The sequence below is a fragment of the Siphateles boraxobius genome, unplaced genomic scaffold (genome assembly GCF_051911475.1).
Source record: "Siphateles boraxobius isolate OS27281-9 unplaced genomic scaffold, OSU_SipBor_1 1, whole genome shotgun sequence".
NCBI classification, from domain to species: Eukaryota; Metazoa; Chordata; class Actinopteri; order Cypriniformes; family Leuciscidae; genus Siphateles; species Siphateles boraxobius.
Genome location: NW_027508699.1, coordinates 27,175,690 through 27,297,585, shown reverse-complemented (window position 1 = coordinate 27,297,585; position 121,896 = coordinate 27,175,690). Strand labels below are relative to the sequence as shown.

The 121,896-nt window shown below is 38.7% G+C and overlaps 6 protein-coding genes and 1 long non-coding RNA gene across 12 annotated transcripts in view; 2 read left to right on the top strand and 5 right to left on the bottom strand.

The window, feature by feature from the left end:
- Positions 1–2,329: 2,329 nt before the first annotated feature.
- LOC143739430 (uncharacterized) lies at positions 2,330–5,655 on the top strand. The gene is made up of 3 exons (XR_013204209.1): positions 2,330–2,455; positions 3,315–3,457; positions 4,699–5,655. It is a non-coding gene; the product is annotated as an uncharacterized LOC143739430 (long non-coding RNA).
- A 1,414-nt stretch (positions 5,656–7,069) lies between these two features.
- Positions 7,070–14,228, bottom strand: plk3 (polo-like kinase 3 (Drosophila)). The gene is made up of 15 exons (XM_077231970.1): positions 13,919–14,228; positions 12,698–12,805; positions 12,492–12,608; positions 12,274–12,403; positions 12,075–12,162; positions 11,895–11,990; positions 11,261–11,459; positions 10,968–11,094; positions 10,540–10,652; positions 10,061–10,178; positions 9,513–9,596; positions 9,241–9,403; positions 8,925–9,054; positions 8,505–8,618; positions 7,070–8,375 (listed from the first exon to the last, which is right to left on the bottom strand). The coding sequence occupies exons 1-15, from the start codon at positions 14,117–14,119 to the stop codon at positions 8,178–8,180; spliced, it is 1,986 nt and encodes a 661-aa protein (XP_077088085.1). The 5' UTR covers positions 14,120–14,228; the 3' UTR covers positions 7,070–8,177.
- Positions 14,229–15,195: 967 nt separating this feature from the next.
- Positions 15,196–17,757, bottom strand: cacybp (calcyclin binding protein). The gene is made up of 6 exons (XM_077231676.1): positions 17,592–17,757; positions 17,096–17,312; positions 16,907–17,003; positions 16,093–16,192; positions 15,906–16,000; positions 15,196–15,595 (listed from the first exon to the last, which is right to left on the bottom strand). Exons 1-6 carry the CDS (start codon positions 17,607–17,609, stop codon positions 15,436–15,438), a joined length of 687 nt encoding a protein of 228 aa, XP_077087791.1. The 5' UTR covers positions 17,610–17,757; the 3' UTR covers positions 15,196–15,435.
- A 616-nt stretch (positions 17,758–18,373) lies between these two features.
- mrps14 (mitochondrial ribosomal protein S14) lies at positions 18,374–19,803 on the bottom strand. The gene is made up of 3 exons (XM_077231864.1): positions 19,685–19,803; positions 18,972–19,136; positions 18,374–18,771 (listed from the first exon to the last, which is right to left on the bottom strand). The coding sequence occupies exons 1-3, from the start codon at positions 19,754–19,756 to the stop codon at positions 18,589–18,591; spliced, it is 420 nt and encodes a 139-aa protein (XP_077087979.1). The 5' UTR covers positions 19,757–19,803; the 3' UTR covers positions 18,374–18,588.
- Positions 19,804–39,479: 19,676 nt separating this feature from the next.
- tnn (tenascin N) lies at positions 39,480–72,348 on the top strand. Of its 3 annotated transcripts, XM_077231943.1 has the most exons (16): positions 39,505–39,631; positions 43,963–44,352; positions 45,477–45,851; positions 50,310–50,573; positions 52,834–53,016; positions 53,141–53,230; positions 61,345–61,608; positions 65,925–66,188; positions 67,350–67,613; positions 67,932–68,062; positions 68,835–68,973; positions 69,130–69,281; positions 69,400–69,496; positions 69,863–70,027; positions 70,109–70,272; positions 71,654–72,348. In XM_077231943.1, exons 2-16 carry the CDS (start codon positions 43,968–43,970, stop codon positions 71,777–71,779), a joined length of 3,063 nt encoding a protein of 1,020 aa, XP_077088058.1. In that variant the 5' UTR covers positions 39,505–39,631; positions 43,963–43,967; the 3' UTR covers positions 71,780–72,348. The 3 variants fall into 3 exon arrangements, with proteins under 3 accessions (XP_077088064.1, XP_077088072.1, XP_077088058.1); XM_077231949.1 differs by lacking the exon at positions 65,925–66,188 and having other exon boundaries at positions 39,480–39,631; XM_077231957.1 differs by lacking the exons at positions 65,925–66,188; positions 67,350–67,613 and having other exon boundaries at positions 39,484–39,631.
- Positions 72,349–83,559: 11,211 nt separating this feature from the next.
- kiaa0040 (KIAA0040 ortholog) lies at positions 83,560–96,075 on the bottom strand. Of its 3 annotated transcripts, none has more exons than XR_013204349.1 (3): positions 90,456–90,654; positions 86,199–87,168; positions 83,560–86,151 (listed from the first exon to the last, which is right to left on the bottom strand). XR_013204349.1 is itself a non-coding variant. In XM_077231986.1 (3 exons), exon 3 carries the CDS (start codon positions 86,635–86,637, stop codon positions 86,302–86,304), a length of 336 nt encoding a protein of 111 aa, XP_077088101.1. In that variant the 5' UTR covers positions 86,638–87,168; positions 90,456–90,559; positions 95,990–96,075; the 3' UTR covers positions 83,560–86,301. The 3 variants fall into 3 exon arrangements, 2 of the variants coding, with proteins under 2 accessions (XP_077088101.1, XP_077088100.1); XM_077231986.1 differs by adding an exon at positions 95,990–96,075 and having other exon boundaries at positions 83,560–87,168; positions 90,456–90,559; XM_077231985.1 differs by having other exon boundaries at positions 83,560–87,168.
- A 7,369-nt stretch (positions 96,076–103,444) lies between these two features.
- The window catches only part of tnr (tenascin R (restrictin, janusin)), a 254,509-nt gene continuing 236,057 nt past the window's right edge, over positions 103,445–121,896 (bottom strand). For both annotated transcript variants that reach the window (XM_077231834.1, XM_077231844.1), the window contains 9 exons: positions 121,380–121,499; positions 120,341–120,484; positions 114,873–115,003; positions 113,233–113,365; positions 112,730–112,881; positions 110,065–110,161; positions 106,969–107,130; positions 106,651–106,814; positions 103,445–104,998 (listed from right to left, as the gene is read on the bottom strand). In XM_077231834.1, coding sequence (XP_077087949.1) covers positions 104,882–104,998; positions 106,651–106,814; positions 106,969–107,130; positions 110,065–110,161; positions 112,730–112,881; positions 113,233–113,365; positions 114,873–115,003; positions 120,341–120,484; positions 121,380–121,499 — 1,220 coding nt within the window. In that variant the 3' untranslated portion in view covers positions 103,445–104,881. The remainder of the gene's footprint in view (positions 104,999–106,650; positions 106,815–106,968; positions 107,131–110,064; positions 110,162–112,729; positions 112,882–113,232; positions 113,366–114,872; positions 115,004–120,340; positions 120,485–121,379; positions 121,500–121,896) is intronic.

Below are 121,896 nucleotides of genomic sequence, written 5' to 3'. Positions count from 1 at the left end.
TTTACTAGAATAAATACTGTACTGTAGCTTTTTCTTATTGTGATACTTCATCTAAAAATAAAAATGGCTTCGTTCATGTCATTCCAAACGTATACGATTTATTTCCTGTGGAACAAAGTAGTTTCAATTAGCCTAAATATTTCTATTCAATAATTGTTAATATTGCCTGTGATTATTAATCTTCAGAAATGCCCCACAAAATTATTTTTAACAAACGATTCACAATTCTGAACAAACTCATTACCAAATCTTGTGTTCTTACATTTAAAATGATATGAGGGCAAATAAATGATGAACTATCCCTTTAAAACAGCATATTGTGACGTTAAAGGTCTTCATGACTGACAAGGTTACCTCAGTTCCAGTTTTAGTAGGCCTACAGGCTGATCCAGTGCTCCTCCAATTCTTTTAGTTGGCTGAAATTAGACCTAAAATACATAGTATTTTAATTGTGTAACACTAGAGCCCTCAGGCTCACTGAGTATTGATAAAAAGTTAACCTCGGAGTTGAATTCCGGATTGTTTTGTTAACAAGTGCTACTAACTCCTTGTGCATCAAAATCACATGTTGAACTATAATGTTGATCCTTTACGTCTCTGTGGTCCTTGATAGGATTTGAACAACCTAACCCTATATTAAAACTCAATGTAACATTGGGGGATGTTACCCCCGTTGCATATGAATGATATATCAAATGATCATAAATCTCTATATTTCATTGAAGGAGATTTAATTGAGTTTGTGCAGTTTACGTTGTAGAACAAAACGTACAAGTATTGTCAAGTTATGTTTACCACAGACCCTATTTTACTCATAAATTGGAAAAAATGTTTTTTGACGTCATCCCTGTTGCACTCTATCGGTGCTTCCAAAATCGTATACTATCTGAGTAGGATTACATTTGAATTTGAACTTACTTTGCGACCTTTAAAAAAGTATGTTCTATATAGTATGAATGTGTGTTATATGAATGTAATCCGGACGAAATACATCCGCCATGTTGTCATTATCATAAGGTTACCTACCAGCATAAGTTTCGCCGCTTCACCTCTCTTCACAAATCCGTGGCCTCCCGTGGCCTCATGGGATAGTAAAGTGTCCATTGAATGCGCACTTCTGTATCTCGCCAGAAGTAGGTTATACAAGGACTTTTTGCCTACTGTTTTTCGAATAGGCCTACTCTAGGGAAGTATTCAATTTCGGATGCAGCGTATAACAACACTGCTTGGAGGTTGGTACAAGTAACAGCCACTCAAAGCAGCTTAGCAACTACATAGCAACATCCTAGCAACCACCCAAAAACACCGTTGTAAAACTCTGGTAATCATTTGGTGGCAAACACTATACTTTTTCTTCAGAAAAGTAAAAGTTTCAGTTCTGTACTGAAACGATCTACTTGTTTATTTATGGAAGAGAGAGAGTTCTCCATCTATATTAAAAAATGGTTTATGCATGGTTTCCCCCTCTCAAAGGTCTTGCCTTTTCATCCGTCTCCACCGTTTGTATTTTCTGCTTGTCAGCACTTTTCAAACTCCACTAGTTTATTGATACATCTCCAGACATGTCCAGGCATGCTAGAACTTGTTGACCTGTGCACGTCTGTCATTTATTTCCAACTTCCTCACAAATGTCCCTATGTTTCGCATGACTAACAACAAAAAGATTTGAGGGGTAAATTTGGGGTGGACCATTTGGAAAGTCTGTTTGACATTACGCATATTTTCATGATTATGAACAACAATTTTTCCATTAGATACAAAGTATTTGGCAGTGATATTCTTTGAGATAATTCTCACAAGAGTTATTGAGTTGTTCTTTCAGAAATAGCCCACTGACATTGTTGAAAGTGGTTTAGTGAGTCAGAGAATCAGCACAGAGGTACGTTTGATGAGCTGCTTGTGTCTGAATGTGACTGCAGCCCTCCTTTCCCTCTCGCTTGCAGTGGAAACAGATGGTTCTGCCTGATACAGTCCACTGGCAACCAGAGATCAGCACCTTTTCTCTCTCAAATACAAGAGATCAGTCAATTTGCGATGCAGCTCCATAGCACTATTGGAAATAAAAAAATAACATAGCAAAACATTTACCAAACCAAAAAATGTATGTTACTGGTAAAATAAATTTGATTACCCATGACTACGGACACTGGCCATAATTGTTGATAAGCCAATTAGACTATAGTCGACAGTTGAAATAAAAGGCTTTCCATGACTACAGGCAAGTTCGTGGCAGATATCCAGGTTATTCAAAGCACTGTGTGAATGATTGCCTGGCTTGCGGGGCATTGTTTAGTGTGCCTGCCCATGTAGCCCATTTTGACAATAATTTACGGGATTGCTCTTTGCTTAGAGATGCACTCGCAACAGTGAGCGTGGACCACTTTGTGACAACATTGTGAAGAGACTCCCTCATTGGAATACGACAATAATCATATTTTATTGAGCTCCTAAACGGGTAAGGAATTAGGGTAACCCTTCATTGATTCGTGACGATACCGAATTCTACACTTAACAAACATTTTGGTATTCTTTTTTTTATAGATGGTTTTTGCAGTCATATTATCACTTAAGATTTGCTTTGCTGTTTTTATGTTGTGGGTCCCAGAGACTCCAATGATGTAAAGGTAAAAATAGTATTGGTAATTTTGGAAATTAACCAATTGTTTTCTCTTTAAATTCTTTTAAAATGGTCCTCTAACCTATTTAAATTCCTTTGACGGACGTTTTTGAAGCTTTAACCCTCACAAATTAGGCATGAACTTATTTAGAAACGACGTTTCTGTTTGGTGTCAATTTCACCAAAACCTATTAGAAAAAACATAGACAAAATACAATAAAATTGATTATGTCATATGTCATATTTTATACGTAGGACGTGATGAATTTTATCAAGTTGAAATTTAATTTATAATATATTCTGACAAAATTTAGAAATGTCAGGAAGTAGCACACTGATGTGTAAATATATTTATATTAAATATTGTTACACAATTAAGTGAATGTACTGTATGTTCTCCTCTAAGTAACTTTGAAGTTCATGTTGAACATCTGACTCAGGAGTGATTTTACCTTGTTCATTCTTGTTGCTCATGGTCTGAAAGCTGACGGTAAGGATGTGCTCATTAAATTATTTTATCTGAGTAAGGATGTAGAGCTTGCTGTTCTTTTCTAGTGACTCAGAAATGAAAGACTCATTTGTACTCTCTCTTCTACCCATACCTGTACTTTCACATGTTTTATCTCCTCTCATTACTTGCTGTAACTCTTCTACATGAGTGTAGAGTAGTAAACTGTGGGGTGTGTATATGTTTTAGCACATAGATTATTATCACTCAAGAGTGGTGTGGAGGCAAAAGCTGTGGATGGGAAAAGGCAGAAGAGCAGTGAACCGAACCTGAGGTGTGGTACACCATTGACTCAGTCTGAGGACTCTAACAACATTTCACGATACAGCCAGGTGGGAACTTCCCTGACGGTGCTGATCAAAAAGTGTTTCATACATTAAAAAGCACCTCATTCTCTTAAAAAAGCTCTTCGGGCTGGCTTCCATGAAACACCTTAAACCTTGTGCAATAGTCATGGTTTTCGATTTTTATCATCATCTGCAGTTGATCTAGGTCTGGACTCAAGAAGATGTGTCTCGAAAACCATTCCTTTGAGTCTGGGCGAATAAACCATTAACAATTGAAATTTATATCCTCTTGATTATAAAATATTACCATGAGAATAGAAACTTCAGCAAAAGAGATTCATAAAAATGAATTAATGTTTTTTTGATTAGCATCTCCCTTTTTTCAGTCATGAAATGTGTCATCCAACAAAAACTAAACAATTATTTTTGTGTGTGTTCCAATAGATCAGTTCCAAATATGAGCTTATACTTCATAGATCTACTCTTCTTAGGATTATTCATGTGTTTTTAGAAACATGTTTGGTTAAATTCCAGCTGACACAACATTGTTTTTATTATGTTGCAATTGTGAGTCGTCATATTGTCATATTGTCACATTGTCATTCTCAATTCCTTAGTCGGACATTTTTAATGGCCTACTGTAAACACCTTTTGAAGTGATTTTATAGGACACAAATTCATAGGGCCTGGGACAAAATTGTAACGTTGGACCCCAATAACGTCATTTTTTAGTGACTTCATTTAGTCATTTAGTTGGTCCCCCTAGTCTGGGACTGGGACAATGATCCTGGTAGTTCCCCTGATGTCAGCTCTGGTCAGACACCCTCTATAAGAAAGAACAACAAGTTACAAAGAGTACATATATCCCATACCAATGGATTTATGAGGGCCAAATCCCTGATTAGTGGTTTGTCCTAACTATTAAATCTCAAATACCTTTTAAATTAGATCCAAATAAATGTTTTTTGATCAAGTAAATTATTTAATTTAGAAACCTGTGTCTTTGAGGAAGCTATAGTGAAATTTCAGCTTGTGTTACTGGGAAAGGCCCTTAGCCTCACACTGTAAGAATTCAATCATTGAACTTGCATGACCTCTTTTACAAAGTTTGCCTTTCTGGGTAAAACATGGGTAATTCTCAAGAACTGATGTATTTTGTGCCTTAAAGACTTACTACAGATATAATGAACAGGATACTGAACTTGAGACTTCAATTCCCAAGAATGTTCAAAATCAATTTTCAAACAAGGCTATATATCGATACAATGTGATTTGTCTCCTCACAGATTTCTTCATCATGGCCAATCAGCCTTTACCGCTGTCACAGGAGACTTTAGCTCAGTTCAATCGCTCCCTGGCCACAGAACCAGGTACCTCAGGGCCTGCAAGGAGACGTCTGGGCTCCATATCCACCCGCCGAAGCTCCAAAGACCAATCTAAGGACCAGCCCCACCACAGACCCCTGTTCCTCAGGGGCATGACGGGACTCTCGTCAGAGTCATCGTTCCTGAGCCCCAACGTCAGCACTTCTCACATCTCCATCGGTAAGCGGTTCTCTTTCGCCGGCTGGCACCAGGGAGGAAGAGTGAGCTTCTCTGGACTCTACCTTCCCCAACCCATCCAAGAAGTCTATGTGGAGAACACCTACAGAATGGGACCAGAACCAGGGTGCCACTTCAGCGCCAGCAGGACCCAGCAGATATTAAAGGCCACTTTGGATAGTTATTTAGAAGGTGTGAGTTACAGTCCTGACAGTTGTAGCCAATTATGTCAGATGTTAGCAGATCTAGTTCTCAGTAAACTAAAAGATGTCAATCCGCCACGATATAAACTCGTGTGCCAGGTGGTGGTCGGGCAGAATGATAAACAAGGTATAATGGTAGCCAGCTGTGGCCTGATCAACCCCAACACAGACAACTACACATCTGCTGTTTTCCAAAATCACTCACTGTTTGCTGTGGCTATGGTACATGGTATGTACTTTGAATGAAAGTTAAATCAACATCTCTTATTTTGTGTGTACAAAATGCACACGTTTAAAAATTCAAGATATAAAATAAATACTGGTCATATAATTTCACAAAATACAGCACTGGTCTTCTGGTTTGGAATATTAAGTTTTTTAAATGTTTTTGAAAGAAGTTTCTTATGCTTACCAAGGCTGCATTCAAAAACACAGTAAAACAGTATAATACTGTAAACTCCAGAATTATTGGCACCCTTGGTAAATAGGCAGCTGTGAAAATAAATATGCATTGTTTATCCTTTTGATACTTCATAAAACAAATTCTACCCCTTTCATAGAAGTAAAACATTTGAAATTGTGGGGAAACTCACATTATTAAATAATTTTTTTTCTCCAATGCATGTTGGCAACAATTATTGGCACCCCTATAAATTCCAATGAGTAAAATATCTCTGAAATATATTCCCATTCATATTTGTTTTTTTAGTGCACCAGGGTGACTAGGAGAAGGAAATTGTCTAGCCATGACTTCCTGTTCCATAAGAGTATAAATATGAGGAAACAAAAAGGCTAAATTCCCATATTCGTTCATCACAATGAGTCAAACCATATAATATAGTTCTGATGCACAGCAAAACATTGAGCTTCACTAAATAGAAAGTGGCTATAAGAAAATAGCTAAAGAATTAAAAATCCCCATTTCCACCATCAGGGCAATAATTAAGATGTTCCAATCAACTAAAGAGGTCACAAATCTGCTATGAAGAGGACGCGCGTCTATATTGTCTTAATGCACGGTAAGGAGGAAAGTCTGACTGGCCAAAGACTCTCCAAGGAACACAGCTGAAGAATTGCAGAGATTAGTTGAGTCTTGCAGCTCAGAAAACATTTTTTTTTTATCAAATAGCCCCTACATCACCATGGGAGGGTTTCAACAAAAATCCTCCTCGCTTATCCAAAAACAAACTCACGCATATTCAGTTGTCAGACATGACATGAACTTCTAATGGGACCTGGTTCTGTGGTCAGACAAAACTAAAAAATAAAAGAGCTTTTTGGCAGCAAACCCACCAGATGAGATAAAAAAAAGTTGCCCAAGGTTAAATATACAGCTGGATATTTAATGTTGTGGGCCTATTTTTTTTTTTTTTTTGCTGGAGGTCCTGGTCATCTTGTTCAGATACATGGTATTATGGATTCTAGCAAATACCAACAGACAAACCTGACGGCTTCTGCTAGAAATCTTATAATGGGCTTACATCTTACATCTGGAAAACGGTCCAAAACAAACATCAAAATCAACACTAAAATGCGTCACTGAACACAAAATGAAGCTTATGCCATGACTGTCACAGTCCCCTCCCCTGAACCCTATAGAAAATTAGCAGGCAGAACTGAAGAGAAGCACCAACATGGAGCTGGGAATCTGAAGGGATTCTTTATGGAGGAATTGTCTCGATCTCTAGCCAGGTTCTCTCCAAACTCATCAGGCATTATAGAAGACTCCTCAGAGCTGTTATCTTGGGAAAAGGACATTGCAATAATTGTGGCCAACATGAAGTAGAGAAAAACATTTCATAATGAGACTTTCTCCCACTTTCCATTGTTATATATATATATATATATATATATATTAACATTGTTTTCCTTTTAAAACTGAAAAAAGTAACTTAATCATGAGACACAGAACATTTATATTTTCAATAAACTTTATTCCCCCCCACTCTCCCAATACATAAAAAATGATCATACTGAACATTTCCCAGTGTTGACACCATACAATTATGTTACATCAATAAATAAAAAACTATAAATAAAAAAATAAATAGAACACGTGCCACAATTAATTAATAATACTAGTTAGGATTTGTCTGAGAGTAATGGCTTTCACAATGTTGATATTCTAAACACATCACTTACAGCCATGGTCACAGTTTTGAGGACATTATGATTACTTATGATGGAGCATGTCAGTAAACAAAGCTGGAGGCACACTGAATACATAGTCTTTTTTCCCCTCAAGTACAGATATTAGGGATATAATAACTTTTAAGAGCAAAAAGCTTATATCAGGTGTGTATTTGTAGTGTTTCTTGCCCCACTCCTGCCTAATTTGCTTGGAAAACCGAATATGAAGACTATATAAAGCCAGTCTCATTCCCTTTTTGACTCAAGCTTGAGATTCAGGGCCATTATTGCACAGAGGAATCCATCAGAAAGGCACTTTAGTCACTCCCACTCCTAACTGCTCCTCCATGAATTACAGTTCCACCTCAGCTATTCACCTCTGCCATCTTTAAAACTAATCTCATTAAAAGAATAACCATTTGGTGTCCATAGCTCTTCTAGTTTGTGTACCATTTAGTGAAATAAAAGTCCTTAAAAAAAAGAAAAGCCAAGTGATAGAGCATAAAAAGCCAAGCCCATCTTGCGCAGTGCATGAGACACTGTGAGCAGAAGCAAGACGCTTAAGAACCCTGTGAGTTTTATGCCATCTGCACTTCAGTCCAGCTAAAAATCTAAATAATAAAATGAACGGGCTCAAATTTTGGTTGTGCACACTGTGAGTCAAGCTGGTAGTGTGATACTGTTGGTGTAGGCTCAGTTGCAAAAAAAAGAAAAAAAAGAATAGTGCACCATAGTTCAAAGAGGACAGCCGATGACCAAGGACAGGAGATCTTCGTGGCAACGTGGAAGCTTCCCCTGATTTTCTTTGTCATAGTCCTTTTTTGCTTCCCAAATTGAAGCGGTAAGCAGCAAATCGTAATACGAAGCAGAACAACGGTTCCGCGGGGTTCATTATGCGTTGGTGTAGTGCTGGAGAAGCTGCACCACGTAATGAAGCCGCTGCCGGAGCTCCGGAGAGCAGCCCCATTCGGATAGCACGTTCAGAGGGTAGGAATAAGAGATGCGCTCCTTGCTGATGTACGTCAGCAGGTACAAAGAGTCCGAGGTCTTGCTCAGGATGATCTTCGTGTGGTCCGTGTAAAAGTTAACCTGGGAAAGAGCAGAAGCAGAGGGAAACGTTATGAACTGCATCGGCCAAACAAGGTCAGTCGTTCAATTTTGGTCAGTGGCCAGATCGTCAATGTTTCATCTGTCGTTCCTGCACAATCAGAGACTCACCTGTAGGGTTCGGTTGTCAAAGAGCATGACTAAGGCGTGATCAGTCTTGATCCACTGCAGCAGTAATGGAGAAGAGCTTGGAGGTGGCTGGTTCTCACCGTTGACGTCTCCACCCTACAAAAAGGAAAACCTATTTTAAAACTATAAAACTTTACATCAATATTTAGAAATAGCTTTATTTTATACATATTAATGATTTATAAATTATTTAAAATAAGATTTAAATATTTAAAAAAAGACAATCATTTAAATATTTTATTTTTTTAAATCATTTTTTATACAGTAAAATATGGTTAAAATTTTAGTGCTGAACTTAAGTTTAATAAAAAATTTTTTTTGAATAATAATATAATTTAAAATGTTATCTTAGATTATCTTGCCATTCAAATGTTTAAATTATGGACCAATTTATGGACTTACCTCCATAAGATTCTGCTCCATGTAGTTAGCCATCAAATCCACTATGTGTTTTTGATTCTGGAGCTTCTCTGGTAAAGCGTCAGCTGGAAAGCTAAAGTGTTTGTTGTTTGTCAGACAGTAATGTACAGTCCTGCAGAATAAAAAAAATTAAAAAAAATGGAGATTTAGAATATCACAAAATTAAAGTAAAGCTTAAAACATTTGGTCGAAAGCAGAGACTTTGTAAAGGGTAAAGCACTCTATGTGGGTCAATCAGAGCTCAGTCCAAAATGTCAAACAGGAAGCTCATTAGAGAACAGAAAGCAAGCTGACGTACCTCCGCTTGTCACACAGGCTCAGATGAGTGCCTTCGTTGAAGAGTACGCCAACGTTTTGATTGGAGAGCTGGTAACCGAAACCGTATTTGTTGGAGTAGTCGACCCACTTAGTTACCCAGATAAAAGGCTTGGTTTTAGAAAGGCAGGGTGGGTTTTTTGAAGCTGGAAGAGGGAAGGACAATATTTGAGTACATGATCAATGGCCTAGGAGTAAACCTTGAAAATGGCCATCGCTTAAGCACCTCGGTGTGAACAGAGTGTGGGAACAAACCTGTTGGCATGGAAGACAAGCAGCTGTTAAGAACCTTCATGGCAGATTCGGCTACAGCAGCAGGGGTTGGGATATCGTCACAAGCTGAGGGGAAAAAGGAAATGTATTTATTTAAAGGCAGAAACAAAAATTTATAGGGTGCAATTATTTGCAATTATTATTTTACAAGAAGCATTCACTATCAATATTGAAAACTGTTGAGCTGCGTAATGTTTGTGGAAACAGTGATCATTTATTTTAGGATTTCTTTTTAAGAATATAAAGTTCACCTGACCCTAAACTTTTGATTGGTAGTGTAAATATAAAAGCGAGGTATAACTAAAGTGCCAGACAAATATATGAAGTGTAAAAATTACAAGTCATCTTGATGCTAAACTCAGCAAAGAAATAAAAATGAATAAGGGCAGGATGTTTTCGGACAAACTTGTTTTTAATAGCTGCCTCTGAAAGCCTGAGGGGTTGAGTAAAATAAAATAGGCCTCACACATGCACATCCAAAACTATATACTGCTGTATGTCTGGGCAAATCAGCTGCTACGGTCCCTTACCATCAGTGCTGCTGGCGACGGTCCCTTTGAAGGAGCGCGATGCAGACTTCCGGGACTCCTCCTCAGCCGGGGTGTCCAGAGGGCCAGAGCTTGCCAGTTGAACCGTGGGAGAAGTGGCCTAAGAGGAAGTCAGAATGTTTTTACAATCATAAGTACTTCCTTGTACTCAGTTATAAGCCATTATCATGCGCAGTGGACACTCATTTTCAAATCTTGTGTCTTAAGCTTAAAAGATCTATTTGTCATGTGACTAATATGTGGGTTTCTGAGTAATTCTGAGACATTCAGCACAATAGTTGGACTACTGCACTCAATCATCCACAGTGGCTTTCAAAACACGTCCCCACAGAGCGCACTTTAGCCATGCTGCAAAACTGCATGCACACTGACGCAGCTTTCTACGACAGTCATGAGTTAGCTGTGGAGCGGAGACGCTATTAATACGCACAAATGCACATAACTGTAACATGCATTATTACCTCATTCCCTCCCATTGTCTTGTAGCTCATCTGGCGACCGATGGAGTGTTTCACCATGCCTGACACCAGTTTAGAAATGTCATCTTTCTCTTCACAAGGGGTCTTTTCAACAGCTGCAATGACAATTTTAGGTCAATAACAGAAACTAAGGTTTCATTCCAAACCAGTGTTATTGTTAAACTATTAATGTTTTCAGTTATAGAAAAAGCTGAAATTAAAATATAAATATTTGATTAACTTAAACCAGAAATGTCGGCTTGGCAACCACCTGAAATGAGTTGAAGTACTAAAATGACTAAATACTAAAATTAAAATAATCTGGAAACATAAAAATGAAAGCCAATAAAAATTATAGTATGAAAATAATATTAAAATAACACTGTTCCAAATATCTCAAATAGAAAAGTGTGGTTCGAAAAGGTACATACCTTTTGATTTTTTCTTGCCAAAGAAGCTTTTAGCCATCTTGGTGAAGAACTTCTTGGCAGGGCTGGGTGGATTAAGCTCAGGCACCATCACACAGCTGCTGGGAGGGAGTTTTTCTGGAGTGAAGCCCTGAGGGAGAAAAAAACAAACAAAAACAAACAAATCACAGATTAGAGGACTGCCGAATTAGAATAAGGAACTGGTTAAGAACAAAGTAAACACTTAAACTGCTCTTTATAATCAAGTTAAAAGGAAAAGGTTTATTTCATTTGGACACTGATGAATGATTACTAACCTTTGTGAAATACTCGTGGGCCAGTATCTGATCCAGCGTAAGGCGGTCACACGGGTTTTTCTGAAGGACTGCGGAGATCAGCTTCTGTGCAGCTGGAGTGAGGGATGATGGAAGGCTGTATCTCACTTCCTTAATACACTTGTAGGTCTCTTTCAAGTCTAAGGTTTCAAATGGTGGATTCCCACAAAGGAGTGTGTACCTAAATAGACAAGAAAAGAGCTTGTCATCAATGCGGTCACATCTGATGCAACAAATCAAGTAGTGACTTTCCATAATATAAATAGTATATTAGACAACACTAGAAATTTCCAATCTTTTTGGTCAGATGTAAAATTTTTACCACCTGAGATTGTAAGTTAAAATTGTAATTGTTTAAGAACACATTCGGATGTTCGAGGTTCTCTGATGACCGATTAATGGTCATGTGATATGCAAGTTCAATTTTATATGCGTTCATAAGTTAAGTTTTTTTTTTTTTTTTTAAGTAAAAAAAATTACATTTTTTTTTTTTAGTAAGCATTTTTTTATAAAAAAAATTTCTATTTGAATAATGAACTCACAAAACGCCTGCAGTTTGGGATTCCCTGGTCTACACAAGCATAAAATGGTCTAGAGTAGACTTGAAAAGACTTACATTACACAACCCAGCGACCAAACATCTGACTCTGTCCCATGGCCTTGTCGGTTAAGGACCTCTGGTGCCAGGTAGTTTGGAGTCCCGCAGATGGTCCTGCAAAAAGAGCATTTTATGTCAGCACACTGATCATGTGCATTTCTATGAAAGTTATTGAGGATAAAAGCCAAGCAAACTCACTTCTTCCTCTGCTCGACTGTCTCCAGCTTTGCTGCCAGCCCAAAATCTCCTAATCTCAAATCCATGTTTTCATTCACAAAAAAATTACCTGAAAAAAAACAACAAAATAAAACAAGTTTGAGCATTATCAAACCAACTGAACTTAATGGATGTCATACTAGGATTCAAACAGCAGGCTCAAAAGAGTCAAAAACAATACCTAGTTTGAGGTCTCTATGGAGGATGCCTTTGTTGTGGAGGTATTTGAGCGAAGAAATGATCTGTCTGAGGTAGTAACGGACTTCTGGATCTGTCAATGTATGTCTTGCTTTCCAAATGTGTGCCAGAGACTGAAAATATGAAGCACAGGATTAGAATCAGTGCCTTGTTTTCACCAAATGTGACCATTAGAGGTCTGTCCTTAGTAAAGCAGCTCACCTTTCTGCTGCAGAGTTCAAGGAAGATGTAAATGTTGTCTTGGTCCTCAAAATGATGGGAAAACTTCACCACATGCTTGTGTTGGAGGCTTTTGTGGAGCTCGATTTCATTAATGATCTGTGGGACAAAAGAGATGAATATAAACATTAAAGGAGGAAGCTGGATATATGACGATTCACATGTGCACTTGGTCATTATCCATTTACCTTCTCTCTCTGGTGTGGCTTCGAGACTCTGCTTTGAGGAATAACTTTCACTGCATACATCTTGTTGTTGGCAATATCCGTCATCTCATAACATCGTGCAAAACCACCCTAGAAACAAAAGCCATTATAAATTAAATCACTCAAAATGTGTCAACAGGCAGCCAGCTTTTATGGTGTTAAATATGTACCGACCAGTATTTGCAACCTGGAATTGCTTTTAAGGGGCATTTTTACCTTTTGCACCATTTATATATATAAAACAGCATGTCATCCATTTTGCAAATGCTTTAATAGAAAAAGAATTATGGCTATTATCTATAAAAAACAAAAAATAAATAAAAAGAACAACATGTTCTTTGTTAGACTTTTTTTTTTTAAATTAATTTAAGATAAACACAGCTCTCTAACATCAATGTCAACAATTTATGCAACTGATGTACATTTTTATTTTGAGGGAGATTGTACCAATTATCAGTAGACCAATAAAGTGGTAATCAGAAATCCAGCTGTCATAAGGGATTAATTTTAAATCTGCAGATAAACATTTGTTTCCTTTAAAAAAAAAAAAAAACATGCAAAGATTTTTTTTTTTAAATCCCTAGATAATTTCTGACCCTGGTCCCAACACATGTACAAAGGAATGACGTATTATTTTCCCACTAGACCATCCCCTCATTACAGCATCGCACCATGATGCGGCACTTTAAAAATTGGGATTGATGATGAGACTTCTAATAATCAATCGTCTAATTAAATGAAGAGCCTTGTTTTGGAAATATGAGTGGGAAACTGACTGTGGTTGTAGGTTGCACGGATCATAAGCAATGCAGCATCCTTTCCATTGATGCATTGATTCATTCAGTCATTCATCTTTCCCTGACATCGGATCAGTATTAAAAATTCAGTCAATTCCATAATTGCATAGAGTGTCTTTGCATAAAACCATATGCACTTGATCAAAATTGGAAGACAACACTATCTTATAACCAGCATTTAGGTTCTAGAATCACAGACAGGGCGGATTGCGGTCCAGTGGTTCTGGTGGACCCATGAACAGCTCCCAAAACCAGCCGAGCACACACGAGACCGACACATTGCGCACCGTGCGTCCACGTTAACAGCACATCAGGAAACGCGGCACGAGACAGTAACAAATGGCATAATTTATTCAAATGATTAACGTTAGCTCCGAAGTATTGCGTAAATATAAAAGAGTGGTACCTTTCCCAAAAGCTTTCCTTTACAGTACGATCTTCCAGACTTTGCGTCAACCACCACCTGCGCGACCTCCGTTTTAACGTGTTCCGATTTACTCCGGTTCGGCTTTGCCGGCGGTTGTACCGATTGAGACGTTTTGAACAAATCCGGATTCATCATTTTACAGGAGAGACGCTGCGCTGTGGTAAAACGAGCAGGATCCATTCATTAATATAGATCCTTCGCCTTAGAAAATAACCTCCTTTATGTGAAGTCCCAAAGTCTGGCCAAGTTCTCTAGTCCTGTGAATCAAACATGCCCGGACGCCGGAGTCAAGCAGTATATAAACTGTTCATGACGTCATGGGCACAGGCGGGGCCGAAAGACGGCAATGTCTGGAAAGAATCAACGTCATTGGCTGGTGGAGATTCAATCAAAGATCAGAGAGACGCATATGAAAGTGCTGGAGAAAAGTGAATGAAAACCTGAGACGGCTGACGTGATTATGGATCTCTGGATGACTTGCACTGGATAGTTTTTCTGTTTTCCTCTGTTTAGGGTTTTTGCTCAAAACGACATGCCACTAAAGATTTTTTTTATATGACTTTTTTAAATCATTATCGATTTAACTATTTAATACTGGTCAAGTGTAAGGATTAATTAATAATTTCGTGTTATACTGCGTGAAAACAAAATACACATATGGCCGCCGTGAGTGTTTTACATTTTAGAGTTGACAGCAGATATATTTAAAATAATTGAAGAAATAAATTGCATACACAGGCTATTTTTTATGCCAAATTACATCATTGTGGAATACACTGAACTGAACTAAAAAACTCGTGGTTTCATGCGCCCCCTTGTGTCTTGATAAGTAAACTACTACGTTATTTTTTTCACTTAAAAACGCACATGATGTTCTGAGAGAGACCGTATTAAAATAATAGTCAAAACATATTGCTTTCCTTCATATCCAAAAGTTTCTGACTTTAATTCAACTACTGCGATAGCTGAATGCCTTTATCCATATAAGAGATCTGCTGGAACGTCCTAAGTGATTACTTTCTGTTTTCCAATTTTAGAACCCCTGCTCTAGAAAAGCAGTCTGAGATCATACTAAAATTATAATCAACAAATAAGGGGCTTTCCTTTCCATCACTTCCAGTTTAGTTTATTTAAAATACTGTGTGTTCCCTGTCTGATTGCACAACCCATTTATGCATCATAGCAATATTTCTGCATACTCTCTGAACATGGGTCATTTAGGCACCCCCCCCCCCCAATAAAAAAATCAACAACAATCAGAAGTGATATTTTTATTTATTCCCCCCCCCCCCCCAACACTAATATTGAATGATAATCCACTGAACATTTGTTGATAGGAATTACAATGGGGATGAAAACACTTCAAAAACTTTAACAGCCGCATTTAACAAGAACAAAGTCCAAAGATGCACAAAATAATAAAGTGGAATGGAATGTGTGCAGCAGCTGAATTGGTGTGCTTCGCTGTGAATGTGGAAGCAGATCAATAAGTTGGCTTAGAAGTCAAGATCATCTGTTTTGACCTTCTTCTCCTGAGACTCAACCCAGGCCTTGTTGATAGTGCGTTTCATCTCATCATCTCCATCGGTGTAGATCTTCTTCAGTACGCTCATCAGCCCCTCGCTTGGATCAGCGTTCTCATTCGAGCTAGGTTTGCTGAAACAGAAAAGTTACCATTTTATGACTTATAAACATAATTTGCAGAACCAAATTTGGTACAATGCTAACTAACTCTGATAACAGTGCAGTCAACTCCAGTCAAACATTTTTTCTTCTCATATTAAAATAATAATAAACATAACTCATGTTACAAATGTATCAGTTTTATTTTATTTTGAATCATATTAATTTACATTATAATATGCATTATTTCTATGCATAAATCTGCACCATTCAATTTAAAATCTTGTTTTCAAATAAAAAAAGGAAACCGAATAGAGAATGAAAGTGTGCGCATTTGACTCACTCTTTCTCCTTAGACTGTTTTTCTACTTGTGTCAAGCATTCCCATTTTTTTGCTGACTTCTTCTTGCACATGATAAGGACCGTGTCTGTTTTTATCTGTAAACAAATAAATTGTCAAGTCTTTTTATCTATCCAATTTTATCCAATTTAGCAACAGAATATACAATGACATTAAGAAAGTGACAAACCTTTTTACTACTCTCTGCAACAATAATGGGAAATAAAAGGTTGTTGACTGTCATTTGATGGTTCTTCCCATCCAGATCTTTGACTAGAACATTAAAACCTCTGTAAAAACACGAGAGCAGTGGTTACACTTATTGACCATTAAGAACACCATGATGCAAAAAGATTTTCACCCTCTTAACCTAGTAAATACATTTTGTCACATGACCATATATCTAGAAAAGACTATCATTTACAGGTGCCAGCAACTGAGAGATAAACAAGCAAGTAGCTAACATGTAACTTTATGCTGAACTTGTAAAAAATTAACTTTATCAAAGCAAATTTATGCACGTCTAAAATATATATGATACGTTTTTAAATAATTTCTCTCTGTGGCACAGCCCCTCTCCACGACTGTGAATTTTGAATAAATAAATACTGGACACAATAATAAATTAGAAGTTTGGGCAACACTGAACAATATTTCAGTTTCATTTGTTAACATTAACATGAACTAACAACACTTCTACAGATTTTATTTATAAAGGTCCATTTGAATTTCATAATTTACTAATATATTTGTAAAATTAAAAGTTGTGTTGCATTAAATAATGCACTGTAAACTAACGAACAACAATATAATTTAATTTACTAACTAATTTTAATAAAGTTTTTTTTTAAATAAAGCTTTTTTTAATATTGCTCATCGTTAGTTCATCTTAGGTTATGCATTTACTAAATTTAACAAATTAGACCTTGTAAAGTGTTGCCGAAATATATGTATAAAATGATAACATAAACCAAAATTCAGCAAGATTTAATGCGAGACCACACCTCTCTGTGAAGTTAGCCTCAACATTTTCAGCTGGAATACTATGCACTCCTTTTAGTGTGATGTAGATTTTGACGAACTTGTCAGATTGGTCCCATCCTAAAAGAGAAACAAACGACATGTGTAGCCTATTAGACAATGTGTATTACGGTGGAATAGCCTATACCTATTATCATGAGGTATGAACGCACCATAATTGTTGATTTTGACTGTGTATCCTTTGAGTGTCGTTTCAGTTTTGTCTCCAGAGTCTTTCTTGGCTTGCTGCAGTTTCTGCTCTCGTTGTTTTTGTGCCAGCTCTTTCTCTATTTTCTTGAGCTCTTGCGTCAAGACGTCCCGCACGCGCTGTCGTTCACATTTCTCTATCAGATTCGTGATCTCTTTCAAATCACTCTCAAGACCGGCGATCTAGAGACACGAAGTCACATCTGATATCAAACTCAGGATATTAACATGTTCATTACAGGACAGGAGAGTTCAGCAGCTGTCAACTCACTACCTAGTAATATTTAATTCCCCCAACATGTATATCCCATGAGATATCATAGTAAAAAATGAGTTTCATTCACATTTATAAGCTTATTTATGTCATTGCATAAGGGCGCTTACAGTGCAATACAGAATAAAGCTAGCAGACCACTACATGCCATTAAAATTACTAAAACACTGAAAAACAGAACATTATACCAGTTCATTGATGTCCATCGCTGTCCTGGAGAAACTATCCACAACAATTTTATCGAAGTTATGAAAATGATCTTTGCTATCAATCCGTCACCGTGTCCACTAATGTGCACGAAGCGCTGTTTCTTTCTAGAAAGATTCTTGCTTCCGCGTTATGTCAATTCAAAATAAAAGACCTCAATTTCAAAATGATTCTTACAAAACCAAATACTGCTAATCAGAGTTTATGAATTACATTACTGCAAATGTATTACATTATCTATCAGATAAAAAAAAAACTTATTTAAAATTGTGTGTGTGTCTATATATATATATATATGTGTGTGTGTGTCAATGTCACTTTTATTTATATAGCACTATTAAAACACGTTGACCAATGTGCTTTACATCATCTCAGTAAAAAGACAGCATAAGACAATAGTAATATAATTGTATATATATATATACACACACACACCCGCCCCAGATTTATGAATTAAAATAAACAGTTTATCAACCACAAAATATTCTTATTTAGCTAAAATTTACTAATTTACTATTGCTTAATGTAAGGTGTTCATCTGTAAATGCAGATTAGTGAATACATTTTCATAGAAACATGCAATAAATTATTTCCTTTGTCTTGTTGACAGGTTAAATATCTTTCTCTTTTTGTAAAACAAAATTATTTTTAAGTGTGACACCAAACAAAGAGATAAAGTAATCCACAATAAGGTTAGATACCTAAAACCTGAAGAGCACACACAAAAATACAAAAACTGCAAATAAATCACAAAAGACAAAAGTAGCACATTACACTTTTTTTATTGTAACTATAATAACATAACTTATATTAGATTTGCCATCAGTCCATCAATCTGAATCAACTTAGAAGAAAAGAAAAATTCCAAAATTTTCTCTTCTTATGGCATAACAAGCTCAAGTTCATTCATAGATTGTAAAGATCATACACTGAATTACAAGGTTGTACAAATGACCACTTATACAATCCCATGGTTGATCACCACATTGATCTCTGTATTCCAGACATTTGGTTGTGGTCCGCTAAATGCCGAAAAACAATCCGGCTAAGACGCCACCTGCGCTTCACTCCACGTGGACGTGATGTCATCACACACCTGTTTCGAATGCGTACGGGACAACTGTCTCGAGGAAGTGCGGCTATTTCTTTATCAGCTATCTCCTAAATACACAAACATGAAGACATGGCTATTATTATTATTAGTTTTAGAGCAATATTTTGACATTTCATTCTTTGCTTCAAGTCAAAATAAAGGTAATGACTTTGTAAACGAATTAAATGGCATACAATTATTTATTTTGGCAGGATTTTAAAGGCTGTAAGCCAATAATGTAAATTAAAAACTGAGACTTTGAATATACCTGTAGCTCTTTTGGCAAAATAGTATTCTTCCTAATGGCATTGATGCGCAGTCTCGTATCTGCATATTCAAATGCCATTTGTCTTCTTTTCACATCCCGTACCATCCTCCAGTCAACATAGTAGCTCCTGACCTGCTCCACCACTCCAAGTGATCTTCTGTAGGCCTGAAGGACATCAGATCAGATTTTATTGTAACACTTTACAATAAGGCCTTGTTCGTTAACATTAGTTAGTGTATTAACTAACGTGAACTAACCATGAGCAATACTTTTGTTACAGTATTTATTAATCTGTTAATGTCAGTTAATTAAAATCCAGCTGTTCATTGATTGTGCATGTTAGTTTATGGAAGTAGGCCTATTGTTAATTCTTTGTTCATGTTAACTAATAATAAATAATTAAACCTTATTGTAGCCTAAGTGTTATTTTACATTTTTAGATTGATTTTAATAGGTCTTACACAGGGTCCTACATTTGTATATTCATTTTCAGGTCTTACAAAACCCCTAACAAATTATAAAATACAAATAACTAAAAATGAATCTTTCTGACAGACGTAAACTACAAATGTCCCCAGCATCTCTTGGTCTAACATTACAATGTCCAACGGGATCACAATTGAAATACAACACCATCGAAACACAAATACAATGCATTAAAAGTCCTTACAGACTTTGCATTTACACAATATATTTTGTTACAGTAAATTTACCTGTCTACAAACAGGCAAGGACGACTGCAGAAACCCCATCCCAGTACCGAAGAGCTTCCACGCCGCCGCCATGTTGATCCAGCACTGACCTCGATGGTGGTTTGCAGGTTGAGAACTGAATTTAGTTTATCATTACTGCCATCTACTGGTCATATTAATGTTCATCCAAGCATTTACGTATTTTCATCGCTCTTAAACAGTAGTAAACTATTTGCAAAAAAAAAAATATATATATATATATAAAAAAAAATATAAAAAAAATTTTTTTAAAGAAAAGAGAGACTTCGTCGTTACAGGATACAGCTGAAAATGTTGACAACTGGCTTTGTCTGCAAGGTTGTCATCATGGCGATAGGCTACAATGATTCATCAAAGTCCAGGATTGTAGGTCTGAGCATCTAGATCACCAGCCATGAAAATAGTGGTGTAGGAAAACGGATTCACAAGACACAACAATCAGTAAACAATTCAGAAAGTACGAAGAAGAACAGTAGGCCTACTACAGTTAAAAAAAAATGGCTTGTGTGTAATTGCGGCACACAACCAGGTAGTGGCAGAATGTAGCTATTAATTCAACAACACTAGTATCCTCTTGTCTCTAGGGGTTTCAATTCTTTAGATGCCACGGACGGACCTCCAAATATGATCATCCTCATGCGAAGGACCCCCATCCAAAAATTTAAAAGCAATCTATGTCGTTTCTTGTATAAAGGCCCAATTTGTACTGTTAAAAAAAAGTAGGCCTAATATTAATAATGCCATTCATTATTTCCCTGCTGGGGGAAAAGCTGATTGGCTGGTTTCAGAAGGGATTTGGACACTACTTCTTTTTTTTTTTTTTGCTGACCAGGCTGGTCTTAGCTGGTCAAGCTGGGAGACCAGCTAAAACCAACTGAACACAAGCTTGGCCAGGCAGGAAGACCAGCTTAAACCAGCAACTTCTATAGCTTCAAACCAACCATAGGTGGGTTTTAGCAGTTTTTTTAAACTGATAGTTTCATTAATTTTTTTAAATTAAATTTTATTTTAGGCCACATTGTTTTTTTTTCTAAACATTTCCACAGACCCAACCCCCCAGCACTCCCTTGCGGCCCCCTGTGGGTTCCTGAACCGTTCCTTTGAAAACCCTAAACAAGAAAAGACGCAATTTGACAAAATCTATAAGTGTCTGTAAATAACAAAAAAGTAGCTAAAATAATTAATTGAATAATTTTCCTATTCTGTCTGAATCCCCAGAGAACCGATGATTTAACGCATACATGCCCTAATCAGCAGCCAGGGCTTCTTTAAAGGGATAGTTCTCCCGAAAAATTAAAATTCTGTCATTAATTACTCACCCTTATGAAGACTTTCATTCATCTTCGGAACACCAATGAAGATATTTTTAATGAAATCTGATATCTTTCTGTCTCTCCATTGACAGCCAACGCAACTACCACTTTAAAGCCCCAGAAAACTATAAAAATATAATTAAAGTAATCCCTGTGACTCCAGTGGTTTAACCTAACTTTTATGAAGCAACTTGAGTGGTCTGTTTGTGCAAAAAAACATTGCAAAATATTAATCTTCAACGTGCGTTCATGCAACAACATCTGCTTTCGCGTCAACACAACACGGATGCGTCGTGGTGCTCTCGTCAAACCTAATATTTTGTAAATAAATTGGTAAAAAAAAATTCGGATTACTTTTAATGTCTTTCCTTTCTGGGCCTCAGAAGTGGTAGTTGCATAGACTGTCAATGGAGGAAAGCTCTCACATTTCAACAACAAGAAATTAATTTGTATTTAGAAGATTAACAAAAGTCTTACGGATTTGGACCGATGAGGGTGAGTATTTAATGACAGAATTTTAATTTTTGGGTGAACTAACCCTTCAATTTTAACCTATCTCAGGATGACCTGTTATTGCATCATTGACTAATAATTTTAATTCAACAACCTTTTGCATCAGTTGGCTGAACTTGGCTCAATTTTACAGGTAACATTTTACAGGTAGCATCCTACACCTGCACTGTCTTAGCAGTTCAATACAGAGAAACAAGCTCTCTTACAGACAACGGTCTGATTGTAATGCAGACTGGTTGTACAAATAGGGAATCTGGGCACGTATAGACAGCAAATTTGTTGAGCATATAATAGGCCAACAAACTATAAGAATAAACAGAGGAGAGAGTGAAACTTCTGTTTTAAAATTCCTCCCTCACAGCTTGATGTCAGAGGTAAGTTTGCTCATTTTGTGTCTGCTGATTTTTTTCTTTTCATACTTAATGAGGTTTACATTGCCATTTCTTATGCTCATCTACCATTCTGTCATTGCCACAGAATAAATCCCCCAGTAAAACAATGCAAGTGAAAAGAAGGAAAGAAAGCAGACGACAACAAAATAGCAACCAACAAACAGCTCCTTATGTGCTTCTCTGCATGACATTGGTTAGAGTTCAACCCCAAGGCATTCATAAAAAACTGTTCTAGTAAATTCCTCTAGAATTTCCCAAGCAATCAGCCTTTGTTAAAAGATACAGGGAGACGTGTTCTGAGAAAAATACTAACATATGTCAAATTGCACAACTTTATAAAGAAGATCAGTCATGTAAATTAAAGTGTAATGCAGATCTTGCAGGTGTCTAGACACCTATATGCTTCTTTTAACCGATTATTATGATATGAGCTTAAAATCAATAAACAGGGACAGAAACGAAACATACGGTAATTCGTTTTTAACCCATTTAAGCAGGCAATCAACTAAACTCTAAAGGCTCGTGTTATTTATTAACAATTTCCATGCAAGGTGACAAACCTACAAAGAGGTTTTGACAACTTTGAATTGAAACTGGAGATTATGTAATTTGGTGATATTTAATTCATGAGCCATTTTTGGATGTTTACTCAGAAATATACCTGGCAACTTTAGTGACCACTGAGCAAAAAAATCCTCATCTGAATCTTTGCATCAGTTTCTATGGGAGTTTTTAAATGTGATATCATGTCCCCATCGGTAAACAAAATTTCCATAATGAAATCATTTTTACATGAAAAATACACTTTAAAGAGCTCCACACGAAACATTGTGTAAATAATTATATTTTTGGAAATTTCTGGGCATGTGGGCATTAATGCTGTTATTCTAAAAACTCCACAGCACAGTTGTTAATTTTAAACTCACCAATATAAAGCAGAATGCCACACATGTGCATGCTCTTCTGAAGCTGAATATAATATCTGCAACTCTGCTCTTCTGAACATTTCTGAAGCGAAGGCTTCAAAAAATATTTATTAAATTTCCTGCCTTTACCAGGCCACTTAAAACCCCACTAGTTAAGATCTAATGAGAGCAATGTTTTCTAAAAACAAAGCAGATTCGTTCTGCGCTTTGTTCTTTAAAAAATGAAACATACTGTTGTGAAGAGCTTCACTTCATCACTTCAATATTCGTATTCAGACATTCCAGGCTGAGCCCCACTGGAGTGTGAAAATGAGAAACAAAACTGAACCTGGCATGATATGAAACCAAATGAGTTAGAGATTGACATTTTGTTGCTGTTTAATGTTTTTAACCTGTGTGAATTATTTTCAACCCAAAATAACTTATTTTATGCTCTCAATTTTACCTTTTCATGATATACTTGGGTTGTTCATTTTAACATCACTATATATAGGCCTTGCAAAGTCAGTCAGAAGAAAAGAAGCTGTCAGTATAGTGTTTGTGGATACACTTTTTATACAAGCCCAGAGAACGTGAAATAGAACAACGTTAGCAAAATGATTCAGTCTCCTTGTGCCAAACATGGTTGTTCAATATCTACGTGTAACTTTCTTTGTTCTTCTGGTCAGTTCTCTTGTGCTCTTCAGGTAGAGTTGGAAATATTATAATTACGAGTTCTGTGCACATGAATGACAGAGCAAAGTTGTATTTACAAGTGGAAAACTCGGAATTCAAGATGATAAATGAGTTGCCAAAAGGTTGGAAGGACTTTAAACGATGTTTATTGAAACATCGCAGAAGCATTGATCTATATAGATGCTATCATGATGTAAAATCTCTATAATCTCTTTAGAGAACAGTGAGTGGAAAGCAAGTCTGTATTGAATTATAAAGGATTTTGAAAGTTATTTTAATTTTACATAACAATTTTAAAGGTATGATGTACAGAACAGCTGATAGACAACAAGTGTAAAGTTAATTACTCAACGTTCACAGTTTGCTATATGTGACAAACATTTCGTTTTCATATTATGAATGAATTATATATTGAATTCAGATGTTGGTATTTAGTTTATGTTTTTCACAAAGTAATTTTTTGTTTTGTTTAGGCTACTTCTGTGTTATGTCTCTGACTTGAATGCGTGACATGCCGTAATAATAAATGCCTTAGAGGTACGAGTTTCCCATGGTGCACTTGAAGGCAGCATCTTTCAGAAAGTCCCCACAAATTTCACTTGACGATATTCAAATGTTCCACATGTGTGGAGACGCATGTTCTGAGCTCTTTGCCATATGTGGTAACAGGTGATTTGCATACGTACTAACCTCAAGATTGTTTGGTTTCCACGACCTAGCGTTCTGGACCAGTGGCTTTAAAAGTTTATTTTGATTGTTTCATGATTTTCAAAGTTTTCAAGCAAAATTGTGGTTAGAGAGGGGCAATAATATTAAAATTTGTTTGGTAACACTTTATTTCCATTGTCCTTTATTCTACTAACTAGACAAATAACTTAGCAACTGTCATCTTTCATTAGAATATTAGTAGACTGTCTGCTTAATATCTACCATACTTTATTTTGATGGTCTCCCAAAAGACATTTTACTGACTATAAGTAACTTTGCGACTATATGTAAACTTATTCTACTAACCCGAACCCTGACACCGAACCCTGGCCTAAATATCTACTACAGTCAGTGAGTCTACTAATACATACTATAATGAAAGTGAGCTGACATGTAGTTGCAAAGTTACTATAGAATGTCTGAAGTGGACCATTAAAATGAATTATAACCTTTGGGTAACTAAGCTTAGAATTGTTGTCAAAATGAATAGCATTTGCAGTTTCTCTACCATTTACATTGCGCTTACTATAGTTTCAGGCAGCCTTCAAGCTATGAGGTAAAGTCCTTTTTGGACTTGAGGTCAAGGCCTTCCTGAATTATGGAATGTAGTGCATTGCTCCCTCAGGACCGTGTCAATCAAATAGCTGGGGATCGAGGACTACCCCTTGCTGAACGAGTCTATATTTTGTCGGAAGCCCCTGTTCCTCTGTCTCTCCATGGGTCAGTTCATGTTTTTATCTGCCTTTTATACTCGGGTCCTTCTGTTCAACAGATGCCGACGCCAATGTATAGAAAAGAAGAGAATCCATCCATCCTGAAGTCCCATTTAATTTGATCATCAATTTCAGTAAACAAACAAGGGCTCTTAGAATGACTCCCAGCATTGTCATTTTTTTATTGAACATTCAACCTCTAATCTCAGCACAGAAGCACGACTAGTATTTGATTAATGTTTTGTCCTCGATGCATGTCTGGTTTTGACATTATTAAGAAATAGAGACATCAGAGGGAATGAACTTCGCACGGCCAACCATCACAATCAGAGCGATCCTGCTTTCCAAACCTAACTGTTAATCCCATCAAACACAGCACATGGACATTTATGATGAGTCGGATCCAAAATGAAATATAAAATGATAACTGGGAATTTATTCCTCTTTAGAGTTTTTTTTTACAAAGCCATCTGTGAAATCACTCAAAGGGACCACCAAGGTTAACAGGAAGTGGGCTCTCAGGGCATCCTCTTCCCTTTTCCACCCAGTGGAGCGTAGTCACCCAACACAACACTGTAGTAGAGTCTGTAAACTTTAAGAAAGCTTCTTTTATTGAGTCGGGTAATTGAGAATGGTCTGCAGAGAGAGAAAAAAAACTGACATGTGCTTGTCAGCATGTGTTTCTGACCTGTTTTAACCATTTAACTAAGAGGATAAATTGAATCTATAGACGTTTGGGGAGAGCTGCCATTAGAGGCGAGATTGCATGACTGATTTACTCATGCCATGGTGCATTATTTTCAACAGTACATTTAAACTATGTGGATGTATGGAGTTATGGACAGCTGAAGTGTAGTGTTTCTGCACCCACCTGAGTGGGTGGGTAGGGGATATCTAATTTAGCATGGAGAATTTGACTGGTGAAGTACTTTAGTTCATTTGATTAGACTTCTGGAAAAATTTCACACATGATCTTGAATTATATCAATCCTCTGGCTGCAATGCTTTTTCAAGCAAACTTTAAGCTACAGTGAGAGGTCATTTGTTAATGTAAAAGCAATAAACTTTCACTTTAACTCTTTCCCCTCCAGCTATTTTGAAAAAAGTTGTAAGCCACAGCTGGCATTTTTGATAATTTTCACAAGAGTTTTGTGGGTCCAGAATATTTTATGAATACCTGAGCATGTAATATGTCAATAGAAAGAACATACCCTCTGCCTTGAAACAAACAAACAAACAAACAAACAAACAAACAAACAAAAGTTTTATTCTAGCTTCATGCATTACTTTTTTATCAACACGTATATGGGTAAGTTTCATAAAAAAGCAACATTTTGAGCAAAAAGCTGAGCAAATTTGCGTTTTTGTCAAAGAATTCGTCTGGATCGGATTCAGAATGATGATAGATGGAGTAGATCGAGTTCATCAACACCCCCAAAGCTTGCACAGTCGTAGCTCATCCTGGGTCGACATTTCATTCAGTAACATAAGGCAGTTTTGATTTATATTCTCTATATTCTATATAAGATTGTGTTATTTTACATATGCATCTACTTGATGTGTCACAGCGCCCCCTAGCGTATGACAGTGAAAACACAGAAACAAGGAAAATTCTGTCAATTGCGTGGAAGAGTATTTTTGTCAGAATCTCTATACCAGAAAACGATACTCGGTTACTAACGTAACCTCGGTTCTCTCTAGAGAGGGAACGAGTATTGCGTAAGTTTAGCTTACGCTACGGGAAAGATTCATCTTCTCGAGATACTGAAGCCAAAAAATGATCCTTAATTTTGTATAACTTGTCAACGCAGTGCAGCAGCTAGCAGACCTAGAGCAGGCCATCTCGCGTGCTCATTGGCTGCCCTGCGGGCAACTGCTGCAGCCTACCAGTGCGCCTGGCGTGACGTCACGCCCAATGAAGGGCGCCCGCGCCTTTATAGCGTCACAGCCCACCAGATAGGCGTGGCTTAGCGTATAAAATAGGGGCTGTAGGCTGAATTCTCTGTTTTTTTGACGACTGAAGCGAAGTCGCTCGTGGCGTGAGCACGGCCGGTTACGCAATACTCGTTCCCTCTCTAGAGAGAACCGAGGTTACGTTAGTAACCGAGTATCGTTCTCTTACGAGAGGTTCTCTCGTATTGCGTAAGTTTAGCTTACGCTACGGGAACACTTTGTCAACGCCGTGCGCGCCAAGCATCCACATGAGACCCCGAGCTTAAGGGGAACCCCATAAGTGGAAAAAATAAGGTGGCCAGCCACGCGGGCCATCACTTGTACATAAGCACACATAGGGAATACAGAGCAGCGCGCCGGTCTGTATAGTCATATGGCACATACCCTACTTAGTGCAGCTCAACCAGGAGAGCTGAGTCATGAACGTGATCTGAGCAGGAGATCTGGGCAGAATACATCTCTTTTCAGACTGACAACAGTTTAGCCTGCAAGGCAGGAACTTCTAGGTTATAAAACCTGACAAAGGTAGACGGGGAGCTCCAGCCCGCCGCTACACATATGTCATGGATAGAAATTCCACTGGACCATGCCCACGACGAGGCCACACCTCTCGTGGAATGAGCCCTGATGCCCAGAGGGCATTGCAGGCCTTTTGACGCGTAAGCTGCCGCTATAGCGTCCACTATCCATCTGGACAGGCTCTGTTTCGAGGAGGCAAGCCTCTTGGCGCGCCCACCAAACGAAACGAAAAGCTGTTCCGAACGCCTGAAGGAGGCGGAGCGCGTAATGTAAAACCTCAGCGCTCTGACAGGGCATAGGAGATTCACATCACTTTCGCTGTCAGATGCTGGGAGAGCTGACAGCGAAATAACTTGCGCTCTGAATGGAGTGCCCATCACTTTAGGGACATAACCATGTCTAGGTCTGAGGATGATTTTAGAGTCATTTGGTCCGAACTCAAGACACGACGCGCTGACAGACAGCGCGTGCAGATCCCCTACACGTTTTACTGACGACAGTGCAGTCAGAAAAACGGCTTTTAGTGATAGATATTTCAACTCCACGGAGTCTAGTGGTTCAAATGGAAAAGCTTTCAGGGCCTCGAGGACCAGTGAAAGATCCCACATGGGAACCGACGGGGGGCGCGGCGGATTCATCCTTCTAGCTCCTCTAAGGAAGCGGATGACCAACTCATGTCTTCCCAGTGACTGGCCGTGCGTCGATTCCGCGAATGCTGCTACGGCCGCCACGTAAACTTTGAGCGTGGATGGGGATCTTCCCTTATCCAACAGCTCTTGTAGGAAAGTGAGCAGATGCGCCACCCCGCATGTCCGCGGGTCCAGACCTCTGTCGGTGCACCATCCAGAGAACACCGACCATTTAGACGCGTAGAGCCTTCTCGTGGAAGGGGCTCTAGACTGCGTGATCGTGTTCATCACTCCTTCTGGCAGGGCAACGAGTACCCGTTGATCAACCATGCATGCAGAGACCAGCGCTCTGGATGGGGATGCCAGATCGTGCCGCGAGCTTGAGAGAGGAGATCTGCCCTCACCGGAATCGGCCACGGAGCTGTATGTGACAGCCGTGCCAGTTCCGGGAACCAAGTCTGATTCTCCCAACGCGGGGCTATGAGGAGCACCGAGTGGCGCGTTTCCCTGATCCTCTTGATCACCTGTGGCAACAGAGAGACCGGAGGGAAAGCATATAGCGGGAGGCTGGGCCAAACCTGGGCCAGCGCGTCCTCGTCCTTCGAGAAGAACATCGGGCATTGAGCGTTGTCTTTTGACGCAAACAGGTCGACTTCCGCTCTGCCGAATAGGCGCCACAGTTTCTGGACCGTTTGGGGGTGCAGGGACCATTCCCCTGGGGGAACATTGTCCCTGGACAGTCTGTCTGGGCCGTCGTTCAAATGGCCAGGCACATGCGCCGCCCTCAGCGAGCGCAGGTTCGTCTGTGACCAAATAAGGAGGCGTTCCGTCAGATTGCAGAGATTTCTGGATCTGACACCGCCCTGACGGTTTACATAGGATACCACAGATGTGTTGTCCGAGCGGACAAGAACATGCTGGTCCTGTATAAACGGGAGGAAGCACTTCAGCGCGTTCTCGACCGCTATCATTTCCAGACAGTTTATGTGAAAACCCTTCTCCTGGTCTGACCACTGGCCAAAGGCCGGTCTGCCCTCGAACAGCGCGCCCCAACCCGAGTTGGACGCGTCTGTCGAGATGACCTTCCGATAAGAGATGGTTCCCATCATTACTCCATGCTGGTACCAATCGGCCACTAACCAGGGCTGCAGAGCTGTTATGCAGGTCTGAGTCACTCTGATTTTCTGGCCGCCAGACACCCAGGCTTGGCGAGGCGCGCGAGCGTTCAACCAGAGTTGGAGCGGGCGCATGCGCAGTAGGCCCAGCTGGAGCACCGCTGCAGCTGATGCCATACAGCCCAACATCCTTTGAAATGTTTTCAAAGGGAGAAAGCTGCCCTTCTGGAAAGATGCGGCTAGGTGGCGAACACGGCGCGCGCGCTGTGTCGATAAACGAGCCGTCATGGTCACCGAGTCCAGTTCTATTCCTAAAAAGGAAATTGACTGGCTGGGCAGTAATGAGCTCTTGGTCCAGTTGACCGTGAGACCCAAGCTTTCCAGATGACTGAGAAGCACTGTTCTGTGAGATAGTAGTTCTGTCTCTGACTGTGCCAATATCAGCCAATCGTCCAGATAGTTCATTATGTGCAGCCCCTGACTTCTCAGGGGGGCGAGCGCCGCGTCCATGCACTTTGTAAATGTACGGGGTGCTAGGGACAGGCCGAACGGCAGGACGGTGTATTGATATGCCTGACCGTCGAATGGGGAATCTCAAAAATTGCCTGTGACGGGGTACTATCTGAATCTGAAAATAGGCATCCTTCAGATCTAGAGAAATAAACCAGTCCCTCGGGCGAACGTGCGCGAGGATTTTTCTGGTCGTAAGCATTTTGAACGGTCTTTTTACAAGCACTTTGTTCAAATATCTCAGATCTAGGATAGGTCAGAAGGCTCCGTCCTTCTTGGGTACGAGAAAATATCGGCTGTAAAAGCCTGACTCGCTCAGAGAAGGCGGCACCTTTTCTATAGCCCCTTTGCACAGCAGCTTTGCTATTTCTGCGTGAAGTAGGTGTGCTACTTCCGCATTCACTATCGTCGCGGTCCGGGCTTGAAAGCGCGGAGGACGGCGAACGAATTGAAGTGCATAGCCCTGCTTTATTGTGCTCAACACCCATTCTGAAATCCCTGGGATAGTTTCCCACGCAGCTATGTGAGCCGCCAGGGGGCGAATGGCCTCCGGGTTCAGACCGCCGCCATTTGCGGGCTTGTGAAACTGAACCGGAGCCGAGAGCGCGGCGCGCGCGCTCTCGGTTCTGGGCAATGGCCGCTCGCTGACAGCCGAGACCGGCTGACTTATGTGAGATGTCCCGATCATAAGGGATGGGGAACATACTTTTGCCACACTTTGACGCGCGAGCAGCGCTCTGGGCGGGAGAGCTCTCTGTAAGCGTGAGCGCGCGCACGCAGGCACGAGACTTACAACTGTATCTGACGCCCCGATCATAGTAGATGGGGAGCGTTTTATTAACGCCCTGTGTTTCGTGATAACACTTAAACGCACAGGCGGGACCCGGGGGAAGGTTTGTGTTAGCAAGCGTGAGCGCTCTCTGGCGGGCACGAGACTTACGTTCATAAGCTTCTTTGATCGTGTAACAGAGCGGGCAGATAGTGGGCACAGACCTGTGGACACATTTCTTACATTCAACACTCGAGCGGCTTTTCTGCGTTTTATGAGAGTGTGCTCTGTGAGTGACACGGGATTTTGAGTGCTTATGTGTAGGGGTGAACACTGGGGCGTGGGCACATTCACTACACTTAAAACACTGACGGCGTGAGCCGGACCAGACATTATACTCTTTTTGAGATTTCTCTGGGTCGCCGTGAAAACGGCGTTTGTGTGCAGGCGAGAGGGTGAATAAACCGGCTCGTTGGCTGCTAGTTGAACCACTGCAGTAGCCTGTTCGAAGGGGACTGACAGGGAAATGAACTTTGACGGCGGTCCGGCCGCGGCGGGACACGCGCGTCTTTTCTCTCCCGCTGTTAGGAGGGCTTCGCGTGCTCAGACTTCAGCGTGAGCCTTTGCCGAGGCCCTCTGGGGGGCGGCGGTCTGCGACGGCTGTCTGAGCACGATCTAGGGCGGCCGCCCTGACGTCGCTGCGAAGGCTGATGCTGAGGCTGTGCTGGACGCTGGGTGCTGGTTCGCACAGGAGGCTGGCTTTGTCTCTCGCGAGAGCAGCCTGTGGCGGAACTCGAGCGTCGCGGCAGGAAGAGGTTCATGGCCTGCGTGGTCTTTTGCACCATAGAGAAGCGGTCAACAATCCCGTTCACCGCTGGGCCGAAGAGACCAGTGGGGGAAAGCGGCGCGTTCAGAAAGGTGGCTCGCTCAGTTTCCCTCATATCCGCGAGCGTTAACCAGAGGTGCCTCTCCGTCACGGTTAACGCGGCCATGGCTCGTCCGATGGCCTGGGCTGCAGCTTTGGTGGCGCGGAGAGAAAGATCCGTCGCGCTTCTCAAATCCGTAACCGCAGCTGGGTCCCGGCCCTTCTCATCCCATTCACGGAGGAGGTCGGCTTGCAGGATCTGAAGCACAGCCATCGAGTGTAGAGCAGACGCGGCCTGGCCGGAGGCGGCATAAGCGCGGCCGACCAAGGCGGAAGTGGCTCTGCAGGCTTTAGACGGGAGGGCTGACCGTGACCGCCATCTTGGGAGGGCGGGCAAAGGTGCGCTGCGACCGCCTCTTCCACAGGGGGAATCGCTGTGTACCCTTTCTCGGCGGCGCCGTCCACTCGGGAGAGCGACGCGGAGGCCTGTGACTGAAGTCTAGCAGAAAAAGGTGAATTCCACGACTTCGTCAGCTCCGCATGAAGTTCCGGCAGGAATGGAGCGGGCCTGGTTTCTGAAACTGCGCGGCGGCGACTTTGAAGGAAGCAGCCGTCGAGCCTGTTCGGCGCGGGTTCCTTCGGCAGCGACCACTCGAGGCCGAGACGGTCGACAGCTTGCGTCAGCAGGCGCATAAGTTCCGCGTCAGCTCCAGCGCGGGTACGGGCGGATTCCTGGATTGACGAGGAGGCGGAGTGAAGCGACCATTCCTCGCTGTCTGATGCCAGGATAGAGCAGCAGTCTTTTGTGGCGTGTCCCACGGACTCATCCTCCGAAGTGACGGCAGTGAGGCTCGCAAGCGGCAGCTGCGCGTCAGTGAGGAGAGGTGGGGAAGGCGAGAGCGAGGCTCGAGGGAGGTTCTCCGGCGAGCGCGTCGCTGTGGCCACAGGTTCCGGCTGTCTCAGGGAACGGCGCTTCTTTCTGCGCGGTCCCACAGGGGCGAACACGGCGCGCGCCACCTAGCCACATCTTTCCAGAAGGGCAGCTTTCTCCCTTTGAAAACATTTCAAAGGATGTTGGGCTGTATCGCATCAGCTGCAGCGATGCTCCAGCTGGGCCTACTGCGCATGCGCCCACTCCAACGCTGGTTGAATGCTCGCGTGTCCTGCCGAGCCTGGGTGTCTGGCGGCCAGAAAATCAGAGTGACTCAGGCCTGCATAGCAGCTCTGCAGCCCTGGTTAGTGGCCGACTGGTACCAGCAGGGAGTAATGATGGGAACCATCTCTTGTCGTAAAGTCATCTCGACAGACGCGTCCAACTCGGGTTGGGGCGCGCTGTTCGAGGGCAGACCGGCCTTTGGCCAGTGGTCAGACCAGGAGAAGGGTTTTCACATAAACTGTCTGGAAATGATAGCGGTCGAGAACGCGCTGAAGTGCTTCCTCCCGTTCATACAGGACCAGCATGTTCTTGTCCGCTCGGACAACATGTCTGTGGTATCCTATGTAAACCGTCAGGGCGGTGTCAGATCCAGAAATCTCTGCAATCTGACGGAACGCCTCCTTATTTGGTCTCAGATGCACCTTCGCTCGCTGAGGGCTGCGCATGTGCCTGGCCATTTGAACGACGGCCCAGACAAACTGTCCAGGGACAATGTTCCCCCAGGGGAATGGTCCCTGCACCCCCAAACGGTCCAGAAACTGTGGCGCCTGTTCGGCAGAGCGGAAGTCGACCTATTTGCGTCAAAAGACAACGCTCAATGCCCGACGGTCTTTTCGAAGGGCGAGGACGCGCTGGCCCAGGTTTGGCCCAGCCTCCCGCTATATGCTTTCCCTCCGGTCTCTCTGTTGCCACAGGTGATCAAGAGAATCAGGGAAACGCGCCACTCGGTGCTCATCATAGCCCCGCGTTGGGAGAATCAGATTTGGTTCCCGGAACTAGCACGGCTGTCACATACAGCTCCGTGGCCGAATCCGGTGAGGGCAGATCTCCTCTCTCAGGCTCGCGGCACGATCTGGCATCCCCATCCAGAGCGCTGGTCTCTGCATGCATGGTTGATCAACGGGTACTCGTTGCCCTGCCAGAAGGAGTGATGAACACGATCACGCAGTCTAGAGCCCATTCCACGAGAAGGCTCTACGCGTCTAAATGGTCGGTGTTCTCTGGATGGTGCACCGACAGAGGTCTGGACCCGCGGACATGCAGGGTGGCGCATCTGCTCACCTTCCTACAAGAGCTGTTGGATAAGGGAAGGTCCCCATCCACGCTCAATGTATACGTGGCGGCCGTGGCAGCGTTCGCAGAATCGACGCACGGCCAGTCATTGGGAAGACACGAGTTGGTCATCCGCTTCCTTAGAGGAGCTAGAAGGATGAATCCGCGGCGCCCCCCGTCGGTTTGTACTTGCATGATTGCATTTGTACTTACATGATCCCAAATGTTTCCAACAATGTTTAAATCCAGAGAAATCGAATCAGTGTTATTTAACACGGTTAGTTGTATTGTTTCTTGATTTACTGTGAGTAACATGTTTGCCTCAAGAGACAACAAGTTTTTTCTAGTGGCTAACATTTTGTTGCAGTAACAGTAATTCAGCATTTTCATACCATACAATATTTAAAACTAAATTGCATAACATTTAGCAACACAAGTCAGCCAGCTTTTATTATGATATTCTATTATCAATCCAGCTGTAGTTTGCAACATGTGCCTCCAGCCACCGAGCGAACGCACAGAGTAACATTAGAACATAACTTTCAACACACTCAAACATATTGGTAGTATGACCATTTTGACCAAGTCAAAAAGTGCTCCGTTACTCCACAAATTTAATTTGCCGAATAAACTGACCTGTATGAGTAGCAAAGTTAAAGTTCAGGGAAGAAGGTAATCGCAAAATATACACAAACAACAAAACAAAAGGAGAGGTAGCAGCCGACTGCCGCATATAAGCATAATAAAAACAGCAACTTGTCCTGTTCCCCTCTTGCCCTATACTGTTACTGCCCTTTCCATTCCTTCTTATATCCTTTTGAATAAGCGGCCTCTGTGGGAACTTGTATATTGTGCCTTTAAACCTTTTCCTTTCTATGATTTAGCTGCTCTGAGATCAGCTCATCTTTCCAATAGGTATGATGCATTTAAGTTATTTTTGGTCTGTCAAACTACTGCTCAATCAATTATAATGGAACTACATTTGTCAAAGGGTAAATCATAATGTGATATTAATTAAGCTTAAAGGGACAATGTGTAGTTTTTTAGCTATTTTATTATCTAAAATCAATATTTTTATTCATAAATATGTCCTCAATGGTGTACAAATACCTCTGCCAATTATCTGACTTATCCTCGTAAACGAAGAATTTATTATCTTTACATACATGTGACGGGTAGGTCCACGGAGGCTTCCATGTAGTTCCGCCATCTTGAAAAACTATAATAGCAGAGAGGGTCAAAAAGTACAACGCGTTTCCACAACGCGTTTTCGTTCAGCCAGTGACACGTAACTGAAAGCAGCAGAAACGGAGGAGCAGAGCAGTGAGAGACTCTTGTCACTGCCCCGTGTTTTTCAAAGTCAGTAATTCATACTGTAACATCCGTTTGTTCGTTGTGTCAAGTTGCAGTTTGTTTGAAATAACAAACCTGTTCACCCGAAGGAAAACTTGACGAAGTGCTATTAGAAGACATCCTGTCATAGCTTTTTGGAACATAACAGCTACTGTAGATGCAACACGCTTTTGAAAGCATCTACAACACGCTTTTTTCGAGGCGCTAGAGAGCACAATTCGTTTGAATGCAAAATACAATTTCACCGCTAGATGGGAGAAATTCCTACACAATGTCCCTTTAACTTACTAATTATAAAAAAAATCAGATTCTCATATTGGTGTCTACTTTTAAAGTCTTTATTTACATACTTATTGATTGATTGATTGATTGATTATGTTAATGTTTGCATCTAAGGTCTTACATTTACGTTACATCTGTATTAATTTTAGGAAGTGAAAGGCTGTCAAAATCCATGAACCTTAGAGCAATGAAGCTCTTTCACATTTTTCAGGTTAGGAACATGCTGTCCCGAAGAGTCCTGCAATGGATTTAAAATAAATCAGCCTCACATAGCTCTGATTCAGTGAGATGGCATGAATGTGAAGAATGTCTTTTGTGCTGAACTTAAAGGTCACCTGCATGCTAGTATGTTTATTGCCATACATATTCCATCTTTGAGTTACAACAACAATCATCCTTAAGTGTGTTTGTGCGATTAAGGCCATCAGTCAACTTTTGAAGAGCAAATCGTTATTAGTAGGATCACATTTTCTCCCATCGTTAATGCTAACGATGTCTCGGTTCAGTGAGTAAAGAATTGCACAACAATATTGGAGCACACCCCATTCGGTTCCTCGTAGCTTCCTGCCATAGCTTTGGAAAGATTTGTTATGTTCCCCGCTTTGGAGACAGGCAGATAGATGAATGGATTACATATCCCCTACTGTTGACAGTGTGATATAGAATATTGGATATGTGTCTCACACGTATAAGTTGGTAGAAGGTTTATTTGCAGAGCTTGAGACCTTATGGCTTTAATTTAAATGTATTTTCCCCTTTTAGTTCTCCTATGGTGGGGTTGACCTTCAAAACCAGTCTAATAAAACCCAGAAGCATTCCATCTAAATATGTTTAAGTACAGAGATTTTTTTTTCTTTGATAGATTTCCTTGCAGCTTGTCTTTGTAGCCTCAAGTCTCTGCACCTCTAGTAGACTTCAAAACAAATATGCTGTATTAAGTTTAACTTTCAACAGAAGTTAGATGGGTTTTGGAACAAAATGTACACCTCTGAGTTTGTCTGATGTGTAGTCTGCTTATAAATTGTGTTTAAGTTTTTATAGCTACAGGTTATTGCTTAGTAATTGTGATCATTAGAAACCTCCAGCATAGCAATCAACATTTTTTCCTCCCACCACCATTTTTTATTCTGCGCACATCACATAGACTTTATTGAAATATATCCCTGTTTCCTTCATGCACAAACTCTTGCTGAGCCTCTGCCTCATAAAAAGCATGGTAAAAGCCAGTCTGCTCCACGCCACGCCACATTTCTGCTGCATTCTTGTACACACAACACTGGTGGCCAAACACATTAATCACACAGAGCCTCTTCTCAAATAAACACAGAGAGAGAGAGGGCCAATGGTGAAAAATGAGTGACAGATGAAAGTCATATTTCCTTTGTGGGTATCATCTCAATACTAGGGTTGAAAAACTGGAGCATAATTCAATAATTCAAAAGGGAACTGGTTTGATATATCTGAGGATGTGTCAGGGGGGACCTCAAACATGTGTATCGCTCAAAGGGTAAATGATTTAGAGCTCTCTGGAACATGTAAATCATGCGGTACCCAGAGCTTGACTTACAAACGTATATATCATTCTAATGCATAGTTCATTGGCATATAAGTGGTAAATATTTAATATAGCCACTTAGAAAATATATATTTGAGTATACTTGTTTAAAAAAAAAAGAAAATAAATGAATACTTTTATTTAGCAAGGGTGCAATACTTTTATTTAGAAAATATTTAGCCATGTTACATGTAAAAAAAAGCTTTTAATTGTGTTAACCACACATTATCGGTCAGGAAATTAGCAAAATCTAAGCAAATGGACTTAAAAATATATATTTTTATGGCAGAATATGGGAAGTTGTGTGTGGAGTGAATCACAGTGAAACTCATGGTGATGCTTCAGAGCGGTGTCTTCAAGTATCTGGTGATAAATATAATAATAAATGCATCTCTACAGTGAAGCATGGAGGAAGAGCTATGATTTTGTGGGGAGCCTTTTTAGCCGCTGGTATGGGGAGCTACTTCTCTGTGAAAAGTCATTTAATGTTTTGTAGTACAGAAGAATATTGCAGAATGGCTTGCTTCCCATCAATGAAAAGTTGTTATCGTAAGAGGGATGATCAGATGTTATTTTTCAACAATACAATGTTCCTGCCCAAGTTTCAAAGACAACCAAGTGGCTTGAGAACAAGTCCTCCAGGCTCATCTCTGCAAAGGCTAGATTTAAATGAATATTTGTTCTCAAATTACACTCATTAATGAAACATTTTTCAACTACTCATGAACTCTTTGAATCCATTAACATTGAGTGGAACACTGACTCTTCTTCCTGTAAAAGCTGTCTACAAGTTGAGGAAGGCTATTCCATGCTAAAGTTACTTTATCTACAATATATGTGCAATTCTTGCTAATATCCTGACCAGAGATTTGTGATTAAAATGGTTAAGACCATTATAAGACCACTAAATATTTTGCCACTTCTAACTTGCCTCATTTGTTGTTGTTGCTGTTTTGTGTATTTAAAGTTACAATAGTTTTCTAAAATTAAAAATTAAAACGGATCATTCACTTACCCTTGTGTCTTTTTAAAACATATATGATTTTAGAAGTCTTAAAATATAGCAAATTCCACAGAAGAAAGTCAGTCAGAGTGATGATGGTGAGTACACAATGGCAGTATTTATTATTTAGATAACTATCCCTTCAAATCTAGTCATCAAAATCAATCAATCAAAAAGCAAAATATGAAATTTATATGAAATATTGCATAAAGGGGTACATTATACATGCCTAAATACAGACTTAAATCTTACCTTAACTTGCTGCCTTTTTTCCAGGATTCAAAGTATAGTACTGCAGTTTGTAAATCATTCGCCCAAAAAGCAAAACGTAATTAAATACCGGTAGTAACAGTATTTACTTTGTTTTTCAGGGGTAAATATAAATATATTATATTTATATTTTTATTTTTTATTCTTATAATTTGTAGTATTATGTTTCTTGTTGTATTTGTATTTGTATATGTCCACTGGAAGCCTCAGTACCAAAACAAATTCCTTGTGTGTGCAAGCACACTTGGCAATAAAGCTCTTTCTGATTCTGATTCTGATTATGAAAATTAAAGACACGGACACAATCACTTATTCAGAGAATCACTGCTGAGTGAGAGGTACTGACTTTTTTCAGCATGCAGCTGGACATTTCCTTACTACAGAACAATTTGTCCCTGTTCTTATTCCCTACATATTCCAACCACATGTAAAAGTATCCAAATATTTATGGAGACAATCAGGTGTGCCAAATATATTTTTTATAGTGTTCAGGCTCTACATTTAGCCCTTAACAAATTAAACATTGAGTATGTCTGCTGTAGGGAATGTTTTAAGCCATATAATTGTGACTTTTCAATGACAACATCATTTGAAAGTGTTCCATGAGGAAGCTACTGTCTGAGGAATAATGTATGAACACATTATGTAAAAAGCCGGACCCCTGCTTCTCTTTAAAAAACATTACACCTGGCCTGCTCTCCAGTTTCAGCCCAAGCATTTCACCTCAGTGTAACACAACACCCTGAGATCAACAGATGCCTGGGAAATTATAGCCAAACAACTTTACTGATGACTTCTGATAATTGCTCTTCCGTTCCACTTAAAATCTTGATTATAGGCTGACAGAAAAATATGTGTGGATTTTCTCCAAACAAATTAATTATGTATCATTTATTGTTTATGTATATATTAATGCTTTTGAGAGCAGATATGTAAGAAGATCTTTACAAAATCTTATGTTTTTGTTATGGCTGTTATGTTGAAGTTTATTAATTTGAATGTACATCTTGTTGTAGGACTACATGCTTAGCGTTGAATTTTTTTTATAAACGGCACAAAACCAAAAGCTGTAAATCAGATTAGGAATCAATTTCCATTTGGAAAGTTATACAAGTTTTGGAATCAAGAGGAAAAAATTTGTGGAAAGAACCCATAAAAATTTTGCTCTATTGCACCGTGTTGTTTGGTGGCGTATTTAAGCTCAGGACTGTGTTGAATTTGGCTCTACGTGCCTGTCAGAAGCTGTATAGCACAATTCCTGGAAAATAGATTGGTTAGCACTGCTACTGTAAGAAAAGCTCAGAAATAAAAAAACATTCATCAAAATTTACCTGCGAGGGATGGTGGTATGCTTGGAGCGCTCTTGTTAAGTTTGTATTTAATGAAATAAGTTCCAGACAATGTTCAACATTACCTCCCTCATTCAGTTCTGTCCTCTATGGTTAAGTTTTGGAGGTAGCCACACCCAGGCTGGCCATTGGCTCAGTGCTGCAATGAGGACATTTAAACAGTTTGAAGGCAGAGAGCTGAAGGACTTCCCGGGACATTGTTGGACAGGAGGGCCCTGGATGCCTAGTCTGAGCTTGTAAACAGGTGCTTGCAGTAATAGGCGTCAGTCAGTGAGCAGGGATATTACTGTGGCAGGGAATATTCTGGGGTAAGGCATCTGCAGCTTCATTATTGCCTGCGCATTAACTTCTCACTTTTTTTACAGCCATAAAAAATTCAATTTTATTGACTTCAAATTATGTCATGGTGTTTGTGAGGGTAGATATCATGCAGTGATTTTGAAAAAAATATATAAGTAATTGCTTGGTAATTATTTAATATTTAATCTACACTGTAAACATGTTTTGACAGATAATCTAAAATGTACTTTATAATCAAATCTAAATGATCTAATTTTATTCAACAAAAAAAAAGTCATGAATCAAATTAAGTAATTTATATTTCATTAAAAACAGAGAATATAGTGCAATCGAAATTTAAAATTTTCTTTTCTAGTTTTGTAATTGCTAAATGTCCATGCTTGGTAAATAACCATTGCCAAATGTATCCTTTTTAGATAAATATACTGAAAGCATTGACAGTAAGCTTTCATTAGCATGTTCATATTTTGTCATTTGGGACAATGTTCTGTGGTTTAAAAGTACAACCAGCTTCATTTCAATAAATAGTGCTCGATGAAAGCCTTAAAATAAACCATTGATACATAAATCTTGTACAGCAATGGGTGTCCCAGTCTTGAAGTCAGGTGCTTGGCAGCACGGTTTGTAAATGAAAGCCCCTTTTTTAATAGTTTTAAATAAAAAATTTTTTCAAACAAATTACTATTTTATATTTATTTAAAAATATTTGATATTACTTTACAATGTGTATTGGTACGCTATTTGTCAGTTTTCTTTTGAAACCTTCCTACTTGCCATAACAGAAAAAAATATGGTTGTCATATAAGGCTGTATTTCCTGCTCGTTCCATCTGTATGCTTTTTTTTTCTTCTGAGGCAAATGCGTTGTACTTAACCTTTTCGGACCCCACTTTTACACAAGATCTAAGCAACATCTCCCTCGTCTGGCAGATTAGAAGGAAAGGCTACTGTGTTGGCTTCAGGTATTATCAGAAGCCCAGATCAGATGAACAGCAGATGTTGCACGCAGCCCACTGGAGTTTTACTATATGCTGCCCGCACATTACACATTACAGGCAAAAAAAAATCAGTTTTGGGTATCTGAAAGATCCTCTAAGGCTGCTGTGGTTTCATTTCCCAGTGGTTCATATACTGTGGAAAGGAAATGAGTCTGTACCTAGAGTTAAGCTTAATTGCTTTCAGCTCTCATCAACTGAAGAGCAAAGGGGAAAATCACTAGTGCTGCATGTTTGCGGCTCACAGTCTGCACTCCTCACCTCTCCGCCTCTTCTGTCTCTGCATCGGTAAGCCCTGAATCTCCTTCCTAATGGTGCAAATGGGGATCCGCTTCAGATGCAGTGGAACAGACTGTCTTTGTCTTCTTCCTAATGTGTCTCAGGAGAGGAGAGGGCATGGCACGGCACAGTCTGGCTCTCTGTTTTCCCGCCTTCTACCTCACTCAATTTATTCCCCTCTCAGAATATGATTTATGCTGTCTGTTTGTATGCCTTATTGCTTGTAGGTCTTTGCCCTTGTAGTTCTTAAAAGCCATGAATAAGTCCCAGTCACAGCATTGAAAGATTATGTTTTGACTTGGTGTCGAGATCCAACAGAAAACAGCCAATGGCCACTTAGCGGCCTGCATCTCTTCTATGTCTTGAACCAGGCTCTGTTAAGCATCCTTTCCACTATTGCTGAAGCAGGGATTTCATTGGGCACGGCTTGCTGAATTGTTCACTGTGTATCGAAAAGACATTTTCAAACATTACTGTGTCCAATCGGACATCAACTTGTAAAACTTGAGGAGATTCTTGACTGTTCTACACTGCACAAAAAAAGGCATAAAATAAGACATATCTTTTAAATTATTATTATCATTATTATTATTATATTTTTCTAATTTAAACAGTTTGTTCATCTGCATTTAAAACAGAGTCCCAGTTGCACATATGTATCATGCATTGCCCAGTTACGTGCAAAATGTGGGCAAAAAGTATTTTGTGGTTTTTGCAGTGCAATTTGTATTGTCTGTTCAGCTACTGTGGAGAGCATTTTCTTTAGTGTGTTTATGTATGTGCATGCAGACTCAGACATCCCCTCCTGTAGCTGTGGAAGAAGAAAGTTGGCAGGCTTTTCCAGTGTCCTCTCCAAGATAAATACAGTAAAAGGGCAAAAAGAAACAGCGCACAAGAAATAAAAGCCTCTGAAAGAAAGCAATAAACGAGACCCTCAAAGGGCCTTGCAGCTCTAGCATGTGTGGGGTGTCTGGGCCTGTGATGTGGGCTACGGCAGGACGGTCATGGACCTCACCACTCCATGCTTCAATACTGCACCATCTAATCTAATTAGCATCAGGGAGTCCTTCAGATGATGGAGAGACTCTCCTGCCTGTTTGAGTTCAGTGTTAAGTGTTTAAATATTACCCAGTGAGTCGAGTATTGTTATTTTGATATATCAATTAGAAGGGATACTGCAGAGTGAAATACTTTTTTCCAGTATGTCACAGATGTGAATGGCTTTGAATCTACATAAAAACACATTTTAAACCAACATTATTCCTCTAAATAGTCACAAATCGCTCAACAGACCGTAACAAACTATTTCATATGAACTGTGTTGCTGATTTGTTATGTGGCTGTTATAGGATAATTGTTTTGCTCTGTGTGGACATTTTGTTTGTGCTATTGATGTTGTTTTTGAAGTCGCTATTATTTGTATTGAGGTCTACCATTGTACATATACAGTTGGGTTGCATTGGCAAGAATATATTGGCTGGACAAGACATTTTGAATTTAGTGAATGATTCATATTGCTTTACTTGTTTTTTTAAGGTTATTATTTGGAAATTGATGAACACAAAATGGCCATTAGAAGTCTTCTCAGAATAATGCAATGGAATAGCTGTCCACATCTGCGAAAGAGAATCTGTCAAAAACAACAGCCGCCAGCACTGTTTTCTTCTCAGTTGGTTGATCTGCACGGCATGAGCTCCAGATTTTTCTGTGCTTCTGTTCACATTTCTATCTGGGTCCTGAGGGAGTGCATTTCTGCCATTCCACATCTGCTTCTGGACTTTGATGTGTGTTGATCCGTGTTTATATTTAAGTGCCACATTTACAAAGATCCTCTTAATGTTGCTAAACAAGGTGTGGAATGAATAAACGACAAATTCAAAAACGTGGTGCTGAATTTTTAAGCCATTTTTCATTTTCTGTTTATTACAGTGTTGTGATTGATAAAAGGACATAATTCAAATCCATAAAAGAAAAGTGCATATAGATATTAATCGGTTGTTGTCACAGGTTATGCAGTGTCAGTGAAACTACCTGGCTGTAAAAGCAGAGTAGATGGCTGTCATTTAAGGTCCCGTAGGCTCACAGGGGCCCTTGCCTTTGCATTGCATAATGGCTGTCTCATCTTCTACGTGTATTTATGATTTATTTATTTTTTACTCAAGTTCTATATGCTGTTTATCTACAACAATCAGATGCATGTAAATAATATTTTTGATTTATATTTTTTAATGTATATTTTTATTTTATATACATATTTAAAAACTTATTTAAATAACTGATTTTTTTGTTTTAATCATATTATGTATTTTTCAAATAGTTTTATATCAGATTTATGTATAGAAGAATGCTGTGATTTATCAAGTAATTTATGCTATATACATTTACTTATAATTAACTTAGTATAGTACTAAAGTATACTTAGGAAAGTATAAACTACATGATCAGTCTTTTAAGAGAAAACCCTTTTTTCCACATCAAGATAACCAGACCACACAAGATTCGCATACTTACTGTTAATGAATTACATTAACTTAGGTATGCTGGGGCCCTGCTTTCCGCTGGTGCTCAGGAGAAGAAAGTTATTTTAATTCATATTTTAGTTTTAAAGCAAACAAGTTCCTGGTGGCTCTTTTGAAGCATGGTTTTTCTCTTTTGTAAAACATCCTTATTTGCAGAGATGTATTAAAAGGTTTGAATGACATAATTGTCATGAGGATTACATCATTTAGTTTGAAGTGTTCTCTGCTCCCAGAAGCCCTTGTGGTTGTGGATGTGCAATTAATGGTTTTGATGGAATGTGCTTTGCAAACATAAGGTCTGCCCAGTTAGTAGGATCAGACATCTATAACACTGGCCTTGTAAAACAGATTTCGCTCCATTAAACATAATGTGATGTCTTGTGCATTGATTTGCATGTGTGTAGCATGCAAATCAAGCTCCTTACTGGAAGGTGAGACCGCAAACCATGAGGAAAGTTTGATATTTTGAGAAAGAAATGCTTGTAAATTCAACCACACAATCATCATAAGATTCTCCAAGAGTTCATGTCTTTTTGCTTTCCTTTAGAAACCATGATTGTTAGATTCAGCCGGATGAAGAGAGGTCTCTTTCTTCTGGGGACGCTCTTCACGGTGTCCCGACTTGTGCTGTCCGAGGAGGTGCTTCCAGCAGAGAAAGGAGTCACATTCAGCCATGTCTACAGGATTGACTCTGGTTGTAAGCAGAGCTCTCTAGTGGGACAACTTTCGCAGGACCAGGCCTCAGAAGGACAGTTAGTCACAGTGGATGGAGAGAATGACATTGTCTTCAAGCACAACATACAGCTACAGTCGGCTGGTTGTGGATGTGCTGACTCGGAGGATTTCAAAGCGCTGTTGTACCGTGTAAATGGCCTGGAGGAGGAGGTCACGTACCTAAAAGGCCAATGCGCCCAGGGCTGCTGCAGAGGAGGGTCAGGTAATGGTATACTAACCTAGGAGATTATTCCCTGATTTTAAGATTCTTGGATTGACTAAAAATGTATGGCAATTTCTTTTTTAGCTAGCAGTGCATTGTTGAAGGTTTTAGTGAATAATGAAAAAAATGCTAAATTAATTGTCTTATGTGTCCCTTCTCACATGCAACACCCAAGCCTTTCTTTCTAATTACATACAGTATACATCTGTTTCTGTAATAGCCTATAGACTAACTTTGGATGTGATCAGTTAGGCCTACATTAGACCAGAATGATCAGAAACTTCACTCTGCCACCTTCGATTAAAAATAATTCTACTACAAATAATAGCAGAGATGTATGTCATCTGATTTGAATTTGAATTTAGAATTTTTGAAAGCAGAACCATTAAACTTTATTTAACCCCAATGTAGTATGAATATAATCTGGATGTAACTACATACTTCATGTTGTCGTTATCATGTGACCAACCAACCAGCGTCAGTTACGTCGCTTCACTTCATTTCACAAATCCTGTGCACACTTCAGAATCACACGGGAAGAAGTAAGTCATCCGAGTACTTTCCCCCTACTCTTTTATGGGCCTGTTTACACCTGGTCACTTCATGCGTTTTCTCTGATCAGATATCTATTCGATCATGAAAAGATCAGTTGTAATGCCCTCCAAAACGCTTTCGAGATGGATTTAAATCCGATTGCTCAAACCACTTCGGGAGGTGGTCTGTCTGGGTCGCATTCCAGGTGAAACTGGACAAGTGCATCTGGTTGTTGAAAACACATATGTGTAAGATTTACTCCTCCCAAAATGTAAAAAAAAAAATGACCACGTTTAGACCGGCCCTATGAGTAAGTGAATTCGGGAAGGAAGGAAGCGATTTCGGATGCAGCCATAGATTTATGGACCAAGGTCAAATAACTTAATTTTCCAGAATGCCATTGCCTGCTGTATTTTTTTGAACTGCAATTCAGTAAATTTAATTCAAAAGCAAATTCCTTGTACCAATTATACATTAAATATTCTCTCTATTTTGTTACTCTCCGCTCCGTTCTCCACTTCTGATTTAAATGCACTGGAAGTAATACCACTTTATATCTTCAATATGTTAAGAGTATTCTCCTCTGCTAGGTGTGGACACCAGCTGCAGTGGGCATGGCACGTACCAGCATGACTCTTGCAGTTGTAAGTGTAACCCAGGCTGGGAGGGTCCAGACTGCTCCATCTCATCCTGCCCTGATGAATGCAATGATAATGGCCGCTGTGTTGATGGACGCTGTGTTTGCCATGAAGGCTACACCGGCCATGACTGCAGCCAGCTCACGTGCCCCAACGACTGCAAAGATAAAGGCCACTGTGTGGATGGCAAATGCGTGTGCTTTAGTGGATTCTCAGGAGATGACTGCAGTGTCGCAACCTGTCCGAATGACTGCATAGGTAATGGTCGCTGCGTGGATGGACAGTGCATCTGCGATGAGGGATTCTTTGGAATCGACTGCTCCACGGGTAAGATTGTCTTCAGTGTGAAAATGTGAAGTTGGTTTACACAAACAAATATATATAATTTGAGTGTCCCACCGTGTAGGCTATTTAAACTAACTCCGCCCACTATTGTCTGACTGAGCCAGACAAAATTACAAAAGAAATCTTGCTGATAACAGGAGCAGTGGTGTGGAGAGTGAGGTGGGTGGCATTAGCTTTTGATGCGACCGACACAAGTTTGAATCTGCCGCATATCAGCTCGAAGAGGCATTTATTTTAAATTAAAATTAAGAAAAGGTTTGAAAATTGGAAATAAAGGGTAATAAAGTGTTTAACGGATAGGGGTTAGGTGTTGGTGACTTTAGGGATACTGTCCTAATAAAGCAGCATCTATTTCTGATTTTAATAAATACAGTCATACACTGAATATGTTGTTATAATACATACTGTTAAATAATATATACTACAATACACTGAGGAGCAAATAGTAACTGCCACTATTTGCACTAAAAATATAAAGTACTACAAAATATAAAATATATTTTTATTTGCACTAAAAATACTATTTACACTTAGTGCAAAGAAAATACTGCTATTTTCACTTAGTGAACAGACTAATAAGATTCCTTCTCTTTCTAATCAGAATACCCTGATTACAGATCCACGGGTTCTTTTTAGTGAATCATGCACATACAGCAGTATGTGCGTGATTCACTAAAAAGAACCTGTTCATGATAGTCATTCATTCAGAATTTGGACTACACTGGTCTATTTGCTATATTTACCTATGTAAAAGAAAATTTTAGATTAAGTAAATTAAGCTGACAAAATGAGTGTATATTTACTTGATTATTGTATTTTGTTTGGCTTACTTACTATTCTTAATTTCTAGCAACTTATAACTTACAACACAAATAATCTTTTTGAGTTGAACCAACAAGCACCACACATGAGTTAGATCAATGCAAATAAATGCATTTCTTTTTTAAAACAGGCATATAATCAGAAACTTTGAGTACTAAAATTCACACTTAGGCTATATATAATATGTGCTTTATTTGAGAGGATTCTTCAATATTACAAAGTAAGGGACAACTTTTCTAGTTCAAGCTTTGACATTGTGCAAACTTTACAATTTTCAGCTACTCCCCTACTTTTCCAATAAACGCTTATATAAGAGCTAATTGAACACTTTGAGGTAGTTCATTTGCTCATATTAACTCTCTTTTTCAGTCTCCTGCTGCAAGAAAAGGTAAAAGATAGGCCTCATTAGCACAAGGGAATTGTTTTTCATCAATCCTTTTCTGTTCCATGCGCTTTGGCCTCAGACCTTCAGATAAAAGTGGAGTGCCTCAGAGTTGGAATGCATGGATAGATGAGCTGAGTTTCAAAAAATATTAGCCATGGCCAGAGCCTTGGGGTGTGACACATCATCTGTGTTAACACTTCTGAAATGGCTTCTTAGGGGAGTTAGGGCACAGTGTAATTTACTCCAAGAATGATAATAGTAGGGAGTTAAAAGCAAGCACTGCAAACTAGTCAAACGGATCAATTTAGCTGTTACATTCTCATGATCTTGACATGTCTCATGATCTAATTGGCTTTGGAATATAACTCGAGGGTTTCAGCTGTCCATAACTTGTCTGAAAGATTCCCCATATCTAACGCTATAGAGAACTGCCATCGTTAATAAACCACACTCGTTCGTCCATAAATGAGATGTCTGACTTGTAAAATCTTATGTGGATTCTTGGATGATGCTTTAAAAGTTATACCATGAACACCAGACGTAATAAAACATATAGGGGTTATTATATTAAGAGGTATTTATTAGGGTTTGAATGCTAGTTGTTTTAATACCCAAAACAATATCCAAAATTATTTTTATACATCCAAATTCCCATTATATCATGCTTCTGGTAGAATAGAGTAAACAGAAATGTGTGAATATGACATGTTTTGGTATAATATTAATACTTAATATTTATTTTAAAACTAAAACAAACAAGTTTGGGGTTGGTAATATTTTTTAATGATTTTTTCCTTTTCTTTAAAAAAGTATTGTGAAAAGTTATTACAATTTAAAGCCATTACTCCAGTCTTCAGTGTCACATGATCCTACAAAAATCATTCTAATATGCTTATTTGAAGATAAAGAAATATTTCTTATTATTATTGATGTTGAAAACGGTTGTGCTGCTTAATATTTTTGTGAATGTTTTTTTGAGGATTTTTTGATTAATAGAGAGTTCAAAAGAACAGCATTTATTTAAGAGGAATTGATTAATTTAAGTCATGCTTGCTAAATAAAAGTATTCATTTCTTAAAAACTACATCAACAACAGCAACAAATCTGAACGGTAGTGTACTGTATAAATAAAGAAATTTGGGCTGAAGGCCTAGCCTGACTGGATTATGTGGAAGCGATTACAAACCCACATAGATTAGACCTGTATGAAAAACACCATGAAACGATTCTACGTTAATCGTAAATGTGGTCGATCATCAGAAGATCTGCGTGGCAACTTTGTTCTGACCACAATGAGTCTAGTGGGTTTTGGTGGATGTCTCAATGGCAAATCAGCAGCACAATGCAGATGCTGATTAGATTTAGATTTACCTTCTATGAAAACATCTGCTGCTGCCACAGGCTTAGACACTGCATAAAAAGTCTTATTATAACAAAGTGTTTTATAAAAAATAAATGTGAAAATGTGAAAGTGAAGCAAAGGCCAAGTATGGTAACCCATCCAAGCTAGTGTACACACAAGAGCAGTGAGTAGAGAACACACACACATCAAATAATTATATCTATTACAGATCGCAATAAAATGCAATTAAAATGGCATTTATGGTTATTTAAAGGTACTTTAAGCATCAGGCTGATGCTGCTCTGACTAGAAGAACCACCACTGTTGATTTATGCTAGTTTGTCCAAGTCCAAACAGAACGGTGTTATAATTGTAATTTAATGGCTTTGGTTATCCATTACAATCAATCAGTAGGAACATGCATTTCCAGCACTTATGCTTTCTTTCCAGCTGGCTGATGATAATTCATTAGTTCTGCTGGCCTTTTGCGATATTATTTACGGGTGAAATTGTTACTGGAAAACCCTGGAGAGAACGGCAAGAATGGCCATATTAACTGCCACTGGATGGAAAGGCTCCTGCAGAATTGAAGGAAAACATTTGACTTCCTGCCCCCTCTCCATGTTGAACAATGTCCAAACCTGCTGTTCATTCTTTCCTGGGTAATGCGGTCTCAACAGCACCCTCATGGAGTTCCCTGATGTTTTTCCCCCTCTAACAGTGTTTCCTTAAATCCACCATCTCCTTTATGTTTCCCCCATAAGCCGGTGGGTAATGTGTTAATGGAAACTTAGCTCCCTGGGCTGCTGACAGTCTGTCTGACTCTGGGGCTCCTGGATTGTTACTGGTCTGGGACCTCACTCTTTTCTTCCTCCACTGATGTGCAGTTTTGTTCAAATCCATACTTATTGATGGAGGCCTAAAACCGCAAAGTAACCAGAGTGAAAATGTAAGATCTACCAAAAATAGCCAGCTAAGATGTTCAGTAAACCTCGGGATCACCTGGTATTTGGCAAGGTGAGCTGCATAAATGTGAATAAGCTTAAGAAATGAAAGACGAGAACTGGGTAAAAGTCAAAGTCATTATTTTCTCACCTTCACGTCTTTCCAAATTTGTATGACTTTCTTTCTTCTGTTAGACATAAATGGAGAATTTCCAAAGAAAAGTTTGGCCACTCTTTTAAATATAGTGAAAGAGAATGGGGACTAGGGCTATCAAGCTCTAAAATGCCAAAAAAGAAAAAGAAAAAAAGAAGCACCATAAATGTGTCATAAAAGTGGCCCATATGACTCAGGGTACAAGTCTTTTGCAGTTTGTGTGATGAACAAATCAAAATGTACTTAAAATGATTCAATGAAAAGCTCTCCTTGGTGTATACTTGAGAGAAGTAGCAATGTCTTATTCATGAATTAGTTGTTCTTTTGAGTTGGATCTTTTTAATGAATCAGTTGATCTAAATGGTCTGAATGATATGTTCATGAATCGGAATGATCTGATTCATCAGTTCAGCACACTGACTATGAGCCTGTAAAAATTTAATGTAGGTTTTACTGTTTTAGTCTTTCTACTTGATTTCATTTTTTTAATTCAGAGGAACTAATTGTTACTACTTTGTTTCTTTGTAATTATTTTAATTCCTTTTTTTAAATTATTTGCAAGTAAAAGTGAATTTTAATTTCTAAGTGGAAATTGTTTCAAAGTTAATCCTACACTCATTTTTGTTTCAGAGGGGGGGAAGATTCTCAGTAAATAGGGACTTATTTCAGTCTGCTATTTATTGATGAACAAATCTTTTAATAAACCAGACCCCATTACATAGACCCCAATGTCATCTGATGTAAAAGAATGCTTCTAAACTCCCAGTGTTAATAAGATTGTTTCATACTTTAGTTCTAGGACCAAAAGGCCTCCGTCTGATCAAAGTCACAGATGTATCTCTGCTGGTGGAGTGGGAGTCTGTAAGAGGAGCCGAGTACTACATCCTGTCCTACTATCCAAAGGGAGACGAGGGAGCCATTAAAGAGGTCCAGGTGGAAAACACAAAAAACTCCTACTTAATCACAGGCCTCAGACCCGGAGTCACGTACATAGTGCATGTGTACGCTGTCATCAGGGGCATTAACAGTGATTCTGATGAGATTGTGGCTACAACCGGTAAGAATGATTGCTTGAAATGCTACAGAGATACTTGTAATCATGTAGTATTAGGGGGTTTATTTATTTATTTACAGCTTAAAACAGATTTTATGTCTCTGATGCCTTGTAAACAAAAGAAATAGGGGTATTTGTGTTCACCATAATGCCAGATGTAACTAAGCTTGTAGAGTTCAATGAATGGCCAAGAACACATTTTCATGGAATTGAATGTTTGCAGTTGTGTAACAATGGGATGTGCACTACAGCATTTTGATGTGGTCAGTTGTACATTCTCTAACAGCACATTAGACTCCCATGAGAAATTGCTGATCATCTGGATATGATGACAAAGATGAATGGTCAGCATGGGACATTGTCAATCACTGGTTAACAAAGAGTTTGAATGTCTGAAAGCATTTCCTTCACAGAGATGAGAAGGGCCAACTCAGTCTGAAGTGGTAGAATACTTGGCTGTAACGAATTTCTGTCATCAGGTGGCAGAATGTCGATGCTTGTAAGAGGAGTACCGGAGACATCAATTCAAAAATATGAAAGAAATGGCAATTCATTTGCATAATTTGTAACCTAAAAGTGTCACTGCAGAATCATTGTTAAAGGATTAGTTCACCTCAAAATGAAAATTTCCAAATAATTTACTCACCCCAATGCCATCCAAGATATCCATGTCTTTCTTTCCTCAGTGGAAGAGAAATTAAGTTTTTTGAGGAAAACATTTCTGGATTTTTCTTCGAATAATGGACTTCAATGACAACCAGCGTTTTGAAGTCAAAATCAATGCAGTTTCAAAGGTCTTTGAAGTGCTTCAACGGACTGTGCACAATCGCAGCTGAGGAGGAGGGTCTTATCTCGCGAAACGATAGGTCATTTTCACACAAAAAAAAAAAAAAAACTTTTTTACTACAATTGTTCGGATTGAGCTGATCTGCAACGCGCCGGGAACTACGCCATTACGTTGAAAGGTCAGGTTTGATGTCGCCGGCGTAGGCAGAAGTACCACCCTACTGTTTACAAAGCGACCAATACAATTTGAACTATCCTCCTGCGCACGGTCGAGTGGGGCGGTACTTCCGCTGGCGCCGGCGACATCGAGCCTGACGGTGCTGATCCACTTGTCCGACACGACTGTCGCGTGGTGTCGCGACGCCTGCCCACATTTGTACGTTGATGGGCGTTCATCTGTTTGCCGCTATGGGCGTGGTTTTGACTGAGCGGGACATGTTTGGGTATCAGAACAGAGGACCTGCGAGAGACATCCCTCCATCTCCATATGCTCTACTTCTATTGGATATAGATGCCTCGGGTCAACGGACTTCATTTGCATAAAGATGTGCATCGGCCAGCTTCTTGACGCGCAACAATTTTCAAAATGAAGCGCCGCCTTCCCGGAATGCTTTGCGGGCGCGACAAAGTCGCGTGATGTCACCCACGGAGTGCGGTGCGACAGAAGTGTCGCACGGACAAGTGGATCAGCACCGTGACCATTCAACGTGATGACGTGGTTTCCGGCGCATTGCAGATCAGCTCAACCCAAACAATTGTAGTTAAAAAGTATATATATATATATATAAATATATATATATATATATCTTTTTTTTTTTTTTAATGACCTATCGTTTTGCAAGATAAGACCCTCTTCCTCAGCTGCGATCGTGCACAGTCCTTTGAAACTGCATTGATTTGAACTTCAAAACTCTGGTTGTCATTAAAGTCCATTATTCAAAGAAAAATCTAGAAATGTTTTCCTCAAAAAACTTAACTTCTCCTCCACTGAGGAAAGAAAGACATGGATATCTTGGATGGCATTGGGGTGAGTAAATTATTAGGACATTTTCATTTTGAGGTGAAATGATCCTTTAAATTTAGAAAAATAAGTGTTCTCCACCGTTCTTCACTGATTAATTATTAAAAATTATATATATTAATATTTGCTAAAACAATGAATTATGTGTAATATATACAATTGTAATAGCATTTAATATAATTAATTTAACAACAAATTCATTTTGGTTACTCCCCATTGTTTTGATTTCTCCCAAGAAAAAAATTATTCATGCACAAATACATTCAGAGAATAGGGTCGTTCTACAATACAACATCACTCATATTGTTTACCAGTGGCAAAGTTGTAACAGTGTAACAGTGACAATGTAAAGTTAAAGGCTACTGTCATATTGCACAGTGAAACATAAACAAAAATCACTTTTTAAGCTGTTTACTGTGCATAACAGATATTGCCCCGATCTGCTTTTCTCTTCAGAGGTCTCTGGTATTGAAGGAATAAAGGTGGTGGGCCAGACAGAGGACTCCATCCAGGTGGACTGGATGAACCCTGCGATTGCTGTGGACTACTTCAAATTGACCCATTCTAGCCCTGATGGTCAGGGAGGACAGGAGAACGTAGCAATGAGCCAGGAGGCCAAAACCATGCACACCATTGTAGGTCAGTCTGCTGCAATACATCCATCTACAGCAATAATTCAATATCATGGGTCCCTGAGCTTCAGGCAGGGTATGTTGAATTCAGTGGCTGTGTAGTGAGAAAAACATGAATGTATGTTTTCCAGGTCTCAACCCAGGAACAGAATATCAGATAGGTGTAAAAGTGATCAAAGGTGAAATTGAAGGCAAGCCATCGTATGCCACAGGGGTCACAGGTCAGTAATGTGCCTCGTTGCAATGCATTAAGTGGAAAATAAAATGTATGAGATGCCACTTTTGTTTTTCTATCGTAGTGGGGACTTTTCATTGACTTCTATAACATTTTTAAATTGAGCTAACTATATTTTCTGTCCCCTAAACCCAAGACCCTTTAAAAAAAAAAAAAAACTTTTCTGCTAGCCTTTTTTTAACAACATTAATATTTAATATGTTTATTAACCCGCGTCGTTGTCACATAGGTGATTTTACATTTTATTATTCTTGTCGAAATAAAAGATCAAACCTGATCTTTTTCTGTATAGAAATTACAACTTTAAAAGATACTGAAAGAAATGAAGGAAGCGAAAAATAAAAGACAAATAGATGCAGAAATCAGATTATTTTTCTGATGTTGATGCTAGAGATCGAAATCTTTACCACAACAATCTTTTAATGGAGGGAGTCCTTTCATGCTTTGCTCTCAGAAAATATTTTCTTCTGAAAGGGTTCAGTGTCCAATGGTAGTTAAAATCTTTACAGCCGAGTGCGCAAGACAGATATTTTCCTTGTCCCCATAAATCAATAAAATTGCTTCCTTGAATGAAAAAAAACAACAAATCCATTTTATTATTTTACCCCGGGCTATTGAAATGTGGCAGTTCTAACATTTCTTGCTCTGAAAAAATACACATGTCCAAAACCAACAAATATTCATGAAGAACCCTAGAGGCATCGGTTTCTGTTTTATTATAGGTATCTTAGTGGTTGGAGCTGTAGATATTTAAAAGGTAGTGATCCAGTATGCTTTAGAGATGATAGTCTGCCAACAATCAGATCCTTATACTAACCAAACCTGTCAAATGATGTGGAAATAAATTAGTATTTTGGTCTGTAAATCCCCATTAGAAGTGCGCAATGATGTCTAATGAAAAATAAGTCTTTTAAAAATGTGATTTGTGCATGTCTGTGCCTTTTGGAAATGTTGCAGAATAATTCTGATGGCCTGTTCATATAATATTCCCCTTATTAAAATGTCAATTAGCCATAGCCCTTAAATCATTAAAAGACATTTTTCATGTTTTAGCATTAAATTTCATAGCCTAAATGCTTGGACTAATATTAATGGCTTTTTAGGAGCTGTAATATTCCCTGTTTAATATTTATGCAACAGTGCTTTTGGCCCAATAATAAGATCATCCCTTTAGATTTATGGTTAAAGACAAAATATTATGGTTGCAAAGAAAACTCATCATACATAACCACCTTCATGACTTAAATATGTCAAATGCAGGTCAGGGAAATGCTAGATTTTGTTTTCAACATCTGAATCTTTGAATTATTGCTGTAAGCATAATTATAGTTTACTTTGTCAGGGTGTTAAAGTAACACCAGGTAACTTTTGCTCTCGGGGTCCCCCTACAGTTGGGAAACAGTATTGTCATCTACTACTGTCGTAAACTCTGTCATCGTGTATTTGTTGACAACCATGATAGCTCTGAACAATGTAGGAGGAGGTCACATGCAGGTGTTCTGTTTGCGTCGCGTGTGAAATGTCTTCATCCCAGGTACCGTGGCATATATTTCAGCATGTCATATGAATATAATTTCATGGGTTTTATTTTTTTTCTAACGACAAATGATCGCGATGATCACGTTTACAAGCCAGTGTCATTATAGTAGCCTAGTCTATTGGTTACCCTTTTACTGAATCTATATGATACTTCAATGCAGTCAGGGTCCGAAATTAGCACCCGCCAAGCGCCAAATGCGGGTAGATTTTCCGTTTGGCGAGTAAATCTCAAAAGGCTATCCGCCACACTGGCGGGTGGATGTTCCAGACATCCAAAGTCTTGCGGAAGTTTCGGGAGTCTCCCGCATATTGATAGCGGCTGCCTGATGCCCGCAAATTAGTTCAAATCTCCAGGAATCTAGAGCGAGCGAGAAAGAAAGAGCGCGCTCATACTGTGCTCCAAACCGTGTAGCGCGCGCACTGCAGAGAGCGAGAGACCTTGTGTGTGTGTGTGTGTGCCTCAAGAAGCGTGTGTGAACCTTCTCCACACCCAAAATAGACCAACACTAAATATATTATTTTAACTTAAAGAATTAACAAATTAAGATGACAAAAAGAAAACACTGAATCAGTTTGAAGCTTTGAAAAAAACGCTTTTTTTCATCAGACTACGTTTTTTCGTCAAATAAAAATAGCAGGCCTACCTCAATCCACAGCTTGTCTAGTTTTTACTTAAAAAAGTAATATGTCTACATGATGTGGGGTGAGTCTGGATCTCCGATGGCACAGATGTCCCGGGAATACAGAGATGACGTCTCGCTAGAGTGGCCAATTTCGGAAAGCGCCTTTCATTTGCTTGTGGATGTTTGCTTCGCCAGTGATATTGCATTGTACTTGCACTAGGCCTACTGCTATTTTAATACCACGTAGCATATTTTGCAAGTAACTTCGTCGCCCTTTCTGTCAAAATGGTCCCACACAGAAGCTACTTCTTTTCGCCTCCCAGATAGCAAAATTGTTCCGCTACCAAAAATCAAGCTACCATAAATAAATTTTACAAATCGATTTGCATTATAGCTTGAGGCAAGACAAATTATCATTACCTGATTCATGAAGATAAACGGAGGATAAGATAGCTTCCGTAACATAGTCAGGCAGACAAAAAAACACCCCAGACTACGGGGTGTCATTGGTTGTTGTGTTAAATGTTACCCAGATACAATAGTGCTATTTTCTGATTGGCTAACAACACCAGACGAACAACACCAGAGGAGACGTGCTTGAATTCCTGCCTGTTCCACAGTGAGAGCGGGCGGCCAGAGTTTTGGGCGCTGCGGCATATTAAACATATTACAAATAGTTTTTCAGCATGAGCAATACAATATGTGGCGGGAAAGCGTGACAAAAGACCAAAATGAGTGACAATGCGTGACACTTGACAGCCCTGCGATTTTAAGGAAGTGGGGGTGGTGGTGGAAGTGACGTATATGCTGTAAAGCAGTCGAGTTTTGTAGTTCTCTTTGTTCGCCGGTTACTACCCGAAACCCGAAGTTTAAAAGTACGATTAAAAACGCTACAGACCCCGCTATGGCTATGTCAGACGTGTCATTCAACCTATTGTAAGTCGATGTACCATCACAAGTGACTTGGAAATATATTATTAAGGTTGAAAAGTTACCTGGTGTTACGTTAACCTATGGGAATTCAGCTCTTACCCAAAGGTGTTTAAGATAGATCAATTAGCTGTTGAAGTTTGCCAAGTCTCATGGTCAGTTGATCCAACCTGATCTCATGAAATGCTTCTCTAGTACGCTTTGTATTTATCGTGCAATTTATACGCAAGTTTATATGTGCATATGATACGCACTGTAAACCCCTTGGGTAGGATTTCTAGTGTGTGGGGTACGTGCGTACTACACGCCATAAAGTGTGTATCAAATGCGCGTAAAAACTAATTTTCGCGCATAAATTGCAAGATAAATACAAAGCATACTTGAGACACATTTCATGAGATCAGGCTGGCTGATCAGTCCAAAGGATGTAGGCAAGTGTGGTGATAATTGACACTACATAAATAAAGCAAAATATGAAATCAAATAGTGGTCAAATAAGAGATTGTAACAGAAATACAGGCACAACTGTACCACATAAGCCGTAAGTGTTTGTGTTTAAGCCGTCTACTACAGGGGTATTCAATTAAAGTTCCGGTCTCTATGGCCTCGTTTACACTGTCAGTGAAATGTGACCCAATTCCGATTTTTTGCTCATATGTGACACAGATCGGATGTGTTCTATGACCGTGTAAACAAAAAAACTAAAAACGCATGCATTTGGATATATATCGAGATCGGTTTCAGGCCTCGTTCATATGTGGAAAAAAATCAGATATAAATCAGATATGTGCCAATGCGGCTGTCATGTAAACAGCCAGATCAGATTTTGTGAGGCATTAGGCTACGCATCCGCGGTTTAATTACAAGAGCAACCCCGACGTGCATCTGCAAAGGGACGGATGGCCCGACGAAAAGTCTTGTTGTCGTAGGACAGGAATGTGGACAAATCTTGACACAACATAACAAAGGTTGGCTTGTTAGTCTAAAATTTCGGACCCACTGCTCCTTGTTAAAGCCCGCCACAATATGTTCCCACCAGTCCTGAGATCTCTCTCGGACACAATAACTGAAGCATGCGCAGGCTGCAATGATGGCCCTTTCGTCCTCCTCCACCTCAAAATCATGGTGATGTTTCACAAACTTCGAAAATTTTCAAAAAAAATCGGATATAGGCAACAAATCAGAATTGGGCATTAAGAACTGCAGTGTAAACTAGGCCTATATTTCCTACGCAGTGGTTGTCTGGACAATCCAATTAATCAATCAATCAACCAATCAATCAATCAATAAAAATCAATCAATCCGACATTCTTCAAAATATATTCTTTTCTGTTCACCAGAAGAAAGATATTCATACAGGTTTGTAACAACATAAGAGTGAGTAGATAGAATGCAATTTTTTGGGGGGTGAACTATCACTTTAAATGAGCTTCAGTTCAAACTGAAGCATACTGCTGCTTCAGGCTATTTGATCCCTGTCAGGTAGCTTAAACCTGACCTCATATTAGTCCTACAGCGCTAATCCCTTCCAAGCAAAGATACATTTTTTTTTTTACTTTACTTTACACAGTCGGAGTGTCGCCAAAAAAGTTGCTGGACACTTTTGCTCTGTGTTGGATTTTTTTAATATTGGCTCAGAATGATTGTATATTTGTAGTAAGAGGCTTCTAGCAGAAATAGTTTCGGTGTGATTCAGAGCCGGCGCAAGCGGAGTAATGAAAGCGGGCGATGACGTAACACGAAGTAACCCCAGCTAGAACATCAAATGTGTCCCATTCACGTATTTGTTGGACCATAAACAAACCTGTCGCTACTATGAAACTAAAAGCTATTGACCAAATACAGATGGCAGAGCTTTGAATACTGCATAAAACAAAAGGAAAATGGCCTAGGCCAACATATTTGAAATTTTGACTCATCAATATTCATTAATTTGACTCATTTTAAACCACCATACAGTATATACATGTGCATGTAGTAAGTACAAAAGTAATTAATCGTGTCTGCTTTACTATGAAACAGAAACTCATTGCGATGCATTTAACAGATGCATATTTTTATGGTAAGTTTGAACAACCTGAAGTGCGGCCGGTGACAAACAACAACAATACAGCGAAATAGTCAGCTAACTATGACCTGTTACCTAGCCCTCTAAACATGAAAAATGTTCCTATAGTAGCCTAATATTAATGCTAGAAGGCCTATGTACTTGGCAATTGTGATTTTTCTTTAAACAGTCTATTCTATTTCATCATTAAAATCTCATCCATCTTGAGTGAGGGGGCAGGATAGTCTGGGTGAGGTGGCTCCAGCCTAGGTGTTATTGCACATTTAATATTTGATTTCTGTTGCACATACCTAATCTGAGCCTCAACAAGATTCTCATTTTCAAAAAGTGCTCGGGTTAGTGTGAATTTAATACCTGACTGAGCCTTTAAATTTACGGTATTACTACATCTTTTAAGTCTGTTCCTGACAGCTACAGCAGCTATTAGAGGGGCCTCCAGTAGACAGGATTTTCCCTCTGCTCAGCAACTTATGAATTACAGCACTAGATGCTCCCACACTTAGTCTTACCAAACCGTAGGAACAGGAAATGGTTTTTCAATGCTTCTTCATGGACATGACATATTTTGTGCATGTGCCTCACAGCGTATATATTATTCTTCTTGTCATCCAATGCAATCTAGGGCGACCATACTCTTTAATGTAGAATTCCTTATGTTTTACAACTAAAGCATTCAGACTGACCTGAGAATGAACAGTGAAATTTATTGATCTGATTGTGGGCTTTACGAGGAACCCCCCTCAATATAAAAAACGGGTTTCTTTTAGCATCAGTGACTTGAACAGCACTGTTGAGTTTTTTTTTTTAATTCCTGGGAACAAACAACTTTTAAATTAAATGAAAGGACTGCCTCTATAAAAAGAATAAAATTGCTCTATAGGGGATGTTTCTTCTACAATTGAAGACATTCAATCTGCCGCAGACTTTTGTACTACCCTGAAATCAACGTGTCCTCACCTCCTCCATAACAATCAGGTGTAGTTCTGCCACCACAAGGGAGTTTAATGCATCATTTGTTCAGTGGAAAGAATCATTGAATTGGACTGCTTCAAAGAACTTAATGTCCTGGGGTAAGCAAGACCTCACATCTTCATCTGCACTTCTTTAAAGCTTTATTTACCAGGCAGGGCTTTCAAAATCATTAAAACAAATGGTTCAGGTGTTTGTTTTCTCTTGAGAAAGGCATATTTTAACTTCAGAAAACTTTCTCTAATAAAAGCCATTACCAAAAACAATTTGCAAAGTGTACCTATATATGGTATAGTGACAAATTCAGCGCTGTCTCTAGAATTAGTACAAGTGAGGTTGTATGAATTCGTACAAATTAGCCACCTCGTAAAATTCGTACAAATTGCCTTGATCGGGTTGGACAAATTTGATCAATTTATTAAAGCTATATTTTAATTCTATTACATAACACATGCACATCTAAACTATTAGATGCACTAGTTTACAAAAGAATGCTAAGGAGTTCCTTGTGTCTTTAGTACCCCGAACTCTTGAGTGTATTCATCACAGTATGAACTTCTTTTCTTATATGCAGTGCTAAATGCAATGAAGGTGAAATGAATGGACGCACAAGTCATTGAATAATCGCATAGTTTTCTGTGCATCATTTTGCATTGCAGTGTATCTACAATGCACATCTTGAAATAGACATGAATTCTGCCCTGATTGTCACGATGGATATAAAAGTGCTTCCAGCTTATTTGCTCTCCCCTGCTGTACCTTGGCCTGGAAGCTTGATATGTGTCCAGAGAAATTTGGGAGAAATATTTCAAATCTGACTATACTTCAGTGGTCAGAGACAGGAATAGAGATACATTTGACAGTTTGGCTAAATCCCACAGAAAAGAGCTGCTTGGCACATAACGTGTAACGTGGTTTATGAGTGGTGGTTTGTGTAATGAGATATTGAGTAGGCAATTGCAGTATCATGAAGTTTTCAATGACTTACAAATGCGTTTAGCATTGGTATTGTCTGCTGTCCAGTGTAAGGTGTTGTTTTGTATTCTGGTCCCTGTCTGGTTCAAACAAAAATGTCTGGTCTAAACCCAGACGAGTCAAACATGATAAGCCCACCTTGGCAATCAGAGAGCATAAAATGAGAGCTGTGGATTCTAGCAATCTTGGAAGGCATCAGGAATCAGTTTCCATGATGCGGATAGCATGGTGACATTCAGCTAACCCTGCCGCAGTCACAGAACGGTAACCTAAATGATGATTGCTTTTCCTTGTCTCCTCACTTCCTCCATTGCATTGCATGGGCACTCTCTTAGTTCCAGTGAAACTGCTCACAAATGCTTACCGCACTGCCTATATGACCCTGTGCACATCCTCAGCTCTTCAGGTCTTGATAATTGAGAATCCATAAGCCTGATGAAATACAAAAACAGCATCTTGTTCCTGTAATTCCTTTCCCTATACAAAATACTACAAGTTTGCCATCTATTAATCAATTCACGAAGAATCAATTCACTGTAAAAATGTTTTGTCATGTAACTGTAAAATCCATGCAATATGGGGTTGTGGGAAGTAAATGTATCATGTTTAAAGTAAATTTATCCAAAAAAGTGCATTTTATAAATATTTAAATATCAAATACTTTATTAAAACATTATTCATTAAAATACTTTAAAAATAAATAATTTCATTATACAATAAAATGTATGCAACAAAAAATGCTGAGAATGTATATGAAATATCTGGTCTTTTTTATCATATGCAATTGTTAGTAATTAGTACATTTCATATAAATATTATTGTTTTTATTTCATTTATTTTTATTGTGTGCAAGAATCTAAATATTAATTTAAATTTTTTAAATATTTTTGCTGGACAAAATACTAATTTAGAAAATGTTTTCTCTTTTATTGGTGCAACAAGTCTTGAATTTTTTTTTTTTTTTATCTGAATGCCTTGACTTATCTTATATAACAGACATTGATGCCCCAACCAATCTGGCAACCAGGGAGGTGACAGAGAACTCTGCAACTGTGACGTGGGATGGTGTTCGTGCTGAGATTGATGGCTACACGCTGACTTACAGCTCTGCAGAGGGCACCAGCCGAGAAATTAAACTGGGAGCGGATGCTACGTCTTACCAGCTGACCTCCCTGAAGCCAGGAGTCCTGTACACAGTGTTCCTCTGGGCCTATAAGGGCTCTCGTTCCAGTAGGAAGAGCATGACTGAGGCTGAGACGGGTAAGCTGTTCACCTTCTGGGTGAGGATTTGGGGCTTTACCCTCTGTTTTTATTTCCTCATCTCAAGCATTCCCTCAAGGGATCTTGCCACTTGGTTTTGATCTTAGTTTCTCAGTGGATGGAAGAGTGGCATTCTCAGATGTTCATTGCTTTCATGTGCATCTAAGCAGTCATTTCCTTGCTTGATTTTTTTTTTTTTTGACATAGTTTTTGTCTCTCCAACAAGGCCTTTGCATGCATTCTTAGCAGAAAACATTTACATTTGTGCATTTTGCAGACGCACAGTATACACATTTTATCTTTAGGCATTTTATCTGGGAATCAGTGTTGCAAGCAGCAGCAACCTATACCAGTTTTCAACAGCATATTGTGGAGGCATCATTTTCTAGTAATAGTCCATAAGAAGAAGCATCATTAACAAATATAGAATTTTTTTCATCTCTTTTGAACAACCCTGTAATAATAAGACTCCTTAATAGCAGTTCAAGTTTAAAAGAGAGAACAAGAAAGTTATTTCTCCAGTTGGTGCTGCTGTAGACGGTAAACCAGATGGTCTAAGTGCATTAGCAGCTGACATTCAGTCAGGAAACACAACCCAAACAGAAGCACTTGGATATATAACAAATGTACCCATGCATATCGTCTGTTGGGTTTCCATAACCATTTATCACTGTTCACATTACAGCATCTAAAGAGCATTAGAAGAAATCTGTGCACTAGTGTGAACCTCATTTTGTATTTCTGTTTACATTGTGTTTTTATGAGAGACTGATACAGCCTTTAACAAGTGGAATATCTAAGAATCTAACGTTTAGATTATTTTGTAGGAAATGTCACTTATAGTAGCTGGTGCCTGAACTTACAAATGACAGCGTTTCATAATGTTTGCTTCTGTAGCTGACTTAATTAGCTTCAGAAATTTTAATATGTAATGTAGTAATGCAGATTTTATGTTAATATATATCATATATTATTGCATTAGCATCTCTGTTGATTGCACAATAATTCACCCATCAGTCTTCTCGAAACATGTTTGCTCTGTGCAAATGTTAATTCACACTGTCTGCCCTTACGAAAAAGAAGTATACTTCAAGTTCATTTTATGAAGTATACTTAAGTAATGTTCAAGTATATTTTTAAGTATACTTTATGTAGTAAGTATACTAATATCAATGTGTACTTGAAGTAAACTTGTAAGTGTACTATTTCAATACTGCTTGGGACAGAATTGGCCCACTTTTAGTATATAAAAGTATACTTTTAAGTGTACTATAAGTGTAACAGTAGTAAACTTTAAGTACACAACTAGGTTTCTCATTTGTAATGCATCTGTACTATAAGTGAACTTATAAGTACACTAGTAGTTTACTGTTTAAATACAAGTAGAACATTTTTTAGTTTATGAAGTACACACTTAAGTGTACTCTCATTAAACTACTAGTTTAGTAGTTTATACTGCAAGTATACTTGGAAGTTTTCTTTAAGTGAACATAACATTATACTTATAGTTTACTATTTATATATTATTTTTGCACTTGCAGTATACTACTGCAACCAAATGATCAAATTTAGATCTTTTTTTTATTGAAAAATAACTTGAACTACTTTTAAATCATTTTAAAAACATTTGCATAGCTTCATGCATCCTTTTTTATCAACACTTGAATGTCAGTGAGTTTCATAAAGAAAGGCTACATTTAAAAAAATGTTGAGAAAATCACATTTTTGTCAAAGACTACGCCTTGATCAGATTCAGAACGATGATCAAAAAGCAGATGTAGTAGATCGAGTCCAACACATAGACAGTAAAAGAAGTCCAACACCCCCAAAGCTTCACAGTCGTTTTCTCTTCATGGGTTACGCTTCATTTCATTTCATTTGGTAACATTAAGCAGTTTTGATTTACACGCTGTTTAATTTTTATGATTACGTTATTAAATGTTTGACGATCAAGTTATTTTACATTTGAGTGAGCAATGGCCCAGTCCCAATTCACATACTATCCGTCCTAAATAGTATTTGAAAATAGAATTAGTACATCCCAAATCGTAGTATGTTGAAATGAGTGTTCCAAAGATACCCGGATGGTGTTCTATTTCCGGTCAGAATCCTAAGTGCAGATTGATGCACACTCTAACGGCTAATATTGCCCACAACCCTTGCGCGTTGGACGAGGATTTGGTTAGAACTACAGACACGAGTGAAAACTACAGACATGGAGGACGCGCGAGTCCGCCGGCTATGTAGAGAGGTTTAGATAAAGGGGTTTGAGTGATTAATTATCCGTATCTAATCTGACGAAAATGTATTTATTCAACGTTGTCTACATTATATTGCATCTGCAGCAGCATTCTGAACTTTTGTAAAGATACGTTTAGCCATTACCTTTTAAATGCATCATTATATTCAAATTGCAAACATGAGAGAGTCTCCTCATGAAAGACCCACAACTGCAGATGAACGTGCTCTCCGAAACGGTTGGAAATCAAATTAGATTGAATGGAGGATTTTAACTCTGAAAAAATGATTGCTTCCCTGGTCCCACCAGACTCTCGTACATTTCATTTCATTTGTACATAGTACTGAAGGAAAATGAAAATTGAGCGGAAGTATGTAGGAGGGCGGAGCCAGGCTAGATGATTGACAGGGCAGTTTATGGTGACAGGATGCACGACAGGATCTGTCCGTTAAAGATGACGTGATAGTATGTCCCAAAGCTTGCCTACTCTTTTGCTACACACTCAAAAGTATGTACTTTTCTTCACAAAAAGAGTACATACTTTTAGGTCGTAGTATAAGTAGGTGGACTGGCCCAATCACTTGTTTCAGCTATTTCTTCTCCTGTGTTTTGATCCGGAGATTCTGTACTAGAAGATGTGTCATAGCGCCCCCTACAGTATAAAACTGAAAACATGAACAGCTGGAAAATTCAGTCGATGGTGAGGAAAGAGTAAAGTAGAATTAAAGTAAATTCCTATATACACATTCAGTGGGCTAGCCTACACAAAAATTCAGATACGCAGAATTAGAAATATATCTGTTTTATATCAATATTTAAATTAATATTTTTTTAAACACTGTAAGTTTCGTAAGACTGTATGAAAAACTATGTAAAAAAAGTATATTTATTAGGCTACTCGATCAAAAGAGTTAACACAACTACAAGCCAAGTATACTTTGAATACTTTATTATATGTTTAAGTATATCTCGATCAAAAGTCAAGTCAAGTACACTTAAGTGTAATTTTAAGTATAATTCTGAGAAGTACATAAAGTATATTTTTGAGAAGTATATAAAATGTAGACTGAAAGTATGCTTTCTTATATTTAGTTTAAAAGAAGTATACAAATAGAACACTTGAATAAACTTCTTTTTCGTAAAGGTGAGCATGTTTTATCTACCCTATTTTACCATGTTTTGTATTTTTCCTGCTTCACTTTAAAGTGTAAATCTTCAAATTCTATGCAAAGTATCAATCAGGTAAACAAATTTGAGGTAGTCAAACATTAGCTCTTCATTGTCATTGTTCAGGAACGATTAGTTCACATTTTAATAATGTGGATTGGATTGAAGGTTACTGAAAAGACAAAAAAAAACGCATAAAAATTATAAATATTATCTATACATATTGATACAAATGCTGCCACATTTCATATAAAGGAGTGTTGATTGACCAGTTATTTATTGTGCTCACGCAACAACAGAACATCAGAAAAGCAGTGCTTGCAAGAAATTCTTGTTAATATGATACATACAAATAATGTCTCAAAACTATTATATTACCATAAGCATTTATATTAGACATATATATAAGACATGTTTTATATATAAGACATGTTTTTAAAAATACTATTATACAGCAGCATTCAGCGCTGTTTTCTTTTCCGCCTCTGTGTCGTAGTGATGAATTGCAACGTTCTAACAGAACCTGCTGGCTGCATTAATCAAGCTAAACACTAATTTGAGAAAATTGCACTTTTCATAAACACAGAGCATTTCCAAATTTACACTAATAAAAGTCATTTATTTTTGCTCAACTTTTAAAAGAAGCAACCAGCATCAGATAAGATTAAAAAAAACTGATCCAAGAGGGAAATTAAGTCAAACTGTGATTGGAAATAAAAGCAATTGCAATCTGAATCCTGCATTTGTTGTTTCGGTATGAAAAGGATAGATCCTCGACCCTCTTCATGGTTCAGTGATGCATTCCTTTACATGGACATGCATCGTCTTCTCCTCTGCTGCACTGCCTATACCTGCATGGCTTTAATGCAGCAATGTGGTGCATTAACCTGTTGTACAAATGGCTTTTTAGACATAGATGCTCCTACTAACCTCATGACCAAGGAGGTGACAGAGGACTCGGTGTCGGTGACGTGGGACAGGGTGCAGGCTGACATTGATGGCTACATGCTGAGCTACAGCTCTATAGAAGGCTTCGGTCAGGAGGTTCGAGTAGGAGCTGACAGCACCTCCTACAGTTTCACTGGTCTGAAGCCTGGAGTTCTCTACACAGTCTATGTGTGGGCCATCAAGGGCCCTCGCTCTAGCAAAAAGACCTCAACAGAAGCATTAACAGGTTTTTGAATTGTATATTCCCAATCGGCTCATGCAAACTAACACAGAGTTCTCTGTTTTGGACCGTTTACCTGTTTGCAGAAATACCCTCTGCAAATTACCCACCCTAAATTTCTGTGATTGTGCTGTACTCAGACATGTCGCCTTATGTTTCTATAGATAAACTGTTCAATCATACATGGCTCAAATGTAGAAATGTGCATTAAAAGTGATGTGTCATTTTTTTAACGTTGTCCACCATTCAGACTTGAATTTGAAAATAATTAGGAGAATTGAGGAAACAAACTGGATGCAGAAGTGCAATTTGAATAAAGTAAAGAAGTTTAGTTAAAATTAATTCAAATTCAAAGAAATTCATATAACTGTGTAGAATGTTTAGAAAGCATTTAAGTTGAAAGAGAGAAAGAAAGAAAGAATTGGGAAACTTGCTTGAAAACAATAACTTTTTGCAATTCTGTTTGGTGCCACTAGTGGTGAAGAATGACATGCTTCACCTTTAATCAAATGTGTCAACTGTTAATATAGAAATACATACTCCTACTAACTAATTAATCAATGAATAGAGAGACATCTATGTTACAATCAAAGCTCTGGCCAAATGGAATAAACTACAGCGCCCCCCACAGGTTTACTAGCTCATGTCCTGGTTGCCGTGATTTTGAAAAGTAATGCATGTTTCTGGATCAACATCTTTTGTTGATCCTGGAACAACATTCCTGTCTAAAAGCCCTAACGCTATTCCTACCCCTAAACCTAAGCCTATGCATAATTTATCCCTAAAATCAGAGGGAAAGGATTGTTGAATAAGAATGGTGTTGAAGCCCCTAACCCTTGTTGTAAATCTAAACTTGACATTAACTGTAAACCTATCACTCAAATCTGATTGATTGATTGGAATGTTGATCCATGAACATGTTCTATTTGGTGAAATCACGTTCACCTTTAATTCATATACTTGTTGACAAACATATAGAATGTACATAAATGTCTTCTCTTTTTAAGTACAGTACTTCACACAACAAAACCTTTTCATTTCTTTTATATCTTTCACTGGTCAACTCTTAATCTTGAGATAAACCCCAGAAAATGGAAAAATAACTGAAGCAGACCAATGGAAGTACTTCCTTGAAGCAATAACACTGTTGTACAAATGGCTTTTTAGATATAGACGCTCCTACTAACCTCTTAACCCGAGAGGTGACAGAGGACTCGGTGTCGGTGACGTGGGACAGGGTGCAGGCTGACATTGATGGCTACATGCTGAGCTACAGCTCTATAGAAGGCTTCGGTCAGGAGGTTCGAGTAGGAGCTGACAGCACCTCCTACAGTTTCACTGGTCTGAAGCCTGGAGTTATCTACCTCGTCTACGTCTGGGCTGTGAAAGGCTCTCGCTCAAGCAGAAAAGCCACAACTGAGGCTGAAACAGGTTATTTGATTCAGGCAGACAGCGTGGCTCTGTGCCTGTGTTTTCTTCTTCTGCCTAAAAATGTAAAATGAAGCATGACGAAGGTCTTTGCTAAGCTCTTGTCTCAGCAGTAGTGATAACTGAATTAATTCAGCACAGAAAGCTTAAAGAGGAAGAATCCATCATTTGTCAACACTAACTGGAAGGCTAACTCTCATAGTTATAAGGAGAGACATTTCTCATCAATTAAGAACTCATTTAGAATGAGTTGTTTTCTCATAACCATTTCCAGACACAATGTCGACTTCATTTAACCAAGCACTTTTTGTTGATCCGCAGAGATTGATGCACCCAAGAATCTCAAAGCCATTGATGTTCAGACTGAAACCTCCACTATTACATGGAAAGCTCCTCAGGCTAATATCGATGGCTACATCCTGACCTACAGGGCTGAGGATGGCAGCATGCAGGTTTGCTCTACACACAAACATGTTCAATTGCATACAGTATGTATCCGTTTAATGGTAACACTTTACAAGGTATTATACGTTAAGACTAAATACTGCAGTAGCTAACATGAACTAACAATAAACAATACTTTTACCGCATGTATTAAAGTTGGTTACTGTTAATTTCTTCATTTATTTTATACATATATATATATATATATATATATATATATATATATATATATATATATATATATATATATATAGTAAAACCAGTAATTTGGTGAAATATTACATTTAAAATAACTATTTTCTGGAAACCGTGACATTTTTTTCACGATTAGATGATTGATAGTTCGAATCTCACTTAATTTGATTAAAAGTTCAAAAGAACAGCATTTATTTGACATTATAAACATTATAAATGATATGTAACATTATAAATGTCTTTACTGTCACATTTGATCAGTTTAATGCATCCCTGCTGAATAAAAGTATTCATTTCTTAATTTCCCTCAAACTTTTGAACAGTAGTGAATGTATTTTATTTTATTATGAAATGAATGCTATAATTAACTGATGTAAAAAAAAAAATGCTGTAAAAAATGAAAAGTTCTGGGTTAGATATGATACCCAAAGCATTAGCTAATGAGCCTGAAAAGTGTTCCCTGTTTAAATTGCAGCTGTTCTGTTTGTTAGTAGGCCTATCTGATATGATACTATGAGACATTTGTCATTTTGGCACAACTGAGCTCTTCTTTTTTTGATTAATTTCTCTACTTTATTGTTTTAGACTTTGGAAAAAACGTTGACTGTGCGGGACAATAGATTTGCTCTTTCTGGCCTTGCAATGGGGAAAAAGTACATTGTCACCCTTATTGCCTACAGGGGCTCGAACAGGAGTAGGGTAGTGGAGACAACATTTAGTACAGGTAATGAATGCAATACCATATTCTTTCATTCATACCTTTATTTGCCTTCTAGTGTATCTACATATCACCAGGCCTTATTTTCACTAAATATTAAATAAAAGAAAGTTAATAGAAATAAAAAGCATCATTGATTCATTGAATTGGTGTTATTTGTAGTGGGTGTGGCCTACCCGTTCCCAATGGACTGCACTCAGATTATGAGGAATGGAAACATGGAGAGTGGCATCTACACAATCTACATCAATAGCAACCGTAGCAGAACCATGCAGGTGTACTGTGACATGACGACTGATGGTGGCGGCTGGATTGTGAGTGCTAAGCTTCATTTATGAAACATTATTCCTGTCTACATTTTTTTATTCAATTTGAATCTACAGTATATTATGAGTGTTGTATCTAACAACTTACCCAATGCATCAACCACAGGTGTTCCAGAGACGAAACAGTGGCAAATTAGATTTCATGAAGCGCTGGAGAGACTATATGAAAGGCTTTGGAGAACTGAAAGATGAATTTTGGCTCGGTATATCCAATAAAGATTTCACATAATATGCTTATTGAAACCTTTCACCTCCAGTAGCACCTCAATGCAGTACATGAGATCCACGGGGAGGAGTCGGATCAAGATCCAAGGGGTGGAGATGGGTAGGATTAGGGTTGGGTTTAGGGATTAGGGGTGGGTTTTGGGATCAGGGGGCGGAGTTGGCTAGGTTTAGGTGTATGTTAGGTGGGAGGAGTTGGAATCTGGATCCGACTCCTCCCCGTGGATTTCATGTTCCGCAGTGAGAACCATCTCTTTCACCTATAGCCACGTCTTTGGTTCATATAGAACTAGATATCAATTTGAGCTGCTGTGATGCTTTTTTGTTTTGTTTTGTTTTTTGATCAGGCTTGGAGAAGATCAATGAGCTGACTAATACTCCTACACAGTATGAGGTGCGTTTCGATTTGGGCATGGGATCAGAGCGGAAATATGCCGTCTACGATAACTTCAAAGTAGCACCATCCAAACAGAAGTTTAAACTTACCATTGGCAACTACAAAGGAAATGCTGGTGAGTTGGATTATGTAATCTGATTATGCCTACCAAGTTATATGAAGCAAAGTCATTTTATTAATAACACATTGTGCACAGGTGATGCCATGACCTACCACCAGGGAGGATCTTTCTCCACAGTTGATTCAGACAATGACATTGCACTTGGTAACTGTGCTCTGACTCACCAAGGTGCCTGGTGGTACAAGAACTGCCACCTGGCCAATCTGAACGGCAGATTTGGGGATAACAGACACAGTATGGTGAGTTATGATGATTTTGTTTTGAAGCTGACTGATATTTTGAAAAAATAAGGGATCTGGATTGGTGTAGTTATGCCATGTAATGAGATGTAATAACCAGCAGAGGGAGCTCTCAAATTACAACACTGAAGGCAGGATTTAAAGCCAAGCCATTTACAAAGAATCGCCCAATAATTCAGAAGAAAAGCAGTGTCCTGAATCTATCAGATCTCATAAGTTCACAAATAAGATGATACTTTCAATTTGGTTGGAGAGTTATGTTCCCATTAGAGCCCTTATTTCTGTGAGGCTAACAGGAAGGTTATACTGAATGTTGTACTGAGTGAAAACATTTTAGGCCACAAAGAGTAGAACATGTTTTTATAAACGTCAAACTAAGCTTAGGTGTTAAGGGGTACCAACTTTTAAAACTTTTACTTATTTGTTTATTAGTCTGTTCTTTATTTCAGTGTTAACTTTGGCATTTTAGAAACTTTCTTATATATGGCCCAAACATACACTATAGTTTAGGAAGTTTTTGAAAGAAATTAAAGGGACCCAAAAATAAAAAATAATATTGTCATTACTTACCATCAAGTGTTTCTAAACTTTTTAGAGTTTCTTTCTTCTGATTAACACAAAAAAAAAAAATATTTTGAAGAATGTTGGTAACCAGACAGTTGACGGCACCCATTGACTTGACTATGAAAACCCTCCACTATGGAAGTCAATGGGGCCCATGAACTGTCTGGTTACCAACATTTTTCAAAATATCTTCTTTTGTGTTCAACAGTAGAAAGAAACTATATAGGTTTGGAACAAGGGTGAGTAAATGATGACACAATTTTCATTTTTGAGTGATCCCTTTAATACTTGTATTCAGTGAGGATGCATTGAATTAATAAAAGTGACAGATTTAGAATACATATAAAAAAGATTTCTATTTCAAATGAATACAGTTCTTTTCAACTTTGTTCATCAAAGAATCGTTGAAAAAATTGTATTGGAGTTTCGACAAAAATATTAAACATATTCAACTGTTTTCAACACTGATAATATTAAGAAATGATTCTTAAGCACCAAATCGGCATATTAGAATGATTTCTGAAGTATCATGTGACAATGAAGACTGAAGTAATGATGCTGAAATAAAATAGAAAACATTTATTTTAATTTGTAATATTTCACAATATTACAGTTTTTACTGTATTTTTGATCAAATAAACGCAGCCTTGGTGGCATAAGAGACTTATTTAAAAACTTCTTTACCAAAAATCTTACCAACACTAAACTTTTGAAATTACCGCTTTATATTTCTCAGAGATGCTGCCTAATGATATAATTAATGAGTTCATGAATGTTAGTAAAATGCCTTAAAGACATTCCTGATTGTGTCTTCCAGGGAGTAAACTGGGAGCCATGGAAGGGGCACCTGCACTCTCTTGACTTTGCCGAAATTAAGATCCGCCCAGTGGGCGCAGCGGGCAGACAGAAGAGGTCACTGAAGAGGAGGGTAGCTGTGTATTAACAATCACTTGACAAAAACTACAAAATCCAAAACGTGTGGGAATTGGATCAAACCAGGTTGGAATAGATCGTCATATCAGGAAAGCCACTTTAGATGTAGCCGTTGTAGATTATATGCTGTGTAACTGTATTTTGTATCATGTTACAAAAGCCAGATTTTGAATAGAATATGCTTCAGTTCTTTAATTTAGTATATACACACTGTATATGAAAGAAAACTGACATCACAGTGCCATTCCTTACTCAAAGGGTGCTTTTCATAAGTAAGGGGATGTTGTATTATGACCTTTATAGAACCTCTTTTTTATTTTATTACAGTGTTTTGCAACAAAGGACTTTGTACTGTTTGATCATTTCTAAAGTTTTGAATGGATATTAATGATTTCCCCCCATCATAATATTTGACAGTTATGATAAAATTTAAGTGTCATGCATAAAAAAGACATTTTATAATAAAGTCTAAGCTATAATGTCTTCCATCTGGATGTACTGTAGTTTACTATAATTCCTGACAGACACCAAATTAAGTGTCACATATTTTTACAGAAATAAAGTTTGTTGAAATAAAAAGTATTTGGAATCTTTCATACACGTACAGTATGAGGATGTTTTGACGGGCTCTACAGCCAAAAATAATGGGAAATTTAAAATTGCACCACATATTTCATCCTCGTAAGTGTAAAATTAGATCTTAGTGGTAAAATGACTGTTCTTATAGAGGAACTGACATCAGAAGGAGTTATATCAGCCTCAGCAGGAGCAGGACTGTATTGGCTCTTCTACAGGTCTCATGTGTTCAGTCTGCAGCTTTGCGTGCTTCATTTTTCCCTCATCAGTCTATGGCTGAATCACTGTTTTGAACGGGGTTTGTTATATTTCCTCTCCCCACCTTCCCCTCCTGCATTAGTGTGAGCTGGAGCATGAGACAAAACAAGGTCTGTTTGTGTGAAGGGATCTGGGCAGTGGGTGTGCTCAACCATCAGCCAGGGGAGAATTTCCTGACGCTCAGGACTGTTATGTGATGGAAAACTGCAGCAATAGGGTGTGTCCATGGCTGCAAAATGTTCACTAAGTGCTAAGTGTTGAGAAACACTCTTAAATGTGAATTAACCATTTGATGTTCTGTGAAAACTTAAAGTGCACTTAAGTAAATTATATATGCAGAGTAAAAAAAAAAAATGCAATTAATTTCATGATTTCTGAGTCTGAACAGCCTTTTAAAAGCAGAATTGAAAGTTTTTATTCATTATGTATTCATTATTACATATCTGGATCTATATCTAATACACATGGATCTCTACCTGTTGCGATAATATAAAACTCTCCTGATATTAAAGTAACATTTACAGAAGAATAAAATAAAGCAGATTTTGTTACCTTTTGGAGCTTGGAAGGGTTCCGTTTAAGCAGATGTTTTATACCATCATCACTGTCCTCGTCAAAGCTAATTTCCCAGTACATTCAGCATCTGGCTCATATTCACAATCTCAAACATATCCTCAAAACTATCATTTTCAACATCTACAATATCAATATTTTGATTGCTGACAACTTCTTCACCAGATCCACCATCAAGTGACAGTGACACTAATATTTGATTGCGTTCAGTACTTGCTCTGCAGTAAACCACTGAGCCATTTCAAGTTTTGCTGATGATACTTCCTATTCTTTTGTTTTCTGCCTGCAGTAACTATGAGTGAAATGTCACTTCATCATTGTGTATCAGACATTGCAACCTTGTGGAATAAAAGTGAATTGCACGTATTCAGTCATCTAAGATTGTTGATTATTGTTGTGCAGAAAAAATATACTTACACTGTTACACACATTGGGTCATTAGCGACTCTATACAAATTTTACAAAAAACGAATGGGAAAACAGGCATTCTTCTATAATTTTATAATTTTTATCTTGTTATATTGTTTATAATGAATTGATTGAGGAATTCTGAGAAGGTTGATGTCTAACTTTAAAATGAAATAAAGAGGGTCGTGAATAACGTCCCGGGTCAAAGACCCAAGGTATGTGTTTAAGGATTAATCAAACTCATATTCAGGTACACTATGTAGCTTTTTTGTTCAAAATTAACACAATTTAAATGAGTCCGTAAATAAATTATTTGTAAATTTATTTTGTCTTACCCTAATTCACTATGGTAAGCCTATTATAAGTGTTTATATTAACATAGCAGGATAGTTCTCATGGGATAAGTGAGATACCATACATCACTCATCTGTGCGTGTCTCGTTAAATGAAGCGTGTGTTTAAAATATTCTAACTGACTCCCAGAGTGAGTTTTTTCAAGGTGACGCGTTATATTTTGTCACGTGACACACCGCAGCCACAATAACACATGACAGATGCATCGCTTTTATTTCCTTTTTTCTTTTTCATTCAAAATATTCACAAACTTGCTTACCATGTCATCAACTATCTGATATTCTGATTCTCAAAAATGTGTGAGTGAGTGTGTTTGGTCGTTTAAAAACCTTTATAAATAATCTTAATCTATAACGTGAGATGGGCGCCACCATGTTTCTTAAATTGCGCCACAGTTTAGAGACTCCTGTCAGTCATCAGTTTCTCCTGAAATACATATAAGAAAGTGGCCGGTGAACTTTATAGTCACTTCCACTAGGTTTGTCTGATATGAATAACACACGTCGGCCAATTATATTTGAATAGATTGTTATTGCTGCTTCCACAGACATCAGTGTGTATTTTACAAACTCCAATTGTTTTACTAGTGCTTATGTGTATTTAAATGTCTGAAACCTAAAATAAGCATTATGACGTTCAAAACACGGCATAGTTGCGATATATGACAGCGCTCAGCCAACCAACGCACGAAAGCACAGTTTGAATATGGCAGTTGTGTGACGCCACTGAACATTCTAAATCCCATATCTGGGACCATACCGGTCAGAAGGTTAAACATTTCATTAACCCTTTGATGTTTTCATTTTCTATATCTTTGCAAGAAATCAATTTCATCATTCAGTATTCCAGGCATTCCTCAATTGACTTGTTTTAGGTCATTACAAATCCTTATGATAATTTTTTCTTTCTTACTTTTCGAATAAAAATCGTTTTTGTGTCACTAACCTTCTAATGCATAACATGGGTCTAAAATGACCCATATTCATTCCCTATGTTATTTCAATCATGGGTGAGTATTTCTTTGCTGAATCTTTGAAAGAAATGTATTTGATCATTTATTAATCCAGGTATACATTAAATATCTTGTTTTTGATTTCCACAAATCATGTTTATTTTTCCTTTCTTACTTTATAAACAGACACAGTTTTTGTATTTCTACATCCATTTTACACACATGGGTCAAAAATTACCCATATAGGAATCTTTGATAATTGTAAATAGTAGGAACATATTTACTCCAGAAAACTATTCACCTGCTGTTGACATATTCTATCTAATGTTAGCGAGGTCAACAAAATAAAAGTTGAAATAAAATGTTATTATATATACACGTATATATTGTCGTTGTTGGGCGGAAACCTTGTATCTCCATATTTCGTCATTTTTATTTGTTGTCATAAATCAATGCTTTTGGTCACCCTTTACGTCTGTCAGTGGACTCTTCCCCAGAACAAGCCAATCATACTGCCTGTCATGATGAACCCATCCCAATTGAGGGAAAAGCAAAGCTCAGAATTTGGATTCAATGGTAACATGACAATGTTAAGCTATGTGTCGAAGAAGGGGAAAGTCAGTTGTCAAAAAAGTGGATGATAACAGTGTTAAGAAATCAGAAATTATCCAAAACTACAATGTGCTGGATGTTGCCACCCTCAATGCCTACACCATCTTCACTGCACAACACCCTGATTACATGGGTGGTGTGACCAATGCACAACGGCTATTCATCAAGGAGCTGCATGGTCGAGGAGCTTGCCATGTCCCAGATGAAGAGGCGCTTGGAGGGAAAAAAAGTAGGGATTTAACCCCGGCATCCTGGCCAAATTTGCCCATTGGCCTCTGTACATCATCATAGCCTCCTAATCACCCCCCTATGTACTGAATGGCTTCATCACTCTGTCTCCTCTCCACCAATAATCCATTGTCTGGTGCACTACTGCCGTCGCATCATCCAGGTGATTCTGCACATTGGTGCACAAAGGTGTAGTTGTCATTTGTGAGACATGTAAGCACTGAGATGGCAATTTAAGATGGCGCTGTACCTGTGTGATTTTTTTTTCATTTAGCCACATTCACCACAATTCACTACAGTTGCACTACACTACAGTTCAATTTCAGTGTTATCGGTTATATGTGTGAAAAAGTGGCCAATAAACATTTTTCAAGTGTTATGTGTTGATCTAAATGTGTTGATCTAAATAACTGTGTTAAATGTGTTGATCTAAATAACTGCGAAATTGGTTATTTTAACAAAATTGTTTTCTTTCATTTTTGACCCATGCGTGTAAACTTGATGTATTAAAGGGGTCATATAATGGTACATGCACTTTTTCAAATTGATTGTACTGAAATGTGTGTTGGCAGTGCCTGTACACAACCATCATATAATGATAAAAATCTATCCAGTGTTTTTGTTTTAATCTCCTTACATGTTTTCCCCTGCCTTAAATTGAGCCGTTCGATTTTGTGACGTCACTAAATCGGACGCCCCTCCCACGATTGTTGATTAACAGCAGTGTTTCAACAGATCCCTGCCCTGAGCGAGCTGTCAGTCATCCTAGTCCGTCATTGTTGATACGCTGGAGCAGAATGGCGTCCAAGCGATTGTGGTGTTCTGTTCTTGGATGTAATAACGAACACAGCAGTAATTTTGATGTTCCTAAATCCGAACCGCTGAAGACACAGTGGCTGAGTTTTGTTTTCGAAGGGAATATTCCCCACGAGCAACGTCAATGCTTTCATGTTTGCGCGATTTGCAAATCTTTTCTCACCAGACTGCTTTATTAACGAAGGAAGTAACTTATAAAGCTGATTTTGATAAGAAGCTGCTCCTGAAAAAAGAATCGTTACCAACTATTCATGTCTCCCTGCTGAACCTCCAGAAAAAGTAAGTGTAAAATTGTATTAACCTTTATATTAATCTTTGCAAATCGCTTCACGATGAATGCGGCTAAGGTTTACACTCAGGGTACATACGGCATGTTTTCTATGTACGACGTTCTCAATATAATTCATAATCCCACGTTTATAATGAACAACGCGTTATGGTTATTGTGTTATTACAAACTGAGTACGTATAACTTACATCAGTAAACACATAGCGTTCGTACATCTCACTAAGTTACTCTACCCTGCCAGTACACAAAGATAGATCAAAGTGACAATATAATAACCAACCATTCAGAAACGTCATGTTCGAGCCTAAATTGTCGAACTTCTTCGGGCCGTCATCTTGTTCCGACTCCAGTTCAAACTGATACGGTTGCACAGACACAGGTTGCACATTTTTTTCCTATACCCTCAACTGTTGTCAAGGAAACACTCCAAGTGCGGTGTGGTCATAACGCTGTTATGAACGCCCGCAGAACAGAGGGGCGGAGTGAGCGAAGCTCATTATCATTTAAAGGCATATGCACTGAAATGGCGTGCTGAAAACAGAGCTGTTTTTGACCAGGTAAAATTAGTGTTTTCTAACAATACTAACGAAAATTTTTAATTAAAGTATATGACAAACTTTTCATTTAGACCCTAAAGAATCAAATTAACTTGTATGAAAATGGTATTATATGACCCCTTTAACACAAAACCTAGGAAATATTAAAATATGAATTTGTGATCATTGAAAACAAGATATTTTGTATTCATAAATCATAAATTCATAGACCATGGATATTAAATGCTGAAATAAAATAATTTCAGAAGATGAAACAAAAAAATCTTTTTAGGCCCATGTTGTGGGTACAGATGAGCCACTAGCATCATCTTAAAAGGTGAGTCCTGCTGTTCATTTTGTACCCTTGGAGGCTACAAGCACTTCGCGACTTATTCAGCTATGACTCAGCTGTGTGAAAATGAGTGAAGAAATGACAGATGATTGCAACTTTGTTTAATTTGATGCATTTTCAGATCAAGATTACTCAGACCATATTTTCTCTACAAGCAGGATAGCAGCTTTACTGTGAAGCAGAAGGCCCACTCTTTCATTTGATACCTGTTTTATATAGGTCAATAACAATTTTGTGCCGGTGGAACCAAGGATTTCAGCCTAAAAACTGGAGCAGTCACCAGATACTATCTCACTTCAGAAAACACATGTCAGTATCTGAGGCAACTCAGGAACCTGACAGGGAATGAGTCTACAGAGTGTTTCAGTCATCAAGATATACAGAACCCCAGGATAGATAAGGATATGGCAGATGTAAATGCCTTTGTAGAACTTATGGAGAGAAAAACCCTCTGGGTCCAGATCAGTCTAATATCATTAGTCTTTCCACAGGAATGGCTGTGTCACCACACATAGCCAGTGATCTGCTGCAAGCTGATGTGGGACTGGAGAGCAGGCATATCAGATGTTCAGAAGTGAACATTTAGAGAAAGAGTCACCTGCAACCAAGTTCCATGACAAAATGAGAAAACAGAATCTGAAAACATTCTCAGGCATCAAGACAAGTGCTAGAGTAAAACACGCACAGAAGAAAGAGGTGGTCTTGAAAGCTGACAGAAATCTCTTTTTTCATTTCATTATCATATCATTGCTTCGTAAAGTAGAGAACTTCACATTAAAGATCCAGGCTCATCCACTTGGTCCATTGCCTTGGGCACTCTCAAATCTAGATGGCTCATAGCGGAAAACTAATAAGACTGCTCTTGCTAGAAAGTAAGAGAAACAAGCATCATCAGTTGAAGATTGGAGAACACTCTGCATGCATCATTGATGGAATGAGTCTTGTTCAGAAACTAAAAGGTGATGGCCAGACTTAGAGAGATTGCTGGTTCTTTGCTGAACCTAACGTTACACGAAGGAAGAAACAGTAAGCGGATAGATGTGGTGTTTGATGTGTACTGGAAAACATCAATCAAGAATGGTGAGAGATACAATCGTGGTTCAGCAAGTAGCACTCAATGGAAGAACATTGCCCTGGGACACCATGTAGTACAATGAAGAAAGCTGTTAAGTAATACAGACAGTAAAACAGCCTTGATAACATTCATCGTGGACCAGTGGAAGCTATGATTGTCGAGCTTCAGGACAAGCAGCTATTTGCAACCTGTGGAGAGAGATGCTTTTGTCTCACCAAAAAAGACTGGAATGTTGTTGAAGAGCTGAAATCTTCCCATGAGGAGGCAGATACCCATATGCTCCTACATGAAAATCATGCTAGCCAGAATGGCTAAACAATAATAAATAATAATGCATTTTATTTAAGGCACCTTTCAAACCACTCAAGGTCACCAAACAAGTAGCAGCAATGACTAACAGTAAATAACAATGGCAATAAAAAAGTATTAGATTTGATATAGTTCCAATATAGTTCAGAGTTATATAAGGAGACCAAATTGTCAGGAGAAGTGAAATGGTCACTGAGTGGAAGATTAGTAATCGCAGAAGTCAAAACTGCGGGGTCAATCTTTTTTATATTCCAAAATGTCGTCAAGTGTTGTTGTTTGGATTTAGAGAGTGTAACATTAGCATTAAAAGAAAGAAATTTATGATCAGATATGGGTATTACATCTGCAGTACAGTCCAGAGGTGTAACACCTGAACAGCAGAAAATGTCGAGGGTATGACCTTTAGTGAGTTGGAAAGTCCACATATTGCTGAAGACCAAAACTGTCTAAGCAAGAATTGAAATCCCTTGTGAGTGGGTTACTGGCAGTATCCACAAGAATGTTAAAATCACCCAGGAGAATAAGATTGGGTGATAAGGTCAACAGAAAGGTTAAAAATGCAAAAAAATTATTTATGAATGTATTGCAGTAATTTGGTGGCCGATAAATAACAGCTAATACTGTAGGTGTTGGACCACTGACATGTAAAGCAGCCAATTCAAAGGAAGCATACATAGTACAGACAGCAGAGACGCTTTATAGATCGAGTTGTGAAGTATCCCGTGACCTCTCCCACGTCTGGAGATACAAGGTTGTGAAATATAAGCAAACCCAGGAGGACATGTGTGATTCAACTCTAGTCATTTTCTTGCTGCCAGGTCTCAACCAAGCAGAAGAAATCAAATTTATGATTGTCGATTATGTCGCTGATGAGGAGACCAATTGTAAATAAGGTAACTGTTCCTTCAAGCAAGGGAGATCGAAAAACCTAACTAAAATGTACTCACACACAAAACAAACTCATATCTCACAAAAAAAGATTTATTGACAAATAAACCAAAATATATAAAAATCAAAGAAAATACATTGTAGAACAAAAACTCATCCCCCCTCAAAGGATATTAATAACCAGTCAACCCCCTATATACCCCAATACATTCCCAACTTTGTCACACAGAACAATTCAAAATAAAGCAAAAAGTAAATTACACAAATGACCCCAAAATCATATTAAATAAAAGTATAGCACACTCAAATATACTACAAACCAAAACAAGGTCAATTCCACTACAAACTTAAGTCTCATGCAAATAAATAGTTCATGTGTTTTAAAGCATCAATATAGTATAGAGAGTAAAAAGGTTGGCTGGCAACACGAGGCTGGGAAGTGAAATACAAACAAAGAAAAAGTAGAAGAAAAAAAAAATCAAAAACACCCCGCTAGCCAGTATAATTCACAACATCTATAACCTCATTGCGCTGGAGGCATACAGCGCGCACATGCAGGTACTGGCAAGCTGGGGAAATCAAACAAAACAAACACAAGAGTAACAGCAACTAAACCTGCAACACAGCCACCAACCCTGGACTATATTCCAAGATCAAAATAGGAACGAGCGTGACCAAAGGCCTACAAATCCACAATGTTTGCGTCTCTTCACCAGACCATGTTCATGCACAAACCAACATGGACATATCACCGGACCGCACGATGTTTGTGTCTGATCACCCAGACCGTGTCTGTGCACCAACACAGAAGGAAGTGCTACCAAACAGCACAATTCCACACAAAAGATTGGACCTCTTCTCTAGGCCTCTTCTTCTTCTTCTTGTTGTTTAATGGCGATTAACTCCTAAGGAGCATTATCGCCACCTACTGTGCTGGATGGCAAATTAACCTTGGGTGATAAGTCTGAATTTTAAAAACTGTCTGCCTGTCTACTACTAACTATATCATCCCACATACATCATCATTATTTATCATACAAGAGGTTTCATTGAGCTTCATTCGGCGCTGCGTGTTCAGCTCCTCCGTCCACACTCAGCCCCCATGGCGGGTTCAACGTTACACACATATTATATTCTAAATCCCAAACCTGAATCATGTATAAACGCAATTAATGCTCTATATATCTGTCTGTCTATTAAACCTTTTCCTAGAATATCCTCATTCTTCATTCTATCCTCTCCATTTTTCAAATGACTGAATAATACATCCCGAAAAATATTATACTTACTACAAATAAATAATACATGACATACATTTTCAGATACACCACATGCATCACATAATCCATTCTCATGTAACCCCATAATTGCCAGTGTTGAGTTTAACCCTGTATGTCCCAGTCTTAACCTAGACAGCAATACCTCTTCTTTCCTATTTCCTCCCTGGCAATGTTTCATCCCTCTCTCTAGGCCTCTCTTCAGGTGCCTGCTTAAAAACCCTCTACCTACCTGGCCACGCCCTCTACTAATTGCCACTTCACAGGCTACACCTTGTTGGAAAGTGAACGAATGTTGAGAAGTCCAACTTTGAGCTCATTTCCATCGAGCGAAGAGCTGGTCGATCTGGATACGCTAGTTAGCGTGCTCTGGTCAACAGTCCGCTGTGTTTTCCTTGCTGCTCGGGAGCCGAGGTCCAGAATGATCTTATAGCCTACGAGTCATCGTACCTAAAACCCTGATGAGACCCGCAATGGATGTATTTCGGACGGGGACAGGTTCGGATGCACCATCGTCTAGTGTATGTGATGTCAATGATCTACGTTATCTGCTATTCTGTACCAAAAGGGGTGAAGTGGAGTCCAGCCTACTTCCCCCTTGCAGGGACTGCTTAAAGCTGCATATACAGCGTGCCAATTACTAAGCAGCTGTCTGGAGGCACTGTATGGAAGGACAGCCAGACATACCCCAACCAAAAGGACATGGATGGACAACTGATGACAAAGGTATGCTTATAATAAATACAAAAATATATATATATTTTTACATTTTCTAATAATTAATAATAAAATAGTATAAATATGTATAGGTAATTTCTAGACATTTGGACACCTCACTGAAATGGGAAATGAGAAATATCTCCCACTTCTTTGTACAGGTATGCTGATGCGGGCACCCTCAGCACCAATGGCTGTTCTGGAGCTTATGGCCTGCAAGTGTTCACGGACCTGGAAGCTTCCAGAATGTTCCTGTCTTGCCAACAAATTTGAGTCCACAGACCAAGCTACAAACCTGCAGCAATCAGTGGGCGGAGGAGGATACTGATTTCATGAAACTGGTTGAACATGATGAAGATGACGACGACGACGATGATGATGATGATGATTATGATGATGATGATGATGATGATGATGATGATGATGATGAATAAACAGAAACAGTTTGCAATAACCAAATAAGTTCATGAACAAGGTAGACTTATTTAGTTTTTCTTTGTATGACATGTTTTATTCAAATAAAGTTACAATATTTTTTCATTCTTTGGCTCAACGGTTAGTCATTGAAGGCTGATTTCTGTAACAAAGCTACCACTTACAAAAGGTTATCATGTTGAAATATCATCTAGAGATATGGACTTAAAAAAAAAATCTCACTAGATTTTGCCACCTTGGGTGGTTCCAATTAATGAAAATTGTGGCCTGGGCCCATGGGCTAAATCTCGAACCTCTAGGGAATAACCTGTTTTTTTTTATTTTATTTTTTTTATATAAATAAATGTTCAGTGATATATTCTAAAGATTTTTTTTATTTTGGTGCAATTTTTTCTCTATATAGTGTTGATATGAAAACTAGTAAATAAATTATGTTTCGTCATGCTGGAATGTGTGGAAAGTTTTAAACCGTGTGTTACAACCTGCATTAGGGTCTGCTCCTCTCACCCCAATATATAATCACATCTTAGTAAGATATAAGTCAACTGTCACAGTATGTTGTTATGAGAAGGAGGAAGCGGGAACCGGCAAAGATTTCATAAATGTTTAATCATTATAAAATAAACAAACAACAAAACGACAATAAAAGCAGCAGGCCCTCATGGATGACTGCCGCACACACATAAACAAAACATAAGATAAATAGTCTAGGCCTGGTCCTCTCTCGTCCTTCACTGTCATCGCTCCTCTTTTCATTCTACCGTAGCTCCTCCGTGAGAGATTCGAGACCGGTGCAGCACCCATGTGGCACTCGTCATCAATCACGCCACCGGCCTTTTGCTACCTTAAACACAATACTTGTGTTTAAAAGTGTAATTCGGCAATAAAAAAATAAAATTCTTTCGTCATTGGCACTCAATGAATTCTGGGGTAGGCAAGGCCTCAAAGGATCCATTTGTTGTCTCCTTCATTTCACGGGAAACGATGGACACATTTGGAAGATGCATTTGATGGAGCAATCGAATTGGGACAGCCTTCATCGACGGTAGCACAGAATGCAGCTTCTGAATTGGGATGCAGCATTAGTGAATACCTTTAGTTAAGTTTGTTAAAAAAAAAACCAACAACAGGCCAATAAATATAAAAATAATTTTATTTAATTTTGTATATCCCAAAAAAAAAAAACGGGGTTGAAAAACAAGGCTGGAAATATCTGCATGCATCGACCTGCATAGCAACAGACTTTGAAAAACACATTCATACAAACTGACACTCATTTTCATGCAGAAGTCGACTAATCAAAGCTTTGCTATCACATATTTTGAACGAGAGCACAGGAAACAGAACTTGACAGCTTTGTTGTTTAAACTAATGAAAAATTTTCTCCTTTGATACATCTGTTCCAGAAACCAAAATCATTGAAGGACAAGTAGCTATGGCCCAACTTTACTGATAATGCAATGAATAATTCAGTGGTTGATTTACCCGATAATACAAAAATGCGTGCTAGCCAAACACAACAGTTAAGATAAAAAATAGCATGAATGTGGGTATTAATGCATGATTTTCTGACATGCATAATCAGAATGTGTTGAAGTAACAACATAAACATCTAATTATGGCACTGCAAACATCCCTGCATTTGCAAGAAGATCAAAGTTTGTTTATCAGCAAGCCCAATTACACACAACTGTGATGATAATGCTGTATCCAACAGTCTGAGTTTTGAGATCAGTATAATCATTTTTGCTCTATTGTGAATTGAGGTGGTTAGGGGGAGATTATGAGACAAGTGTCTTTGAGCTGTTGATCTATACTCTAATCTAGTAAATTTATCCACAGAGCCAACATAAAAGCCTCTTTTATGTTGCCCCCCTCCCCCCTCCCATTTTTCTTTAAATTACGGTTTAGTCAGTCGACAGTAAGAAAGACAGGTTATATTTATAGGGAAATTGTTTTGTGGGAAAGTATCAATTTCTGAAGCCATTTCAAGCAAGTCATTTTAAATGCACCGCATCCTTCGAGTGAAGGACAAGTGGTTGCGACCCACTAAGTGTATCACTAGATGTCTTTGACATCTTTGGGAAATGTTTTGGTTTAAAGTGCTTGTAATTGTGAAGAGCTCTTTGGAATTCTTACATATTTCTGACATCTGGCTCGATTAGAAATGTTACTCAAGCAATTGGATATTACCTTTGTTCCGATAGAATATCGCAGGTATAATCACATCTGTGTTGATATTCAGACAAATAACACAACTGCGAGTGTGATGTTTCTTTTGTACAGCAGTTGAATAAACAAGAAGTCCATATTGAGTACAGTAAATGCCTAGTTCTGTCATAAAACTCTTGATGGTGCAGACTGATTGGTCATTAACACAAGCTGATGATATTAACTGCGTTAACTTCTTGGCACAAGCTGATTAGTTCATGTCAGCACTCAGCCATTGGCCATTGAGCCATGCTCAACATTTAAACGGTTGGTTACCATTCACTATATCAGTTTGCAGCACACTTTCAGAGTTCGTCTAAAACCCTCCACCTCCCCAGCTCCACCTGTATAGATATGCTATGGGTAATTGATATATTCTATTTGTGCAGCAGCAGTATGTCTTACATACTCACAGCAGCGTATCAGCATGTGTATTGGCAGTAGCAAGTTCCTGTTTCTGTGCAGGCAAAAATCTACAGAAGCACCAGCAACAACAACAGCAATAACAGCAGCAGCCATTCAGCAGCAGCAGCAGCAGCAGCGTAGCAGATCTATTCTGCCAAGACCAAATAAATTAACACTGTCATATCCATTACCATGCTAACAATTTCCTGAGAGTTGTCATGATAGAACTTACATTTTAGACACAATATTGCAATACTGTGTTCAATGTACAAATTTCAAATTAATCCAAACCAGAATCAACTGTTGCACTTGCTAGCAACAGACAGCGCAAAAGTTGTTTTTCGTTTGCAAAATAAATCTGTGTTTTCGAATTAATCGATTCCATAATGATTCAATGACTCACTCATTTAGACGGTCAGCTTCGTTTATGAATGAATCGCACTCATATAGACAGTCACTATTTTCGCTCCTGACTGAACGAATCAATGACAGTCACTTATTGCCACTGACTGGCGTAACAATGTAAAATGCAGAAAAAGACACTGAAAATCCTCACACAAACGTGGTTAAGCGGAGTTATACTAATCCTGGTGCTTTTGGACAGTCTATAAGGGCCCATTCACACAGAACACATTTTTGCATTTAAAAATGTGTTACGCATGGCAGTGAAATGAAAAAATGCAAGGTCAAGATGCGTTTAAAAAAAAGGTGAAACTATTTTTAATTAAGCGCCACATTTTTAGAAAGCCATGTCATGTGCGAGACTCGAGAAAGGCATGAGCACAAAGATCAAACACGTCTGTCTAGAGCATATTTACACGAAAAAAATCAAAAGAAAAGCAGTGCAGTCAAATGCAAAAACACAGCTCAGCAAATCAAATCCAAGGCCCTGGACTAACTGTTGTATAATGACAGAAATGCATTTCTTTTCACCTACAATATGGGTTTTGGGAAAGCCTTTTATGGCCACACACACATCATAAAGCATATTCTTGCACATTCATTCACTCCCAAATTTCACTTCTATACAAAAAGTATCTTGAAATTCTCTCTCTCTCTCTCTCTCTCTCTCTCTCTCTCTCTCTCTCTCTCTCTCTCTCTCTCTCTCTCTCTCTCTCTCTCTCTCTCTCTCTCTCTCTCTCTCTCCTTTTTTTTTACATTCAGGCATATGTTTATTAAACACTGCTTCAACACTTTTGTACCTTTACATGTACCAAAAAGATAAATAAATATAAAATTGTTAATTGTTCAGCGTGGCTTTTTACACCATAGTGAGTGCAAGTCTGTCACTACTCATGGGATCTGCTTTGACTGAGATCCACAAGTCTTCACTGTTCTGGCTGCCATTTTTCTTTTTCTTCTTCTTTTCGGACTTCACATTTGTGACCGAGGTCTCGCCTTTGCCGCGACAACACCGATATCCATCGGCATGACGACAGCAGCAACAATGACAGCACACCAGCACAGATGTGAAGAGCACAACCAGCGGCAGAGTCAGAAGCACTACCAGGCAAACCGTGTTGTAGATGCTCTGGTCATGCTTGGATGAAGCGAGGCTCCACATATCATTGAAAAACTGCAGGATTGACTCCTTCATGGTTCAGCAAGAGTTTTTCAAATCCCTGTAGAGATCAAATCCAATGTGATCTGAGATGTAAAGCCACTGTAGATCCGATTAAACCAGTAATTAGCATGGAATGTCTATCTGTAGATCAAGAAACTGTCCATTTGAGCCAGTTCTGTCACTGTGCTTCAGTTCAGTTAAGGCCTGTTAAATGTTCTGATGTCATAGTCCCATCCCGAGGAAATATCTCACAAGCCCGTTTTAATAATTGATGAATGGACAATTTCAAAATCCTTGATGCACACAGTTATTGCTTCAATCCCAAACCTCACCATTCATCTCTTACAACGCCTTGCCTTTGGGGTCTAACAACAAAGCATTGCTTATGAGATGTTTCTCTTTGACTTTTGACGATTCATATCTTGTGGCTGTGAGGACTGCGGAGATCGTGGGTCGTGTTTATACTGGGTGGATTCCTCTCAGCATCAGTCCCTCTAGAGACACCAACTCTATTTTAGTCTCATCTGCCTTGACTCTCACAGATGTGATGGAATTGGGGCATTTCTGGAGAGAAAGAGAGAGAGAGAGAGAGAGAGAGAGAGAGAGAGAGAGAGAGAGAGAGAGAGAGAGAGAGAGAGAGAGAGAGAGAGAGAGAGAGAGAGAGAGAGAAACAGAGAAATAAATAGTGAGAAAGAGAGAAAGAGAGATAGAGAGAGAGAGAGAGAGAGAGAGAGAGAGAGAGAGAGAGAGAGAGCAGACTATAAGTCAGCTGTGGATCCTCCAGTGATTCCATGTCTTTCATGTATTCTGACTCTCATCAATGTTGCAGGACAGAGTCATGAGTGCACAGCTACACGAGTCAAACCAGGTCTAAGCACCAAACTGTATAAGCTTCTGACTGGGCTATTATACATATGTATATGTGCTTTCTATTTAATTTTTTAATGGCAAGTAGCAAATATGTGCACTGTTAAAAAAAAAAAAATCACCTTTTGAGCTTCGTATTGTAGAATTAGATTGATAGTTAATTCAATGTTGCTCATAAAGTTGATTTTGTATTATTTTTCATTTTAACATCTTAAAACATATATTTTTTATGTTATCAATGTATACTAAAACAAACAAACAAACAAACAAAAAATAAATAAATATATAAGCAAGTAAGTTAGTAATAATAATAAATATATATAAAAAAAAAAAAGAGAGATAATGCATTATTTCAACGGCCCAAAGAACTGTACACTGACGTCAATAGACATACCACAATGATGATAAGAAAACCAAATACGCTCTTGAAAACCACCACATGACAGTTAACTGACATGGACAACAAGCACAACAGCAACATAATGTCATGAACATAACAATGAAAATGAAGTAAATTTGTACTATAATTAACCGGTGTATTACAGGTAAGTTTAAGTTGATACTCGTCTCAAGGTTAGTACACTATACTTAGACCTATTGATGGGGATTCATGAAGTTTTCCTAAAAGATTAAAAGCACTGAATACAGTATTTAGAGTAAATGTAAGCTATTATAATAACTGTTAGTAATGATTATTATAATGATTATTGATCACTTGCATGTCAAATTAAAGGTTATCAAATCATTAAATACCATTAAATATGTTCTGTAAAACAAGAAGGTTCGAGGTTCTGTAAAAGTTGTCTTAATGTTTGATGCTTGTTTTGTGTAATTATAGGCAAGACCTGGCAATAGGTCAATTAGGAGCAATTCAATGTTCTCTATTTATACCTGGATAAGTATGAAAATTCATTAAATTCATTAAAAAGGAACCTACATTATATAACTGACCCAACATCAGTTAAAACTATTGGACCCCCAACACCATCTCCCAAGTTGCAATTAAGCGGTTCATGCTGTTCATTTCTTTAGGTATAAAACTATAGAAATTATTTATAAGTTAGGACACCACAGGTGAATAGGGCAACAATACAGTTGTTTTGTATTTCAATTAAGTTTTCTAAAAAGTCATTATCTAATTAAATATGCACTAAATTACTTAATTTGCAGAACATAAATCTGAATATTGGATAAAAAGGCAGGTTCAAAATTCTTGTTTAATTTTTTCTGGAAATATATGTCCACTTCAGTAGCACTTACATCCCCAAACTTATTCCTGGCTATATTTTGAAGGTTTTTACAGATGAGTTTGTTAATATATTGTTCGCCTGATTTATATAACGTTTTATTCCGAAAAACATGGATGTTTTTTTTTTGTAGACAGTAGATATAATTTCTGATTTATGGAATGATTAAAAATAGATATAAAAAAACTAATTTTAAGAAAAAATTATATTTATGTATTGTACATACACTGAATGTGTACAAACACTTATATGTGTATTTTAGATGTTTTCTTTCCACTATCTGAAAGAAAGCATTTTATAGAAGCAAAATATCCCAAAATATCAAAATTTAACAATGCATGAAAAACAAGGATTTTGCCTGTGGTATCTTGCCATCATTAAAAATTGCTTAGTACACCTTTAAAAGTGAGATTTACATATTAGGAATTTTCTATCACAAATTCACTGTGGAACCAAAGAAAAATAATTTAAAAAATAACCTGTTTCCAAATGTTGTGTTGCACAAACTTAATGAAGCCTCAGCATTTGTGCAATGTGTTTGCCCTGCTTCCTGCAGACAGTTTCTCAACAGGAAATCTGTTTGTGCAGCAGAACCTTGTGAAAAACACCTATGTAAGAGGAAGCAACTCCCTCTTCAAATAAAGACAATAAAAAAAGAAAATCTCAACGTAGCTTAACGCTGAAAGGCATCATATCTCGTTTTCCATTTTGAAGTTTTAGTCGTAGACTTGCGTAAGACTTCAAGAGCATTCAGCTCTCCGTTCTTAGCATGACCCTTCTGAAGAAGAACAATCACTTTAAATAATTCTAAGATCTGCAGAGGAATGTTAAACAGGAAGACTCTCTCAGCTTCACACAAAGCCAGGATGGAGCTCCGAATTTCACCGACAACATCAGTTGCATGCAAAGACATGCAGTTGTGCACATCAAGTCGAATTCCTCCGAATTTCGTGAGGACGTTGTTAGATTTACTTAGGTAGTAAAGGAATTTTTTTTCTGAGACTCACAACCAGATTTAACACATTTCAAAAAGACAAGGGACATGATTAACCTTCCACAAGAGAGGACACTGTCTAAATACAGCACAGGCCCTCAGGGCGCAAAATGTGTTTGAGAGAAAGAGGGCAAACATGGTTGAGAAAGCTTCACTCACAATTGCGTAGTTTCATCTGTTGGAAGCTCTGTATTAAACTAAAGTTAAAGCGTCTGTCTTATAAACAAACACTGCTAGACCTGTGATGGAAATATTTAGGGACTTTTAAAGAGCCCGTATAAGCCTCCACCTGCCCTTCATTTACGGTGCCCAGTTTATATTCATGAATGATTTGTACCTCCTACATTCCTACTTAGGTGATGCCAAACAGCAATATTTTTCCAGACTTTAAAGTAGAGTGTAAAATCCCGGGCGGCAATATGAACCAAATGAGTTTTACCACATCTTTGCCAGAACTAATCTGAAAAAGGTCAAGTTATTTAAGGAATATCAGCCAGAAACACAGAGAAGGCTAAGCAGAATGCACATGTGCTAAATATAAAAACAGAAAAGCATAATTCTCAGCATGTCCACAAGCTTCTCCGTTACACAGAATGTCAGTCACGACACAGGAGGAACTCAGAAGTTAAAAGGGCATAGGGCCTGAATTGAGTTAGCTGTTCTCAGCTATGCCACATGTGACAAACAGATGCTCATCAGGAAAGTAATCCATCATTTCTCAGCCCAGAAGCATTAAACCTTACCGGCTCTGATCAGAGGTCAGTCCAGACGTCTCTGCGGGCATCAACCCTGCTTTCAGCAACACAATCTGCTGCTCTGACGGGAAGGCACATATCCACAGCTGTACCTGCGTGCGAGAGGAGGAGTTGAGTCACTGCAGGCCGTACGCTTTAAGAAAGAGCCCTCTGTCTGCTCGCAACTCTTTCGCCTGACACACACTGCATTCTTGTGGTTACTTTATAAACTCAACTTCCCTGTGATGTCACAGAACGAAGGGTGGAGAAAATGTGTCACTGTGTTTACATAGTGCCCACAAAAAAGTTTGCAGCATGTAATGGTAGCATTTTGAAAGTGCACGGAGGAACTGGAGAATAGTCTCAAACGATTTCTTATTTAAAAAATGGTTATGTCTTTAGATTGAAGTGCAATAAAATCTAAATTAATACTTCACATTGAAAGAGGGCAAGAGAAATAGCAGTTGTGTTTTTTAGTAGATTTGATTTATAGTTTGGAACATTTATAAAACTAGTGCAAAGTGCCCGTGCAAAATCGGTTTTTGTGTGTGTTTTTAAAAATTGTTGGTTTGGTGTGTTTGAGTGCTCATTGTTACAATTAAACAGCAAAAGTTCAGTGACATTTTTATGTGTGCATGGTAGAAAGCAAATACTGATACTGACATAATGACATACAATAAATATGGAAAATAGAACTACACGATTCAGGGAGCAGCTACACAGTGAACTCTGAGAAAACGCTACGCTTGAGCAAACAGTTTGTGAATAGGCAACTACAAATGATGACCATGAAGGAGACTGTGAACAAATTGAATAGGATATGTATAGTTGGTGAATAGCATAGGCTACTATTAAACAGTAGCGACAGCGTTAAGCGCACCAGAATTAAATATAATATTCAGTTAACATCCTCAAATGAATAAGCACGACGTTTCAGGGAGCAGCTACACAGTGAACTACGAAAAAACGCTATGCTTCAGGAAAGACTTCGTGAATAGGCTACAACAAATACACCGTAGCAAGACATCTGTCAAGTTTGAAATCCATCGGACTAACGGTTTGAGAGATATGCGATTAACAGACACACAGACAGACAGACGTCTGATGAAAGATAGATAGATGAACAGTAGGCCTAAACAGGGTTTATTTACTCACTCTCATCAAAATGCCATTGTCCAAAAGAAGGCATTGTATAATTAGATTTGAAAATGAAAATTATGCTTGACTTTAGGTAATGTAAAATTGTATGTCAGTTTAGTCTCATTTCTCTTCGTCTCATAACATTCACTAAACTTTTAAAAATATGCATAAATAGGGCCTTAAGTAGTATAATAATATTACTTTTCAAACATTTGGTGTTGGTTTTTAAAAAAAAACGAAAATATTGTGAAATATTATTAGAATTTAAAATAGCCTTTTTCTATTTTGAATATGTTTTAAAATTCCTTTTATTCCTGTGGTGGCAAAGCTGTATTTTCAGCATCATTACTCCAGTCTTCAGTGTCACACAATCCTTCAGAAATCATTCTAATATGATGCTGCTCAAGAAATATTTCTTACTATTATCATCAATGTTGAAAACAGTTGTGTTGCCAAATATTGTTGTGGAAACTGTGATAAAAAATGTCAGGATTTTTTGATGAATAGAATGTTCTGAAGGACAGCATTTATTTGAAAACGCATTTCTTTTGTAACATTCTAAATGTCTTTACTGTCACTTTTAGTCAATTTAATGCATCCTTGCTGAATAAAGTATTCATTTCTTTGAAAAAATGAATAACCCATAACTTTTGAATGGTAGTGTATAATATTAATGTAATAATTATATTAATTAATCTGATATTATACTATACTATGAGAAAAATCAAGCAGCACAAATACTGTGGGCTTTATTCTATCAAGCATGGAAATGCAGAACTGAGCATTTATTTTGGGCACGTTCAAGACTTGAACTTCTCTTATTCAACCGAGTGATACAGGAAGATCTCCAACCCTGCTGATGTTCATTTCCAACAATACTTTCACAATTAGAACTGTCTTGACTGCTTTGCTGAACTTAAATAAAACCAAGAGAAGTCTTGTTTGCATTTAAAGGGTTAGTTCACCCAAAAATGAAAATTATGTCGGTAATTACTCACCCTCATGTTGTTCCAACCCAGGAAGACTTTAGTTCATCTTCCGAACACAAATTAAGATATTTTTGATGAAATCAGAGAGCTGTCTCTTTCCTTCAGGCATTTGCTAGCCCAGAAAAGTTAGTAAAAACATCATTAAAACAGTCCAAGTGACTTCAGTGGCTCAACATTAAGTTTATCAAGCGACGAGAATACTTTTTGTGCGAGGGTGAGCCACTGCCCAGACAGCCACATAGTATCGGCCCAGATCCGGCCCACATCTGGTACACCTGGAATCCACACAGCCCGGATGGGGGCCGGATCTGGGCCAACACTATGTTGCTGTCTGGGTGTAGTCACTTGGACTATTTTAACGATGTTTTTACTAACTTTTCTGGGCTAGCAGATGCAATTACCTAGCAGCCTATGAAGGAGTGAGACAGCTCTCAGATTTAATCTAAAATATCTTAATTTGTGTTTCAAAGTCTTACGGGGTTGGAACAACATGAGGGTGAGTAATTACTGACAGAATTTTCATTTTGGGGTAAACTATCCCTTTAACACGTTTTAAATACGCCTTCTACCAGACTAGGGTTGTGTTGTACTTGATGATGTAAAACCTGGACTCATCATCTTTGATGTCTCACAAGCTTAAGGTTAAGACTCCAGTTACTGCGGTTATTCACACCCAACTTCCAAAGAAGGCAGACTCAAAAATGATCTCTCTCAACCAGCCTCTTCCATCATCCTTCTGTCTGACGTTCTGGTCTCTGATTGGATCTTTCAGAAGCAGCATCTGCACATCCCAAAGGCACAGAGTGTGTTTCGGAAACATAAGGGTGTTAAGTTTATGTGCAGTCCTTCTAATGAAAAATAAAGAGGGCTGCCTCTGAATCCAAATATAGTCCAGGCCGTTCCCAACCAGTCAGAACTGTAGCTTATGAGTCATTCTAATGAAATGTATCAGAACAGTGCTATGAAAACAAGAGGAGGGACCAGAGAATGCTCTGTGCTCTGCCATAAATGGACCTACTGTACTCCCTCCTAACTTTCTGTGACTTAGGAATCAGGTCATTTACACAGTAATTGAAACTTTTGAAATTTCTTTTTTCGTATGGTTTTCCATTTCAACCTAAGTATGAGGTAATCTTTGCATGTAGGATTTTTTCTAACATTTCATTACTGGACTTTTGGAGGGGGGCATTTCTCAAAACAGGGAACTACTCCTTTTTGAAATGATGCAAAGATATAATCACATGAATTTGTGCTGAACCTTGAAATTAAGCTTCCTGTCTTGACTCCCCCCTCACACCTCACCCCACCCATCCCCCCCTCCCACTGTCACTTTTATATTTAGATCACTATACTATGACAGGTGGAATTGATGAGCTAGTAATGGAACATTCATGAAACAAATTCAGTGTGCTTTTATAAATAGAATTTTTAAACTTTGAAAATTTGTTTGGGTTATCCATGTTTAATGTTAGACTAGTCAAAATGCACCATGACTGTACCTCTCCTTATTTTCATATAAAGAGCTTACATTGTTAGGCTAATAACCTATACTACTTCATGGAAGAATTGTTTATGCTCATGTTTTTTTCTTTTTAATTAGTTCAATATTTATGAAACATTGGTCTGTTTTTTTCAAACACCATCAGTGGTGTTTTGCTTCATTTCCTGTTCTGCTGATCACCACATTGCAGTAAAATGCAAAAGTGTCTGCTTTGTTCTATACTTCAATAAACAGTGCTTTTTAAACAATAATATAACACATAAAACAATAATATAATTTAAGCATACATTTTCTTAATACATTTATATTCGTACGTTTAATTTTCTTAAAAGTCCACTAAATTCTTTTGAATAGTTCAATCATTTTAATAACATTAGTCCATTTTTTTGAGACATTGGTAGCACTATAGTTTGTGCAGTGTATATTATTTTGATTTAATGTCTTAAAGTGAAAGTTCATCCATAAAATCGTCATCATTTACTTATCTTCATGTTGTTCCAAACCTGTATGACTTTCTTTCTTCTTTGGAGCACAAAAGAAGGTATTTTGAAGAACTTTGCTAACAAACAGTTTCCGACTCGTTTCCCATTGACTTTCATTGTGTGGACAAAAAATACAATGGTCAATGGGAACCGAAACGGTTTGGTTTTCAGCATTCTTCAATCTTCAATCAGAAGAAAGATGCATGCAGGTCTGGAACAACATGAGGGTGAGTAAACGAAGACAGAATTTTCATGTTTGGGTAATCCTTTAACATTATCGAAGGCGCGTCTCAAACTTTCAGATTTTTATTTAGATTATTGCAACAGTCTTGTTAACACAATATCTCATGATGTTAGGTAGTCTAAACAAATGACAGTTTTGTTGATATTCAGAATATCAGCCTAAATGACCCAATAGCAAGAAGCTTAGAAGAGATGTATGAATGTTTACTTCCGCTTTTTAGAACATGAACTGAAATGCCCAACAATACACCGTTTTGTTATTTATTTTTATTTTTTATAAAAGATAGTTATAACAAGGTCAGTGTATTTTTGTTTAAAATTCTGTTTTACAATGTCATTTCAGCTGACAACAGAAAGCTTAAAATAGAATGATTCATTTGGGCCACACTCGCTCTAGGATTGGGTTCTGTCCGGACCATTTTGAGGCCAAAAAGACAGAATAGTTTCAAAAAATGCATCCCATAAAAGGCCTCGGTCACATGCTTATTATTGGATTTACAGCCCTAAAGGGCACTTCTGTGGTTTTTGCATCAAATGTTGTGACATCTTGATAAAAGGACAAAAGCTCGGGCATGTTCAATACAAGAAGATTGATGTTGCCTGAGAGCATGAATTCCAACATGGCTGAGGAACTCGGAAAAGTCTGCTTTTGTACTAAGAGCTCCTTTCTGGAAAGCTTTATTTCATCCATCAAGTTGAAGTGTGCACTGGATATCCAAGCAATATCTTGTCAACAAGTCATGCATGTCACAAAACGAGGTGCAAAATGAACTTTGTTTACAATCAAAACAATGACTAATCCATAATTTAAAGATGAAAAAAGCTCATAGTTAGTTTACAATTTATATTGCACCCTAAACGAACAACAAAGTCGTTACTGGTAGGATTGAATAATCTTATTCTGAAAATAACATATTTAAGGACAGGCAATAGTATCTTAATATTAAAATAAGCTCTAATGCTTTGCATGACTGATGAACCAACATAAAAATTATTTTATACTTTTATAGCAGTAAATAACACCATTACAGTATGCCATAGCTCTTTAAAAGCTTGCAGCTTTTTTGATTTCTCAGGACCGCTGACCTGTCAAGGTCAGGTAAAAGAAACTTCAAATAAAGACATATTATTTCTTTTAGCAAACTCTTTATCCTTCTGTTTAGGAATCTGCAACTGCATGAAGCTTACCTTCAGATGTACATTGATCGCAGGTGTTTCCTCCACAGGATGTGCATGAACTGGCCCTGAACGTACCTCCACTTGTTCTGTTGAAGCTGTTCCAGAGATTTGAACTTGGTTTCTGATTTAACCCCCGTATGTGTGTGTGTGTGTGTGTGTGTGTGTGTGTGTGTGCTGCCATTAGTGAGTCCTCCTACAGGCAGGCGTCCAGCCTCTTATTCTGGTGTCAGGAGTGATTAGTTTGCAGCGTTCAGTGACTTGTGAAGATTTGGGGGTGGTGTACTCTGCCTACTTACATCACACTCACCCTGGGCACGGTGCATACAGGGACCTAAAGCTCTGATAATAGAGCGAAGAGGTTCTGATGCCAGAGGGGTCAACCATTTTGAGAGCCCTTCCGGTTGGTGATCGGGCTATAAAGTGCATTATCGGGGCACTTTTAAGTGTGCACAGTAAATGCCTGAGGCATGGCTCTTATTTTTGTACCTCATACCTCAGAGAAAGCATTGAAAAGGCAAGCATTAATGCTACTTAATACAAGCCCCAGCAAGTCAGTTCAAGACTTTTGTCCACCCGCCTTATGTAGATAAAAGGGGTTATTACAGCTGTAGCGCTGAACAGAATCACATACAAAGAGGATTTCTTATGTATTTCTGGATCATAAATTAACACCTAGCAAGAGTGTGTCTATGGCTGTGAAGCGTGTGACGCACATTAGGAGAGTAGCACATAAAAACGGTACATAAAATTCTGTCACCAAGCAACCACCATTGATAATGTATCCTTTCTGTACTCAACACGGCCCAGTTCTTAACGTTTCCTACAGGAGCATATATATTCATATACATTTTTTATGCAGAGGCCATGCATATTCAGACTAACAGCATGATTGTGACTGTGTTATTCATAGCCTATAAAACAGTTCAGCAGTGATGTTGTTTTCGACACATTATATCCAGAGTGCTTCCACATTGAAGTACCGTATCTGAGCTTAATTTGTTTTGCTAAATGCACTTTCATTCACCTGCAGAACCAGCCGACTGCTTCACATCTTGTTGAAAAGGAGTGAATCCTAGTTCTCTTTTCTTTACTTTACTATAATTATATTTATAAAACAACAACAACAACAACAACAACAACAACAACAACAACAACAACAACAACTAATTTATATATAAAGCCCAATGTTGAATTGACTATGAAATAACAGCTAAGTCCCGACTAGGGCATAGTTAAAATAGACAGATCACAGATTTTATTAATGAATATGTTTAATTTTTTATTATAATTTTAGTGTCAATGCACAGACATGAATTAGTCACTTTAAAAGTGACTTATTTCAATAGTTTGAAAGGTACATTTAAGAGGAAAGCCTCAATGCTTCGCAAAGCTTCATTTAACCTTCACCACAGTTCAATAATATTGAGTAACCTACAGTACTTTTTAGATGCAATTTTGCATTAGCCTACTTTGTGCATTTTTGCTCGACCAATGATAATTCAAAAGGAAGTCAAATCTGAAACGGTTTCGTGTTTCCACAGTTCATGAATCAATGTTTTGAACTAATCGTTTGAGCGAATGATTCAATGACTCACTCATAAACTTGCCTCTACCTACTGGTATATCAATGAAACCTGCAGAAAAGAAGAAATACTGAAAAATCCACACCACAAATGCAAAGTAAAAGCAAATTATGTCTGACGTGCAAACACAAACAAGAGGAACGATACAAACAGTGAAATGTCAAGTGCGGATGGAAAGCGCCACCACTCGGTCGCTGCAGAATGAGTATGCTTTAAAAAAAAAAGTTATTCATTTATAGGATTTTAATTGACTACACAACCTGCAATGGTGCTTTAAAAATACCCCCCCAAATCACTTCACAATCAAACTCAGATTTTGTATTTTGAATATTTTATTAATGTGTAGAAAATGTATTAAAAAAGGAACTATACAGCACATTTTAAGTTAAACTAGAGCTAATTATATCTGTTACAATAATATCCAAGGTTATCTGACAATGTGGTTAGCAAGTTAGGGAGAAATGTCTCAAAGATTTTTTTTGCACACATTACCTGCTTCATTAGTGTTCATGCTAAACACATTTTCATTTAGGTATAAAATGTAGGGGATTTTTACAATATCCTAATGTTCAATAAAATTAAATAAAAGTACATGAGAGTGGTAAAATGATCAGGTTGCCTGTATAACACAGAGTTAGAGTTCCAAGTGTTATGTGTAACATGTTTTTAAGTGTTTTCCATGGCGAATGTTGAGCCATAAGTGGTTTGGTGGATAGGAGGCATGTCAGAATTGAAGGGGACTTGAAGTGTCTCCACCATATGCTGAGTCAATGAATAATGAAGGGAAATCTGCCCGTCTCTCTCTTGAGAAGCGGTCAATCACAAACTGAAGTCTCTATTCCTCTTTCAAAAATAACTAGAAGTGCTGCTTCCTGGGAACCAAAAACAATTAGTTTTCTGAAGAAAACGGTTAGAAAACACAAGAAGGTACACATATTTCCACCCATGTTCTCAACAGAACAGTAAATGGATAAAATGATGCCTTCTGGTGCATACAAAATGCGAGTCTTTTTCAGTGTTAAAAGCAATTAGCTTGAGCTGATTAAGAATATACTTGGTTTCTATTTCCCATCCCAGCTGTTGTTACACTCTCTAATCTTACCCTTCAAAAAGATAAGAAAAAAATAGAAGCATAGGAAAAGGTTAGAAACTCTTTGAAAACATCATAGTGTTGTCTCTCAGAAGAAGCTCATTAAGAGATCTGCGACTATGTGAAACAGGTGTTGTTAGAGAAGCAGAACGCTGGAGACCTGAAGAAAATGATCTATGCAGAGCATGCAGATATACCGAAGCAGAAGAATCTGTTTTTTAAATCTGACTGAAAAATATAAAGAAATATTGGTGTTTGGGACTACGTACTGTAATATTTTCTGTGGTGACAAAAACATTTGATTCCCTTTCGAAGGGAACTCAACAATACGTCAACGACGCTATGGGGAACGCCTCAGGCGTGACAGGTGTCTGAAATCACTATCAAATCACGTCAATCATATTGACCGGCGACAGCCCGTGAATCATTAGCGTGAATGATTAACGTGCGACCTGGAAGTATAAAGGGGCGCCTTGCAAACATGACAAATCAGCTCATCGTCTTCAGGGACTGTTTGTTTGAAACGCTATTCAAGTATACGAAGGTAAGAGAAGGATGAAACGCACAGCTAAGGCAGATTGTTTTCGTAAGTGTGCCGACCCGTGTCCGAGGTTTCTGACACCGGCCGACACACACGAGCTGTGCGTTTTTTGCTTGGGTGAAGAGCACGCACGGGAGGTTCTCGAGGGAGCCCTCTGTGCTAACTGCGAGCGTTTTTCTCTTAAAACGCTCCGCTCTCGTTTGGCCCTCTTCTCGAGTGAAGGGGGTTCAGCGTCTGGACCCCACGGCGCGGGTCCCGCTCGTGCCGAGGCCGAGCGGCGACTTAAATCTTGGGGCTCCCAGATGGAGCTCGTCGATCGCCTCGAGAGGGTTGTTAACCACTCAGATGATTCGACGGCTGACGAGGGCGAACTGCAGGTCGATGGGGAAGATTACTCACCGACTGTACCTGCAGTTGATGCTCTTCAGGACGCGCAGGAGATGGCTGAGGAGGTGTATGATCAGGTAGATCCTGAACCTCCTCAGCCACCCTGCCCCGTGTATGCAGAGCTGGTGGATGTGATGGAGCGCGCTGTCAATAGGCTGCAGCTGCCTTGGCAGCGCGCTAGAGGAGAGATCGCTCGCGGTAGGCTCGACGATCGGTTTCTCCCCGGCCATACACCACCAGCTCAGGTGAGCCTTCCATTCCTTCCTGATCTTCACACGGAGATCGAGAGGGCATTGACGAGACGTTCGCGAACTATCTCGTGTCTGGGCGGGCAGCGACATTGAAAGCTCCAACCCTGCCATCCAAACCGCTAAAAACAACGGCTCGTTTGAATGGCAGAGCATACACGGCAGCAGGTCAGGCCGGTGCTGCACTGCACACCATGGCAGTATTACAGGCGTACCAGGCCGACCTGCTGGGGGATCTCGACCAGGGGGCAGGGATGTCCCCTGAGGCGGTGGCTGAGCTGCGCCGCACCACAGATCTGGCTCTCCGGGCCACCAAGCAAACCGCTGCCGCGATCGGACGGTCGATGGCGGCGATGGTGGCCACGGAGAGGCATCTGTGGTTAAGTCTAGCCGACATCGGGGAGAAAGAAAAAGCCTTTCTCCTCGATTCGCCGGTTTCGCCTTCCGAACTCTTCGGCACCTCCGTAGAAGCGGTGGTGGGGAAGTTCAGGGAGGCGAAGGCGCGCTCAGCAGCGTTTAAAACTTGTATACCGCTGAGATCCGCGTCCGTACCCCGGCAAGCGGGAGAGCCTGGCCCTTCACGGTCTGAGGACCGTAGGCAGGGTCAGCGAGCCAGTGTCGCCTCTCGTGCGCCCCCTCCCTTGAGGAGCAGGTCGCAGAGAAGGCGTGACTCCCGCAACAGAAGAGATTTGAGGGAGGTTGTCCAGCACAAACGCACACAGCGTTGGTAATGGATAACCTCCCCGGAGGGTCACGAAATCTGCCCTCTCTCTTCTGACCCCCAGGCGTTCGTAACATCAGGCCTGGGAATGGGCCTATGATGAGAACTATGTTCTGATGGCCCACCTAGGCTTGGTTAGTGGAAACGCCCCTTTCAGGCATGTAAAGTGGCGGATCCCAGGTTTGTAAAGAACTATCTGGCGAGTCTTCACTTTGCACGCCGCAGGTGAGCTGCTGGTCTTTTCAAAGAGTACTTTTTGTGATTAAAAAATAACATATCTCTCTTTACAGACCTTGTTCCCTGTATAGAGTCATGGGGTCATGTCAAGGTAATAAGGTAAGAGAACTTTATTGGATTATCAGGGCCCTGAAGTTCCCCGTTGGGTGGCCAGAACGGTAACTGTGTTAGCCTTCGGGCTGCTAGCCACCTCAGGGTAGAGTGGTTGGTCTCTCTCTTTAAATTGTTTTACTTAGAGTGTTGACTGACGCTAGAGCTTCAGATAGATCTTATGTCCGGCCCACAGGTCCGTTTTGACTTCTTCCTGAGTATGTCGCCCCTTGAGCTCTGTTTGGGTTTTCATTAGGCTGAGCGATTCTGCAGCCCTTTGTATGGAATAATACAGACTATATTCTTTAGTAAGGCTGTGGCTCCTCCGAGCCCTCAGATAGATCTATGCTTGCAGGCTGGCCCTCACCAGGGCCGCCTCTGTAGCTGGCCTAGGCTGTGCCAGGGATATTAGAGGCGCTCTGCTAAAATTTTTTAGCATTTCTTCCTCTGACCCTTCACTGTGTGAATGTTGGTTTCTAGCATCCCTGTATAAACAGCCTCCTCCCGTGGGAGTCGTTAGGCCAAGGCCCGCCCCCTTCTCTGCATTCTGGGGTGACTAGAGTAATGCAGCGTGGTGCTGAGGATGGTTTGTAAGGACATGGTAGGCCTCAAACAGGCCTCCGTGGTATATATGTCTTTATTGAGCAGGGTTAGGCCGTCTTTCGCTTCACGAAGAAGACTGGGTTTCCTGCCCGACCCTGCCATGCAGAACTGGCCTATGGATTTAGGCCGCCAGTTTAGGCTTCACTCACCTCGCTGAGCTACTGCTCGAGCGCTAGGTTGTAGGTGGTTGGCTTTCATTCAAGCCCCACTCCCCTAGGTTGGGCACAGATACATTTCTGTCACCCCTAGAGCCGCTGGCAGGCCCGCACCCTGATAACCTCAGGGTGAGGTGTGAGTATTCCCCTGTGATACAGGGTAGGTCTGAGCACTTCACTCCCAGTTCTGTTTTATCCCACCTCGCACCACTATGGCTCGGGTCGAGTATGGAGTAAGCTTCACTTCTTCTTTGGTCGAAGTACGCTCCCCTGAAGCCAGAGCATTGCCCTGAGCTGACGCCCATGCATAGATGGTAGGCCCCTGACTAACTGGGGCCTCCGTTGAGGCAGAGTGGCGTATGTTGTACTCCCCTTGTTTTAAGGGTGCTAGCTTTCTTGCGGAGTACACTGCCATGGGCAATGTGATTAGGCACCAGGATGCTGTAGAAGCTAGTGGTCTCTTGCTATCAGTTTCAGCTAGCCTTAATAGGCAGCTGCTGAAGGCGAGCTTGCGCCCTGGCTCGTTAAAGTGTTCATTCTCTGCTAAAGGTTCCCTCCCGGAACCTTTTCTGCCTACAGCCTGGTTTGCCTATCAGGCAGACCGTGTGCTCCCCTCATGAGGGTCTCTTTGAGCATGCGGCTTCCTGAGTCTGGTCAGACGGTCGTAGGCCTCTCGTGAGGCCTCCCAGTTAGATCAGCCCTTAGGCCTTCACAGGCCTCCTCAGTGTTTTGAAACACAGACACTGGGTTGATCCGTGGATCGAGTAGAGAAACTCCCCTCGCTAGCAAGGGTCGGAAAGCACTATGCTGAGTCATACTCTCCGGGATATCCCGTCTCTGAGATCCGGGCCGAGTGGTTCACTGCCAGCTTCGCAGTCCCTCGGGTTGGATGCCTTACTTAAGGCATTTGTCCAGAGGCTCTGTCTTCAGACAGACAGGATTTGGCCAGACTAAGTGTCTATGTACTGGCGCCAGGTCAGGCCGTCCTGGTGGCATTTCGGGGTGAGTACGTTCCCCTGAATAGTGACTGGCTGGGGTTCCCTTGGGTTCCCTAGCCACATTCCCTAGAAGGGACCCCTTCTAATTGGAAGCTGAGGTTCCAGGCCCGGAGCCGGCCCAGGTAGACCTTTCATTTAACCATGTTTATGAAGGTTTTTTCTGTGAGGCTGTAGCTTGGGCTATGACCGTAGGGAATGCTGTCACTGACAGCCCAGTGTGACCTGAGGGTGAGTGGTTCTAGCGTTTCATTTGAAGTTGCTGGTTCTGACAGTTGTCACTGCCACTTGGCATGCACTCCCCTTAGCATGGCGGCGTTGGTATATCGTTCCCCATAGCGTCGTTGACGTATTGTTGAGTTCCCTTCGAAAGGGAACGTCTCAGGTTACGACTGTAACCTATGTTCCCTGAGAACAGGGAACGAGACAATACGTCTCCCTGCCATGCCGCGGGGCTTGCCTACCGTACAGTCCCTTCAGACGATAAGGTGATTTGTCATGTTTGCAAGGCGCCCCTTTATACTTCCAGGTCGCACGTTAATCATTCACGCTAATGATTCACGGGCTGTCGCCGGTCAATATGATTGACGTGATTTGATAGTGATTTCAGACACCTGTCACGCCTGAGGCGTTCCCCATAGCGTCGTTGACGTATTGTCTCGTTCCCTGTTCTCAGGGAACATAGGTTACAGTCGTAACCTGAGACGTTTTATCGACACCCAAAAATATTCTTTAAAATTCTCCTTTTGTGTTCCAAAAAAAAAAAAGAGCAAAGAAGTTTGGAACAGCATGAGAGCAAGTCAATAATTTTCAGTTTTTGGTTTTACATTAAGTTGAAATGCAGAATAAAATGTAGATCTTTAAAATGTTTAATTAAATCCCAGCATATCTGTATTACGCTACTGTTGTTTCAATACTTTCAAAAAGTGAATACATAGAAAACAATGTATTACAACTTCAGTGAGTTAATTAGACAAAAACCCCCTCTAGTTCAGAAATGAGAGAGACGTGATACTAGAAAAAGAAATATCACTTGCTGCATGAGGTAAGTGTTACACTGCATGAGGAAAGGTTTAGAAAAATATCTCATGGTTGCACTCCTTCACAAACCTTTCAGTCACTGTGCAAAATACATTGAGGCCATGTTACAGATTGAAATAATATATTTTTTGTCAGGTACAAAATGTTAAAGAAAAAAGACTATGTTCTAAGTTGCACTAGGAGTTGCATTGTTTTTATGACCTATTGTGTGTATGCCAAGCCTTAAAAGCTCAAGCCTGACTGCTTGTCAGCAGGTGTCTGCCCAACTCCAATTTAGAAAGGAATAGAAACATCCATGAAAAGAACACTTCAGATGGTCTACTGCATTTCTCCTGCACTCAACTATGAATTTCTATTAACCTAGCAGATTTACAAAGACACACATGGACACAATTATTCAACAGGAACAAAAACATTTGAAACACTCTAAAGCACGGAGTGTGAGACAGAGCTATGCAAAAATTATCCATATGAGTTCTTCATATGAACATATCAGTGCTCTCAGGCCAGCTTATATGTTCTTTTAGACAGATCTAAATAAAACACTCATGTGGGATGATGTAATATTATTACTACTAATCAGCCTTGCAAAAAATAGTACAATTTAAAATAAATTAAAATATGGGACAAATTATTTGATTGAAAAGCGTTTCTGTTTCAGATTAGTCTGAATTGACCTCAGATACTGAATAGTTCTTTGGTTTCTGAGGTTTCAATGATGATAGAATTTTGTGTTCAAGTATCATGGCCAATTGTTAATATAAGTTTAAATATGAGATAAAATTAGGCTTCAGGGTGCAGTAAATGCAAAATCTAACACTGAGATGGGTCACATGAACATGAAAGTCATTCAGTTACTCTTTAAAGGTATTTCTCATCATTTATAAAAATAGAAGCATCTCATTTTTAGGGGCATTAATCTTTTTCCAAAATCTTTTATCTCAAAGGGAGAAATGATCTCTTTTCTTTATTTAATGAGGTTCTTTCCTCACACTGTAAACGTGCTGAACAATACCGAAACTTAGTCTTCATTCTCCCAGAACTGAACAAATTGCATTACACATAAGAAAGTCACCCAACCTCAAGGTTTACAGTTTACAACCAACATTCGTCAAGGGGGTTTTGTCATTCAAAGATTTAAATAAGTTACATTGCTCCTTGTGGCCTCCTCGCCCCGTTTAAAAATAGAAACAGCTAGTAGGACGGTGGATTAATGGGTGGACCTCCTCCGCTTGCCACTGATGCTGCGGTAGTTGAAAGGTCTCATCTTCATCTCCACAAAAGGGATGGAAAATTCATGGCCTTTCCAGTGATACCAGTTTATACCCTGCGGAAGTCAAACACATGATAAACAGTTATATTAACTAAAGCGATCTCATTAGAATTTGTACTGTGGGTATTTATACATAAAATGTCGTTCTAGTGCAGATACACTGTCATATGTTTAGACAGAAAATTAAACATAGAAAATCAACATACTGACATTGTATTAGCATTTTAAACTCTTTAACTTTATGTACTTAAAACTTAAGAAGTGTATAAATGTTTATGAATCTTATGAAATTCTAAGAATATTAAAGGATGCACCCATATTAAAATGCTAGAAAGCCAATAACTATTTTCATGTTATATCCAATAACTCAAAAAAATAACACAAAAAATCTGTGAAAAAAAAAGTGAAACTAGGCATCAAACATCAATGGACAGTCTAAAAATGGATATTGGTTTTGAGATTTGCTATTTAACAATGTTATAAAATTATTAGTTTTTGTTTAAAGATTAACTTTAAATGAGTGTTAGATGATGACAAAGGTAATCTATATGTAACAATATTGGAAATGAGCATAACATTTAAATACGAACCAACAGGTATTAAACATATTTAATATCCAGTAACTGATATACAATATTGTGAAACCATCGTGAATTCATTGGTTAATTTTGTGGAATTGTGCAATGAACCAGTGTACCATTTTGCCAGTTTCAGTTTTGCCAGAAAAGTTGCAAAGATCTCTACAATTTGTAGGTAAGGTATACATAAGAAAAATATTTTTAGATGCTGTCAGTATGTTGATATTGTACATTTCAGTATCAATCCAAGAGCACAAAAACATACGTTTACAATTCATGTACAAATAGCAATTGTCTAGCAACTCAATGTTATTACTACTGAAATACCCCACAAAGTCAAGAACACCTCTCAAAAGAATATTTTTTATATTACAGGCCTTTATTAGTTTTCAGATTGTTAACCTCAGCTTTTATGAAAAAATATCACAGATACCAATGGGAAATATGACCTTATCGGTTATAAGCTACACCAACACGCTAACGCTTGTGAAAAAGCTGAAATGAAAGCAGACAGTGAGACAACAGGACATGACAACACAGTTAAGCAAGGACGGATCTACAATATTTTTACCCATTGGCCTGTGAATCTTACTTATCAACCTTTATTTGCTTTCAGTTTCCTTCCAAATGCTCTTGCATGTTTCCTGTCTTTAGCGCTTGCCCTTGCAAACAAAACCACAAAGAATGAGTCACAACCAACAAAGGCCCTGTAGGTGTAAGATTAAATAGCCGAATCAAGATGTAATCAAAGTACTAAGTTCCTGTGAGAGTTTGCATGTGTAGGCAGTTTGTGCCTACTTGTTACTCCATAGGTTCTGGAAACAATGCATGTATAAAGGTGCGGTAACATTAGCGAATGCAAAAAAGGCCCATTGTCTCTTGTCAATAGTGTAGTGATGTATGAAGCACAGCTCAAACACAAGCCACTTTCAAACCAATCAGCTCTCTATTGGTCAACACAGCAAATCTAGATATCTTTTGTCCTCACTCAAAATTCCCTATTGCGCTGATTTCTATTGAACTGACTGGATTTCGCCAGAGACGATTCTCAGAACAACGGTAAATGTGACCGCACCTTTAGGCTAATTATGTGGATATACAAGACATTTCAGTCCAGTGCAGGAATACCTGGCTATGTCTGGACTCTCCGTATTTTCCGTTAAGGTTGGCCCGATGACAGTTTTTGTACCACCACGCTCCCTTGTAGGACAGTGCACAATTGGTGACAGCGATGTCATTGTCCTTGTCCTTGGTAGAGAAAGGTCTGCTCTGGTGGTAGCTCAGAGAGTCACCTGGGGTAAAAAGAGACCATAATTACAATTGATAGGCTTAAATATCTAAAACCACTCTGGACAGATCATCTTTGGGTTGTTTAAATGAATAAAAAAACGAGTTATTTCCTTTCAATGTATTTAAAATGAATGCCCAAATGTCCTCCGGCCGCACCTGCAGTGCCATTATACTCTCCTATCCTCAGTTTGTAGAGGCTCTTGGAATCTCCAATGGAAAACCTGTCATAGTTGGCATATACGGACTCCTGGCTGTCTTTCATGTCAATACGGAGCTCGTAACGACCTTGAGCTGCAATCTTCTGAATGCTGTCCAACCCTGCATGGAGAAATGAAAAAAAATATATATATATATTTCTGAGGAACACTTCCATCCAGCCATCCCATCTCTGTGTTCCAGCCCCTAAACATGTGAAAATGTTGTCTTCAAATATGGTCCACTCTGATAAGAGCCCATAATTTAATATAAAAGTAGTGCTTGTTTGGTGGTCCATCTCACTCTCTCCGACTCTTATATGTTCTGAAGATAAGGAGCAAAAGACCGCAGATAAACAGTCTGTTTATTGAAGATAATCAAATTTTCTGACTGTGCAGTGGAGAAATGTCCTGTCTGGCTAAAGACACAATCACTTTTTGATAGCGTAGATGTCTCCTGATAATAGAGCTCCATCTATTTTGTGAGTGTCTACAAGGATGTGCTGAACTGTAACTAAGTCCTTAAACTCACCTCAGGATTTAAAGCCGTAGAATGAACCTAGGAAGCAGAAGGCTGATGAACTGTAACAGTGAGGGAAAATTATCTGAATCACCTGACATGGTCAAAAAGCATCTTTAAGGGCAGCCATGTTGTAATGAGATTAGTAAAAAAATGTGGTGGGGGAACCTCATTAAATAACAGCATGGACACTATTTTTTTACTGACCCAATCAGTACAATCTCAGCAAGAGACGGTGTTTTTACTTGATTAAAATCAGCCAGGCATCACATGGCATGATATCTAAAATATTACAGAATCATATTACTTTTAATCACCATTTTGGGCCAAGTACTACACTTTTAACAGAACACTGCACATTTCATTATTATTTATTATTATTATTAATTTATATTATTATTATTATTATTATACATATTATTTTATTATATTATTTATACATCACAAAACTTTATAAAATTTTGCTTAAAACAGGAAAATGTATTTGCCGAAGGTGTACTCAACAAAATAATAAAAAAGAAGATAGAATCATTATAATTAATAAATTTTTTTTTTTTTTTTTACTGGAAAACAAGACAGTGAAATCTGTGAAAACTGTATTAGTGAGTAAAAATAACCAGTTAGTCAGAGTGGTTAATGTGGTAAATACAGTCTGTACACCAATTATCATAGCATTATTTCAAGCAGAAACTGAAAATGCATAACATCATTCCAGTATCCTTAATGAAAAAAACATTCTAATTTTCAAATGTGTTGCAAAGAAAATAACCCTTTTTGTTCTTTTTCTCTCAGTTCAGGAAGACTGCAAATCTCTTGGAATAATGACAAACAGACTAACGGAGTCTATTACTTTTCTGAATTACTTTGTGCCTTCTTCCATAACACCATATCTCTACAGTACTGTCCTATTTGCATGGTTGAACACCAGCCCCATTTCTTAAATATACCATTCAGGAGTAACTGACTGTCATGACCAGGTGAGGATTTACAAGGAGAGCCCAGGGACCATGGAAAAGTAACAAGTACCACAGGAAAACAGACATGCTCTCTGCTTTGAATGCTTGAATGAAGCAGGGCAGCAAAGTTTATCTGCCAAGTTGTGTGGTTGATGAACATATAGTGTTTGTATGTAAAAAAAAAAAAAAAAAGGGTGTGTTGTACATGACAAGTCTTTCATCATTACAAAAACAGCTTCACATTACATAACACCTAGGCTGAAAGGCAAAAAAACTCAACACAATAATATATAAATAGCTGACACAAACTTGTGATACCATAAACAACGTACAGTTAACACCATGTTTCCACCACACCAAGCAGAGTGTCTCACTGTTGAAAAACGAACTATATATATGACATAAGCACTTATCTATGATGCAGTACACAGAATAGACTGTTTTCAGCTTGGTGTCTGTTTTTTTTTTATCACGCTGTGGTTATACAGCGGTATAGCAAAATATCTACTGGTCACAGAATATGCCGCCTAGCCCTGCTAATTATTACCTTGCTAAGAAAGCATACTTGTGATTACAGCAGTTGCATTTACTACAATGATGACAATTTCTACTCCAACATAACACCCACAAAGTGATTTCATTGTGTTAAATGTCTATTGTGTATATAAATGCAGTATTTGAAGACGCCGCTCTTCAAACGTATCAAGAAATGCTGCAAACAGTGTTTACTTTCTGCTCATGAGCTGAAATCTTTCAAATGTGCTCCTTCCACACCAAATATAGTTATACATATTATCCAGGCCTAAATGTCTGCAGAGGCATAATTTGTAATGTTTACTTTTTATCTGTAATTGAGACAATGCTCTGAAATTCGTGCTGTGCACAAATGCTATTTTTCCCCCTGAATTTTAATGAATATAATTATAGCTTTCTAATAAGATTTATGCATCAGGGATAAAAAGGAAAATGGGCTCTATTGTTTTCCATCAAATTGGATTTTGATGAAAATAATTACCAGATCATTTAAACAGAATCTGAAAGCTGAGAGTCACCAGTAACAGACTGAGGGGTCCTGAAGCACAGAGCCGATACTAGATACTGAATGCAGGAGGACACATGGAAAATTTCAAAGGATTGTGCTTTAATGCAGCCTCTCACAGAGCTAGAAGACTTTGTGTTTTTTTCCTCTTTGTTCAGAGCAGCCCTTCACTGTCTCTCATTTGAAAGTATGCTCCATATAATGCAAGTAAATAGGAAATATATACAGTGTCCCTGGAGCAAGTTAGCATTAAGTACTAAGGTAAAGCTAGATGGTTTCCCAAAATGCCCATCCAATATTTAAATGAAGCAACCATCTGATTTCTAGTCAAGAGCACTCCGCACTGAGTTACATTTAAAGGGATTGATGCTTAAATAAAACTCATACATTTGCCAGAGAGTGCTGACCAAATTTAGATCTGCCTGAAGAGTTTAATGGGGCCTAAAACGATCATATTTTTAATGAGTCATTACATAGCAGCTTTTTTTCCAGACAGCTCTAACCGCTCGGTCTATAATTCAAGTGTATTTCACGTCTTCTCACCGAGCCAGAATTCATCCTCCAGGTTGCCAAAGCCGATCTTGTAGTCACTCCACTTCCTGGAGAAATCAGTCAAACCGTTCTGACGTCGCTGGAACACCTGAAACACAATCAGCAGAAGTACAGCTGTCGCACAACAATTAATGCCAATCAAATATAATGCGTTTAGGGCAATATGGAGCACATGAATGGCAATCTATCCCAACAGTCATTTTACTTTGGGATGATGACATCTGCAATAGAAGCAGCTGTGACAGTGACCCTGCTGAAAAGACCAGAATATGCAATCACCAGCATATGTTGTGTTTTGAACATTGGTCTCTGGTGTGGGATTTCAGACGAGGCTCAAAATGTACACTTGTTATAGGCCAAAGGCAATTATATAGTTATTTGCCAATTGGCCGCTAACTTTATGGTTCAAGTCGAATTGTAAAATCGAAAGTCTGGTCTTTGCTGATGTAAGTGGTTTTCTCCAGGGGCCTCATTTATAAAACTTTGCGTAGGATTTGCGTCAGAAGTGGCGTACGGATGAAACATAGGACGTGCGTACGCACAGAAATATTCGGATTTATAAAACCGTGCGCACGCACATCCTACGCATTTTTCCCTTAATAAATCACAATCAATTCTAAATGTAGCGCAGCTTTTGCGGCTTCATGTCACGCCCATAGTTACCCATAAATAGTCCATGAAACGCCCACAAGTTAATATTCATCGATTGCGAAATCATGGCAAACACAGAGAGGAAATCAAAAAAACGTAACTTCACTTAATGTGAAGTAGAAGTTATTGTTGGCGAGGTGGAAAAGAGGAGAAAAATGTTGTTTGGAGGACACAGTGTGGGCATTACTAATGCCAAAAAGCCACTTGAGTGGCAAAAGGTTGCAGACGCCGTAAATGCTGTAGCCTCACAACCTCGGACTGTGGCCGAAATAAAAAAGAAATGGTCGGACATTTGCCTCATTTGCCAGCAAGTTTTCTTGCCATCTGAAGATGCGTTCACTCCGAATCCTTCCATTTTCCACATCTTCTAAGAGCGCAAGATCAGCCATTGTGCGTCGTTACGCATTGTGACGGGGCATTTTATTTCCATCCATTTAATTGCATCTGACAAGCTACAGATGTCGGTTATAATCTACTTGGAAATGGGAAATAGTTAAGCGCAAATGTAATTTCTAGCAGCTTTCTGAATGGGTGAGACATACGTCATACGTTATTTTATCTACAATAAAACAAACTAAAGGCATATGCATGAATATCATGATTCTGTAGCTGATGAAGACATTTTTACTATGAAAACAACTTTCCCCAGTGGACAAATAGTGGACAAATCTATCTATCTATCTATCTATCTATCTATCTATCTATCTATCTATCTATCTATCTATCTATCTATCTATCTATCTATCTATCTATCTATCTATCTATCTATCTATCTATCTATCTATCTATCTATCTATCTATCTATCTATCTATCTATCTATCTATCTATCTATCTCTCTCTCTCTCTGACTGACTATCTGACTGACTATCTAATTGCATCTATATCTGCTCTGCCAGACGGACACATTGGCGAGAATATCAGTTTTGTACATTATTTCGTTCTGTTTACCATCTTATTTATGAGGATGAATTGTATAACATGCCAATATTATTGCAGAACATATTTCACTTTTCTTTTTGCAAATATGTGTTAATTTGCATTTCTGTTGCAGATCGATCAAACGGGTGTTCGTGTAGGCTGTTACTGTAATTGTAAGACTTTGTGAAGTCTTCGTGTTATTTATGAGAGTATTGCCATTTATTTTACACAACGGTCTACAGTTTCACACACTTTCACGTGTTTCTTCCATCTGCCGACGGTGTCGCCATTTCTCATTTCACCCGTTTTTGTGCGTACGCCTGGGTCAGAGCTTGCGTGAAGGACCGCACATTTTCCCGTCAAGTTTGCTTTTTATAAATACCAATTATTGCGTAGAGAGCGGCGTACGCCTTCTTTTGTGCGTACGCAACGTTTATAAATGAGGCCCCAGACCTCTATGTGCTTTAAATGAGTGGCAGACATTGGCTAATTTTTTTGTGATAATAATAATAATATGATCTTGTATATTATAATAAAATGTCTAAATAATAAAAAATGATATAATACATAACTATATTTGAAAATAATAATACATAATTTTAAAAATGAATTTTAATTTTAGAAATGGCTCAATAATCAGTCATAGTACCAAAAATATTTTTTCAATATAATGAATAACTTCATGTTTTGTGTGTGTGTGTGTGTGTGTGTGTGTGTGTGTGTGTGTGTGTGTGTGTGGCCAGTAATACATTTTTCTGGGCAATACTTTTTCTAAATTTAACTGCCAGACAGATATTTTGGATATATATGTACTGGTGTTGACACCAACTTCTCAACTAGCTTAACCATTAAGATTTGGTTGGTTAACCTAATACAGCATGTTTCATCTAGTTAACTTTGCTTTTGAACAGCATGGCTACACTAGATACTCCAGCACAAACCAGTCTAAAAAACTAAAATTCTGGTCTTTTCAACAGGGGCCAATCCTATAAATGGCACTGTGGGATTTTGTTTAAATCATACATTGTGCAAACATATAGACAATACAGACAGGGTTCAGATGTCATAGTCAGATCTCTCACTCACTATCCAGCCGCCTCCGTCGGTGGTCATGTCGCAGTAAACCTGCACACCTTGGCTGAGGTCTCTGTTGATGTAGATGGTGTAGATTCCGCTCAGGTTCTCTCCGTTCAGGAGGTGTTGCGCACAGTTCTGTGGCGTGGGAAACAATCGGTTTCCTGAGGAGGAAAAGGGTTGAGAAATATCCAAAACAACAGAGCAAAAGAAAGCGAAGGGTCACTGGGAGGTTAATGAGCGGTGATTTGCATCACCGCCACGACAATGAAGTGTAAATTTGTTGATTTCTGCCTGAGATGTTATGAAATGCTATCTTTGGAAGTCGGGTGCTTGTAAAGTCACAGAAACACAAGACAATAAATGAGGGTGAAGCAAGATGCGAACAGATGCACTGAATGTGTCGCTACTGATTTGTACTTGATGAGGTTGATGGGGCAATAGTGTGCATTTGTACCTATTGGTGAACGAACCGATCAAACCCGAAGTATATAGGAGATGTGGAAGATTTGCACCTGTTGTGAAAGAAGTGGAAACAATGGCGCTGGTTTCTAATCCTCTGGCGGCTTGCAGTCTCACAGTGTATTCGGTGGTCTCCGCCAGCCCCTCGAGACGAATCCATGTATCTTCAGCATCTAAGATCAGCTCCTAAAACACAATCAAACACAGTCTACTGATCCGCAGGCACGCCGAGGCATTAGTGCATTACCTCTGTTCAAACACTATAGACCAAAACTAAACAAAGAACTGCTCGGTGGCAGAACAGTTTTGTGGAGAACATGCTTAGAGATCAAAGAACAGCAGCTCTTAAGCATTGTGGGTAGGAAAGATATTCCTCATAAAAAAACAGAAGACAGGTCACAATCACTTTAAGAACTGCCTGACAAATTGTTGTGATCTGAAGCTGCTTATTGTTTGGTGTTTTTCATACAATGCTTTTCCTCCCAGTGTTATCTTCCATTATGATTGGCAGCTCTAAAGCCCTTGATGGGGGAGGAAGAGGCTTATCAGACACTGGCGCTGCTGGGGAGAAACAGCGTTTCTATTTTGGTCTACGGCTCATGACAGTTCACTTCCCCTCTTTTGTTTAAAAAAAAAACCACTTTTTTCAAACTAATGTGCCACACATTTTCTGTGCCTTTTCAGAACTTTTACTCTGAGGATTTACCGAGGACCTGGATGGACATGACACACACCTTTGAAACAACATTTGATTCCATATTCATCCTTTTCCTTTTGATCAATGTGTAATGTGATTTATGTAGCACAGCAGTGTTTTAATGAAGTTGCATTAATGGTTGTCAGTATATAGAGGATATTGAGCAGGTAATTGTATTAGGGAAGCTTCCGTTTGTAGCAGAGTCGGTCCATTTTGATTCCTTCACAATCCTGAATCTGAAATATAGGCTGAATATAGACTACACTGTATTATTATTTTTGGGCAATTCCCATATTGTCTGTTATTAAGCCAACCTGGCTCTAATGGAAAGAGAAATCTTTTATGTCTAAGATGCACCAGCAGAGTTTAAATCATCTGTGCACCACTGACACCCACTGGACGGATACAAACACTAACAGTTGGCTACTAGGTCAGAGTGTTCTGTTGCATTGATTGTGTGCATGTCTGTGTATAACAACATAAATCTACAGATTATAAATGTCATTGCATTTTCTAGTCAAGCTGTTTAAATACAGATGACCAAAAAAACATTATAGGACAGTGATCATGCATTAAAAGTAATGCAATTATTTGAAACAAATTCTGTATCTACTGTCTCATTCCAGATAAATCGTTTCAGGGAAGTCTTTAATAGACTTTGAAATGACTTTGTTAAATGATTTAATTAAATTGAGCTTTTCCGATAGGCAGATTTAAAAGCGGTAACGGCTCCCTTAGATGGTTGATCTCTGTGGAATTTAGTTTATGTTACATCGTAAAGTTTTTATGAGATCAGGTTGTACATCAACTAGAGTTCAAATCTGAAATGCAATGAGCACAGAAATGAGAACAGCAAAATATCAAAACCACCAATAAAATGTTCACACTATAAGTCATGCATATTTATTTCCTATTTTGTTTTCTAAATTTGTGTTACAAATTGCATTACTTTATATCTGTATTTGTCACTCAAGCTAAAGTCTACATTATGCTTGCCTTTCGACTGCCGTCCGCTGCTTTGTAGGTCAGCATGTAGTTATCGATGTCCGCGATGGGCGGTCGCCAGGATATGAGGGCGCTTCGATGGTTAATCTCACTAGCTGTCAAGTTCTGGGGCGCATCCATGGCTGTTTAAATAAACATCAAAGAGCAAAAGCAATTTATAGACAAAACCCATCTGTTGGAGTAAAGTCTTATTACCAAATTTGACAAGCAACATTACACTTGCATCAACTGGAAACTTTGATTGTAAAACCCAGTAACTTTTTTTGGTCAGATACTATTTACTTGTATGGCATTTATGGCAGCAGTGACTGGCTCAAAACAACATGGCTTTAGAAATCATGAGCAAACATGGCAGATTTCACATAGGTCTACTGCCCAGGAAATGCTACTGAGATGATTTTCTACAGGTATTTTAGACCTGCTTGGTTTAAAACAACAAGCTACACTAACAGAGCATGTTTAAAATGACCATCCCCCACCTGACATTCAGCTGATTTTTCACTATCAGATGCTTTGTCTATGTATCAGTGTGTATGTTTGGAGCGGTGTCAGCACACCCGCTGGAGGCATGTAAGATGCTCGCTTGCCTGAGGACAAAATAAATCACATGGTTGTGTGTGTAGTATAGGTTTCAGGCACACTGACAGATCCACTTCAGAGGTAAGACAATTAGTGTGTGTTCACCGGCGTCCTGTCTCTCAAAGTGATCTCTTATCAGTCAACATGCCACTCTCCCCCCAGCAGAGAACAGGCACACAAGCTGAACACATACACACACTTTCCTTTCATACTACAAATGCTGATGCTTCTTTTGCATGTCTTCAAAAGCCATCTGCTGTCTATGTGCAGAAAAATTGATGTATTATTGGGTTTTTTTCAGTGTAAAAAAGTACAGCTCTCCTTCTCCAATCCAACCTCTCATTCTCTGGAACTAAAGGTATGAAATGTCCTAGATATGAAATGATTTGTTGTACTTGCAGACAAGAAAACATTTGGTTACACTTTATTTTAAAGTGACACAGTTACATTGTACTTGCTCAAGTTCTAAGCAATATTAATTAAACACACGTACTTACCATAGAGTTACGGTTAGGGTTTGGTTTAGGGTTAGTTATTTGTAATTATGCATAATTTACTGTTACTACTATAGTAAGTACATGTGACGTGTAACTACGTCACCTTAAAATAAAGTGTTACCTAACATTTTAATAGAAACTATCAGTTACAGAGGCTTGGAAAGTCATATCAGAACATAATACCGTTAGTTAAATATATCATAAGTAATTCTGGTTTTACACACAAACATATGTATGCCATGAGAGCCAGTATTACATCTATCAAATACCTTGAGCCATTTTGTTTATAAAAAAGTTTTTTTTTAGCTTTTTTTAGGCTGACCAATTAATAAAATATGACAAATTCAACATGGAATATTTTTTGTTAAATGTACAAGCTTACTTGCAATGTTACGTTTCTGTCAGGATTTTTTGTTGAATAGAATGTTGAATAGAATAGAAAAAAATGTAATAACTGTTACTGTTCAACATAGGTAATAAGAAACGTTTCTTGACCACCTAATCAGCATAGAATGATTTCCGGAGGATCATGTGGCACTGAACACAGGGGTAATGGCTACTTAATAATGAAAATATACAAACATTTTTAAAAAAGTTTTCTTAAATGGTAAAAATTTACTTCACAATATTACTGTTTTTACCGTAATTTTGGTCAAATAAATGCAGCCTTAATGAGCACGAAACTTCTTTCAAAAAAATAATAAAATCTAACCAAACAAAACATTTGAACAGCATTCTAATCTTGATTTACCATTACTAACAAAGTGCACCTATGGAGATTGAAATGCTACCGTGGAGGAATGGAGAGAAATGCTTGTATGTATATCTGAGGAATACATTCATATTCCTGTCCTCACCTAAATCTCTTTAACAATGAATGTAGAACTGTAATTTAAATCAAAATGACAGACAGCACTAATCCTGAAATGGGCATGAAATGTGTTAGTTGTTGTCATCTTAATTATCCCCTTAAGCTTCCATAAGCCTCCTCATAAATGCCAAAATGATGCATCTATGACGCTTCACCTCCCTCAGGGTGGGAGCGGGCAGATTCTTAAATACCGCAGGATGGTAATTTCAGCTAGGTTGTTTTAGGCATTGCAGGCAATGAAACATTGTTACATTTTTATCAGAGCATGGCAGGATCTAAATCCACTGTTATTGGAGCAGAAATGTTTCTGAATTAAATTGTCATTAAGTATTGGAGGCAAATGAACACCACAAACCTCATCAAGCGATTTTGTGTCAAGATTCCGCACGTCACTGAGCTGGCACTGGGGTGCAAAGCCAATGGCCTGTGACACTTTTATGTGCAAATTAATTTCCTCTAAACAATCCAAACTAATGAAGTATTCTGGGAGGGCCGCTTGATTAAAGTTGAGGTCTAATGCATCTGAAAGTGGCTCGGCCCAACCACCCCGTTTAATAGATGAGCTGAAAGTTTCAATGCAGAATAAAGCAGCTTGAAATGAAATCACTGCTTGTTCTAGTTCAGTGTTCTGTGTGGGAAAGACAGCTCGCCTCTCTCCGCGAACAACCTCACTGTGAGGAAAGACGGGTAGTGATGCTGATCTCCTCTCTGTTCTCACATGGGAATTGGAGCTTTGCTGACTATAATATTTTGTTACACAAACTACAAAGGTAACCCAAAAATAACGGCCTTGTTTCTGCTTCACATCTCTGCTAAACTAAAAGAGGATGATGGTATAATTAGAGAAGAGCTTAAACTTTCAGCTGTCTATTGGATATTTAAGCATGAGTGCTGTTTTACTTAAATGTCTTCACAGCTGTGATTTGACTGCAGGCAATGCGTAACCATGGGTTAAATATCAGCACTATTGGGATTGCTGGTTGTCCAATCAAATTAGAGTACACTGGGATCGTGTATAAAAAGCTGTAGATAATACTGAAATGAAGTCAGCAACTTCAACTGCCACTAAACCAATGTTTCTCAATCCTGCTCATCTCAGCACAATTTGGATGTCTGATTCAACTCATCAGCTCATTAGTACAGTGCTCCATGACCTGAAGACATTGTAAGGGTCCATCAGGTTACTGAGACACCTAAAATGTGGGCCATCAGCAGCAGGATAGAGAAACATGGCACTAAAATAAAAAGAAAATACTATTGACTTGTCCTGTCAATCCATTCCAAATTATATCTAAGCTTTGAGTTTATTTACAGTTATGTAAATAAATATTACATTATTTTACTGCTACCCCATCCAAGTCTGTGCATGGCAGTATAAGCAACACTACCGTTCAAAAATTTAGGGTCAATAAAATGTTAACATCTTCTTTAACGACGTCTGCTTACCAAGGCTTCAAACAGTAGCATTGTGAAATATCATTACAATTTAAAATAAAAGTTTTTTTATTTTATTTGAATATATATGCTATTCCTATGATTAATTTTCAGCATCATTACTCCAGTATTCAGTGTCACATGATCCTTCAGAAATCTCAAGAAACATTTTGAAAACAGTTGTGCTACTTAATATTTTTGTGGATATTTTCCAGGATTCTTTGATGAATAGCACTTATTTGAAATATTTATATTTTTGTTACATTATAAATGTCATTTCCTTCAGAAAAAATTAATGGTAGTATTATGTACTATAATAACATAGTGAAGAGTCATCAATAATTAAAGTACAAAAATCCAGCAGAACACTGCAGTCCGACCTTTTAAAGATATTGTGTCTAGTCCTCCAGGGTTTTATTTAAAGTGGTGGTTGATTATGATGTCACTTTTCTAACTTTAGTTAGTGTGTAATGTTGCTGTTTGAGCATAAACAACATCTGCTAAGTTACAACGCTCAAAGTTCAAAGCAAAGGGAGGCATTTTCTTTTAAAGAAATTGCTTTTTAAGGACTACAACAAACGGCTGGATGGGACTACACAAGCTTCCTCCCGGGTTAGTGACATCACAAACCCTAAAATTGACCTAAACCCCGCCCCCGGGAACGTGATTTATAGATTATCATGACAGAATATGCTAATCAATAACTAGAAGATAACTACACACAAGCTACATAAATTAATCAACTAACCATTCAGAAATGTCCTGTTACATTCACATGTTGTCTTTTCTTGGGTCTCTCCATCTTTGTCTGACTCCGGTTTGAACATAAAAGGCTAAAAGTTTTTGAAATATTCAGTGCATGTCTGCGTGAAATAATCGGAGATGCTAACACATGAGCTCTAGAAGCTGTGCCGGAAGCAGCAGCTCATGTGCATTTAACACTAGAACTACCAAGGCGGTCGTTTTGACCGTTTTTAAATTTTACAATGTAATAACTTTGTTAAAATAAAATCAATGTGGCTGTAGGACTCTGACTTTTCCTAAATATGTGTATATTTTATTCTGACACTGTTATTTTATTAAAATCACAAAACAGTTCTGACTAATTCTACCTGGAATGGCCATGGCGGTCATTTTGACCGCACGCATTATCATAAGTCGGCTACATTTCCGCCATCAACGCGCACATATTGTTCAAGAAGTGCACAAATGAGCAGGTTTCTCAGAGGGACTTCATCCCGCGACTGGCAAGCGAACTTCGCTCCGACAACATGAAATCAAAAGCCACACAACTGGTGGTGCGATAGCCAGGACCCGGGCAGGAGCAGCAGCTGATGGAGAGAACGAGGCAGTGCCAAGTAAGGAGGAACGGCGAAAAAAATAAAACCAAGGAGACATGTGCCAAATGTCACAAAGTAGTGTGTGGGAGCTGCACACGAAATGCGGTGTTTGTTTGGACTGCGTACGCGTTAGTGAATGATGCGGGTTTTTTTCTTGCGCCGTTCAAATTACCCCTTTATACTTATCGTAACATTGTATATCCATTTATTTTTAGATTTTGAATTGATTATTGAACTTACTTACAAACAGGGCTGTACTAAACGGTATGAAGCTTTGACGTTTCCTAACTTTTTTGCATGTTTATTCACGTGGTGAGTGTGGTGAAAAATATATTTTTGACGCAAAATTTTCCTTACATTTCCTTAGAACTGTCGAGGAAATCTTTCTTTTGTGCTTGTTTTAAGGGCAATGACGTTATAACATGACGACAGGAATTGAAAGCATCATTGGAAAACTTAAAGAGAAAGGTTCAAATGTAGATATGACATGACGAAAATTATGTTCAGTACGGCCATATGACCGTCAAAGTATGAACGGTCAGAATGACAGCTGTGGTCGTTCTAGTAGTTATGGAATTCCGGTAGTTCTAGTGTTAAAGGGACAGACACAAAAACGCTGCGTTTTTGCTCACCCTTTAAAAAGTGACAATTTTAACATGCTATATAAAAATATCTGTGTGGTCTTGATCCTCCTCTAGTCTTTAATGAGAACACAGGGCACAGAGATGTTGCACTTACGTGTGACAAAGTTGGCGATGACAGTGCCGCTGGTGAGAGGACCTTTGGTGGCATAAAGGGCCAGTGAGTAGGTGGTGCTGGGAATGAGCTGACTCAGTTGGTGCTCCTGCTTGCTACCCTCCACTAAGAATGTGTCTGCTGTAACTGGAAAGATAAGTTCCATTTGTGCAAATGCAGGTGAAAAACGTTTTGTTTGCAAATATTCTTGGATTTTTTTAAAAAAATAATTAGGAAAAAAATCATGCATTATAACTGAAATTCAAATATTAACTGAATTGGCATTTAAACAGCAAAAATTACACATATGTGACCACAACAGTTTTATCATAAAAAATACTCAAAATTACAATACCTGACTGTATTAATATGACAATGAACTGCATTGGCTCACCAGTATACAATATTATTAACATTAAAGACAATTTTGGTTTCTAAATGTACTTTTTGGATGGTTTCATGCTCTCAGAAGACAATAAATCACTGTACAAATAATCTGTGGTCAGAACAAACCATGTTTATCCTCGATGTAGATGAGACCATATTTAACATAATCTAGATTGCATTTTTCATTTGTTTATTTATTTATTTTTTACCTGGCATAAATTTGCTGATGATTTTTTTAAAGGACGACAAGCAACCTGTCCATGTTGGCATCTACCTAATTTGGCAAGCTTCTACTAAGTTAAAGATTGATTGGATGATGTCAAAAAATAAAAGATACGAGAAGCTTTTTCTTCGCCCCTTATAAAAGTTGATGAGCCAATTCATTTAGCCATCCTAACTACCCATGATTATTAACTGCATTTTATTATTGCCATTGAGTGAGATCCATTTTCATATGCGCATTGTTTTTGTTTTTCTTTTTCCTCTGCCGCTTGTATACCTGAAATGGCAAAGCAGCGTACCTTTGTCCATGAGAAAATAAGTTACATTTCATTTAGTGTTTATGGCTACTGCTTTTGGGATGTGATTTAAAGAGTAAATGATGCTGACGAAAGTTTTACAGAGAAGTGTTTCCCTTCATCAGGCATCCACATACCTTGGTTACGGGTGAGGGTGAGCACGTAGTTATCAACACTGGAAACAGGGGCGTTCCAACGCAGGAGAGCCCCCTGAGGTGTGACATTCAATGCAGTGAGCTCCATAGGCATGTCCATAGCTGTGTGGAACAGAAGATTACGTGCAGGTTACAGACAGACAGTCTTAGATAAGCTCAGCCAAGGTAATTGGCAGCAGTCTCATCTTCACCTTTTTTTTCCCTGTGCAAACGATATTCAGCGGCAATTTAAAATTAGAGCACCTCAGCAGCTTGGAACTAATTTGTTGTGATTATCTGGCTGAAGAAGATCAAAATTTCCTTAATTAGCCGACATCGAGGGGGAAATTAGACAGTCAAATGTGTGCAGAGCTCATTCTCAATAGTATTTCCATACAAGTGAGTAATGAGAAATGTTGTTCTCCGTAATCCTCTATCCATGCTGTGACTTTCACAGATGGCCTTTCTTTTTTCAGACAGGAAAAATATCACTCTCCTATTTGTCGTATGTCCTCTAAGA

Bases quoted from the DNA above. Each gene is read 5' to 3' on its own strand.
- plk3 (XM_077231970.1), bottom strand. From the start codon at position 14,119: ATGGATCCTGCTCGTTTTACCACAGCGCAGCGTCTCTCCTGTAAAATG. The intron at 11,460-11,894 runs GTAAGTCTTTTC...TTGTCTATTTAG, and splicing joins TGGTCGCTGGGTTGTGTAAT to GTACACACTCCTTTGTGGGA. The intron at 10,653-10,967 runs GTATGTACCTTT...TTGTCATTGCAG, and splicing joins TGGCAAGAAAAAATCAAAAG to CTGTTGAAAAGACCCCTTGT.
- cacybp (XM_077231676.1), bottom strand. The intron at 16,193-16,906 runs GTGTGGTCTCGC...GTGTTTTTACAG, and splicing joins GAGGCTAACTTCACAGAGAG to AGGTTTTAATGTTCTAGTCA. The intron at 15,596-15,905 runs GTGAGTCAAATG...TTTCTGTTTCAG, and splicing joins AAACAGTCTAAGGAGAAAGA to CAAACCTAGCTCGAATGAGA.
- mrps14 (XM_077231864.1), bottom strand. From the start codon at position 19,756: ATGGCGGCGGCGTGGAAGCTCTTCGGTACTGGGATGGGGTTTCTGCAG. The intron at 19,137-19,684 runs GTAAATTTACTG...GATGTCCTTCAG, and splicing joins CCTTGCCTGTTTGTAGACAG to GCCTACAGAAGATCACTTGG. The intron at 18,772-18,971 runs GTATATTCAAAG...TTGTGTATTTAG, and splicing joins TTTTGCCAAAAGAGCTACAG to GAGATAGCTGATAAAGAAAT.
- tnn (XM_077231943.1), top strand. From the start codon at position 43,968: ATGATTGTTAGATTCAGCCGGATGAAGAGAGGTCTCTTTCTTCTGGGG. The intron at 44,353-45,476 runs GTAATGGTATAC...CTCCTCTGCTAG, and splicing joins CTGCTGCAGAGGAGGGTCAG to GTGTGGACACCAGCTGCAGT. The intron at 61,609-65,924 runs GTAAGCTGTTCA...ATGGCTTTTTAG, and splicing joins CATGACTGAGGCTGAGACGG to ACATAGATGCTCCTACTAAC.
- kiaa0040 (XM_077231986.1), bottom strand. From the start codon at position 86,637: ATGAAGGAGTCAATCCTGCAGTTTTTCAATGATATGTGGAGCCTCGCT.